The sequence below is a fragment of the Peromyscus maniculatus genome, chromosome 3, assembly GCF_049852395.1.
Source record: "Peromyscus maniculatus bairdii isolate BWxNUB_F1_BW_parent chromosome 3, HU_Pman_BW_mat_3.1, whole genome shotgun sequence".
Lineage (NCBI taxonomy): Eukaryota > Metazoa > Chordata > Mammalia > Rodentia > Cricetidae > Peromyscus > Peromyscus maniculatus.
Window position 1 is genome coordinate 107756489 of NC_134854.1, and position 128623 is coordinate 107885111.

Genomic DNA, 128623 nt, shown 5'->3' on the forward strand with positions numbered 1-128623 from the left:
TCCCCAAACATTCCCTCCCTTCCTGTCATCAGACTTGTGCTCATCCTGTTCAGGCCTGTAGCCACCGCATGCTGGCTTCAGAGCAGCCCGGTGTAGGTCCTGCCGTTCACTGTGGGGGTCAGCTCCTCATGACTGTCATTCAGTTCCTGAGACAAGTCACCTGCAAAGTGAAAGGTTTGTTTTCGCTCAGAGTTTTGGAGGTTCTAGTCCAGGACTCCGAGGCCTTAAAAGGAGGGACACAGGAGGCTCAGACACTGGCTCAGGAGATTGTCCTTAAAACCCTGGGCTGGATGGGATGGGACGAGATGAGTCCCAGGTGGGTGGCCTCTGGATCTCAACAGAGCACCAAACGAGGCCCAAAGTACATCACAGCAAGGGCAGGGCTGGCTGAAAGTGTGTTGGTTTGAAAGAAAATGGAACCCCTAGACCCGAAGGGAGTGGCACTATTAGGAGGTGTGGCCTTGTTGGAGGAAGTGTGTCGCTGGGGGGGGGGGTGCTTTGAGGGCTCATGTATGCTCAATCTATGCCCAGTGTGGTACACAGTCTCCTTCTGCTGCCTAAGGATCAAGATGTAGAACCCTCTGCTCCTTCTCCAGCACCATGTCTGCCTGCATGCTGCTTTGCTTCCCGCCATGATGACAATGGACTAAACGTCTGAAACTGTAAGGCACCCCCAATTAAATGCTTTCCTTTATAAGAGTTGCTGTGGTCATGGTGCTCTTCACAGTAATAAAACCCTAACTAAGACAGAAGGACAGTAGTCCTAACAGGTGCCCTTTACCAGCAGCAGGGATGGATACCTCAGTGAGAAGCTGACACACTGTTCTCTCTTTGTCAGAGTGGAATGGATGGAAGGAGGCTACCTAAAAAGGAAGTTATGCCCTTCAGTTCTGGGACAGCTCCTGTACCGAGACATCCCTCAGGCATGTCTTCAAATGTATGTGGTCACAGAGACCAGAGCCTTCTTCCTCCCAGAGGCCCGATGAGGTGCACACTCGTGGCTAGCAGCAACATTTGCCCAGTGGGTTTCTTGAAGGTGGATGCCCATCTTGATGGGAAAGAGGACAATTTTAAACGTATATATCTAGATACTAACTTCATAATATATTCTAAATGTACCTTAAAAGATTATTATTATTATTATTATTATTATTATTATTATTATTATTACTACAGCAGTTAGGGCCTCATATCTGCTGGGAAAGTGCGTATGCTATATTCCCAGCTCCAGACCCCAGCACATATTTAATATTTAAAGACCTCAATGTTTTTGTTTTGTTCTGTTTTTCTCTATTTTTATTTTCTGTGTATGGGTGAGTTAGTGGCTGAGCTTTTTTAAGTAATATTAAGTCTCTGTTCGGTTATTCGGGAGCTGGCAGACAGGACAGAAACTTCTGCCAACAATTCACCAAGGTAGTTGTGTTTGAATAAGAATGGCCCCCATAGGCTCTTAGATGTGAATGCTTGGTCACCAGGGAGTGGCCCTGTTGAAAGGATTAAGGAAGTGTGTCACTAGGGGGGCACTTGCAAGTTTCGAAGGCTCATACAAGTCTGTCTCTGCCTGAGGAACAGGATGCAGCTCCCAGCTCCTGCTCCAGCGCCATGCATGCCGCCATGCTCCCTCACACAATGATGATAATAGACTAAGTCTCTGAAACTGTAAGTACGCCTCCAATTAAATGCTGTCGAAGAGTTGCCTTGACTAAGACAGTAGTGTTAGGTGACGTTTCTTTTCCTTTTTCTTTTTTGGTCTGTTTTTGGTGTTGTGGTCTGTGAGGAAACATACCTTCCCAGGAAAAGTCAGGTGTAAAACACTGGGCACTGATAGAAAGTAAGCAAAGGTGAATCTGAAAGGAAGAGCTGCATCACCCTGCAGCAGTGACAAGGCATGCAGCCCAGGCCAATGCAGCCGGTTGCTGTCTGACCTCTGCAGGCCCACAATCGTCCACAGGTGAAATGACTGAGGCCATGCCATCCTGTCCCAATTGATTTTATGTCTGCTTAGTCACGTCTCAGGTTTCCACCCTGCACCAGCCACATCTGCCTTGGCAATGCTTCAAGGACTGTCTGTGACCTTGACCACGGGCCTTGGAAAGGAAGCAGATGTTACTGCGCTGCTTGCTCTGAGTCCCTCACAATACCTGCCCCTCCTGAGTACTGGTATAATTATGATTTCACCTCTAAAAGCACTGTAACCCCGAGCTTGGGCACCAAGAGGCTTTTCAGAGGCCTGAGCTCACTCTTCTTGGTCTGTCTGTCAATGAAAAAAAGGACTCAACACTTCTAATTTGCTCGATCAGTGTGGTTGTCAATAACTATCTCCTATGGATTATTTCATAGGTACCACACAAAGTAAATAAATGTAATAAATAAATAAATGTTCGAAAACAACCAATCAACCAAAAAATGATTGTTCAGTCAATTCCAGGTATGGTGTACAAGTTGTCTGAATCAATCCAGTCATTTTCTTCAGTACCTAACCAAATGAACAAATTAATACAGTAAGCTGGTTGGCTCTGAAGGAAAGAGCTCAGGGATGTGTGCCCTAAAACAAGAAGTACTCAGCAAAGCCCCTTCTAAAGCCATGCCCTGCATAGTAAATACCTCTGCCAGGCCACCTGCCAGTGATTGTTGGTTCAAGGCAGGAGTGGCCATGTTCTGATAGCTAAATTTGAACTTACTATTTGTGGTCAAGGCCATCTGATTTATTAAGTCTTATGTAACCCTTCCCATGATCCTTAAAACCTCCTTTGGGGCTGGGGAGATGGCCGAGTTGTTAGAAGAACTTGTTTCTCTTCCAGAAGACCTGGGTTCAGTGTCCAGGACCCATATGGTGGCTTACAACCATTACATGGGATCTGACATCTTCTGACCTCCATGGCACCAGGCATCCATGGGGTACGTATATACATACATATAGTCAATGACCTGTGCACAAAATATGTTTTCAGCAGTTTTGTCAGAGATTGAAACATTCCATCCTGCAGGGAAGCTCCTTAATAAGCAGGAAGGTAAACAACTTACAACAGCTTCAGGAAGTTTCTGAAACTGACCAGATTCACCCCATCTTCCCCGGTAAGAGTAAGCAATAAAGCTGCAAAGAAGACTCAGATAAGCCAAGCTGCAAAGAAAACTGAGACCAGACCAGCTGCTGAGAAAAAGCAGAAACCTGCCGAGCTGCCTGGAAGAACTCTCTAACCTGTTGTAGTGCCTGTGTGCGAGTCATTTCTGCTCCTGTAAGCACCCCTCTTCCATATTCCGGTAAGTAGCCCACAATAAAACTCACTAATTCATCAAGTTGGACCTTGGGGATATCTGTACTTCGGTCTGTCGTGGACTCAATGTCTGAAGTGAGTCGACGTGCGTTGCATCTCCTCAGGAAAAGTTTTGCCACACAACAACAACAATAACAACAACAACAACAAAAATCTAAGAAAGAAACCCTTCTCCCTGCCTCAGCGATTGGAAAGCACAGTTTGGCAAGACACACATGTATTTTGCAATTGAAAGAGTTAAATCCCTCACCTGGATCTGGCCTGACTCCCAGTGTTTGCTAAAGGATTACTTGACTCTCCCTAAGTAAAGCAGGAGATAAAGTATTTGCCTTAGGAATTATAAAACATGGAAACTTAAAGCCTGTCCCAGTGGGGTTATAACCTCAGCCATGGTAAAGCGTGAGGCAGTAAAACCTGTCACACTGGTGATTAGCACACAACACCAAATGTGTCCTAATCTTAAGATTGCAAACGCTGCCTGTTCTAATTGGCTGACCTTAAACTCTTTTGTAAACGTACAGGCCTGCTTTTGTGATTTTTGTGAACGTTTTGTCGGTCCTAACTGGTTGACGTATGGTTGAACCCAACAACTCTGTATTCCCGCTATACTGTCTGTGTGTCCCAGTATTGCCTCTGCTCGTCTCCTATTCCAGTGGGGAGTGAGGAGCCCCAGCTGAGATAAAGATTTTTTTTACTTTTGCAACACTACTGCCTCTAAGAATTCTTTGATCTAAAATTGGGGATACAACAGCAATGACCGGTGGTTCCCCATGAACTTCATTCATCTTTGGAGAATATTCCTCTGTTTGCTCGTTTACCAAAACGAGAAATAAGAATCAAACTCTCTTTGCCTGGCTGGTCACCAGATCCCAGCTGCAGCCTCAAGTGGCCCGAGGCTTGCTGGGTGCTCCCATCCTTGGCCCAGCCCCCTCCAGGATCTCCTCAGACCAGGAGCGGAGCCAAGTCCAGCAGAGCCAAGGCCCGTCCTGCTGAGGCCCACAGGGAGCCAGCAGCCAGGTTAAAGCAAGAATATAAAAGAAATAAGAAAGAAAGAAAGAAAGAAAGAGAGAGAGAGAGAGAGAGAGAGAGAGAGAGAGAGAGAGAGGGAGGGAGGGAGGGAGGGAGGGAAGGAAGGAAGGAAGGAAGGAAGGAAGGAAGGAAGGAAGGAAGGAAGAAAGAAAGAATCAAACTCCCAGGTTAGCCCTTTCCAAAGCATCTCTTTGTGACATCACTGTCACAATCTCAGCTTAGGACTGGGTGGTGACAGGTTATGAGGAAGGAACCTCCCAACAGGATGTCGGAAATCATAAGCAGGACATGTGGTCAGGGTTAGAAAGAGGGACCTGGGTCCTGTGGCCTCTGGCTGTAGGTCTTGTCTGAGCTGCGTGGCCTTCCAGGAAGCCAGGGTAACCATGGAGTTCAAGGCCCCACTGGGGTCCCATTCACAAGTGTATGTATGCGCCTCTGGAAATGAACCACATGAGGGAACAAACTGAATGGACACCAGCCACTGGAGCGTGTGGCTCTGGCAGGCCCAGCCCTTCTCCCCATTCCCTCTACCTTCTAAAAACCGTCCGATTACATTCTAAAGCCAGCCACCGAGGTCCATTCCCTTATTTAGCCACTTCCTCCTCCTGAGGCTGACCACCAAGGTCCAGCTATCAATGTATTGAAGTCCAGCAATCAGAAGCCCCGTTGGCTCACCTAATTAACAAGCCCAATTTGCCGGGCGGTGGTGGCGCACGCCTTTAATCCCAGCACTCGGGAGGCAGAGCCAGGCGGATCGCTGTGAGTTCGAGGCCAGCCTGGGCTACCAAGTGAGCTCCAGGAAAGGTGCAAAACTACGCAGAGAAACCCTGTCTCGAAAAAACCAAAAAAAAAAAAAAAAAAAAAAAAATTAACAAGCCCAATTAAAAATAAACACCTCATCCTAACATGAGGTTTCCCATTTTACCTTTATAAACAGCCATTTGCTTATGTGCCATCTGTCTCCTCTCTACCCAGAGGCAGTCCTCTGTCCCTCCAGGACAAATACCCCTTACCTTTTTCCTTGTCCCCTATCTCCTTTACCACCCCATCCTAGCCCATTCTAACACAGACCTCCCCTTCTTCTCCTCTTAAAAATGACATCTGCAAGGTCACTGGCTGCTGTTTTTCTGCCTGAGTCAGAAAGCAGCCACTTTAACTTTCTTCCCTGCTTAATAAAGGATCTCTCTGTGAAAACCGGTGTTTGGGTGTGGCTTGTGTTTAATCCAGGGTCTGGAGGAAGCCCCTGCTGTGCGGGGCGGGGGGGGGGGGGGATCCCCTTCACAAACCATCCCCCATATTTCAGAAGTCAATGAAGAATTCATTGGAATTCGCCAGTCTCTTCAATCTTTCTGAGCGTCTAGCACTATGACAATCCTTCTCTTTGTCTTTTCTGTCTCTCATATTTAATTCAACAAGAGAGCTGAGTAGCAGGACTCAGAATATTTGGACCCTAGGGTCTTGCTTTTGTCAAAGCTTCTCTCCATGCCCACATATGTACACCATGTAGCATTCATTTATTTCTGGCTGTGGACACTAGGGTACTCTCGCTATAGGAACTGTCAACCCCTGGAGTCTCAGCCATATGCCCATACATTGAAAGTGTGTGTGTGTGTGTGTGTGTGTGTGTGTGTGTGTGTGTGTGTGTGTGTATGTGTGTGTACTGGTCTGTGGAAGTGTACATGTAGAGACCAGGAGTCCACACTGGATGTACTCTTTAGTTTCTTCCCCACGTTGTTGAGACAGTGTTTCTCACTCACTCACTGGCTAGACTGAGTGGCTCCTATGCTTCGGGGATCTGCCTGTTTGTTTCCCCAGCACTGACATAGTTCCGGGCTGCAGCAGCTGACTTTTTATAGGACTGTGTAGCTGAGCTCGGGTCTTCCTGTCTGTGTGGGAAGCACTCACTTTCCCACTCAGCCGTCTCCTCAGTCCCTCCTGCACTGTGAGCACTAGGTGAGCACAGACCACAGTAGGAGCCAGAATCAACTGGGTTTCCTACAGGCACCCACATCAGCACAGAACATGATCTATAAAAGCTGGGTCATTGGAAATCCTGAACCACAGGCTGGTAGCTCCATCACAGTCCCCTCACCATGCCCAACAACTGTTTACCACTTATATAACCCTAGAGAGGGGCCCCATGGGCTTGTCAAGTTTAATCTGAGATGTCTAGTCCCATAGATTTCAGGACCCTAATAGAAATACAAAATTGTCTTTGAATCATGGACGCTGGCAGCCATGAGAGAGCCACCTGAGTCCAAGGATACTAAGGCTTCATAGACACGGTGTTGGGAATGGAACCCAGGTCTTCTGCAAGAACAAGTTCTCTTAACAACTCGGCCATCTCTCCAGCCCCAAGGGAGGCTTGAAGGATCATGGGAAGGGTTATGTAAGATAGTGAATCAGATGTCCTTGACCACAAATAGTAAGATTTAAGTTCAAGTTCAGCTATCAGAACATGGCCACTTGAACCAACAGTCACTGGCAGGTGGCCTGGCAGATGTATTCACTGTTCAGGGTGTGGCTTTAGAAGGGTCTTTGTTGCTAGTACTTTGGCTTTACCAGAGGCCAGGCAGGATCAAGGAACTCCAAATTGGTGCCTGACGAAACTGTCACCATGTAGGAGTCATCCAGCAACTGATGGAGGCTGATGCAGAGACCTACAGTCAAACATTGGGCAGAGTTCGAGAATCCTGTGAAGGAGGAGGAGAAAGGAGTGTAGGAGCTAGAGGGGTCGAGGACACCACGGGAAGGCTCACACAATCCGCTAACCTGGGCTCATAGGGGCTCACAGAGACTGAACTGAGAACCTGAGAGCCTGCATAGGACTGATGTAGGCACTTTTACTGGCTTTGGGGGCCCTGCTCCTCATACTGGGTTGCCTTGCCAGCCTTAATACATGAGGAGGTGCTTAGTCTTAACGCAACTTGATACGCCATGTTTTGTTGATACTCATGGGAGATCTGCCCTTTCTTGGGTGGAGAGGATTGGGGGGGTGGGATGGTGGGGAAGAGGCTGCGGCTGGGATGTAAACTAAATAGATGAATAAAAATAACATTAGAAAAATGAAAATAATAAAAAAAAGAAGGGTCTTTGCTGATTAACTTGTGCTTTAGGATGCTCATCCCTGAGTTCCTTTAGAGCCAATCAGCTTTCTGGTTGGTTAATTTATTTGGTTAGGGACTGATGAAAATGACTGGGCTGACCCTTACCACTTGCATAAAATACCTGGAGTTGACCACACAAGTGTTCTTTCGTTTATAATCATTTGTTTTAAAAGTGTATTACATTTATTTACTTGGTGTGTGTATATGTGTGAGTGCGCATGCACCATGATGTGGTGGTCTGAGAAAAACTTGCTGGAATAGGTTCTATCCTTCCACCATGTGGGTCCTTATTGAGAACCACTGGTAGCGAAAATCCATGAGAGTATACAGCAGTGACAACTAGTGTTCAGAAGGTCAACCTATCAGAACTAAGGGTTCTGTTAGAGGAAACCATCACACAAGGTGTTATGGGATTCCTGCCTTTTGAATGAACTGGCTGTCTCTTGTAAACTTCTGGTGCAATAGTAGTTATGATTCTCCCCCATTTACCATGCATCTCCATGTTAGTGTACATGTACTCTCACGATTGCATCTCAGTCTTGGGCACAGCTTTTCCTACACACTTAGGGTAATTGGATAACTGTCCCCAGCTGTGTTTATTTTTCATTAACATACATCTGGCCAGGGCCATTCTCCAGACAAAAGTATTTCAGCAAAGATAGCTTTTTCCAAGGACAAAACTGCACATAGATAAACATTAACTCATCTCACCCAGAGAAAAGAACCACTAACAATTAAATCCTCAACCCCTTACCTCCACCCCGGGTTATTTACACAAAACCCTAACTTAAGAGATTTACTGCTCACATTCCTGGGATGAAGTTTTAGCCACTTGTTAGTTACTGAGTTAAGGGAGTTACTTCCCACTGACCCAAGGAGATTGCCTCCAGGCCAGGCAGGCAATAGGTGCCAAGCTTCTTTCTTATGCAAATTAAGTTTTTATTCCTCCTCAGCCAGGTGCTATTCATTGATTTTCTCCTCAGCAATTACTCTGAGTGAAAGTGCTTTTACTAACCAAATACTACATGCTCTGACAGAGGTTGCTTAGCCACCTAACATATGTCCCCCTCCCCATCAGAAAGCAGCTGCAGTTGGGATGAGCGGGAAAAGCGGCACCAAAGACAGTCTATGATCTTGTGACTTGTTGATCCCTACCATTCTACCTAGCCATTTCTAGATTATAGTTTGAGCACATAAATTCCCTAATTGGTCTTAGCCTTTAGTTGCCCCTACCAGAGAACTCCCCTTTAGTCACTCCCCTTTTGAGTTGAAAGTGGAAGCTGACAACTACTTGCTTTATGTGTGGGTCCTTATCACTCTCTCTGAGACCCTGAAAACTTCAAGCCTCGCATTGCTTTATCATATCCTGGTTCTCTGAGAGCACTGAGAAAATTGATTGAGAAGAATAGAGATGAGGACAGAGATGGAAAGAACTAGGTAGAATGGTGAGAGAACAGCAGAAGGGACTGAGAGGAGCTAAGTAAGAGAGCAGAAAAGAAACTGTGTCGAGAGAATTGACTTAGAGAAATAAAGCAGATGGACTAAAGAACTCAGTGTGCTTAGATTCACTGACGACCCCTCAGATTAGAATCCTCAGCTGATTGTTAGACTCTTCTGAGGACCCTGGGAGCAAACAATATAGGCTGGACCTAACATTGTTTGCGATAGGTCCTGGAGGTGGAACTCAGGTCACCAGGCTTGGCCACAAATACCTTTTCCTGCTGAGCCATCTTGCCAGTCCTGCAACCATTTTAAAGTACATAGTCCAGCAGTGTTAAGGACGTCTACACGTGGGTGGGAACCGGCTCTTGTCCGTCCCTCCTCAGACCTTCAGTTCAGCCTCGAGTCTGTCCGTGGATGGAGGACTTGCAGCTGATCTCCAAGGGAAGCCCAGGACTCAGCAAAATACTTGGTACTGAGAAGCTTCAATCAACGACACAATTTATACGAGGTAGAGGCTCGATGGGCTTTCATTCCACTACGGAGGGGACAAAATTCTCCCTGATTTACTCAACCACACACTTCAAGCTACAGAGTTTAAGCTTCAGGTCTCTCTCAGCCTTGCCCTGGCTCTTCCAGTGAACGCTGTTTGCATTTGAAAGTTGCTCTCCTGAATGTAGAACTGTTCATGCCTCAGGCTCCACAAGCCTGAGATGGATGCAGAGGGCAGATTTCGTTGAGAAACATAACATTTTATATTCAGACTAGGCTTCACAGCCTGGTGGGGGTGGATTCATCCAGTTGGAGCCAAAGTGGCCCAGCCACTGGCTCTGGCCACAGCCACTCCATTATTAAGAAAACCCCATTGAGAGTTTGCTCTTTCTAACCTTTGAGATTCTAACTGAGTTTAGACCTTTCCAATGATTCTATTTCCTTCCAATTTTTTTTTTTTTTTTAGATATAAGGTATCCAACATGAAATTAACCTACAGCTACACTGTAAGACTTTGCGGCCTTTGGTCCATCAAAAGTGTGCTGTCACCATATTTCTCAAATCCCAAGCATTCCCAGCAGCCCAAGAAGTAACTTGAGCTCCAGCAGCCACAGCTCCCTGCTTCTGTCTCCCCCGACCCTGGCACCTCCATTTTACCAGGTTATCTTGCATTTCAGCTCAGATCGCAGGGCACAACTTCCTGTTCATCACGTGGACTTCCCAAGTCTTAGGACTCCAGTGCTCAACTACAACTCAGGAAGTCTTCCTTGTCTTAGCCCACTCTGACTCAGGGATGTCAATCCCATGTCCATACACATGCAGCCATCAGCACAGCATGGCCTCATCTTTGCAGCCTTCAAGAAGAGATGGAGAACCCTTATTTGGATTTGGCTCAAGAACACTAAGGACCTTCCTTCCCCTCCCCCTGGAGATGGCTCTTTGGCCCCTGCACAAGGCACTGTTCAGGGTGGACATTGAATTGCTGGTATTAGCCTTGGGGTGGTAAGGAGCTCCGTGTCCACTCTTCAATTCAGTAGGCAACACGGCACCTGATGTTCCCCCAGTGGGGAACACAGGTCACGGAGCGAAGAAATAACTCTCCACGGCCGCCAGCATACCAACAGGCCAAGCTGCCTCTCTACTCACCGGCCATCCCTTTCTCTCAGCTGAAGTGTAGTGCTGAACCCATAACGGTAATGGCGAGGGGAGCAGAAGAGCAGGAGAATGCCAGTGGCCAGTGTAGCACGTTTGATGTGCCAGCAAGTTCACTGCTCTTGAGCTGCTGCCCTAGAGGAAGGGCAGGGACTGGGGCCAGGAGGTCCAGGTACAGTTCTGAGGCTGTGTTTCCAGAAGCAGGGTCCCTGAGCAGGAGAGATCCCCAGTGTACTGAGTTGGAGAGTCACACAGTTTTCCCGGGAGCCAGGACTTACTGTGTACCTCCTTTGACAGTCTCTCCATCCTGGACCTGCTTGGCCTCTCTGTCCCTGCCATTTGGATCAAGTGTGGCTTACCCAAGTGGGTACAACATGAGAGTATAACCATCTTTGTTTGTGCCTATGTTAGTGTTTTGTGTCTGATTTCCCCTGGGGATGTGAACAAACATCTGTTGACACTGTACAGGGCACCAGGACAGACCAAAGAAATGATTTTCCCGAGTCAAGTTTAATGAAACAGTTTACTGGAGTTACCTAAGAGTATGGGTGATATGAGTACAAGGGCCGCCTGGGCTACAGAGTGAGTTCCAGGAAAGGTGCAAAGCTACACAGGGAAACCCTGTCTTGAAAAACCAAGGGAAAAATAAAAAATAAAAAAAAAAACATGAGTGACCCAGGCAGCTACATTAATTGAAAGCCCGCCATTGCATGGGTAACAGCACACAAAATCTGCAACACTGGGGTTCCTAAGAGTCTTCTCACTGCTAGAAAAATGTTTACTACTTAGGTGACTTTAGGGAGAGCTCGTGAGAGCCTTTCCTGAGTCTTCCAAACCTCTGTCAGCTCTCCATGACAGGATGTTTCAATTCAGACCAAACACTCCACCCACTCCAGATCTTAAATCTTTATACACCCTCTTCCACAGCTCTCCTAAGCCTTGGAGCAGACGATATATACATCTATTTTCTCCCATTTATGACTCAATATTGGGCTGGACCAAAGGAACAGTCACTTATTCTCAGCAATTTGACAAGTTACAAGTTCCTGATAAGACCACCACCCACTGTGAAAGGTCTCCCTTCATACTGAGGCTGGTACAGCAGTCATCTATGGGCATAAACAAACGTTTTGAAGGTAAGTGGACACATTATACTTAATAAAAAAATAAAACAATAGTGGTCGTCTCCTTGCTGGGGCCTACAACCTCCACAGCCACTGGACTTTGTCTTGACTTGGAGTACTCCCTAGGAGTTCCCTCTTTGGGACAGGCCTTCAGTTTGATCAGAAAGCAGCTGTTTGCACACATAACAATGCCACTACTGTACCACTATGTACATGGTCCCGGTGTGTAACACGATAGCACACAGGGTCTGGAACCAAGCAAGACTATCTGGAACAACCGCCCTCCCCCGCCACCCCCCAGCTGTGTTGAGCCTCTTGGCACTGGAAATCCAGGCTGCAGACAAAGATCCTCCAGCCTGAAACCGAAGCATGTGATGTTTTTAGGATGAATTCTCTAGTATTGGCATTCAGCCAAAACCAGTGGCGACATCATTTGTGGTTTGGGGGACCTCAGGCTTTTCCTTCCCAACAGAGGCTGCCTCCACCTAGCACCGGAATTTTCACCCCACAACCTCAGCTCTGAGGATCTGAGGATGCCTTTGTTCCAACTCCTGAACTGCATTAACTATTGTCTTATCTGTGAGACACTAGGCTTGGGCTTATGAAACCTGTTTACAGAGGATAACCAGGATCACTGGACCCCCACTGCTGTCCAACTGAAGCAAGTGTCAGTTGGTTCTGGGATTCCTCTCTGGAGTGATCTATTCATAACACTTTTTTTCTTTTCTTTTCTTTTTTTTTTTTTTTTTTTTTTTTTTTTTTGCCAAATGTCTTTTATTTTTTTTTTTGCCAAATGTCGTTTATTGAAGGGGGTAGGAGGTCTTAAATACAGGCTTACAGCACAATGGGAGAACTCCAGAGGGCAGAAGTTCGCTACTGATGTTTTACAATCTTGCATCTAAGCTGTTAACACACAATATGCAGGATACACAGACAAGGAACTTCCCTTAAGCATTCAGGAGGGTGGATCCCGGCAGGGAATTAGCATAGGGAGGATGTCAAGGTCAAGGTCAGCAAGCAAGGCAACAGTTACCCAAAACGGGGGCCAGGGACCTACAGGTCCCTCTTTTATTAGAAAATGAGCTTCTGACTTAGGTTGCGTGGGACGTCAGCAGGTCACCTTACCCGTCATGGAGACGCCTGCCCAGGCCACACAGGCGCTCTGATCTGTGTTTTTTTTTTTGTTTTTTTGCTCAAGACACTTCTTGATTCCATAGCCTCCTCCTGGATCCACAAGAATGCTCCATGCTTGGAGCATTTAGTTGTAATTTTCCACAAGACCGGGACCAAATAAGACCAGGTCACTACACCCAGGAGAGGTCATTCAAAATGTCTCTCACTGCACCAGAGGTCACCCCCCACCGCCACCCATCCCCCCTCCCCACCCGCCCCCACCCCCTGGCACAAAGGTGGCTTAGGAGTAAGTTAAATGCTTCACTGCTCCGGTTCTCACAGGGTCACCCTGACCCATGACTGTGCTGTGCCTCCACCAGAGGAGGCTCCGCTTCTATGCAAGTCTTACATTTTCCCATAAGTGACAAGTTTGGTGTCCCAGGAAAACCTTTGCTCCTTTCTGTGTTCATTTTGGCCTCTCTGCAAAGATCCTACATCTTGACTGGACTGCTGGAACATCTGCGACCACCTAGCTGCAACTAATAGACTCATACATGAAATGCGTGCCGTATCGGCTCAGGCTGGGTGCTGCGCTGTATTATCACAGCACTAGAAAGATCGAAGAGGGCAGAATGGGACCGGTTGCCAACACCCACACCTTACCACCAGCAAGGCTGGATTGGAAAGGAAGGAAAAATGAGCTCGTGTGCCGGGCAGCAGAAAACTACCAGGGTTTGCTTGTTCCTACAGCAGAGCGAACTGGAGCCTCAGAGAGAAAGAAAATGATCACATCCCTGGTTCCCAGGCAAAAGGGAGAAAGTAAGTGAAGCGAAAGATAGAGAGAGCCATTAGCCTCATGGTTATGCTGGCAAAGTACTCATCTGTCTTCTGGAAGCCCATGGCCTGGTAGAGAGCCAACGCGCTATACTGCACAATGCTAGTCTCAAGGACCACGTCACTGTAGCCCTGGTCCCGCGCAAACTGGAGGACAGTTCTGACCAGGGCTCTCGCTATCCCCTGTCCTCGATGCTGTGAGGACACAGACAGGCGAAAGAGCTGCAGCTGCTTCCTCCCTGATGGGGGATCCTTGACTGGCAGACAACCCACTATACCCACCACCTGGTCCCCAGACTCAGCCACCCAGAAGGAGCCACGTGCATTCAGGTAGGACTTGGTGATGTCAGCCAGGTCTGTATGAAAACATGTAGCCACATAATCTCTGCAAACAAGCCAGATAAGGAGCCACAGGCAAAGGAGCACGAGGAAGCTGCACACTGTGGCCAGGAGCCAGGAGCCGGACACCAGGGCTATGGTTACGAGCACCCCAAGTAAGGGCAGGAGGGTTTGGGGCAGTGTCAACATACGGCGGAAGATGGCAGGGACATGCTCCTCCATGCCCCTGGAGAACAATTCCAGGACCCTTTTGTGGTCCCTCTCCTGGTACTGGCGGATGTGATAAGGAGCCATGGGGAGACTTCTGGATCTCAAATATCAGTGATCACAAGGGACATCAAGACCTTCTTGCACAGCTTCCCTGAGCCCTGCAGGAAACAGAGGAAGTCATGTCAGTCTCCCAAGCCCCTCCTAGCCTCCCAGAAACCCGGAGATTCCATTCATGGGTGTGCCTCTGTCAACACCCAGGAGGAGGCAGGAAACTACTTCTGTGAGAAAGCATCAGGTCAGCATCATCTATGACACCCTCTCCCCGCGCGCCCCCCCTTTCCTCCCTTTTCTTGCCATGTGACCCTGGGACATGTCCCTTGACCTCTGCGAGCCTGTGCGTCTTCATCTGTAGATCATGGTAAAACAACACCCGGTTTCCAGGTTGCTTTGAAGATTTAATCCAGTAAGCTATGTGCAGACCCTTCCCTATCACACTCCGAATCCGATTTCAAGCTATCTGACCTTTGGTACTGAGCTGGCCCACTGTGGAAAGATAGGCTGTTTCGAGGTCTTTCTTTCCTTCTTCAGGGTCCAGACACTGAAAACTCCTGTATTCCTAGGCACACGTTTCAGCAAATCCTCTTTCCAGCAATTGGGAAGATTTAGTCTACACAAAAGCAAAGGGTCAAATCAGAAACACTCTGCCCCATGGGTCCTCAGGAAGGTTGTGGGACTCCAGACCCACAGAGACCCCCAAGTCTCACCTCTCTGCCCTCTCACCCGGTACCACAGATCTCAGAGTGTCCAGGATGGCCTCAGCTTCTGACAATATCCAGGACAGCCTACCAGAGCCTGATGAATCTCTAGGGAGCAGATCTGGCTTGGCACTTCATTGGCTGACTCCTGGACAGTCATAAACCAAAAGTCAAGAGCTGAAATGTGACAAGGGCCGGGCGATGGTGGCGGCGCATGTCTTCAATCCCAGTACTCAGGAGGCAGAGGCAGGAGGATCTCTGTGAGTTCCAGGCCAGTCTGGTCTCCAGAGCGAGTCCCAGGAAAGGCGCGAAGTTACACAGAGAAACCCTGTCTCGAAAAACAAACAAACAACTACAACAACAAAAAATGACACGGGAGGGAATCCTCATCTATTCATCTCCTGACCCCCACAGGATTCACCTGGAGAAGAAGCTGGCTCTGGCTGGCCCCAAGTTTCTCACCATGGCAGGAGGCCTCCCCTTTTCTGTCTGTCCCCTTCACAGCATCTTTCCACCCAGAACACTTCCACCTCTGGCCCCCAGCCTAGTCCTTGGCGCACAGCTGCTGGGAGAGGCTTGTGCTCATGGCAAGCTGGGTCTCTCTTCTCTCTGAGCCATGGCTGGTCCTAGTTCAATGGATCCTGACAGTCCAAACTGACTTCCTGCCTACCTCACCAGCATGCCCCCTCTCGGCCACCATGCTGTTGCATCTGCTTTGCTGGCTGTGTCCTTTTCAGCCCCTGCAGGACTTGTCTAGATAACAGGCCCCACACAGTGGGCAGCTCTGAGAGCTTGGCAGCTCTTCAGAAGCAAGGCGCCATACTCCTCGTGCAGATTAGCTGAGGAGGTACCTCCACAAGCCGGGCCAGAGCAACACAGAGGGGCATCCTTTTCATGCAAGCTACCCCTGTGAGATGGATGCCCTTGGCCCCAGGCCTAACGTACAGGTCGGTGAGGGCCCCTGCCGTCTCTTCTCATGGCTTCCTGAACAGGGTCACACTGCAAGCCAACGCTTTGTCTGCTGCAGCGCAGTTAGCTTGGGTGTATTGGGGGCAGGGCCAGTGGGCTCTCGGGAGGAAATCAGACGTAAGGTAGGGTGGAGCCTTACATCATAGGAGCCTTACCTACTCCTCAGGAGTCATGTGTGGCGAAGCTGGGGAGCCCTTGGGTATGGACCTGGGTGGCAGGGCCACAGACAGGGGTGATGGGTATGGCACAGGGTCATGTGGTAAGCTGGCACTTTTTTGTAGTGTTTAGCCTGGGCCTATGGCAAGCTCTAAGGAGAAAGATAGGAGGCAGCCTCGGTGGGGGTCTACACTGAAGAAGATTCTCAGAGGCATTTTGGACTTGAGGGACAGAGAGAAGCCTTTGGAACTTCCAACACTGCAATAAACACCAGAGGATGTGGGGGAGGGAGCTAGCGAAGTTTCCCAGGAGGACTTGGGGTCAAGACTCTGAGAGAGGTTAGTTAGCCTCTGCCAGCAGGAGAGAAGCTTCTCAGGCCAAAGGGAGAGCAACCGGGATTCCTGAGCAGGACTAAGGAACAGCTTGTGAAGAACATGGTCATCGCTTTTGGGGAAAGACACCTTACATGGATTCTGAGGGGCGAAGGGTAGGCTGTAGGGAGGGACGTGGAAGGGAGGGGAGAGAGAGGACACCAACTTCAAGTTTATGTAGCAGGAACCCTTACAAGGAGTGGATAACCAGTCTTTTAACTAGTGAGATGCATGAACTGTGGGTGTGTTTATGAGACTTGATCTCTATGTGGTCGGGTCTCTTGTGCTCCTGGAATTGAGTCCACGCTGCCTAATAAGGATGCAGGACCTGCAGAGCCAGGTCCTGGCCTCCCATCACCCATGTTCTTCCTTGGTGGCCACCTTTCTTTTCTTGTCTTGGTCTTGTGTCACTCACCGGCTGCCTTCGCAAAGCCCGGGGTTTTAGCTCCAGCGTCCTCTCCTGGAACACTCACTGCCCTCAGGAATGCCTGTCACTGTTGAGAGTGTTCACCTGTCCACAGGCCTCTAAGCACCCGGGGGCTCCTTCTACGTAAAACACCGCCCCCACCTCCCCACGGGGCTGCCTCCCTGCCTCCTCCCGAGAGTCCCCATCCGGCAGAGTCCAGGATGTTGTGGGAAAGGGCCGTGAGTCTTCCCTTGGTGGATATTTTTTCTTTTCATAGGAAGAACTTGCGGGTCTCTAATGAGAACCATGACAACGGCTAAGAACAAAAGCACCGCTCAGAACCTCATCTCAAAAGTTCCACCATTGCGGGAAGAGCACCTGTTTCTCTCCCTGTCGGCCACCTAGGCTCAGCCGTGAGGACAACTCCCCAGGAGGAAAGTGCTCTACCTGGGAGGGCACTGGAGGCTTCCGGAAGTGGCGGACTTGTTTCCGAGGGGGACGATCTTCCGGGAATTCGGCTCTCAGAGCCTGGCGCGAGCGAGTGCTCCTCCTCTCGTGGTGACCTTACCTTGTGTGATGGGGCACAGATCACGGATCCCCCAGCCCACGTTTGCTGCGATCCCTCCAAGCCGGGGCTGGGGAGCACATGCAAGGGGTGCGCGGGCTCCGCGGCGCCCCCTGGCGGCAGTGCCCGAGGTGAGGCGCCCCCTGGCGGCAGTGCCCGAGGTGAGGCGCCCCCTGGCGGCAGTGCCCGAGCTGAGGCGGGAGGAGGGAGCCCAGGAACTTGTGCCCAGAGCAGCCCCGGGAAGGCAGCCTGCAAGAGACACAGTGCGTCTACCGCTTTCTAGGGCTTCAGGCTTAGTAGCCACACAGACTTTGCCCTCAATCACATTTTTAATTAAAAAAAAAAAAAGCTTTAAAAGTGTATAATTCTGTGTATTACAATGGCTGTTGAGGCCATGTTTTGAAAATAGTCAGTAAGAATCATGAAAAAGCAGAACACCTGGATCAGTGTTACCCTCACACAGAACACACATTCATGTGTGTGAATGCGTCAGACTCTAACTCTTTCTACTATCTTTGGTAGATTGTTGACCTGTGTCAGATATTTGTGGCTACCAACAAAGGACTCTGTCACTGCAAACCGTGAAAATGAAGAGGAAAGCCCTACTGAAAATGTATTCAAACATTCAAAGGGAAAACTAGTGTCTGAAAACAGAGGAAGAACATGGCTAACGAAGAAGGCAGGTCTGATCAGATGTTTCAGACGTAGAAAACGTTGGTGCCTTGTCTTGTTTTGCTATCAGCCGTTTTGAAAACTATCTCAGGAGTCAACATTTCAACTCTGGTAATATTAAAGAGGGCTGGAACAAACGATACCGAACATCTCACATGGAAAGGTCATCGAGTTTCTCTAAAAAGCCTTCCTGAGATAAGTACCTAAGAAAACAAAACCGGTTCCGGCTGGGGAGGTGATGGAGCGGGCAAACTCTTGCTGTACAAGCATGAGCACTAGGGCTGGGATCCCCGGCATCCAATCACAGGCCGTGGGGAAGAGCCACCTGCCTGTAATCCCAGCATGTGGGAGGCAGAGTTCCAGATTCCAGAGCCAGAGGGCTAGCCTGTCTAGATGAATTGTGAGCTCTAGATTCAGCAAGAGACACCTTGCCTCAAAATCTAAAGTGGGAAGTGTTGGGAGAAAACACCTGCTGTCAACTCTGGCATCTGTGCACACACACCCCTCTACACATGCTTGCACATATGCTTATATGCACATACACTGCACACACAAACCCCAAAAGCTTTATACATCTGTGTTTTTGTAATAATATATGAGAATCAATGCTGTTGTTGTTTATTAATAGCCAACCAATTAATTAAAAGTGATTATTTTTGGACTCTTACTTATTTAGCATATAAAATAATCCAGCTTATTACATTTTCATATATGTTTATCACTGGATTTTGCTTGTATTCATTTCCTAATAATCTCTTCTCTATCTGGGGAAGTTTTAATAAATATTAATGCAGTTTTCAAAATTATGTGGAAAAATTTACCTGGGAGTATTTATAGATAAAAAAGAATCAGGAGTGCAGGTTTGTGTAAATATAACAAGAAGTGATTGATGCAAGCGTTCTGTACATTATTAAGCTTGGGTTGTGTAGTGATGGAGCATGAAACTCTCTTACTTTCTAAGAGAATGGAACTTTTGCTGTACCTCACGGCCAGAGTTAATAATATACCTTGAGGTCTCTTAAGACTGCCATTCTACTATGTACTCAAACTGTTGATTTAACCTTTCTTTAAGAGAACAATGTGTTTCTAAGCTAGCACTCTGAAAGGACAAGGCCATGTTCAGTAAGTGCCAAGACTGTGAAGCACCTGGCATCTCCCAGGCACAGCTTGAGCTGGAAATGAACTCAGATCTCAAGGTTCAGCTGTGGGAATTCAACATTACCATGGCCAAGGTTGATGAAGTTGGTGGGGGTCATAACTTTTGTGCCAGTTCCTTAGCTGAAATCTTCCCAGTAAACCTAAGTCGGGCTAGCTTGTGAATTGGAGAAAAGGATTAGAGAGAAACACATGGTCTTTATAGCTCAAAGGAGGGTTCTGCCCACGCCAGCTAGAAAAGTCATACAAAAAATAAGCAGATGCACCTAGAAGCCATGCCGACAGTAGTGCATAACACCATCCTCAAGCACTTGGTCCTCCCGAGTGGAATTGTGGGTAAGAGGATCTGTGTGGAACGGGACAGCAGCAGCTGGCTCCTGATGGTTCGTTTAGACACAACCCAGCAGAACAATGGAGCACGAGGTGGAAGCTCTCTCTGGTGCATTTAAGAAGCTCACAGGCAAGAAGTTAATTTTGAATTCCCAGAGTTTTGGTTGTTAAAAAAAAAAGACTGGATAAAGTGTCATTCATAGTTGAGAGAGAGAGAGAGAGAGAGAGAGAGAGAGAGAGAGAGAGAGAGAGAGAGAGAGAGAGAACAATGTAATACTCATCCTTACTGGCCTTGAATTTCCCATGTAATCAACTTGTACAGCCTAAGCTAATGTATAGCTGCAATCTTTGCTTTGGATTGTTTTTTTCAAGACGGGGTTTCTTTGTGTAGCTTTGGAGCCTGTCCTGGAACTCACTTTGTAGACCAGGCTGGCCTCGAATTCACAGAGCTCTGCCTGGCTCTGCCTCCCGAGTGCTGGGATTAAAGGTGTGCGCCACCACTGCCCAGCTGTATAGCTACGATCTTAAGTTATGTACCGTTCCATGCCCCAGACCCAGAAAATGCATATGTATCATTTGCTGAAAACAAATATGAAAGTTAAAAGCAGCATTGTAAAATTTACCATAAAGGTTGAAAGCAACATTTATGGGTATTGGTTGATAAACAATGATGTTTGTTATCTGGGTCAGCTGGGATCAGGTGGAGACAGTGACTTATTCTTTTGTAAGACTGTTAACGATTTCTGTGAGGCAGGGATTCTCAACCTGTGGGTTGTGACCATTGGAAAACACGTATTTCCGGTGGTCTTAGGAACTGAGAAACTGCTCAGTAGCAAAATTATAGTTATGAAGTAGCAACAAAATAAATTTATGGTTGAGGGTCCATAAGATCATCGGGAATATGTGGGAAGAGGCTTTCTTAAATGCCACATGTTGAGAACCGCTGCAGTGTAGAGGATTCCATTCCTTCCCCATGTGGCACTTTCGGTGCTGTTCAATACTTGTTGTTGTTGTTGTTTGTTTATTCGGAGCTGAGGACCGAACCCAGGGCCTTGTGCTTGCTAGGCAAGCACTCTACCACTGAGCTAAATCCCCAACCCCTGCTGTTCAATACTTTCAATACTTAGAGAGTTAAGTCCTTTGTGAGGGGCAGACACCCAGACACACAGAACTCAACACACATACACAGTCATCAGACACACACAGACAGAAGACACAGACAGGGACAGATTCACAAGAAAGCCTTCAGGCAGCATCAGCGGAAAGACAGAACAGAAGACGAGAGGAGCAGGAAGTAGAGAATTCAAATCCGGACTCCATCTTGGTTAAATGACTCCAGGGGAAGTGCTTTTTTATTTCTTCCCCTAATGTGACACCTATGCATTATCTGTAACTCTGAGTTAACCACTAACGTATATAATCCATGCAGGGCTGGAGAGATTCTTAGGAACACTGCTGCTCTTCCAGACAGTCTGGGTTTCACCCAGCACACACATGCTGGCTCATAACTATCCATCATTCCAGTTCTGGGAGATCCAATGTCCTCCTTTGCCTTCCGTGGGCACAGTAAGCACACCTGTGGTGTTCACACATAAATGCAGGCAAAACAACACTCATATACATAAAATTAAAACATTCGTCTTTAAAAATAAATAAATGAATATTAAACTTATCAAGTACTTGTAGAATGTGGTTTGAAGTTGGTATCTAAATGTATTTTAAAATGGAATCAAATACAGTTTTTGTTGTCTTGTTTTTGAGACAGAAATTGAGGTAGACAAGCTCACCTCCAACTCACCATATAGCCAGGATGACCTTGAGATCAGACCAAATTTGGTTTCTATGTTCAGAAAATTTAGTTTCTTACACTCATAACTGTACTACAATGGACATTTGGAATGAGTGATGAATTGCCACCTGCTCTAAATAGTTTTAAATTACATTTATCTGTCTATCTATCATTTATTTATTTTGTTGTATGTGTATTCTTGGGCATTTGTGCCCCAGAGCCCATGTGTAGACACGGACTACAACTTGCTAGACTCTGCTCTTTCCTTATACATGTGAGTTACAGGAAAGGTCATCAGGCTTGGCAGCAATCATTGCCTGCTGAGCCATCTCGCTGGTTCTGTTTTGAGTGTTTTGATCACTTGCAACTTTATACCATTAACCAAATTGTCAAATGATTTCACATATAAATGCTTACATAAAACAATTAGCACATAAATATATCAGCAAGCCATAAATTACCACTCCTCCTCACAGGTATACAAACTGTCATCACAGAGGACAGTACTGAGAAGTTATTTGATGACGTCATTTGTAGAATGTCAACAAAAGAGGTTTTGTGAAATCTCTGAAAAATCTCAGCATTAAAGAAAACATTGACTTTTTCCTTCCCTGGTTATAAACTTAATATATGTTCACTGTATAAAGGTTTGAAACAAAGATTAGTATAAAAAAAGACTACTCCCAGTCCTGCTTTTACTTCAAAGATTTGTATTGTTCTTTGTGTGTCTGTGAGTTGACGTCATGTGTGTGCAGATGCTGGCCGAGGCCAGATGAGGGCATCAGGTCTCCTGGAGGTGGAGATCCAGGCAGTTGTGAGCTCACCTGACAACTTCTAAGCTTTTGTAACTCCAGTGCCAAGAATGGGATGCCTTCTTCTCTCTGCGCCACCAGGCACACACACTTTCCACATACATACATACATACATACATACATACATACATACATACATACACACACAGAAACAAAAACACTCATCCACCTCAAGTAAAGCAAATCTTTCAAATAACCATTGAAGTGTGATGCTAGCACATGCTGACCAGTGAGGCCTCAGGACTCTGGCCCCTCACCCGCCTTTCCCAGGGCTCCCGGGCTCCATGCCTACACTTCGTGTGCACTGTTTCGTCTTCACTGTAGCTCCAGGGTACTAGAGGAAGGAAACAGATTTGCTCTTTCTTGACCTCAAAATAAATTTCAAACTAGGCATGGTGGAAGACATCCGTAATCCTAGTGCTCAGGAGCCTGAAACAAAGGAGAATTGAGAGATCGAGGCCAGCCTGGGCTATGTAGCAAGAGACTGTCTCAAAAAGGTTGTTGGGTTTTTTCCCCCCTCAAAAGCTACAGAATAGAGCAGAAACAAAAATATCTAATGGTGTGTCTTGTACCTTTCACACGAGTTCACCACCACATACTGCTCGCTGCCTGCTCTCTGGGGCTCTTCCATTTACCTGCCTGCATACACACCTGGTGCTTGGTCTTAAATAAGATGCTCATTTCATGGCACCTCTCTCCACATTGCCAGTAGTTGCTATGTCTCTTAGAATTATCCTTTTAAAAATGAAGTTGAGATTTTTTTTTTAAAGATAGCCCTGTCTTTCAGGACTCTATGCAATTGGTTTACTCAGAATTATCTCCTAATGCCAGTGAACAAATTAGCCTGCTCCACAGTACTCCTAATGCCTGTACATGGGGGAAGCTTCCCCACAAACCCTCTAATGCCAGAGCAGGGGCAAGGCTGCCCCCCAGCAAGCTTGTAAGCAATGCCAGTTAATAAACACGTCCTCCACTTTGGACTGCCACACTGCTGGTGCAGTTGATGTGTACATTTATTAATATGAGTGTTATAAAGATGATCTGTGAAGCATTTATTTCTCTCCTGGGGATGTGTTCAATCCTTGTGAGCCTCTGACCAAGAAAATGAATAAACTGTTGCTATTTCCCAGGAAGAAGTTAGCAGAAGCGCCCGTGTCTCTCAAGGGGTAGTTTTAGGCCCATTTAGGAGCAGTGTTCTCCACGTGAACCAGGTAAGGCCAGAGCCTGTGTTGGCTTTGCAAACACTGCCCATTTCTAGCTGGAATGTAGTGCTGGCGAAGGGGATGTAGGGGCTGGGGTATGGCTCCGTCAGAAAAGCGCTCGCCACACAGGCATCAGGACCAGAGTTGGATCCCCAGCAATCCTGGCTCTGAGGAGGCAGAGACAAGAGGATCCCTAGGACTCTCTGGCCAGCCAGTGTAGCCTAGTAGATGAGTCCCAGGTCCCAGTGAGAGACTCTGTCACCACAACAAGAGGGGAGATGGCTCCTGAGAAATGACATCTGACCTCTAACCTCTGTACCTCTATGGGTGTGTACCTACACTGGAACAGCAACATATATATATGTGGAGAGAGACAGAGACAGAGAGAGACAAACAGACAGAGATAGAGAGACAGAGACAGTGAGACAGAGAGAGAGAGAGAAGTGCTGTGGGATGGTCTGTATGTCAAATTGCTCTGATTGGTCAATAAATAAAACACTGATTGGCCAGTGGCCAGGCAGGAAGTATAAGTGACTAACAGAGAGGAGAATTGAGAGAACAGGAAGGCAGAGAGAGATACTGCCAGCTGCCGCCAGGACAAGCAACATGTGAAGATGCCGGTAATCCACGAGCCACGTGGCAAGGTATAGATTAATAGAAATGGGTTAATTTAAGATATAAGAACAGTTAGCAAGAAGCCTGCCACGGCCATACAGTTTGTAAGCAATGTAAGTCTGTGTTTACTTGGTTGGGTCTGAGCAGCTGTGGGACTGGCGGGTGAGAGAGATTTGTCCTGACTGTGGGCAAGGCAGGAAAACTCTAGCTACAGGGAAGAAAGACAGAAAAGACAGAGTTGTCCCATGGGTCACGTGTATTTGACCTTGGAAGAAAAGCCAGCAGGGGTAGCGTGGAGGAGGGGCTGTGTAAAGCAGGGGTCACTGTTGCTCCCAGGCTTGGGAAGGACAAGCAAGGCTGAGTCAGCGTGGAGGAGGTGTCTTTGGCACAGCCACCCACATTCAGAACCCAGCTTCATTTGGGGAGAATCCCATGGCTCACAGGCTCTGTCTGTGGCCTCCTGCTGCGACCCTCCACTTCACCCCATGCCAACCTGGGCCTGCTCAGCAGCCTGGAGCTGCGCTGGCTCATGGCCACTCCTGGCTCTGGGCTGTTTTTCTGGCTTCCCTGCAAATCCATTCAGTCACCATGGAGAGCGAAGCATGGCCTTCTGGGTCAGTTGCTTTGGGGACAAAATGTAGATGCATCACCACTGCCTGTCCTAGATGCCTGCATAGCCCTTCTTACCTGGGCCAGCACCTTCCCCTCCCTCCTTCCCTTTCTCCCTCCCTCTTTCCCTCCCTCCCTCCCTCCCTGTGTCCTAGAGACTGGCCTTCTGTACTTCCAGAGCCAGAGCAGCAAGAGGCCACTTTTCAGCCTTCACTTGGGGTTGGCGTGTTGGGGATGGGGTGGGAGGCCTGGAAGAGATTGGGGGGTAGAGGGAGAGTGAGCTGGTGCTCTGCCAGGGACCTTCTTGAGGACAGGGTCTATTCCCAGCTGTCCGGGTTCCCTAAACATTCTCTCCCTTCCTGTCCTTGATGACTTCTAACTTGTGCTTGTCCTGTTCAGGCCTGTAGCCACAGTTACACCCATCCCATGTTCCTGAAAACAAGAGCCCACAATGGAGGAGAGCACTCACCTTGATCTGTCCAGTACACCTACCAAACTGTGTGAGACAAACCAATGAGACTCATATAATTCAAGAAATCCAGAGGCTGCTTAAAGGGTAAAGGAATTTATTAAGGAAGAAGACTCACTACGGCACGGGAGATTTATCATAGGGTCCTGAAGTCCAAGGTACAGTCCCATGCTGTTCTGCCTGGGTCTGTCTCAGCATCCAAGTCCACGAGGGAGAGGAGATGGGGGGTCTATGTGCAACTCAGGTCGTAAGGGTAGCCTGGAGCCATGCCCCAGGGGTAGGTACTTCAAGGTCATAGGTAGGTTGGACAGTTGCCTGCTACATCTCTCAGTCATAGATAGAACAGGTGTCCACTACACTCAGGTCTTCATGAGAGAGGGTAAGTTTCCCACTCAAGAGCCCAAGGTAAGCCGGGCGGTGGTGGCACATGCCTTTAATCCCAGCACTCGGGAGGCAGAGCCAGGCAGATCTCTGTGAGTTCGAGGCCAGCCTGGGCTACCAAGTGAGTTCCAGGAAAGGCACAAAGCTACACAGAGAAACCCTGTCTCGAAACCCCACCCCCCCCCCCCAAAAAAAAGAGCCCAAGGTAGACTTCCAAGATCCCCACAGTCTGGGAGGTAGGCACCAAACCACTGGGTGATTCCATCTCAAGAGGGCACCCAGAAGACAGTGCTAGTGTGCACCTTGCAGAGAATTGTTAACTCTTAAGGTTTACACAAATCTCCAAGGAGCAGAGGAGATTTTTACAATGGCAACCACCGTGAGGATTTTCTTGCAGAAATATGAACAGATGTCCATATCCCAGAGTGGGCACTAACAGACCTGATAAATTATGTCACCAGAGTCTAGTTTAGTTGAATTAATGAGTTTATTGAAATATGTATAGGAATATGAGCAAGGAGTTACTTATAGGAGCATGGACAATACAAAGGCAGCATCATCACTGAAAAGCCCAGCCCAGCATGGGCCCTGACTCACAAAGGATGCATCCTGCAGCCCTGGACCACTTGCAGGCAGCTCTGAAGGCAAGTCCCTTCTCTCCAGCAATTGCTGCTTACCTTGGGGTGGGCCTCAGTGAATCACTTAACTTCAGGTGCTTCCTGATCTTGTAAGTTGTCTTACCCCCTGGGCCTCGTGTTCCACTTACCACCTGAGTCTCAGGAACCTATTTCCTCATTTTAGAAAGTAAATAATGTTTCACTGCATAGAAAATAGCTACTCAGCAAGTTTACCAGACAACATTGCTATGATATAAAGAGATAAAGGCACATGTTTTTTCTAATTTCCAAATAAGGAGACTTCAGTGACTGCATGCCCAGGTGTACGTGGGGTGTGTTCTGGCTGTGTGCATTCCCACACTCTATTTCTGAGAAAATAGATCTCTCTGCACAAGGACGACAGGACTTTTGGTTCCCAAACACAGGCGGCGGCTAGAAATTTACTTTCCGGAAGCTCTGGGGTAAATGAGATTTCTTATTTTGTATAAATCTACTTGTCTCCTTAATGAAAGTCTCTACTCTGCGGACATGAACATGAGCTACAATAGCTCAAGGCCCTGGGATGTTAGTCTTTTTTCCCAATAACCCTTCGATGCAAGTTGCATCAGTCTCTAGCACTTGAGGGCTCCTGTCTTGCTCCTGGACTGGGCTTAGCTGAAAACCTGTGTGAGTGAAGACTGTAATACAAAACTCAGTGTATACATGTATAAAACTGTCAAAGAATTCAAAAAAAAAAGTGGACTCAAGGTATCAGCCACTAAGTCTATGGTCAATGACCACAGGCCAAAGTTCATGACTTGCTGGAACACAGGAACACAGAGACTTCCATGTTCATTTCCTACATTTACATTCAACCGTCCTGAGGCTAGGTGAGCTGTTCCCTCAAGCCCTGCAGAAAATTCTGGTCAACAGACTCAAAAGGGAAATATATGCAGTAGTATTTTGTATTAGGAATAAAAAATGTTGCCTTGTTCCTAATGTAACAGTAATGTGGAGCTAGGTGTATAAATCACAGGCAGCCCAGAAACCCAGAGTGTAGCTGAGCCCCCAACCCCCCACCTCAGCCATCCCATGCATTAGAATCTGGTGTGCACCAGCAAGGTGTGGTGGTATTCTAATTGTACTGAAATGTGATTTTGATTGTATGTTAATACATAAAGTTGCCGAGAGGTCAGAGCTCAGAGCTAAAATCTCACCCTTCCTGCTGTGGTGTCCCAGCTTCCCGAAAGAGAGCTATTTCCTGTGTGTAAATCATTTCAAAGTCATTCTGCCTTCTCATTGGTTGTAAACCCAAACACGTAACTGCCTCATCACTGTCTGTATGTACAGCCCTCTAGGTCTTAAAGGCATATGTCTCCAATGCTGGCTGTATCCCTGAACACACAGAGATCTATGGGATTAAAGGCGTGTGCCACCACCGCCACACTCTTTCTATGGCTCTAAACTTTATTTATTAACATACAATCAAAATCACATTTCAGTACAATTAGAATACCACCACATTTCCCCTTTTCTATTTTAATAAAAAGAAAAAAAGGCAAAAGGTTATAACTAACAAAAGAAAAACTATATACAAAAGTACAATAACTATATACAATAGCAAGGAGCTTTTATTGTTCATCACATTGACATGACAAGGTTCACTAGTTCCTCCAGAGAGGAGCAGGCCTGCTTGCTGTACAGGGGCATAGGGCCCAGCCCCACTTCCTAGGCAGAAGGGAGGGAATACTTTAATTGAATTGAGGGAATGTCCACTAACCTCCAGAACATACTCATGAAATACTGGCCTGTCCTCCGGAAGCCCAAGCTCATGTAGAGGGCCTCAGTACCTTGCTGTATGGTACTGGTGTCAAGGACCACGTCACTGTAGCTCTGGTCCCTCGCAAACTGGAGGAGAGTTCTGACCAGGGCTTTCGCTATCCCCTGTCCTCGGTGCTGTGAGGACACAGACAGGTGAAGGAGCTCCAGCTGCTTCCTCCCTGACGGGGGATCCTTGACTGGCAGACAACCCACTATGCCCACCACCTGACCACCAGACTCAGCCACCCAGAAGCAGGAGCCACGTGCATGCAGGTAGGACTTGGTGATGTCAGCCATGTCTGTGTGCAAACACTTGGCCACGTACTTCTTCCAAGGCTGTCTGGCAAGGAGCTGCAGGAGTAGGAGCAGAAAGACGATGCACATAATAGCGAGCAGCCAGGAGCCAGACACCAGGACCGTGGCAAGAGGCCCCCCAAGAAAGAGCAGGAGGGTTCGGGGCAGCATCAGCACACGGCGGAAGGTGGCGGGGATGTGTTCCTCCATGCCCCTTGTGAACACATCCAGGACAGGTTTACGGTCACTGTCCTGGTACTGGCGAATGTGATAAGGAGCCATGGGAGACTTCTTTCTGGGTCTCAAGTCTCAGCATCCAGGAGAGACAGCTATACCTGCGTGCACACCTTCCCTGAGCCTGCAGAAGAGAGAAGCCATGTGAGTCCTCTGACCTTCCCTCCCAACCTCCCAGGACCCATGTAGGCCCTGTTCGGGGTGTGTGTTTCTGCTGTCGTCTCCAGAGAAGAAGCAGACACCAACACTGGGAAGCGACACTGCGTCAGCAGCACCTGATCACTCCTCTGGCTCCTCCCCTTTCTAGGCCCCAGTCACGGGGTGCTGGACATGTCCCTTATCCTCTCTGAGCAGGCGTGTCTTCATCTGCAGATCAGGAAGAAAGGACATCTGGTTTTAATGCTGTGACTTGTATGGAGCATGCACATAAACCGTTCCTTCTCTTCTGTTACTCAGGTACAGGCTCTTTGGTCTCCGGTACTGCGATGGCACTGAGATGTGATCTCCCAAGAACTGTGTTTCCTCTTCAGGGTCCTTAGCTAAACACAGCAGAGCTGTGTTCCCAAGCTCAGGCTCCAGCAAAGTCTCTTCTTCCCCCATTAGAAAGACTCGATCCAGTGAAAGGCAAAGAGTTGAGCCCCAGACACCCCACCTTTAATCAGTGTGATATAAGTAAGCTCCAACCTTGCCTCTCTCTCCTCTCCCCTGGAGTGTCTGGAATGGTTCCCACTTCTGGGCAGCAGACCTGGCTGGGGAGGCAACTCTTTGGTGGCTCCAGAATCATTGTAAACCAAATGCCACGCAGGAACTGGAGTGTGCCAGTGGAGGTGGCACACACCCGTTTTCCTTGGGACCCCACGGAACACACCCAGACAGGCAAGCTCTGGCATGGCACGCTGGGCCCCGCCCTTGGGAAGGCAGCCCTCTGCTTCCTGTTTCCTTCACTTCTCAGTGTTTGTCTCCAATTCCCAGCCTGGCTGCCTGAATGCACCTGCTGGGAGAGTGGTTCTCAACCTGTGGGTCGTCAGCCCAAGGGCATCGAATGACCCTTTGACAGGGGTTGCCTACACCATCGGAAACACCAAATATTTACGTTATGATTCGTAACAGTAGCACAGTTACAGTTGTGATGTATCAACGAAAATAATTTTATGGTTTGGGGTCACCACAACACGAGGAAATATATTAAAGGGTTGCAGTATTAGGAAAGTCGAGAACCACTGTGCTAGGAGGAACCTGGGTCTGGCCACCTGCCATGTGATCACCCCTCCTGGCTCAGTAAGGGCCTTCCTAGCAGGGCACATCCCTCAGCTGTGCCTGCTCCTACTAAAATGAACTTGTAGTCGACACTGACCTCCCCACTCCTTATCCATCATGTGGAGGACACAACTGTTGTGCCTCATGGACCCTTTTCAGTCCCAGCAGATCCATTTTCCAAATGACAGTCCCCAGGCGGAGGAGCTGCTGGAACTCTGAGCCATGTTCACATCCAAGGACCTTCTCACACCAGCCAGCAGCAGTAACACCTCACCCATATAGGCAAGGGTGTCTCAACTGGCTCCCTTCTCCACATAAACACGAGGCTATTTTTTAAAGAAAGTATGAGAATAATTCTGTCATGAAAAAGAAAAAAGGAATCTTTTATTTATTTATCTTATTTCTTTTTTAAGATAGGGTCTCTCTACATAGCTACATGGTTGTTCTGGAATTCACTTATGTAGACCAGGGTGGCCTCAAACTCACAGGGATCCATCCACCTGCCTCTGCTTTCCCAGTACTGAGATTAAAGGCATGTGACACCATGCCTAATGAAAGGGAATGTTTTAGATAATGAAGGATTTTTGTATGGTAAAAATATTTTACCTGGATAATTTTACCCTGGATAAAATGACTGGAAATTTCCAAAATGAAAAATAAAAAAATATGATGGCAAAACCAGGGAGCTGAAGCGAGTGTTGAACATTCAAAGTGAGGTTCACAAGGTCTTGGGGGCTGTAGTCCTGTGCTGCTACAGGGATTCCCTAGGTCAAAATCAAGGGCATCCACACATCCTAAAAGCCAGTGCTCTGTGTAAAACAGTGAGTTCTTGTAAGATAGTAATCTGCTCTCAGCATATGCAAAAATGCTTTAAAAAAAACAAAAAATGTTGAATTAAGATCATTACTTATGCTTTTTTGTTAAGTTAGTCAGAATTTATTTAGGAAACCCAGTCTTTTTTTTTTTAATAAGTTTTGTTTATTTATGTATTTTTTTATTTATATTATTTATTTAGCTATTACATATACAGTGTTCTGTCTGCATGTAGGCCTGCAGGCCAGAAGAGGGCACCAGATCTCATTACAGATGGTTGTGAGCCACCATGTGGTTGCTGGGAATTGAACTCAGGACCTCTGGTAGAACAGCCAGTGCTCTTAACCTCTGAGCCATCTCTCCAGCCCCTAGGAAACCCAGTCTTAAGTCAATGTTCATTAAGTCTAATTTGTTTATGTTAACATCTTTAAATAGCCACTTAAAAAATAACTTTTGTGAATAATTACTTCCATGTAAATTTAATACTCCATGTATCTGTGTGTAGAGATCTATGTCTGAACTTTTTTTTACAGCTAAAGACATTTAATTCAAACAGAATGATCAACAAATTTGATCATTTGTTCACTTTTATACAAAATTCATCATGGCCAATATAACCGTTTTGATATTTCTGTTATTTTAGCCAGCACCATTCAGAATTAAAAACAAAACCAAATCACAATCTTGCCATTTGGGCAGTCATGCTACTTAAAATCCTGTTCTGTAAGCCTTCACCTTGACAAAAGACATGCCTTGTTGCTGTACACATAATTCACTTACTACATGTATGTGTGATCATTAACCCTGTTCCCACTATGGGTCCAAAGTTTGTTTTTAAATCGTTAGTGCTGTAGAAGACAGCACTATTACCCTACCCTGCCACCTAAATTTTGCACAAAACAAAACAAAACACAAAAAACCCACTAGACAGATAGATACGGATAAGCAATGGGGAGTAACGGGGACGGGGGCGTTTGGCTTTCTGTCTTTCTTCCATGTGGTGATGCTAACTGTTGCTGGCTCCTTTACCTATATTTATGCCTCTCGTATTATATAAACTTTCTAAAACACAGCAGTTAGGAAGCACTTTAAAAACTGTTTTCCTCCAAATCAAAATTGTTAATGCTACCACTCTGTTTTCGGCCTGTGTTCTTGTGCTCCTAACTCTGCCAGCTGTTCTCTGTAAGCAAGGATAATTCAACATGCCCTAAGAGTGTATATTCTAAGCCGGGCGGTGGAGGCACACGCCTTTAATCCCAGCACTCGGGAGGCAGAGCCAGGCGGATCTCTGTGAGTTCGAGGCCAGCCTGGGCTACCAAGTGAGCTCCAGGAAAGGCGCAACACTACACAGAGAAACCCTGTCTTGAAAAACCAAAAAAAAAAAAAGAGTGTATATTCTGAGCAATGCTTCCTAATGATCACCAGGCATTAGATACCAGGACTTAAATAGATACGTAGATTTAAAAGCATCTATAGACAGGTGCTAACTTCTAATTTTCATTACTATCATAGTGTGTGTGCCATGCTTAGTGTGGAGGTCAGAGGGCAAGTCTGTGGAGTTGGGTCTCTCCTTCCACCTTGGGTGGGTTCAGGAGATTTAATTCAGGTCTCAGGCTTGCTAGGCTATCTCCTGGACCAAATACTTCATTTTTAAGTTAGTTTTCTGTAAATAGTTGCTCTTTAGTTCTGTCTTGTGTCCTACTTTAAGAATGATGTAACTACTGTCTGCAGACATTCTGCAGAAGCACAGCCTCTAGCTCGGACCCCATTCGTGGTTTTGGAGATGCCAGAACACCACCAACAAGAAAACCAGACTCCAGGCAGGCCTAAGAGCCATTTCTTCTCCACCTCTTAGGTGCCTAAACCTGGACGTAAAGGGCTTTATTGCACTGATTCCGTGACGTCTGTCACTTATTCCCACCTCAACACAGAGTGAGATCAAACCACTGGGACAGATCTCATCCCAGGGATGTGAGATAAGATCAAACCACTACACCAATCAACAGTACCTTGAGAGAACATTCTTCAGAGATGTGTAAGGTGTCAGAGTCAGAATCAAGTCACACTGGCTATGAGGCTGCCTGTTTGCAACCCCAGCCCTTGGGAAGCTGGACTAGGGAGGCTGACAAATGGGGGTCAGTCTGGGCCTCACGGGGCCCAAACACAAACCCAAGTGTGAATGGAGTCACTTGTGACAGACTTTCCAAAAGGAAAGGCAAGAAGTTAGAGAGGAATTGTTCTTACGCATGGTTACCTGACACTGTTTCCCAACGCTGGCTCATACTTTTAGTGTCAGGGAAAGGCACAGTTCAGAAGTTCTCACTCCAAGTCACTGCTGCTCCTGCTACATATGGTGTGCTCTGACATACATCTTTACAGGCTAGAGAATTCTCTTACAAGTCAGAAGCCATTCTGACAATCAACCAGGTGCATGGTGTCAAGATGCCATCTTTCATGTGATACAGATCTCAGAGTCACCACTAGCAGTGAAGAATGACTGGGGACAGATGGGGACACTTTTGTATTCTGTATTATGAAGACACACTTGGACTCCGTACTGTAGAAAGGAACCAAAATGTACATACTATTAACTTAGCACAGGCACACTCTCTTTTGTTTGGAGTTAACTTCCCAGCCCAGCCCAGATACCTCTGAAGGAGTTTAAGGTTAATATCAGTAGAAACTAACTACACCCCGAGTTTCAAGAAGTGCCTGAGTCCAAACATCCCAGATGATAAAAGAGTTCAAAAGATAACAAAACAAACACAGATATCACCTCTCAGAAATGTGGCTAACTACCTGACCAGGGAGGCAAAACGGAGCTCCAGGATGATGATTGGCTGTCTTTGCCTCTAGCCCTATCTCCTTCTCTCTATAATCGGCTGGCTAGAAATGAGATGGAATCCATGTCTCTAGAAAAATTAATCTGCTCTCTTCTCAGACTGCTGACTCTCTGGATAAATTGTAAATTTAAGATTCAATCCTCTTCTCTATTTATTGGGTTCTCTGGCAGGTAGCACGGACCAACATCCGGTTTCACTACCTTGGTGGCCATCCTTCCCCAAGAATAGTGGTCTTGCAGAACTGCCTGAGGCAGATGGCTTCAGGCAACTTCACCCCAGCATCATTTCAGAGAAGCCTCACTACCCTCCGGTTTGCCCAAAAGATTTGCCCCTTTCCTCTGTCACAGCTGAGAGAGTCCACTCTGTCACTAGACCTCCAAGCACGAGAGGATCTCCTTCAATGTAAGACTTCACCACACTGCACCCCCACTTTCTCCCAAGAGCACACTCAAGAAACTGAGTCTCAAAAGCTCTGAAAAACTGTGACTCTCGTCCTGGTGGATATTTTTCTTTCCTCAGGAAGAATCTGAGGACGTTAAACACAGGCTAAGAACAAAGCCCACACTCAACACCATACCTCAACTTCTAGACCCGACCTGTGGGTCCTTTGCACTTCCAACACAGGGGCGGAATAGAACCAGTGCTCCTGGGCGTCCTCAAGCCGCTGCAAGTAGTAGGAAGAGTCAGCAGAACTTCACACAGACTAGACTGGACTATGCCCACCAGGATCCGGAAACAGGGTGCCTCGGAACCTGTCTACCCGATCAACGATCCGGAACTTCCGGAAGTGGAGAGCGTTGTTTCCGAGGGGACGATCTTCTGAGACGGACACGAGACTGATGGTGAGTTCCGCCGGCGCGAACGGCAGCTCTTTCCGCGGGGTCACAGTGTCGCGGGCGATGGCGAGCGTCTCCCGTCGCCAGCGTTTGTCGCCAGCCCTCCCAGGCCGCGGGTGGAGAGCCATGTAGCCTCCGCAGCGAAGCTCGGGCCGGAAGGCCGCTCGGTTGCGCGCGCCGCGGCGCCCCCTGCAGGCGATGCCCGGGGCTGCTGACGGAGGAACCGCGTGCGGACCGCACAGCCACAGCGGGGCCCGGCGCTGGGGGGAGGCGCGGCCGAGTCGCCCCGGCCCGGCCCGGGCCAGCGGCCTCGGCGGGAAGGACCGAGGCAGGAAGCCCCGAGCACAGGGACGCCACGTTGGAAGCCTGGCCACTGGAAGCCGAGGGCGAGCCATCGGGGCGGGAGAGGAGTCAGGCAGGGTCCAGACGCTACGTGCGGGACCCCGGGACATAAAGTTAGGTTCTTAGCCTCAGCTCCGACTTGCTCCTGAAGGACTCTGTGACCATCGGGATAGGTTAGAATTGCATTAGTGGTGGGCAGGGCCTCGATGAGGATGCGCTTGGGGTGCTTTGATGAGGGGTGAGTCAGAATTAGAATTGGAGGTAGAGTCAGGACATGGGCGCTGGCTGTGTTGTAACAGTGAGAGGCATCGGCCTTAGACCACCTTCTGTTGCTAGTACCGCAACTCCTCAGGGGGTGAGGTGTTTTGTTGTTCATTTTGTTTTTCGAGGCAGAGTTTTTGTGTGTAACCCCAGCTATCCTGGAACTCACTTTGTAGACCAGGCAGCCCTAAAACTCAGAGATCTGCCCGCCTCCCTGTCAGGGAGCAGGTTAGAAGACTAGGAAACCTTGCATTCATGACAATCGCTCGGACGATATAAACCATTATTTTGATAATCATATTCCTGGATTAAAGATTTTTAGTGCAAAGTCCTAATTGCTCCAGAGATAAACTATTAACTTTATAATCACGAGTGTATTAATGATTTTTTTGTTTTTAGTACAAAGTCCTAAACACCTTCTGAAGTCCCCTTCTGACCCCAATTTTTAATCTCTCACATTGAGAACTAAATTTCAACATGAATTTTACAGGCTTCAAACCAGGTCGATATTAAGTGATGATCCCAAAGTTTCTCTTAAGTGAATCTTATACCAAACAAGAACAGACTACACTGAGGCTTTCTAAGAGTTCTTTTCCCTTACTGTTAAAAGTCAGAGCAGGGGTTTGGTTCCCACTGCACACATTGCATTTCACAAAAGTCTGTAACTCCAGTTGCATTGAATTCAGTACCTTCTGGCTGCCACAGGTACCAGGCAAGAATGTAGTACACAGACATAACACTCAGGCAAGCACTCAACTAAAAATATTTTTTGAAACAGACACTTAAAAAAACAGTGAACATCATTCTCTGATTATAAGTACTTACGTTTTGTTGGATGACTGTGGAAAGTTCAGAACATGCACAACAAAATATTTTAAGAGTACAATAAAAAAAAAAATCACCTAATCTCAGTACTCAAGATGTCTGTATTTTGTTGTCTCCTGCATTTTTTTTATCTGTTCATGTTTTTACATGACAGAGCATACTGATCATACCATACTATATCCTGTCTCAATTAGATGCTAACATGAAAAAAGACTGTGTCAGGACATTATTTACAAAACTCTTGTTCTGTAACAGAGACCCTCAGACATAATTCTAAAAAAACAGAGATAACTTCTATTATGTTTAAGTTTTGTGGGTTTTTTATTTTAATATATTATTTTATGTGTATGGATGTTTTGCTTGTGTGTGTGTGTGTGTGTGTGTGTGTGTGTACCGCAAGCGTGTCTGGTACCAGTGGAGGTCAGAAGAGGGCATTGAATACCCTGGGACTGGAATTACAGATGGTTATGAACCGCTATTAGAGTGTTGGGAGTCAAACCCTCCGCAAGAGCAGCAAGTGTTCTTAATGGCTGAACCAGCTCTCTAGCCCTGTGTTTTCTGAGGCAGGATCTCATGTAACTCAGGCTAGCCTGGAACTGGAGCTTTGTAGTTGAGGATGACTTTGATATTTTTTCAGATATGAAAATGTAACTTTGTACACATTTAATAGGACAAACCAGGATGGGCATAAACAAAGAAGAAACTCGGGAGAAAGAGTCAATGCCATTTTGTTGGCAGGGAGGAAAGAGTCAGAAACTGGAACAAACTAAGATGCTGAGCAAAACATTCCAGAGCCGCCCCCAGAGTAGCCAGGGAACATAATGTTAGCATTCAGGTGCCAGAGTTAAGTATTACCCACTTAATCTGCACATGTACTAAAGGGTCCCAAATTCTGTTTAGTATAAGAAGTTTTGCATTAACTCTCTAGCAATCATTGGCTTTTCAGAAAGTGATGGGGCAATTTTCAGAGGTGGTTTCCATTATGCAAGGACTATTTTCATCTCAAGTACAGTTAACCAGGGATGCTGTCCTCAGTACCATTAAGCTGCTAGGCACGTGTGCCTTTCAGTGTGATACCGAACTGACGTTACAGGTTTTGTTGTCTTGGTTGTGGGCCCAGCCTTTGCTGACTGAGCCATCTCTCCAGCCCACATTTCAGGTTTTTAAATGGCAGCAGTAATTATATTTTGGGTTTTATTCTAGATGTTCACTATAGTTGTTTTTTTTTTTTTTTTTTTTTTTTTTGAGACAGGGTCTCACTGTGTTTCTCTGGCTGTCCTGGAACTCACTGTAGACCAGGCTGGCCTTAAACCCACAGAGATCCAACTACCTCCACCTCCTGGAATTAAAGACATGTGCTAACATGCCTGGCCGATGCTCCACCATAGTTAAGACAACAGTTGATACACATAAGTGAAGATAGTTGGATTTTAGAGATAATCATGGTAATTCTTAAAATAATGCTTATACAAGTTGTACTAGTATTGATTAATTGATATTTTACACATACCAAGAAAACTAAAACAAACAAAACCCCAACTATCAAAGGCAGTCTACCCTAAGTAGACCATGATACTGTATTAAAAATGAATGTGAAAGTACTACGAAGAACACCGTGGTTTACCTGGGCCAGGGGATGACTATTCCATACTCAGTCAACCTTGCCAGTCATCCTTATCAGGATGAGAAACTAGTCTAGAAAAGTCAGTAAATCTTTTGATAGTTTCACATCTGAAAGCCAGGATAAGACTACATCTTGGAACCTGAAGAGGATGAAAAGGCCTTCCTTCAGCCATGCTCCGTGGCTCTGGAGGAGGTTCATGTGCACAGAATTCAGCTGTGTTTACCTGTGCATGACATCTGAGCCTCAGGAATAGGTCTTCATAATGCTTAGTAATTGGCACAAAGATAAAAGCAGGCGCGAGTGTAATGGTAACTGTAGTTCCAGGCGTTGGCAGTTGTCTGCCAGCCCTTCAGTCCAATGGTGTCTGTTCATTGATTCCACAGAGCTTATGTTGAATGAGGAAGACTGTTTCTGTCAACAGGACTGTTTTTCACTGTGAATGATTTTTTACAGTTTTAAAGATAAAGCAAACATGTTCACTACTATTCTTAGGCACAATGATTATCTGTTTGAAGGGTATGTCTCAAATAGTCATCTTATTAATCTTCTCTCCAAAGCCTTTTTTGAGCACCTTATGTACCTGATCAAAGCTCCAGCCCAAGGAGTTGCCACCATTTATCTGGCCACTCCTTTTCCAAACCCACACCGACCAGTGAAGAGTTAGCCTGACTAGCCGGACAGATAGACCATCATCGTGTGATTTCCGCCTGAGCCCAGTGTTTCTTTACTGACCCTGACACAAAATGACTTCAGGGATCCCTCACTTAGTTCCCACTCTACAGATTCCATCATCATCATCATCTTACACAGATGTCACCGCAGCGTTCACATTGGAGGTCTTATCTCCCACGGCCTCTTGACTAGAGCTCCAGGGACCAAGGTCAGAATTACATATATTTCTTCTTTACATAAACTCAGTCTCGTGTGTTTGGAAGCAGTCTGGATATGGTTTAAGATAAACGTTTCCTTTCTGAGTGATGGAGCAGAAGCCTCTGTCGAAGTGGCTAGGTGGTGGAGACAGCAGTTTGGGCTTGGTTTGTTTACCTACAGATATTCAAGAGAAGGTTAAAAACACATTTTTCTTTTCAGGTATTTTTTCTAGACTGTAAAGACCCATGCACCCCACCTCCTCCAGCCTCGAACTTCTGATCCTCCTCTTCTGACCGCCTCGGGACTGGGTCATAGATAGATGAGCACCGTCACGCTGGTTTCATACGGCGCTTGGGATTCACCCAAGCTTCTGTGCATGCTAGTCTAGCACTCTGCCAACTAAACCCTTCCTCAGCCCTTCTCTCCCGTATCTTTTCTTTATAAGCAGCTTCTAATTATTTTAAGATTTTTATTTTTATTTTCAATTTCTGTATATACGTGTGTCTACATATGCATGTGCACATTTGTGGGTGCCCTGGGAGCTGGAGTTAAAAGTGGTTGTGAGCCACCTGATATCGTTGTTGAGAACCAAACTCGGATGCTCAGCACCAACAGCAGGTGCCCATTAACTGCTCAGCCCTCTCTCCAGCCCCATGAGGAACTTTAACAGAAATCTCCACAGTTAGGCAGAGCATGGTGGAACAAGCTGGTGACCCCATGGCTGGTGTCAGGGAAGCAGTAGGATTGGGAGTCCCAGGCCAGCCTGGCTCAGAAAAACGAGAATAACAGAGATTAAAATGATCCATTTAGCCACATTTTGTTTGTTTTTCCTGTGGTTTTGCTTCATGTTATTCCTGCTTTGGCAGATCAACACTGCGGCACTGATTTTGTGTTGTGTGAAGGCTGGGGCTGTGGTGTTGAAAAGTGAACACGGCCTTGTGCTTGTTTGGTGAGCGCTTGATCACTAAGCCATTTCCCTGCCAAAATGGCAGCTTCCCCGCCCCAACCCGCCAGGGCTAGAACCCAGGGCCTTGCGCTTGCTAGGCGAGCGCTCTACCACTGAGCTAAATCCCCAACCCCAACATGGCAGCTTTTGATGGCTGTTGAGTTATTCCAAACCTTGCCACTGGCTGCGTAAGTTGTTCTCAGCCTTTCAAGGTCATAAAAGGACATCTTATTTTATCGTCCTCAGACTTCCAGTTAGTTCCTTGAGAAAGAAAACTAGAAATGGATCCTACAGATAGAAAGGATGACTAGAGCCTAGCAGATTGGCCCACCAAAGACTCCATAAGACTCTAGTGCTGGAGCAGGAGCCCAGGAGTAGAGTGTGTGCTTAGTCTTTGCAGGGCCCTAACTCCAATCTCCGTTAAAAAGAGGATGGTGGAAATGGTTTTTAGAATCTAGTTTTTGTAACTACAGCATGTCTGTCATACCAGGACATCATGCACAGGAGGTGAGCCCTCACCCTGAGTACACCCTGTACTTTTACATCTCCTGTTCACCTGAGATACTAGGCGTGAGCCACCACACCTGGTGAGAAGTAGTTAACAGTCTTACGCTTTATGTCAATTCCATGTTGGAAAATAAATCCTTGAGTAAAGTATGTTACTTGAGAATTATAAATTATTTTCTTAATATTGTGGCCAGATTTTGTTAAAGTATAAAGTAGATTAGGAATTTAGGAAGGATACAGTAAATTAAGGTCCTGCCAATGCTGTAGGTAACCAGAGACCCATCATTTTCTGGCATCCTGCCCTTGGGTGTCTGCTGGGGCAGTAGTCTCTTGACCATGCACAGAAGCTGCCCATCTTGCCAAACAGGGCACCATCCATTTCCTTGGGCTTTTTCCCAGGAGCAGGAGAACTAGAAACAGCTTAGCACAGTTAGGAACACACCTTATGAAAATGCCAAAGATGCTTTGGAAATGGACTTGTCTACTTTAGCAGTTCTGTAGTTGATGAAATTAATTTGTTAGCTCTAACCATCAGCTTGACAATAGCCTTCAGGGTCACCTGAGAGAGGAGTCTCAATTGAGGGATTGTGCAGGTCATATTGGTCTATTGACCTTTCTCTGATGGACTGCCTTGACTCTTAATTGTTGTGATGTTCTTAGAAGGGCCTAACCCACTGAGGGCAACCCCTGGGCAGATGGTTCTGGACTGTATTAAAAAAGCTAATTAGCCAGAAGCCAGTGACTGAGTCAGCAAGCAGTGTTCCTCTGTGGTTTCTGCCTTTGAGTTCCTGGAATTGTAAGCCAAATAATTCCTCTCCTCCCCTAAGTTGCTTCTGATCAGAATGTTTCATCACAGCAACAGAAATGAAGCTGGAACAGAAACAGGGAAGTGGAATGCAAGGCTTTTGTTCAATTGGTTACAGTTGAATGTATTTTCACAGGCAATTCTAGGGCCTGGGGAGGAGGAGCAGGAGGATGGAGGTACAGAGCAAGCCTAGGACAGCAAGGCTGTCAGATGAGAGAGACAGAGGAGAAGCCGGATGGGGAAGATGATGCAATCTTTTACATATCAAAACCTGTTGGTCTTTTGTTTTTGTCCAGTAGAGTCCTCCTTGTCTATGACATGCAGTTATCACAGCAGTTGGACCTGTTTCCTGAATGCAGAGTGACCCTTCTGTTATTTAAAGATGTAAAAAATGCAGGAGACCTGAGAAAAAAGGCCATGGAAGGATCTATCAATGGGTCGTTGATAAACCCTAGTGTGGTAAGTACAAAATATGAGAATGAATTAACCATGCCAGGCATTTAAGAACATGCTCATTTTACTCTAAAATTCCCTTATATTCAGGTAAAAAGTATTTGCTCAAGTCATACTTGGTGTTTTAAATTTAAAACAGCAATAGAGTCTGAAGTGCTGTGTCCTGTCTTAGGAAATAGGAAGGGCTGTGGCCCAGCTGTGCCCACGCGTGTTTTGGCGGGTGCTCCTCACGTGTGTAAGCCTGCAGAAGAGTCATACCGCCTTCTGTTGCTGTGAAGAGACGCCATAACCAAGGCAGCGTACAAAAGAGAGCACCTAACTGGGGGCTGGCTCACAGTCTCAGAGGGCTCATCTGTGTGTCAGGAGGAAGGCAGGCGGGCATGGCGCTGGGGCAGAGGCTGAGAGCTCACATCTTGTTCACAGATAGCTACAGAGAACAAACCTGGACCTAGTGTGGGTTGAGGTTTCAAAAGCCCATCCCAGTGGCACACCTCAGACCCAGTGACACCAGTGAAACCTCAAAGCTCATCCCATTGGCACACCTCTCCAGCAAGGCACACCTCCTGTGTTGGCTATTTTTGGTTGTCCACTGACTACATCTGGAATGAACTAAAATTCCAAAATGGCTGGCCATACCACTGAGGGAATTTTTGCTTAATTGGATCATTTGAAGTTATAACACTTATAATCCAGATCGTTTGAGTTGGGAATATCCACCTCTAATTAGACCACCCTTTCTGCTTGGAAGCATGTATAAAGGCATTTAAGAACATGCTAATTTTATCCTAAAATTATATTCTCTTATATTCAGGTAAAAAGTATTTGCACGAGTCATACTGGGTGTTTTAAATTTAAAACAGCAAATAAGTAATTTCTTACTTCGAGAAGAACCATGGCACAGTCCCAAACAAATCAAAGCCAAACCAAACTCCAGCTGTGTAAACAACACAGCGTCCATTGTCTGGGATCCACTCATGATCACTGGGCTCCTCCAAAGGCTTGGGTCACTTCTCCAGCTCTGCCCTCCGCAGCACACACAGCTTGTCTTCTAGTTCAGACAGGCTCCACTCTGCCACTGCTGATGTTCTTAGTGGTCACCCCATGGTACTGGCATCTGCAAAATACTGGGGTCTTCTGCACCTGGGCCACACCTTCACCGACAGTCTCTCCTGGCCTCTCACAGTGCCAAGCCTCAGCTGTTCTCCATGGTCCCTTTGTGCCTTCAAACCCAGTACCACCTGGGTGACTTAACACTACTACCAAGTTCAGCTGCCAGCATGAGGTGCAAATGTGACTATCTGGAACAGTCTCTGTGCTCTCAGGAAACACTCCCCACAAGATTTCACCTCAGTAATGCTGGTCTCTCTCTCTCTTTTTTTTTTTTTTGTCAGAGCTGAGAACCAAACCCAGAGCCTTGCACTTGCTAGGCAAGCGCTCTCCCACTGAGCTAAATCCCCAACCCCTGGTGTCTTCTTAATCACAGCTAATTTCTCAGTTCCAGCTAACCAGCATCAGTTGTCCCAGTAACTCAAAGGTTTCTTTTCAATAGTGCTGGTCTCTGGTTAATCGCGGCTGACTCTTCTGTCCCAGCTTACCAGATACCACAGATTCTTCATACAAAGGGCCCTGTGGAGCCTTTGCTTCCCTCTGCAGCTTCACAAGCCAGGCCTCCATTGTCTGCACTGCTCTCAACATTCTTATCTTCCAGGCTCCTACGGAACAGCACACTGAGCTCTCAACCCTCGGTGGCCTTTCTAGCCCAAAGTCACAAAGTCTTTCCACAGTCCTCCCCAAAACACCATGGTCAGTTCTGTCACAGCAATGCTCCACTATCCTGGTACCAACTTCTTTCTAAGTTAGGGTTACAGTTGCTGCAGTGAAACACCGTGACCTAGGCAACTTGGGGAGGAAAGGGTTTATCAGGGTTACACTTCCACATCACTGTTCATCATTGAAGGAAGTCAGGACAGGAACTCAAGCAGGGCTGCAACCTGGAGGCCGGAGCTGACACGGAGGCCTTGGAGGGGTGCTGCTTAATCACTTGCTTCCCATGGCTTGCTCAGCCTGCTTTCTTATAGAACCCAAGACCACCTGCCCAGTGGAGGCCCCACCCACAGTGGGCTGGGCCTCCCCCATCAATCACTAATTAAGAAAATGTCTGCTGTAGCCTCATCTTATTGAGACATTTTCTCAATTGAGACTTCTTCCTCTCCAGTGACTCTAGCTTCGGTCAAGTTGACGTAAAACTAGCCAGTACACCTCCCAATCTTTCCTAAACAATCTACCAGTTGAGGACCAAACATTCACGTATATGAGCCCGTGGAACCATTCTCCTTCAAACCACCACAGATGGCAGAGTGGTTAATAGTACACATTAAGGCACGAGGTTCCCACTTCCTGTAACCGAGGAAGTCACAGCCCTCTTTGTATAGCCCGTAAAGATGTGTCCTATTGTTGTGTGCATTGTGCATATCCTGACATAACCCATAGTCCTGCAAGAGCAGAACTGTGCATTGCTTCCCTCTGATAGGTAAGACAGGTAACAGCATGCCTGATTCCTTATGTGGTAAGCAACAGGGCTGGGATTGAACACTACCCCACACCCCACACCCACACACTCACCTCCAGGCATGGTTACCTCCTGGTTACATGAGCAACACTGAGTTCATTGAGTATGTGTGGATTAAAGAAAACAATGCTGTTGAAGTTTAGGAGGTGGCCTGTTCTGGATTAGGCTTCAAGAATCTTGCAGCTTTAAAATTCTATAATTTTTTTGTGTTGCAACAGTCCTTGAGGCCATAGGGTTTTTTTTTGTTTTTTTTTTTTTGTATTTTTGTTTGTTTATTTGTTTTTCTTTTTGGTTTTTCGAGATGGGGTTTCTCTGTGTAGTTTTGGTGCCTGTCCTGGATCACGCTCTGTAGCCCAGGCTGGCCTCGAACTTACAGAGATCCACCTGGCTCTGCTTCCTGAGTGCTTTGATTAAAAGCATACACCACCACCGCCCGCCTTGAGGCCATAGTTTTTAAGTACAGCCCATAAGAATGGTGATCATATAAACATCTGGACTCGAGTTACCTCAGGTCGGGCATATGGTGCAGGAAGCTCCTGATTCGCTCTGGGCTAATCTTTGTTTTCTCTCTGCTAGATTGTCGACCCATTTCAGATACTTGTGGCCGCGAACAAAGCCGTTCATCTGCACAAACTGGGAAAAATGAAGACAAGAACTCTGTCTACTGAAATTATCTTCAACCTCTCCCCAAATAATAACGTAATGTGGTGCCTGACTTTATTTCCCTTGGCCTTGTCATCACAGCGTGTGCCTCCTGCCCGGGGTAGTACAGGGGCCAGATTCCTCCAAGCCAAAACTGTTCGGTAGAGAGGTCAGGACAGACATGTAGTCCTTCTAATCATAGTACAGCTGGGGGGTCAGCTTCCTGGTCAGTCAGAGTCTACATGAGGCTGGTGTTCTCTGCCCTGCCCAGGTGTTAAATGGACCCCTTGAGCATTTTTGCTTAAGAATCTGGTAGAAACCCACATGGCCAAATGTGAGGTGTAGAAACGGTGTGTGTCACTCTCCCTGTGAATCCTAGAGATGGATGTGTGTCTTGTTTATAGTCAGTACCAGGAACTTCCTGTGACCAGGTAGAGCGGCTGACACCAGCTCACTCACTCACCCGGGCTATAGAAAGAGTCGTGGTTTGAAATCCTCATAGGGCCGGGCGGTGGCGGCGCACGCCTTTAATCCCAGCACTCGGGAGACAGAGGCAGGCAGATCTCTGTAAATTCGAGACCAGCCTGGTCTACAGAGTGAGTTCCAGGAAAGGCTCCAAAGCTCCACAGAGAAACCCTGTCTTGGGAAAAAAAAAAAAAAAAAAAGAAAAGAAAAGAACAGAAAAAGAAATCCTCATAGGAATGCTCTCCCAACCCCTGCGTGCGTGTGTGCGTGCGTGCGTGTGTGCGTGTGTGTATTTGTGTGTGTGTGTGTGTGTGTGTGTGTGTGTGTGTGTTTGGGTGTGTGGTATGCATATTCATGTGTGGGAGGATGGGTGCCTGAGTGCCACAGTGTGCTTGTGAAAGTCTAGAGGATGACCTCAAGTGTTGTTCCAGACAAGGTCTCTGTTTTTTGCCACTGTGTACACCTGGCCTTCAAGCTCCTTGGATTCTTCCGTCCCCGCCTCCTCTCCTCCTGTGCAGCACTGGGGTTACAGACAGTTGCTGTCGGGTCTGGCTTTACATGGGTGCTGGGGATTTGAACCAAGATCCTCACACTTGAGTGGCAAGTGCTTTACCCACTGAGCCATCACCCCAGGCCAGGAGTGCTTTTTGAATGAAAGTGTTGCGGTGATGGCATTCTGTGTGTGACATTCGAAAAAGATGTCTGAGCTCTGCTGAAGAAGTTTCAGTATTGCTACTGCTGTTAATAACAACCAGATGCTAGCATCATCACAGGGGGAACCGGGGAGCCTAGGGCAAGAATTAGACCACACTTGGTTGCAAAGTTTATAGAATGCGGTCAGCATGGCAGCAGAACTCTCCATTAATAGAATCATTGGAAATAATTGAAGACGTCATTCCTGCTCAAGACGCAGCTGTAGGGGCAGAAGAGACCAATGTGATCTTGAGAAGCAGATGAATGAGGCAAAGGTTAAGACGCCCGAAGATAAATGACAACAGGAATACAAACTGTGGTCAGGAAGGTCGGTTGGAGATAGAGGCGGGTGTTTCTGTGCAGATCCCAGCCGTCAGGGCTTGATCCGGAGGAGCCAAGTGCAGCTGTAAGGAGGGGCAGCAGCAGTGGCTGCTGGGAAGGGGTCGCTGAAGGGAGAGTACGCTGTGAGAAACAGGGAGGCTGACTGAGCAGGCCTGGAGCTATTCCAGACGGAAGACGCTGGCTCATTTCCCTTCGGTTTTTATCTTAGATTTCAGAGGCTTTGAAGAAATTCGGCACCTCAGAAAGTGACACTTCCGTTCTGATCGTTTACATTGAAGAGGAAGGAAAACAGATACACCGAGAACACCTGATATCTCAAGTGGAAGGCCAGCAGGTGCCTTTGGAAAGCCTTCCAGAAATAACAAAGCTTGCAGAAGTCAAAAAGGTGTGTAGTACGCATTTGTAAGAGTTCAGTAGATGAATTACCCTGACGCTGTGTGCTCGTCACTGTTAGGAATGATGAAGTAGTCTTTTAACTTCCTAGTTAGCATACAAGATAATGGTGTTCATTACATTTCATATTACTGCTTTTACTCATATCTGCCTTCTCTCTCATTCCCAATACCTTTTAAACTCTTAAGAAATAGTGTCGGGGGACTGGAGAGATGGCTCTGCAGTTAAGAGCACTTGCTGTTCTTCCAGAGGACCTGGGTCTGATTCCCAGCATGCTCCTAACTATCTGGAACTCCAGTTCCCGGGGATCCAATGCCCTTTTCTAGCCTTCATGGGAACTGCTCACATGTAGTACACATACACAGAGGCAAAACACCCTTACAAGTAAAATAAAGAGAGGTTTAGAAATATTAAAATAATTTTACAGACACTTGGAAAGTATGTGTAAATGAAAAGAACTGGGGGGGGGGGTTTAGCTCAGTGGTAGAGCGCTTGCCTAGAAAGCGCAAGGCCCTGGGTTTGGTCCTCAGCTCTGAAAAAAAAAAAATGAAAAGAACTGGGATGTACAAGTTTGTGTGGAATGTAATTCAGAATCGAGGCAATGAGAACTGGAAGAAAGGGGATCTCTTCCAATATTCAGTGACTGTATGAAGTTAATATCTAGATGTGGACTGCTAAAATTGATACAAATGTGATTTGTATGTTCAGGAAATTTGTTTTTTCATATTAATAACCACACTTAAAAAGGATATTTGACATGAGTGACAAATTACCACCTCCTTTGACCACTTTAAACATAATTGTGATTTCAAATCATTAATGCCATAATAACATGATAATGCCACATGTAAATGTGTCTATAATCACAGTGCAGGGACATGCCAGCACTCACAGATTGTCCTTCACTTTACAGATATATAAACTGTCATCACAAGAAGAGAGTATTGGGACGTTATTGGATGGTATCATTTGTAGAATGTCAACAAAGGATATTTTATAAGTTGCCTAAAGTATCAACAGAAAATCTCAAAGTTAATCACTAGCTGTTCTTTCCTGGTTATAAAATGAACATACTCATCGCTGGAAAAGGGAAAAAGAAACTGCTACCAGGCCTGCTTTCCTTTCACCTCTTAAAGGTCCCATGGGTCCCCCCCACCCATCCACCCCCACCCCCCACCCCACCCGTCACTGGGTTTGCCACCGTCTCCTTGTTTTCTGTTGTTTCAGTACCTTTTATTTTTACACAATTGGAATAAAAAGTTCAAGCACCCAGGGAAGGCTGTCATGTTCAAGGCTCTTCCTCAATAGTTCATCCATCCGTTTGCATCTCACCTGGTACTGCTGGCTTTTCCACATTGCCCTTCTAAGCATCTGGATCCTTAGTATTTTAAGTATAAGAATTCCTTTAACTCTAAACCTGGTATGGCGACTCACTCCTACAGCCCAGGTACTCGGGCAGCTGAGGCAAGAGAAAGCCACAAGTTTGAGGTCAGCCTGAGATACTCGACAAGTTCCAGATCAGCCTAAAGTATCATGTCAAATCCTATCTCAATAAATAAATAATAAATCAATTGCTTCTCATAGCAGCCTTGTTAGGTGGGTATGTCTTTGTGCACACTTTACACACGAGGCAACTAAAAGAGTGGATCAGTATTAACTAGCCCTCTCAGGGTCCTGTAACTAGTATAAAACCATATTTGATGGTTTCATTTTTTTTTCCTCACTTATTTTGTATTTTGATTGTATCAGTCAAGATAGGCCTGGTCAAGGTCAGCAAAGCTCTGTGAAGAGCCAGAGAGGTGCTGTGCTCCTCGAAGGCTGACTGGCTTCTGCTGCAGTTACTCAACACCACCTCTGCAGTCTGGAAGCAGCCACCGAGGACACATACATAGTGAGCGGCCTCTGTCTGGTAAACCTTGACTTGAACAAGTGGTGTGCGGCGCTGGAGCGGAGGCTGTGGTCTGTGGGCCTGGGGTTGGTTAGGCCGCAGTGACAACCAGTCCTAAAGCTCAGCAGCTCGGTCCAGCAGAAGCAGCTGTTTCTTCATGGCAGTGGGGGTCAGAGGAAAAACCCACAGCAGTGCTGGCGGAGCCTGTCTGCTGGAGGCCTCTCAGCCTGGCCTTTTAGGTTATCACAGCTGGGCAGGAGCGCCAGGAACGCCATAGTAGCTCAAAAGCACACACGTGGAAGTGTCGGACACTGGTCACCTCATTTCTTTTTTTTCATTTTAATGATTTTATTTCAAGTATATTTTAAAAATCACAAATGGGGTTTGTAATCCAAAGCTGAAACACGGATTCTTCAGACTCTGACAGGCAATCCCAGACCACACTTTCCAAACCCACATTCTTTGCTGTTCTTCAGATTTCTGAGGCCTAGCATTTAAACTGCTCTATTCTGGACGTACATGACTCGTACACACTTGTTGACTGAAGTTTTCTGAAAACTGTCCATCACATATAAAGAGTGCTTTCCATCCAGAGATTATCAGTGGAAAAACATTAAACATCTATCGAGAATTCAATTCTGTCAGAACCAGTGCTGTTCTCTAGAATTCAAGAGAACGTAGAATAAAGTAAATTATGCTCCCCAGACTCTGGTAATACAGGCCTCCATCCTACTTAATCATATGCAAGGTTGTCACTGAGATTTACTGGACAAAGAAAAGCCCAGGAGCACTCGGGGGAGGGGTGGGCTACTTTTGAGGGAAAGAGCTGCCTTGGTAACTTCTCTCAAATGTTTATTTGAAATAAAAAGCCGGTTGTGGTGGCGCACGCCGGTAGGATTTGCTGAAGGAGGCGGAGGCAGGAGGATCACAAGTTCGAGGCCAGCCTGATCACCTCATTTCATTCTGTGAGACCAAAATGAGCCATCTTAGAAATGCTTTCACCCCAAAACTAAGGCCTAAGGTTTCTCCTTTTGGGAATAGGCCATTAGTTACTGAAACCAGTCAATTCAGATTCCAGAAACTAGGAAGTGTAAAAGTACAGAGTCACAAGATAGTCACGAGGTAATGCCTGCTGGACTATGGAATGTCCTCTCCCTGGTTTCCAGGGTAACTGACCACAGAAATGCCCCCACCTGAGGGCAGCCAATGAGAAAGGGTGGCGGGCAACCACTCCCTTAGAAGTAATTTCTAGAAGTCCCTAGAAGTGAGCCAATCAGAATTGTACCCGTACTAGCACCCCTAAATGATGTAACCTTGTGATTTTTTCCCTTTAAAAGCTGAGCTTGGCCGGGCGGTGGTGGCGCACGCCTTTAATCCCAGCACTCGGGAGGCAGAGCCAGGCGGATCTCTGTGAGTTCGAGGCCAGCCTGGGCTACCAAGTGAGTCCCAGGAAAGGCGCAAAGCTACACAGAGAAACCCTGTCTCGGAAAAAACCAAAAAAAAAAAAAAAAAAAAAAAAAAAAAGCTGAGCTTGCAGACAGGTGGGCACTTCCTCCAGCCTCCACTGTGTTGGGTGTATTGGACGAAGTCCCTGCCTAGGCTAGTATATCCAGAATTAAACCTTGCTTTTCCATTCCAGCATGCTCGTCTTAGGTGGTCTCTCTGGGGGGTCACAATCTGGGCACAACATTTCAAAGAACTTCAGAAATGGTGAGTCCTGTTCTTCCCACAAGCACAGCCAGTCCTGCCCGTTTGGTCCCCTCTAGAGCTCCTTGTCTGTAAAGCCATGGGGCCCTCTCATATGCAGTTCTGGAGTTGTTCTCTAGGTTTCCTGTACCCAGAATCCCCTTCTGAGTCACAGCTGAGTACTCTGGGGGACAGAGGAAGATGCAGAGGAAGTGACACTTGCCCAAGATTGCCCCAAAGGTGCTGCGGGCCACAGGAATCTATCATAAGAACTCAGCTGGTTATGGCAAAGTCACTACCTGGAGGGATCAGGGAATTCCTCCAGAGGAAGCCAAATCCCAAGGAGTTTTTGGTATAACTTGGCTTGTTATATATCAGTTGTATTCTGTTATGAAAATCATGTGTGCCTTCATAGCTTTCCCAATTGATTTTTCCCTAAGGGCTAACAGTATAGACTGAGCACTCTCTGGACATACACATTCCAGGTATTTGGAGAACAGCCTCAGGAAAGGCTTTCTCTGGAATCAGATTATCTCCCTTAGCCACTTTCAAGGACTACAGGAAACACCACCCAAGTGGGCGCCCAACATCCGAGGACTAACAGTGATAACAACCCACAGGCGAGTCTCCTGACTTATATTCCACAAGGAGACACAGCCCAGGTGGGCCCCAACTTTCAAGGACTAACAATGACAGCAGCCCACCTGCAAGTCTTCTGACTTAAGGTAAATTCCACAAGGAGACGCCGCCTAGGAGAGGTGGATGTTAAGTAATAGCTTTACACAATTTAGCTCGGACCCTCCCTTTATATACCCGGACTTCCAGGGCACAGGACGGAGAAGAGAAAAGAGAATGGAAGAACTAGACGGGTAAGAACTTGAGAAGAACAAACTGAGATGGGGAAGAACTAGATTGAAGGGCTAGAAGAGAGAACTAGAGGAAGGAGATGGAAGATGAAAAAGAGCCAGATGGGGAAGAACAAGATGAGAGAGAAGGAGATGGGAGAGCAGCTGATAGGGGAAAGAACTAGACAGATGAGAACCTAGAACGGACAGAACTAGATGAAGGAATTAAGATAGAACCTAGAGGGGACAGTAGATAAATATAGAGAAATCAGGCAAGAAAGGAGCTAGGCATGAGAGCAGAATAGAAGCTGTGTAGAGAGAGAACTATCACAGATAATAAAGTGTATGAACTAGGAGTCTCATGTACATAGATTCATTTCTTTTCATCAAAGATTAATTATCAGCTGGTTGTAGATTCTTCCCGGACCCTGGGAGGGGACTATCGAGGGGCTGGACCCCCATAGTCCCCGATACAAAGGAAAAAAGTCTTGATTCCTCTTCCAACTATTATGGAGAGATGCTGCATGTTCTCAGCATCTCTGCCTTATATGGGCTGTCACAAGGGACCACATTGAGTATACAGCTGGAACTTTAGCTCAGGGGAGTGCAGACCCCTCAAGTGGATTCTGGTGGACTTTGGGTTATGGAGAAGGTCTCCCAGAAGCCCAAGGAGGCTGTTCTAGGTGAGGACGGACAGAAACTATACTGTGGTCACCATCAAGGCTGGGGTCAATGACAGCCACGTAGCAAGAAGGAGTGAGGCATATAATCCCAGTAATCAAGTCACCCGTGTTTGGAATGACCTAGCAAGGCGTCTTTGTGTATTGAAATTGGTCCATAACAAGGTTTGTCAGCATGCCAGGGCAAGGTTTGGCTTGGTTGACCCCTCTGGAGTTAAACTGTATCAGAGGTCATGTCACAATGAAACAGGACCCCCAATATTGTCCAGGTATCACAAATTACTGGCTCAGGGGTACCTGGAGCTCTGTGATCAGCAATCTGTAGCCTAGGTTGGGAGACAGCAAGACAGCCCACATATCTACTAATACCCACTGTTACAGATGAACTAGCTGAAAAAGGACAGCCATGCATGCATAAGCACAGAGTCATATCCCATCACAGCCTTGTATCAGAGGTTTTCAAGACGCACAATCAGGCACAAAGCACCTGAATTTCTGGAGTCCCCGAGCCTTTGAAGTCAGGCTGGGTTCAGCCTAGATTCCAGGAATAGCAGCTGTAGGGTGTTTCCATGCCCATATCCTCTTAGAAAGGCAGAGCTATAGACGTGGCCTCCTTAGAGTGGTGCTGGCATGTGAGACAGCCCACGACAATAGCCACAACAAGCCTGGCTGTCATGAAGTGTCAGGTATGTCCACTTCTTCCCCATAGAATCAGTCCTCACTCTGTCCTGGTCAACTTCCTGCCTTGCTATGACAAAAAGTATCTGTTGATCCTTCTCTCAGTTCCACACCCAGCTTCTGGTCTGTGACCCTACAGAGCTTGTAAGCACAAAAATACATTTGTCCCCCAGGTCTGGCATGTTCTGCAGGTAACACCTGCAGTGCTTGGGAAAGCCTGTTTGTTTTTGCTTTGCCTTAGCTTTGGCTGCTCTGCCAAGCTCTTGAGCCTTGCCCAGCCGGCCTGCTGGAACAGGACAGCACACAGACATTTGGCACTTCGGGCAACTGAGGTGCTCCCACCTGTGTCCCGAGGCTAGGAGAGCTGCTCCCTCCAGCAGATACTTCCGGTCCACAAACTCAAGTGAAATACATGCAGTAGTATTTTGCATTGTTCCTAATGCAACAGTAATATGGGCTCAGTAAATAAATCACAGGCAGCCCAGAAACCCAGAGTGTAGCAGAGCCCCCAACCCCCACCTCAGCCATCCCATGCACTAGAATCTGGTGTGCACCAGCAAGGAGCTTTTATTGTTCATCACACTGACATGACGAGGTTCGCGAGTTCCTCTAGAGAGGAGCAGGCCTGCTTGCTGTACAGCCCCACTTCCTAGGCAGAAGGGAGGGAATACTCGAATTGAATTGTAGGAATGTCCACTAACCTCCAGAACATACTCATGAAATACTGGCCTGTCCTCTGGAAGCCCAAGCTCAGGTAGAGGGTCTGAGCACCTTGCTGCATGGCACTGGTGTCAAGGACCACGTCACTGTAGCCCTGGTCCCGAGCAAACTGGAGGAGAGTTCTGACCAGGGCTTTCGCTATCCCCTGTCCTCGATGCTGTGAGGACACAGACAGGTGAAGGAGCTCCAGCTGCTTCCTCCCTGATGGGGGATCCTTGACTGGCAGACAACCCACTATGCCCACCACCTGACCACCAGACTCAGCCACCCAGAAGCAGGAGTCACGTGCATGCAGGTAGGACTTGGTGATGTCAGCCATGTCTGTGTGCAAACACTTGGCCACGTACTTCTTCCAAGGCTGTCTGGCAAGGAGCTGCAGGAGTAGGAGCAGAAAGACGATGCACATAATAGCCAGCAGCCAGGAGCCAGACACCAGGACCGTGGCAAGGGGCACCCCAAGAAAGAGCAGGAGGGTTCGGGGCAGCATCAGCACATGGCGGAAGGTGGCGGGGATGTACTCCTCCATGCCCCTTATGAACATATCCAGGACAGGTTTACGGTCACTGTCCTGGTACTGGCGGATGTGATAAGGAGCCATGGGAGACTTCTTTCTGGGTCTCAAGTCTCAGCATCCAGGAGAGACAGCTATACCTGCGTGCACACCTTCCCTGAGCCTGCAGAAGAGAGAAGCCATGAGTCCTCTGACCTTCCCTTCCAACCTCCCAGGACCCATGTAGGCCCTGTTCAAGGGTGTGTGTTTCTGCTGTCTCCAGAAAAGCAGCAGACACTAATGGTGGGAGAATGTCTCTCCAGCAACACCTGACTACATCCCTCTTCACCCTACTAGAAGCCTTCTGCATCCCTGGGTACATAAACACAGCACAGTGCTGGAGATGGACCCCATGTACCCATGTGTTCACCGTCTGTGGACTATACATCGCAGGCATTCTGTGTTCCCAAGTGTGTATTCCTGAAAGATCTCCTTCCCAAGGATTATAAAAGTCTACATTACAGAGTTGGTTAAAAACAAACAAACAAAACCACCCTTCACTACAAAGCCCTCATCCTGGAACTCCCAGGGAGGTTCTAGGACTCCAGGCCCACGCTGAGACCCTCCCCAGAGTGCTGCACTTACCTGCTACTACACAACCAAGAGTGTCCAGAATGCCATCAGCCTCTGGTGGCATGCAGGAGAGATAGTCTAGGCCTGCCCACAATTGGTGAGCCGACCTCAGGTGGCACCTCACTGGCCGGCCCCTGATATTTGTTAATCATAAAGCCCAGGGTGACAGAGGTGACCAGTGACAGCAGGGAGGTCACCTCCATTCACCTTCTGAACTTTGGGTTAATGATTTGTAGAGCAAGGCACGATGTGGATGCCCAACAGTTCCCACCCTCATGGAAGGCCTGCCACCCTGCCTGCTATTCCCTTCAGGCTGCAGCTTCTCTCTGCCCTCTCTGAAGGCCACCTTGGTCCCGCACGTAACTGCTGGGAGTGGCCCGCACACACCCTGGGCTCACAGCAACAAGGTCCGTATAGCTGGACTTTTCTCTGCCCGTGCTGTGCCTGGTCCTGATAAAATGAATCCCAGGGGTCCCCACATGGCCCTCCTGACCCTCTTCCTCACCACCAGCCTTCAGTCAGCCATGGTGCTCTTTTCAGTACCAGCTCTGCTGCCAGATGGCAGGCCCTAGGTAGGGGACAGCTGCATGGACTCTGGGACCTGCTCAGAGCTTGCGCAGCATGCTCCCCACATGGGTTAGCTGAATTGTTGCTTCCCTAAGACAAGCGAGAGGGACATCTGTCTCTGCAGACCATCCCTGTGGACGGCGTCCTCTGCCTCCAACCCTAACCTGAAGGCCAACTGAAGGCCAACGAGAGCCTGTCCCCACTTCCCCCAGGCCCACAGGAGCCTGGCAAGCAGGCTCTGAGGTGGAGAGGAGGCTCTGGCAGGTTCTTACTTTAAGGAAGTTTTCAGGCCAGGGGAGAATGGGACACCCTCAGAGCTGTGACAAGGACCAGAGAAAATGCTGAGATGGCAGCATATCAGTGAGGCTTCCCAGAAGGATGACCAGAGCCAACACCTCAGAAAAGGCTGTTCTCTTGAACAGTGAGGGGAAGAGAAGCAGGGATGCTCCTGAGACAGCCCTGGGGAAAAGAGGGTCCTTAGAGAAGCTCATGGCTAACACCAGCAAGGACCTGGTTACACAGGACCCACACCACAGTCAAGTAGTGCAGCCATCCCATTCCAGATGCACGGGAGACCGCGAGGATGCTGGGAAGCTAAGTGGCAGGTGTAGTAGCCAAGGAGGTATGTGGATGGTCCTGGCAAAACAATGGTCCCCAGATGTGCAGGGTGCATGCTGCAGGAGCTTCTGGCCAACAACATATCTTGCAAGTTAAGTCAGTCCGGGCTCCCAAGAAGAACCCTGTCCCATAGCTGAGTTAGGCACAATGACACGTACTTTGTTCCCTAATTGCTCAGAGGTCTTGTTTGTCCAAAACACTGTGGGCCTAGTACCTTTATTGTTTGCAAGGGGAGCCTTGTTCAGTAAAGACTAAGACATCAGCACTAGCTGTGCACCTGAGATTCATGTCCATTATGACACAGGTCAGACAGTGAAATGTAGCACCTTGAGGTGCATTTAGTGCAGAAATGACTTTAGGTACAGAAGGCAAAAGTAAGGTGTTTTCTAAATTTACAAGTCTCCAGGGAGGCTCTTCCAAATCTCTCACAGCAGGGAGGTTGGAAGGAGCACTCCCCTTTCTTTGTGAGGCTAGTTCTTAAAGGCACAGACCATATAATTTATTTTAACCCCCCTCCTTTTTTTTTAGTCTTTTAGTCGAATATCCCGACTGTGTTTTCCAAAGTCCCTGTAGCAGATACAGCCACCTGGGGAAAAGGGGTCTAAGTTCTTATCTACACTTAGGAATCCTGGTTTAAGCTCTTTGTCTGTAGGGGATAGAGTGGGGGGTTTTACTGAGGTATCGCACCTTACAACAGTTGGATACAGCTCCCGTTTCCCACCATGAAATTCATGTTGAAGTTTATCAGTATTAGATACTTTAAACATAGGGCCTTTACAAGGCAATTTGGACTTTGCCCTCATAAATGCACTAATCCCATAAAACAATAATCAAATTAATTGTTATCTCCAAAGTGAGTCTGCTTTTCAAACTAGTTTGGCAAGGTCTATCTTGCTACCTATCTCTTGCTAATTTGGTTCCAGGATCTCAGGCCAAAATCTCTAACCAAAATAAGCCATTTAAACCAAACCAAACCAAACCAAACCTTCTCTCTCTCTCTCTCTCTCTCTCTCTCTCTCTCTCTCTCTCTCTCTCTCTCTCTCTCTCTCTCTCTCTCTCTCTCTCTCTCTCTCTCTCACACACACACACACACACACACGAACCCCCCAAACACCTCACCCCATAAGGTGTTGCGGTACTAGCAACAGAAGGTGGTCTAAGGCCGATGCCTCTCACTGTTACAACTTGGCCAGCGCCCATGTCCTGACTGTTAGTTATGCCTCGGCGCCGCCCGCAGCGACCATGCCGTAGGAGCAGCGTGCTGATTAAAAGAATCATAGCCATGGTTACCTTTTTAGAGCTTTATTGGGGGGGGGGGGAGAGGGAGAGGGAGAGGGAGAGAGGGAGAGAGAGAGAGAAACAGAGACAGAAAGACACAAAAGAGGGGGGAGGGAGAGAAGGGAGCCGACGGGAGAAAGGAGCGGAGAGGAGAGGGGACAGAGAGAGCCCACAGAGGGCTCACCCTCTTTTTAGTCTGGGAAGCCAGCGAAGGTTGATGACGTAATTAAGGATCAAATCCTTACACTGACTCTACCTCCATTCTAATTCTGACTCACCCCTCATCAACAGCACCCCAAGCGCATCCTCATTGAGGCCCTGCCCACCACTAATGCAATTCTAACCTATCCCGATGGTCACAGGGTCCTTCAGGAGCAAGTCGGAGCTGAGGCTAAGAACCTAACTTTATGTCCCGGGGTCCCGCATGTAGCGTCTGGACCCTGCCTGACTCCTCTCCCGCCCCGATGGCTCGCCCTCGGCTTCCAGTGGCCAGGCTTCCAACGGGGGCGTCCCTCCCGCCGAGGCCGCTGACCCGGGCCAGGCCGGGGCGTCTCTGCCGCGCCTCCTCCCAGCGCCGGGCCCCGCTGTGGCTGTGCGGTCCGCACGCGGTTCCTCCGTCGGCAGCCCCGGGCACCGCCTGCAGGGGGCGCCGCAGCGCGCGCAACCGAGCGGCCTTCCGGCCCGAGCTGCGCTGCGGAGGCTACGTGGCTCTCCACCCGCGGCCTGGGAGGGCTGGCGACAAACGCTGGCGACGGGAGACGCTCGCCATCGCCCGCAAAACTGTTACCCCGCGGAAAGAGCGGACGTTCGCGCCGGCGGAACTCACCATCAGTCTCGTGTCCGTCTCAGAAGATCGTCCCCTCGTAAACAACGTTCTCCATTCCGGAAGTGCCCGATCTCCGCCCAAGTAGAGCGGATCATCATGAGAGTGCGTCACCCGTGTTAGGACAGCTTGTGGTTGCGAATGCGAACCGAGTCTTGTCGGAACCTTCCTGTGGAAGGGATCCATGCCATGGGTGGAGGCTGGAAATTGAGGTCAGGTTTTGAGTCTACTAAAGGTTTATGTTGTGGCTTTTGAAAGATGTCCCCACTTCCTGTGATAAGAAAAGTATTAACCTAAACGAAGTGAGCACACCTTTCCACTACTAGAGACTCCATTATGGGGCTCTTATTTGCTTTGTGCTGTCCCAGCAGTCACTGGGAGCATCCCTGGATCCCAGAGCACTTTGCAACTTGTTTCTGAGGACTTAACCTAACACGAAGTGTGGTGTCTTTACTTAGTTTAGGAAGGTGATGTGTAATTCCTGAGCCTACCAGCTAGACAAACATGTCATAATTTGTTTTCCATTTTCTTTGGTTGGAGTTTGTCTTCATGATTTTCTTAGCATGGAAGGTGTATCGTGATACGTGCGATCAAGACAAATGGAAAGGTGGGGGTGCTGGGCTGCTGGCATTACTCTCCTCATTAGGATAATGAAGAAAGCACATCAAAGGGGTCATTCTGAATCAGTGATTGGAGGGAGGTGGAGAAGGAAGTCTTGCATGTAGCTGGGAGAGCAGCACTTCAGGCCACAGTTTATGTGTGTAAGGAAAAAAGGAAAACCACCCATATGAAATGTCTCAACCTCAGTCATGGATGAAATCTAAATTCAAAATAAGCCACCGCCTCATATATTACAGTTCTTTGTGTAAAGTGATACAAGCATTTCACAGGAGTTCACTGCTTTAAAAATCCAAAGTGAGCACTAGGATATAGCTCAATTGATAAGTGCTTGCCTTGCAAGTTGGAAAACTGAGTTGGATCTCTAGAACCCACACTTAAAAAAAAAAAAAAAGGCTGTGTGTGTAGTGTTGCATGCTTGTAATCCCAGCTCAGGGGAGGCAGAAACTGGCACCAGCTCACTAGCCAGCCAGCCTAGCTTACTTGTGAAGTTCCAGATTACTGCAAGACTTGTCTCAAAAAGAGGTAGATTGGACTGGGTGTCCACACCTTTGATCCCAGCACCCAGGAGGCAGAGGCAGGTGGATCTCTGAGTTAGGGGCCAGCCTGGTCTACATACACACTGACAATACTAATTGTTAGTGAGGGTGTAGTGGGAACACTCTTCTTGGTGGGACACAAAACAGTACATCTGTTTGGGAAGGTTTGACAGTTTATTATAAAGTTAAACATACATGGCAGCAATCCCACTATCCCACTCCAAGGGAAAGAAAAGCGGTTCACATAAAACTCTATACATAAAATGTTTATGGCAGGTTTAAAATTAAAAACCTAAGTATCTTTTAGCTGGCCAATGAATAAGCAATGTGCAAGACAACCATATAATGGAACAACTCAGGAACAGAGGGAAGAGTGACCTGCCTATCCATTCTGTAGCTCAGACCTCAAAAGCAGTATCTAAACGAAAGAAACCCCACCCAGAAGTCCATATGCCAGTTCTGCCTGCACAGCATTTTAGAAAAGATAAGAGAAAGAAATTAGAGCAGCGGTTGCCAGGGGCTGGGTTGGTGGGAGGGAGGGGCTGTGACAGTGGGGGAATTGGGAGGGTGGAGTTAGGGCTGTTATATATTCCTTTGTCTGCAGGCACTGAAGTGCATATAGAAAGGAATGTATTTTAGTTTTCTTTTTAAAAGTCATCTCAGCCGTGCACTCGGGAGGCAGAGGCAGGCGGATCTCTGTGAGTTCAAGGCCAGCCTGGTCTCCAAAGCGAGTTCCAGGAAAGGCGCAAAGCTCCACAGAGAAACCCTGTCTCAAAAAGTTAAAAAAAAAAAAAAAAAAGCCATCTCAGAGCTATGGCCCCTCTTCCTACAGATGAGAGAGTCCATGATATAGCATATGCAAGTTGGTTCAAAAGGCTTGGCAGAGTGTTATGCTGTGATGGAGTTGCATAAACATTCACAACTGCTCTTGTGCGTTAAATAGAATATAATCTTAATCCCCATGTTATGCAAATATAAGCCCAAATGAAACCTTAATTACTGATAAGTTATTACCTTCAATAACTGATATTGGCGTTCTCAAAAGCCCCAAGTGTTTGTGATCTGTTAAGTTAGTGGAAGAGACTAGGTGTATCCATCATGTGTTAAAGCTAAACAGTTTAAGAGCTCACGACTGCCAGATCCAGTATCTATAAAACACCCAAGGTCCTCTAGAATGCAGACCCTGAGGCAAGAACTAAGTCACTGGTATCTTCTTTGAGGTACATATACAGAGTGGTGAGAAGATCTTAAGCAAGGTACAAAGCCCTGAAATACAACGTGTTGCCCAGTTTTAGTAAGCCAAGGCATGGCAGTCTTAGGACTTTCTCTGGAAATTATGCAAGTAGTCCACAGCAGGACAGGAAGGGCATGTTTGCTGGGCTCCTTCTGTCCTCCCCAGGGGAGTGGATTTTCCACCCTTCTGGGTCATCACCTGACCCTCTGGCAGTGGCTCAGGCAGCCAGAACCCACTGCCTACTGTGTGCCTTTCCCTTCCCTTGACAGTGGAGTCACACTATAAAAAGAGGACCTGGTGTGGAACTAGAGGTACCATGTTGGCCCAGAGTCGAGCGCCCTAACTGGCTTGGGAATCTTTGGTTTGGTTTTAGTTTAAGACAGGGTTTCTCTGTGTAGCTCTGGCTATCCTGGAACATGCTCTGTAGACCAGGCTGGCCTTGAGTTCAGAGATCTGTCTCGTCACAAAGGGGAGCTGTCAACAGGATGGGTTCAGGACTCTGACATGGTGGCACAGAACCTGGAGTAGCATGATATATAAATTAAATCACGACACAAGGTACAGTGTGTAAAAAAGAGAGTATTCATTGGGGATAGGGCTGGGGGAAAAGACTATTGATTCCTCCAGTTGAGCATGAATGGCCGGCTCAGAGACCACAGGACAAATCACAGCCAGAGTGTATGGTCTAGTATAACCACAAAATGACTAGCATTCAGACAGAGGGCGCACAGTGCACACTGAAGGACTTGAAAAGTCAGCTTGCAGCCAGATACAGAAAGCCTTGGCAAGGAGAGGAACATGGAACCCAAGGCCACAAGCCATGTGACACTTCCAAGAGGAAAGGAACACACGTGAACTGTTTTCAGGACAAAATTCTGGGAAGCTGTTAGTTTAACTGGAAAGAATGTTTAATTAGGATCTCACATGGGACCCCTCATAATGTGAGTGTATTAAAGACATAATAGTTAAGAGAAAAATGCAGCACCCCCCCACTCCCCACCCTCGACCCCGGCAAAAAGAGCTAACTCTTAGAAATTAAAATTTAGAGCTGGGCATGGGAGCCTGTACCTGTAGTCCCACCTGCTCAGGAGAATTAGGGCAGGAGGACTGCTTAAGCCTTGGAAGTTCAAGGCCAGGCCTAGCAACATACTGAGACCCTGTGTCTGTTTTTTTTTTTAAGCATATAGATAATACATTTATATATCAGAAAATTTTCTTTTATCTTTTATTGTTTATATAAATCATATAGATATATAGGTCAGAAGGGGACTGGAGGTATAACTCAATAATAGAATACATGTCTAGCATGCACAAGACCCTGGGTTCAATCCCAGCACCTCCAGCCCAATATATCAGAAAAAAAATACCAGAAAAAGAAATTAATGTGAAAAGGTTAAATAAAAATATAAATATGTAATTAAATCAGCAGTCTCAGGAAAGAAATCCAACATCCAACTATAAGTTGCCCTAGAGTTAGGGGTTAATGCTAATATAGTAGCATTAAATAAGATGGGTCAGTGGTTAAGAGCAATGGCTGCTGTTCCAGGACCCGGGTTCAAATCCCAGCACCTACATGGCAGCTCACTACTGTCTGTAATTCTAGTTCCAGAGGATCTGACACCCTCACACATACACATAGGCAGAACACTAATGTGCATAAATAAACCTTAAAAATATTTTCTTGCTCTGGGCGGTGGTGGCGCACGCCTTTAATCCCAGCACTTGGGAGGCAGAGGCAGGTGGATCTCTGTGAGTTCGAGGCCAGCCTGGTCTCGAAAGTGAGTTCCAGGAAAGGCACCAAGCTACACAGAGAAATCCTGTCTTGAAAAACAAAAAATATTTTTCTTGCAATTTACCACATTGAAAGGGCTCTCTTGGTGTATATCATTGTCAATAGAAAGGACATTATGACATTTGAGATAAAGAAGACCCTAAGACTTAAGAGAAAAATTACAGGGCACAGACAAAGGCTCTAGATTAGAAAGATATGAGATTTCAGCAGCCAGCACTGAAGTTCCTGAACAGCAGAACAGATGCACTGGAAGAGCCCACCTGCATCTGTAGCTACAGGAGCAGAGGAAGAATCAAACAGATGCATTCTGAAATCACTTACATCCCACCCAGCCCTGAGAAGCCAGTGAAAGACCTAACTGATCAAATGGGAAATTACAGTCATGAACGTCATATCCTGGGAAACAGGAGACTTAAAGAGAGTTCTAAGGAATGACAAGAGGGAAGAGAACCCAGGTCAGGAGCTATGTCCCAGGTGTGATGAACTGGCAGAGTGCTTCCTTTGGACTCAGCTCTGCTTCCTCAAATTCCTATGTGAAAGCTCCAAGGCCCAGCATCTCAAATACCACTGCATTTGGAGACCAAGTCTTTAAAGAGGCAAATACATAAAAATAAGGTCTCTAAGGTGAGCCCTGATCTAATGACTGACATCCTTGAGAAGAGTGAGCTAGAGAGCGTCTCAGCCTCAAGGCATCTGAGCCTGTCTCAGCACATCATAAAAGAGAGAGAGGGAGGGATTGAGTGGCAAGAGAGATGTAGTAGGACACAGAAGAGCACATGAAGACAGTGAGGTACCAGCCATCTACAAAAACCAATTTTTGTCAACTCCATCTTTCCCAGCATCCAGAACTACGAGAAATAGAAAATGCCTGTACATTGCATCGCCCATGTGATACTCCACCATGCAGCCCTACCAACCAAACTTGGCACCTAACATGAACATTTTAAGAAGCTTCAGGAAAGGAGTCAATCCAAAGGGCACATCATTCACACCGAGACTGTTTATAATGCTATCAGGTATGGAGGATGAGTTTGACGTATCAACGGAAAATGGCCAAATGAATGAGTCAAAAATGTGAAGGAAAGGGGAAGACGTAAAAGAACCCACAACCATGAACACAATAGCTCATGATGACTAACATTTACCTAGTAACAGGAATGTCATCAAAAGCTGGGAAACAGCTATAGGGTGAGTAGGCTGAGAGCTAAATCCTCATGTGCCATGGGAAGAATTCATGAATACATATCACAAATTGGAAAAATCAGGAAGTGGTGATCTCTAAGAGTATTACTTAAATAGAGGAAAATACATAGAATAAGGGAAAAATACTCAAGCTGGCTACCTCTGTGACTTAACAACTGAATAGCATAGAAGATGCCTTTTACATCGTAATCTCAGGAAAGCTACCTGAGAAAGTACTCATGTGTGCCCTTAAAATAACAATATAACTTAAAAATACTACATAGACACTAGAAAATTAAAAAGCTGCTGCTTCTTTCCACTAGGCCTTTGGATAGTGGGACATGGACAGAAGCCAGACCAGTATGTGTAAGAATACAAGCTGTGAGTTATCCAATGGCAAGCGAGGCTTTTAACAAGGTGTCGGTAATCCAAAGAGAGGAGCAGGACAGGGGGCAGAAACGGTTCCTGAGGGGGCAGAGGCCATGCAGCGGCCTCTGCTGGCAGTGTCCTCCACAGAAGCTCCTTGCCAAGGAGTCCTTTACACCTTCAAGACTGGATGCACCTTTCTACCTGCCCCAGCTTTCCCTCAATTGTCTGTTCCTGCTTCTTACAATTCGGGGGAAGAATTCTGCAAGGAGAGCCTTGTAGCAAGAAGCACTTTGGCTCTGTTAAATGTGGCAAGTATATTAAGAGTTATCACATGAGCACAGAGCGACTTGACCAAGCAGATTAGCCCCAGGCCAGACTAGAACTGCTGGGACTTCCTCGGGGTCAGACCCACATGTTCACACACACACAGAGAAAGTCACTACTACCATGTAGAGCATGTTAGTTGGTCAGTTTTACAAATCCTCACAATCAGAGGCTTTAAAGGTAGAAGTCAAATTGCCCCAGGCATTCACCAAACACTTGCTGTGGACTATGATGAGCAACTTCCTGGGTTCTACAGGCGAAGTAATTAGCACCTCTAAGTAACCTGAAGTGTGTTCCAGAGGAAGAGCACCATTCCAGTGTGGGAGGCCACTGGACAGATCCTGAAGAGAGGGCCTCAGGGTCAGCACCCTCAGTTGTCCCAGATATCCAAGGATGGATGGTCATTCCTAGTCCGTTCAACCTTTAATATCTACAGAGGTTTTCAAGCCTTCTGGACAGTTCTAGCCTGTCTGAGAAATTGTTATTTAGCCAGTACTCTGGTTATCGGTTGGTTTCTTTTTGTGCAACTTAACAATCAATCAGTCCCTTAAAATGTACACTTCTCTGGGTCAGATGGCTAACCTGGCAGTGAGTAAGAAGCTGGTTAAATTCCAACACTGACCACCAAGGAAAAAACACTGACCAGGGTCCCACAAGTAAAGAGAGTACGTGCCAAAGAAATTGTCTACTGGCTAGACTTTTAGTAGAAAATTTCAACAGGGAAAAAAGATACCCTTGAAGACTGTGTTAGTAAAAGAACATGGTAAAACACTATGAATCTTTAGACCTACACATAAATATAAGCATGGGCAGAGGAAATACACAGGGAAAATAAAAGGCAATTAAAAAATTTGCAAGTCCATAATAGTTTATCCATTCAGAAATCTTTGAGAAGAGCTGAAGCCTGTGACGAGAAGTATTCTGGACAGCTATAATCACTGTGCGTCCATCACCAATAACTTAATATACATAAAGGAATAATAAAAGATTTAAAAAAGTTAAAAAATGTTTAAAAAATTTGTTTAATTCTTTTGACCTGATTTTATTAAAATCCATCCAGCTGTCTTCTGTCCAGCTCTGATCTCAGGTGGCCCTAGAACAGCCCAGCCAGGTGGGTGGGCTTCACTGGGTCCATCCCCAGTAGGCTGGGTAGAAAGGTCTCTGGTAACTAGCAGAAGTCCACTTCTTATTCTGGGTTGCTTGACTGCTGTTTGGCTTCACGTTCCAGAAGAATCTTCTTTGTGAATAGTCCTCTCCAGGCGGACCAGGAGGAGGGATAAGGCCTCTCTGGTAAACACTCTGGTTTTGTGAAAATTTTCTTAAACAAGAAGTAATAAATCATTATCAAGATTAATAAAATAAGAGATATTCTGATTTTACTCTTTCCTACCTGGGTGACCTGGGCAGATAATCACTTATCTTTCTCTTCATTTTTTATAGAATGGAGCTAGGAGTGGGGAGATGGCCCAGTGAGTAAAGCTCTTGCTGCACAAGTGTGAGGACTTGGGGCTGGATGCCCAGAACCCATAGAAAGCTGAGACACAGTAGCATGTGTGTGCAATCTCTATGACCAGATGGGGGGCGGACAGGAGGATCCCTGGAAGTTGAGGAGAGCTGGCCTAGCATGTGCAGTGGAACTAAGGAGGGTCTATCTCAGACAAGGTGGGAATGTGAAGGGGATAGTGGAGGTTACCTTCACTCACTCACTCTCTCTCTCCCTCCCTCCCTCCTTCCTCTCTCCTACTTAGTCAAATTTGATCAAATGTTTCTTTGGTCTCTATTCGTTTTCATCCTTCTGACTGTTGTTACAGGAAGTTGCAAGCAGCCATGTGGGTGCTGGGAATCAAACCTGAGTCTTCTGCAAGAGCAGCCAGTATGCTTAACTGCTGAGCCATTTCTCCAGCTCCTGCTACTATTTTTTACTATTATAAACAAACTTTAATTTCAGTGGCTTTATAATATGTCACAGTATGGTTATGGTTACTTAGCTGTATCTCCACTCTTAGAATCACAGGTTACTACCAGTTTTCCTACCATCATTATTTGGGGGAATATAGACTACTGTATGCAGAGCACCTAGGTCTGTATGGGACAGCACGATTTGAGAAGTAGAGTCTCAGCATGGAACTGACCAGGTATGAGCATCTTTGTGGCACTAAAACTGATTCAAAAGGGTTACTCCCACTCTCAGTGTCAACAGCAGCATCTTTTTGAAAGTGTAACAAAGTACCAACTTGCTTTAACAGATGTAGCAGGGAACAACCATAGTTATTATGTATTTTAAAATCTCCACCTCAAAGAGCGGAAATTAGAGATGTAGTCTCACCCAAGATTACACAGTGTAAATGGCAGAGTAAAGAGACAAGTTCAAATACAGCCCGACAGTCATGACCCTCAAGTGCTCATAAAAATCACAACTAAATTAACAGCTACAAGTATCTTCTAAGCTATACCAGTGATTTTAGGTAGCATCTTGACTAGCGTCAAGAAGCTACAGATCTAGTGAGGCATTATTTTTCTATCGGTCCTCAAGAGTGTTTCTGAGAAAGACTGACGCAGGAAGAGCAGACTGAGTAAGGAGGATCTGCCTTCTCTGTGGGCAGGCACCAGCCCCCTGGCTGGGATTACAGTACAATCACAAAGGCCGAGGGAGGAAAGGCAAATTTACCCTCTCCTCCCTCCCGCCCCTCCCCCAAGGCTCCTCAGGACTACTTAGGACTCCTACAGAGAATTACCAAGTTCCCTGTAGGGACTTCACAGCCTCCAGTCCCACATGCCAATCACCCCGGTGAAGGCCCCCTCTCATCTACCTGCCTACTCTCCCTCCCTTCTTCCTTCTCTTCCTCTCTCCTTTCTTCTCTTTCATTTCTCTGGAGAATCCTACTAGACTATTTTAACTGAATTGAGACTTTTTCATTTCCCATTTCCCAAGTGAGATACGATGTGCTTCCCTGGTCTGAAGTAGTCCCCATCTCAGTTCTAAGGAAGGGAAGCCCAGGTACCTGAATGACTGCTGTGAGGTCTGGGTATGAAAATGCCGGGGAGGCGGTGGACGGCCACCAGGCCAGTTGTTCCGAGGTCCTTGGTTCACAGGCTTGTTAGTGCTGTGGACGTGTTCCATAAGATGTGCTGAGTCTTCAAGACCACGTGACCTAGATGTGCTGCTAACATTCCGGTTCCTAAAAGAGAAGTGTCCCCCAGTGTCACCAGGTCCCAGGTCCAGGTCCAGTGACTATGTACTTTGGTGTGTGAACACAGGATCTCCACTCCCCCACCCTATTTGTTTAGGGTTTGCTCAGCAAGTGAGCAAGATGCCAGGGTAATGTGAATCATACCTAAGAGGTTTCCCTAACCACAAATCTCCCTTAGCAAAATGGAAGACGCCTTACTTTCTGACCCGGCGGGTCTGCAGGTTTTCAATGTAGTTCTGCCGTTCGATGCAGTGCCCCCGGCACCTGTTGAACACTGAGGAGTGGATGCGGACAGCTGTTAGGAGAGCTGCACAAAGAGAACTCTTACCCAGAAGGCAGACCGCAGCTCATAGTCACTGGCTAACCATGAGGTGGTTACACCTCACATATCGCTTGCAGGTCTGTCCCTTCACAGCTTTCGGCAAAAGATGACCTTATGGTACTAGTATTTTTCTTTCTTTCTTTTGGTCCTGGAGATCAAACTCAGGGTTGCACACAGGCTGAGCAAGCGCTCTCCCATGGAGCCACATCCCCAGCCCCAAGACGTAGCTTTCCTTCCTTATCTCTCTTCACTTCCTTTTTGGCATCTTCTATTGGATCATATGAATTTTTTTTTTCCAAAAATTGAAAAGTGGCTCTACACTTCCACCTTTAGCTTTTATAGGAAGGGAAAAACAGTGACCCGCCCCCCCATACTTACATTCAATTGCATCATCTGGCCTCATGCCTTCTACATCAATCAAATATCTAACAAAACAACATAATTTGGGTCACTTAAATATACAAAAAGAAAAACAAAAATCAAAACAGGTCCCATTTCACTTACACGTGGAGAGATATAAATCCTAAGAAAATACTACATATCTAATCCAACAGTTACAGAATAACATGCCATGACCATAGAGAACGACTATCCCAAGATTGACCAACTTTAGAAATCTATTAATAAAGGACTTACATTAATATAATAATAATATAACTAATAAAATGACCAAACTGGCAAATATTAAAAGGCAGATTCTGCAGTCATTTTCTTCAAAATGCTTTGTGAACTAGAAAACAGGAGGCTTCCTAATATTACTGTGTATTCATTAGGAACCAATGACACATAAAGCAACTGGGAAAAATAGAAACACAGCTAAAAATACCGGGTAATCAACCGTACAGGTCAGAAACAGGGGCTACCATCACCGTCACCCACTTTTCCCACACCTCCAATCTACCACCAGGGTCCTGACAGTGATGACCACAGCCTTCCACCAGAATGCCCTCACCATCCTGGTCTAAGTGACCATTACCCTTCAATTCATACAAAAACCTAATGGCTCCTTGCCTCTACCTCTCTAGAGCATTCTTTACTCAGCAAAAACAGATGGTTTCAACAAACCCAAAAAAGTTCAACAAGAAAAACCAAACAGACCCAAACACGGCTTTGCATGGCCTAACTGCTCCTGCCTGGCCCCGCAGCTCACTTCTACAGCACACTTACGGCACTGCCTGCCCTGCAGCCAAGTATATGCCATCCTACTCTAGGGCCCGGCTGAGCCTTATGTCCAGTTTCTTCAGTGTCCCAACTCAGCTAGTACTAGTTCAACATTCAGAGTCTCTCAAACTGTCCACGGGGATGTACTGTCTTCTTGATGAGATAGGTCAGAGCCTCCCCGTCACGGTACCATGTTCCTGTCCCCCTCAGCATTTGACAGTGAGCGCTCTATATTCTTCTTCTTCTTCTTCTTTTTTTTTTTTTTACTATTATTATTATAGTCTTATTTCTTCAGAGGCAAGTTAAATCTCTTTACCAGCACCCACACTGCTCACACAAACCAGACCTCAGGATTTTCTGAACGGACAAGCAGCACAGCACAGCACAGCAATTCCTTAAGGGCCATCAGACTGCATCCTAATTCAGCATCTGCATGTCAAGTGAGGTTATTGCTGAGTCAGTGGCATGTGGATCCAAAGATGCTCATACCACTCTAGTAATTTTATCAGACCCCAAACTTCTGACTTGCATGTTCATCAGTATGAAAAAACAAACAAACAAACAAAAAAAAACCAAAGCCCCAACAAAAAACAGTATAACCTTTAAAACATAAGGTTTCCAAATACTTCCATAGGAAGATACCTACCACCTATTAGATTGTAAATCTGCACGTCTACTATACTTGAAGCCACACAGATGTACTTCTATCTGCATCTGTGAAGCCTACAATGGTATTGCTGGTGGCAGTCTCTAGGTGGAGACAACACTGCTCTATAATTCACCCATTTCTATGTAAGCGTACATTACCACTGTAACCAGACAAACACACCAAACACTGTTTGGCTTTTGGGTTGGCAACTCACCTGCAAATGAGATAGCCAGTCCTGTTTAAGCCATGGGTGCAATGGACACCAATAAGTTTGTCTATAAAACAGGAAATGCAGAATTGAGTAAAGGAAACAAGATCCACCAAAAATAAGTTAAAGACAATTTTCTGCAGACTAACACAATTAGTGAAATATTACTGCTATGTTGAAAAGTGGCTTTAGAAACATGTTATCAAGAATCACCTTCCCAAAGTTCACTGTTGCGGAAACTTTGCAAGTACTGCTTCGATACAATGATACAAACTGTAGAGTTAAAGCTGCAGCAGACAAAGCCATTTGTTTTCCCACGGAGAGGAAACCAGGATGTGTCTGTGTGTGTACATGCAACCCTGAAGTTTGAAACTGGCTTATGGAAGCCAGGCAAGTGCTCAGCAATTAAGCTGCAGACCTCAGGCCACCTTCCCTTTCGATAATAGTAACAACCACAAGTGTACTCAGAATGGAAAACCAGCAGAAACACCTCAAGTATGTGTGGCAAAGAGGAGAGTCTACTGGCCTATTTGTGCTGTTCTCCCAGGAGACTGCTGCACTCCTGACCTTTGACTCTGGTTGTCTCTTTAAGTAACTAGCAGACCCTGATAGTCTTAATCTTCTCACCCCTTAACCACAGGAAAAGGGAAACACTTCCATCATATTACACATTTCTCACTCAAGTTGTTTCTGTGTGGCCAACAAGAGGGAAAACACTTTATTATAACAGCTGCCATTTTCAGAGACAACAGACCTACTATCAGAATATTAACAATATCAAAAGTTTGAAACTGCTCTGGAGAGATGGCTCAGTCCTTGAGAGCACATCTGCCCTTGAAGAGGGCCCAAAGTTGGTTTTCCAGCACCCATGTCGGATGGCTCACAACTGCCCATAACTCAGATGGAGGGGATCTGAAGCCTCTGGACTCTGAGTACCTGCATTTATATGCATGTAGCTACAGGCACACCCACATAATTAAAATAAAAAAGATTTTAAGAGTCTCTAAACCTATTCAAAATGCACAACAGAGTTCAGACAGAAAAGAAAAAGAAACCACAAGGACTCACCATTGTCTTTATTTTTCTTTAAAAACTCTTTAACTGCACACTTGAACTTAAAAATAGTGTCATTACTGGGTACCTGATGGCCAACTGTAAGAATTTTTATGTAAGAAATAGTTTCTGGCAAATCCTACAAAGCAAAACAAAGAAAATGTACATTATTTCATTTGTAGGCATATAATAAAATGTTTGAGGAGCATGAAAATAAACTGATAATAATGAGCTTACTATGACAGCAATTCTGACTAAAGAGTCACTTCTTACAAAGCTGTTTCAACCAGGAAATAGCACTTGATTTTCATTAAAACTGTAGGACAGTCACTAGGTATACAAAACACACCAAAGTCCACATGAATGAGGGTATATATGGTGTGACTAAAAAATACGAGGACTGTTCTAATTATTTCACCTTTCTGTGCCTTACAAAGTAGTAATGAGCTGGGCAAAAGGAGCTGTGGACACGAGAAAGAAAAGGGCAGGTGAGGGGCTGGAGAGATGGCTCAGTGCTCAAGAGTGCCTGCTGCTCTTCCAGGACGTGCTTCATTCAGTTCTCAGCACCCACGCCTGATGGCTCACAACAGCCTGTAACTCCTGCTCCAGAGGATCCGGCGCCCTCTTCTCGCCAGGTACCTGCACACAAGTAGCAGACACAGACAAGCAGACATACATACATACATACATACATACATACAGACACACACACAGACACATAGACACACACACACACACACACACATCTTAGGGAAAAAAGAGAAGTTAGGTGAAAAATACGTAACTCTGGGTTTAAGTGGAAAGCGCTACCATGATTTTTACAGAGTTCCTAGCTCTGTCCACAAGAAAAGCTTCAAAACAATGTCATTCTATTAGCAATGAATATACCTGACACTCACATATCTGAAAGGAAACAAAGTTTTCTGCAAAGGCTGAGTCATGTGGGGCAGGAAAGAGTTAAGATGAGCCCAGAATTCTTTCATGCAGACAAAGTGATCAGAGATGATCTGGGCATGTCAAAAGATTAGGACTAAGAAATGGTTTAATCTACCTGAGAAGCTTTGTCAGCTGAGAGCTACCTGGAAAGGGAGAATCAGTTTTCTTCTTCAGGAGTGCGGCCCTAGGTAATTGGCCATTTTCCAGAAGATGGCTTCACACTCACGTGCACTTGGGCAGCACTAATTTTGAATTCAGTGAGTTGCTTTTAAAAATGTGGTGTCAGGGTAGGGTAAAGAAATGGCTGAGGGACAGAGCTGAAGAGCACTTGCTGCTCTTGCCAAGGACCTGGGTTCAGTTCCCAGCATCCACATCAGGCAGCTTACAGCTGTAATCCAGCTGCAGGGGCTCTAATTCCTTCTACCACCCACAGGCACCTTCAAGCATGAGTTGAACAAACAAAAAAATGGGCAATACACATAAAAAGGAGAGGACATTAAAATTGGGAGTGCAAACCAGGAGCAATCGGCTGTGGTATTGGGGTCGTTGTGATCAAAATACAAATTATACATGCATGAAATTCTCAAGAATATCTTTCAAAAAAGGTTTTAGGAGCCAAACTGAGAAGCTCCAACTATCTGAAGAGAGGCCCTCCAACTGTGCTCCAATTGGAAAAAACAACTGCAGGGGAGTTTGTAATAAGAGAAAAGCTTAAATGAATAAATTCTGACTCGTCACTATTGGCAGGTATTAGGGACCTAAGGTATTACTTTAAAGGTGTTACCTAGAGGAAAGAATCCTGTTGACATCACTGAGTAAATAAACAAGCAGAAACTTCATTAAATGAAACATGAATGACAAGATTCACCTTGAATAGCCTGGTATGGTGGCATACACCTGTAATCTTAGACCCTGGGAGGCTGAGGCAGGAAAATCTTGAGTTTGAAGTCAGCCTGGGCTACACAGCAAGAGCCTGTCTCAAAAAAGAAAAAAGAAAAAGGAAAATCAACTTTTTGAAGCTTCAAATGAATTAATAGATCAGTCATCAATAATTACTAATACCATAAGAGACAACCACTCATTATATGCCCCCAATGGAAGGACACATGACCATCTATGAAAATGTCCTATGTCAGGCATGGTAGCACACCCTTATAGTTCTTGTATCCCAGTAGGCTAGGCAGAAGGACCACTTGAACACAGGAGTTCAAGATCAGCCTGGGCAACATAGCAAGAACCCATCTCAAAATATATAGACACACTGGAAACTGTCAGGTTAAAAAGAAAATCAAGGCTCACAGTTAAGAGCCTTTCCTGCTCTTGAGAGAATGAGGGGGAGCTGGAGAGATGGCTCAGAGGTTAAGAGCACCGACTGCTCTTCCTCAGGTCCTTAGTTCAATTCCCAGCAACCACATGGTGGCTCACAACTACCTGTAATGAGATCTGGTGCCCTCTTCAGGCCTGCAGGGATGCAGGCTGAATACTGTATACATAATAAATAAATAAATCTTTATTAAAAAAAAAAAGAGAGAGAGAGAGAATGAGGGTTCAGTTCCCAAAACTCATGTAGCCACTCCGGCCACCTGTAACTCCAGTTCCAGTTGGATCTGACACCCTTTTTTAACTTCTGTAGGTTCCAGCATGAATATGGTACAGCATACAAACACACACCAAAACAACTAAAGACTTTAGAAAAGGAAATCAATCTGGCTGTGGTGGTTCATGCCTGTAATCACAGCACTTGGGAGGTAGAGGCAGGAGGATCAGGAATTTAAGGGCATCCTCAGCAACTGAGGACAGCCCTGCTTATATGAGACACTATCTCAAATTTAAATTAAAAAAAAAAAATCAAGGCAGGTACAGTACTGTACATCTGTAATTCCAGCATGAGAGAGCCTGAGGCAGGAAGACCATGAGGTCAGCCAGGGCTACATATTAAGACTCTGCTTTAAATACTAAACCCAAAAGAAAACAGTAAGGAAGAGAAGGAAGGAAAGTGGGAAAGGGAAAGGGAAAGGAAAGGAAACCCCCAGGGTTAGGGGAACAGGAGGAGAAAGAAAGGAGAAAGGAAAACAATCCTGAATCTGGTTGTGCTAGCCCACTGGCAGAGAACAATGGACTTGACCAGCACTTGGAGGCACACCACTAACATTTACAGAGTACAGGCTGGCTGGGTCTCTCAAAGCACAGAATTCAAGAGAGAGACAAATAGAAAGTGAAAGACATGGACAGCAATCTTTATGACAACCAACTTCAAAATGACAATTTTTATGACATTTAGGGGCTATCAGATTACAAATCTGATATCAAAGAACTGATATTAAGGAAAAAGTATTGTATTTTACATACCATGCATACCAGAAATGTAGAGATAAATTCTATAATGTTTAGGGCTCCTTTAAAATAAGACAGAACATGCTGGGCATGATAATGCACACACTTAATACCAGCACATGGGAGGCAAGAGTAGGCAGATCTTTGTGGGTTGGAACCAGCCTGGTATACATAATGAATTTTTGGCCATTAAGGGCCACAGAGTGAGATTTTTTCCTCATGAAAAAACAAAACGAAGAACACTCCCCCTGACCCAACACACACACAGACACACAAAGTGGAGAATAAGGAAGGCAGAATGGGGTGAAATAGGAGCCACAATGAAATATAGCATATACACATAACTTAAATATTGAGCCAGAAAAGATTCTGGTATGTGCTTCAATAAACATCGCAGACATAATTAGTGAAATAATTCAGGCACAAAAAGACAAGTATTACATGATACTGGGGCTGGAGAGATGGTTCAATAGTTAAGAGCACTGGCTGCTCTTGCAGAAGACTCAGGTTCAATTCCCAGCATCCACATAGCAGTTCACAACCATCTGTAATGCCAGTTATAGGGGATATAATGCCAACTTCTGGCCTCCACAAGCACCAGGTATGTCTGCAGTGCACATATATACAAGCAGGCAAAAACATTCATACAAATAAATAAAAATAAATCTTAAAAAAAAGGCGCACGCCCATAATCCCAGCACTCGGGAGGCAGAGGCAGGTGGATCTCTGCGAGTTCGAGGCCAACCTGGGCTACAGAGTGAGTTCCAGGACAGGCTCCAAAGCTACACAGAGAAACGCTGCCTTGAAAAACAAAAAACAACAAAAATTACTTGATGGGGTGGTGGCACACGCCTTTAATCCTAGCACTTGGGAGACAGAGGCAGGTGGATCTCTGTGAGTTCAAGGCCAGCCTGGTCTACAAATCAAGTTCCAGGACAGCTCAGAGCTGTCACACAGAGAAACCCTGTCTCGAAAAAAAAAAAACCAACAACAAAAAAAAAACAAAAAAATTTCTCCACAGATAAGTACAACTCTCACACAAAGGTACTTTTTTTCCTCCTGCAGCACAAAGATTATTAAAAAAAAAAAAAGCCACAACTAGTCAAAAATACAGACAACAGACTGAGCTGCCCAGCCCCAATTGATACATCTAAAACACAACCCTTACATCTTAAGCTTCAGAGAAAGAACATTCAGAAGAGGGAGGTAGAAAGATTATAAGAGCCCCAAAGACCAGGACGTCAGCTACAAGATTACATTTTATACACTCCATAGGGAAGGCTCCACCCATGAAATTTCAACAATGTGGGTGCTTACACAAGATCTGAACAGTAATACCAGTGGACTTGCCAACAGGGATGGGAGACACTGCAGAGGGCCTGCCCTAGAGGAAGAGCTACAGGCAGTTAAGAACTGCTGGGGGGGGGGGGGGCAAAAAAAAAAAAAAAGAACTGCTGGGAGAGGGAGAAGTCGTCTTCAGCTATAAGCATCCTGAAGTGGTCAGCCCTAAAAACATACATAGAAGCAAAACTAGATGGACTCAGCAGGCTACATTTGTATATTTATTTGTATATACATACAGCAATTAAAAAAAAGAGAGGCTATGAATTTGAAAAGGGGGGTTGAGAGGGGTTAAGGAAGGAGGAGGGAAATGATGGAATTAATATTTAAATTAAATTTAAAAAGTTGAATATATATTACATTATGCTACTGGGAAATTCATATAACAAAGCAGGTAAGAGGTTACTAGGGGTCAGGAGTATAGGAAAAGGGGGAATTAATGTTCAGTGGTTACAGAGATATTGCTAATGAAAGAGACATAGGTAATAACCACTACATATTATAGTTCAATTCATGTCTCCAATCTAGTGTGTGCGTTGTTGTTGTTGTTAAGACTTAATTATATAGTCCAAACTGGCCTTGAACCTGTGATCCTCCTGCCTTGGACTCCTAAGTCTGAGATTGTAGTCATTTACTACCACGCCCGGCCTCCAGTCTCATTTCAACATGAAATTAGGGAAACTATTTGCTTTTCCTTAAAATTATTACTTCCCATGAACAAAGCTCAGCTTTCACATCAGCACAGGACAGAAACTATGAAATTACTATGAATTCTTTTTTTTTTTTATTTAGAGGTTCTACTTACCTCTGCTTTATAATAGCGCTGAGTATATGTTAAATCAATTATCAATCCAAGTTCTTCATTTTGTTCGTGAATTTTATGAAAAAGATCCAAAGGAGAGAAGCATTCTTCTGGCATAAGCTTTGCTTCAAATTTCTGTCAGAGAGGGAGGTAGAGAGAGCAAGGCTGTTTAAAGTCCTTCACCACATTCTGTATTTATTCCAGCCCCAAGAGATGAGCATGGATGAGAAGCAAAGGGCAGTCCGCTCTTCTGGAAGCTCATAACAGCCTCACTTCCAGTGGTGGGAAAAAAGAGCCTCTTTGAACATACACATATTTCTGTGTCTGTTTGATAACCCCGCCTGAATCACTTTAGAATGTCCTAGTCAACATTAACTAGGTAAGGAAAAAACAAAAGTAGAATAACCAGCTTATCAACACAGTCAATACTCAACTATCCAGTTTAGTCAGATGGACACAAAATACAACGAAGTTATAATTAGTCTTCATATTATAGCCAGGGAATTATACTGTCTTTTCCTTTAACAGAGATATTCTACTGATCTGTGAATCTTATTTCAGGTTAGTAAAGTGACATAAAATAGGAAAATAGAGAGCAACCAGGCTGAGAGCCAGTGCAGCTCTCCATGTTCTCCATGGGGAATTTAGACTTCTGAAAAAATACTGAATTAACTTTTACCTTTTGCAAAGGAACTTTGAAAGCAATGAACCGAGTCCCAGGCATCCGCTGTCCAACTGGGAGATAGTCTTTCCACCTGTGACACACAGTATTTGTTAGACTGAATGTCAGCCTTGCCTCCCAACAGAGCAAGGCTCCAAGATAACCAGGCACCAAGCATACACATAAAATGTCCCTTTCCTCTGCTCTGCCTTTTGTCACTCAACCTATTGATTTTCCACAAGTAACAACCTGCACCTTCTTCTTCTGTTTCCCCAACTTGGAAATAAATAGAAGACAACACAAAACAGGCACTACCTTAAACCAAAATGGCCAGAGCTTTCATACCCCTAATAAACCAGCCTAGCATCAGATACCAAGGCAATATATCAGACATGAAGGCAGAGGGGGGCTGTGTCAGAGGATGGGGGTTGAAGGGGGGGGGGCAACAAGAGGCAGAAAGGGGAAGAGCAAATAGTGTGTACTTTCCCTCCTATGGGGAATCTAGTTTTAAATACATAATGTATGTGTATACATACATACATACATACGAGACATGAAAAAAAGTGGTGAATTACTTAAGGGAAGAAAGAAACTAGCAAAATGTGGGCGGGAGAAAGGGGAAGGTGTATTCATGGGTGTGAGTATGAGCAAAGTATAATGACATATATGTAGAAAAATGTCATAATGAGACTCATACTTTGCATGGTAACTAGAAATATTAAAAACTGCAAGGAGTAATGAATACCTACACTCTGGCTGAAAGGGCTCAAACTCAATACTTTGACTGCACAGTGTTCTCAGTTTCCACACAAGTGACATCAGTTCTTATAGGAGGAGACAGTCTGAACTTCAGCCACGCCAGGGGTCAGCGTGGAGAGTGAGAGCTGAGGTAATTTATGTCCATGAATTGCAGCTAAGCAGGGTTCATTCAGTAAACATGAAGATCAGAAAGTGAGGACTGAGTGGCAAGAGACCGGGCTGAGACAGAGAGGACCCCAGAACAGAGGAGCCTACTGTGACAGGCCATGACAAGGAGTTGGTGTTTTATTTTTAAAATCAAGCTCTACCTTACATCTATGAGCTGTCTCCCAATTACTATTCGATATTCAGTTTAAATAATTAACTATATTAAAGTATGCTAAGAATGGATTAAAAGGAAATGAAAGTAGATAAATGGACACCTGTCTTCTGAAACAGGTCAAGCAAGTTCTTCACCGGGGTGATGATGGAGGAAAGCTGACAGACTTTAAAAATATTCAGGAGAGCCGGGCGGTGGTGGCACACGCTTTTAATCTCAGCACTCGGGAGGCAGAGGCCAGCCTGGGCTACAGAGTGAGTTCCAGGACAGGCTCCAAAGCTACACAGAGAAGCCCTGTCTCAAAAAACCAAAAGAAAAAAAAAAAAATCAGGAGAAAGAAGGAAGCGCTTACTCAAATCTAGGAAGGTAGAGAGGACATTATGTACATTCTAGATTTTAGGTATTGCTCTTTGTGGAGATGAAGAGCTTATTGAAGTCTGGGAATGGGGAGAGGACGGACTGTCCATCCTGGGTTTTAGGTATTGTTTATTTGTGGAGATGAAACATTTGTTGAATTCTAGGAAGAGGAGAGGCTAGTCTAGCCACGCCTGTCTTCAGCTATTCCTTATTTGTGGAAAGAAAACAACCGGCCGGGCGGTGGTGGCAGCACGCCTTTAATCCCAGCACTCGGGAGGCAGAGCCAAGTGGATCTCTGTAAATTCGAGGCCAGCCTGGTCTACAGGGCGAGATCCAGGACAGGCGCAAAGCTACACAGAGAAACCCTGTCTCGAAAAACAAAAAAACAAACAAAAGAAAAAAGAAAGAGGAAAACAACCGACTTTTGAAATCTGGGAAGGGGGCAGGCAGTCGCAAGAAGTAAAGCGTTCACAGCATCTGTGAACAAAATCGTAAATCTAACCACCGGCACAGGCAGGGAAAACTCCCTCCAATGACACCTCCGCCTCCAGAGTCCTGGAAGTGACAGAGCCTCTCCAGCTGGTACCGAGGGCAGGGTGGCTTCAGCTCAGACCGGCTCCCTCACACTGCGCCTCAACAGTCTGAAGACTGCGGCTCCCAGGCTCAAGGGACGACCCAACCCCGGCAGCCGCGCCCCAAAGCGCACTTCCGCGCTGGCCGGAGCCCCACCGGGGTGAGCACTGCCGGGGCAGACCTGAGACCCTCGAACGCGGGGATTGGGGAGGTTCGACGCGGAGGACTCTGGGAGGCGGAAGGGAGCCAGGCCGCGGAGAACACCAAGGCTCTCGGCGGCCAAGGCAGCCGGAACGACCCAGCCCGAAACGAAAGCGCCTTACCTCTCCGGGACGTGGTTTTTGACCTTCTTCTTGGGTGGGGCACGGCCGGCGAAGTCCCGGCCCCGACCACGACCATTGCGGCCGTAATGCCGCTGGCTCATGTGGGCGCAGACCTGCCGCCCACCCAACGCCAGGCGGGCCAGAGCGGCCAGAGCGGCGACCTCAGGGCCGCCAGGAGACGCCGCGGGACCCACAGCACCCGCGTAAGAGAGCGCTGTGCCCGATGCCTCGCTAGATGGCGTGCGACGTGGCCCGCCGTGATGACGTCAGACGACGCGCGGAGGGTGGGTTTTCGCCAGCCAGCCCTGGGTTCCAACAGCGCCGTCTGTAGCCGGAGGCCGGTATCGCACGTACGCGCATTGTTACCCGCACCGGCAGAACGGCCCCGGCCAGGGGTCGGAGACTCCAGCACGCCCGCCCTCACCCCTGCGTTCTTGGCGACTTCGCGACGCTGGCAGTCGTTTACATTTTGTATATTGTTTATGGTATTCTTGACTTTCTCGCACAGGTGTGTCCTTTTTCCGTCGAAAAGAAACACACCAACGGTTTTACACAACGTATTTCTCCTTATTTAAATATATATTTATGTTCTTTCCAGTTTTAAACGGCACAGGGCATTTAATGGCTTCTAATCGACATGATCAAAAGTACCAAAACTGAAATACCTCCACCTGTTTGGAGTTTTGTTTGTTTTAAGACGAGGTCTCACTGTGTATCGCTCGCTGATCTTGAACTTGCTTTGTAGAGTAATCTCGCCTTGAAATCACAGAGGTAGACCTGCTCCTACCTCTTTAGTTCCAGAATTAAGAGTATGGGCCATCTTAGCCTGATTGGAGTTTTTGTTTGTTTGCGTTGTGTTTTTGATCTTCTGTTACAGAAAATGCTGTGGTGTGAACATCCCTATAGGTGTATACTATATCTAAATTCCTAGACAAGGAATTACTGGGATGAAGGCAGCACATGGGGACACTTTAAAAAACAACCACAACAAAACACCAATACTTTCCAATTGCCAAAAATGGTCTCAGCCCATTTTCCATCCACAGCCAGTTTTACTGGTATCACATGCCAGGTGTCACAATAGCTGTGGACACCATGACTTTATATTTTAGCAAACACCAAAAATAATCCAGAGATAAAAGAGGAGCTCAAACAGGCGGATCTCTATGAATTTAAGGCCAGCCTGGGTTACCAAGTGAGTTCCAGGAAAGGCGCAAAGCTATACAGAGAAACCCTGTCTCGAAAAACCAAAAAAAAAAAAAAAAAAAAAAAAAAAAGAGAGAGAGAGAGAGAGTTCAAGTCCAAAATTCCCACACAATGCCAGGCATAAAGACCTGTGTCTGCTGGGAAATATCTGAATTCTACAAGTGGAAGACCAGGTACAGGACATCTGCAGTCAGGGCAGAGAACTAAGTCCCAGGTTAGACTGTAGAAATTTATGATAGCGAATTTGAAAATAAGTTTTAGCTTTTGGTTTGAAATTTCTGAAAGTAGCTTGTATTCACTATTAATAATATTCATAATAATTGTAGATCTGAGTAAGCTGACAAAAAGTCAGAGTTATTGAAAGAATGAGTAAATAAATGGGCAAAAGAACATTAGCTATGACATTTTTGGGAAAGTCATATTCTAAGCATTTTTTTTTTTTTTTTAGTGGTGGGACTTTGTGCCTACTTCTTTTTTTTTAATATATATTTTATTTTACAATACCATTCAGTTCTACATATCAGCCACACGGGTTCCCCTATTCTCCCCCCTCCCAACCCCTCCCCTTACCCCCAGCCTACCCCTCTTTCCCACCTCCTCCAGGACATGTCCTCCCCCAAGGATTGCGATCAACCTGGTAGACTCAGTCCAGGCAGGTCCAGTCCCTTCCTCCCAGACTGAGCCAAGTGTCCCTGCATAAGCTCCAGGTTTCAAACAGCCAACTCATGCAATGAGCACAGGACTTGGTCCCACTGCCTAGTTGCCTCCCAAACTGATCAAGCCAATCAACTGTCTCACCTATTCAGAGGGCCTGATCCAGCTGGGGGCCCCTCAGCCTTTGGTTCATAGTTCATGTGTTTCCATTCATTTGGCTATTTTTTTTCAATAATTGAGTAAAACCGAAATTTATTATAAGCCACAGTCGTCCTAGGGACCTCCATGCTATATATATAGCCTCTATGGTTCTATGGGTTGTGGTCTGATTGTTCTTTATTTTATATCTAGAATCCACCTATGAGTGAGTACATACCATGACTGTCTTTCTGGGTTTGGGTTACCTCACTCAGGATGATTTTTTCTAGTTCCATCCATTTGTCTGCAAATTTCATGCTTTCATTGTTTTTCTCTGCTGAGTAGTACTCCATTGTGTATATGTACCACTTTTTTTCCAACCATTCTTCCGTTGACGGGCATCTAGGTTGTTTCCAGGTTCTGGCTATTACAAATAGTGCTGCTATGAACATAGCTGAGCATGTGTCTTTATGGTATGAATCAGTATTCCTTGGGTATATGCCCAAGAGTGGGATGGCTGGGTCTTGAGGTAGTTCGATTCCCAGTTTTCTGAGAAACTGCCATACTGATTTCCACAGTGGTTGTACAAGTTTACATTCCCACCAACAGTGGAGGAGTGTTCCCTTTGCTCCACATCCTCTCCAACATTGGCTGTCATTGGTGTTTTTGATCGTAGCCATTCTGACAGGTGTAAGGTGGTATCTCAGAGTTGTTTTGATTTGCATTTCTCTGATGATTAAGGATGTTGAGCATTTCTTTAAATGTCTTTCAGCCATTTGTAGTTCTTGTTTTGTGAATTCTGTTTAGCTCTTTAGCCCATTTTTTAATTGGACTGTTCAGTATTTTTATGTCTAGTTTCTTGAGTTCTTTATATACTGTGGAGATCAATCCTCTGTCAGATGTGGGGTTGGTGAAGATCTTTTCCCATTGTGTTGGCTGTCTTTTTGTCTTATTGACTGTGTCTTTTGCCCTGCAAAAGCTTCTCAGTTTCGAGAGGTCCCATTTATTAATTGTTGTGCTCAGGGTCTATGCTGTTGGTGTTTTATTTAGGAAATGGCCTCCGGTGCCAATTCGTTCAAGAGTGCTTCCTACTTTCTTTTCTATTAAGTTTAGTGTAACTGGATTTATGTTTAGGTCTTTGATCCACTTGGACTTGAGTTTTGTGCATGGTGATAGATATGGATCTATTTGTAATCTTTTACATATTGACATCCAGTTATGCCAGCACCATTTGTTGAAGATACTTTCTTTTTTCCATTTTATAGTTTTGGCTCCTTTGTCAAAAACCAGGTGTTCATATGTGCATGGATTAATGTCAGGGTCTTCAATTCAATTCCATTTTTCTGTATGTTGGTTTTTTATACCAGTACCAAGCTGTTTTTATTACTCTAGCTCTATAGTAGAGTTTGAGGTCAGAGATGGTGATGCCTCCAAAGGTTGCTTTATCGTATAGGATTTTTTTTAGCTATCCTGGGTCTTTTGTTTTTCCATATAAAGTTGAGTATTTTTCTTTCCAAGTCTGTGAAGAATTGTGTTGGGATTTTGATGGGGATTGCATTGAATCTGTAGATTGCTTTTGGTAAGATTGCCATTTTTACTATGTTAATCCTACCTATCCATGAGCATGGGAGATCCTTCCATTTTCTGATATCTTCTTCAATTTCTTTCTTTAGAGTTTTAAAGTTCTTATCAAAAAGGTCCTTCACTTGTTTAGTTAGTGTTATCCCAAGGTATTTTATATTATTTGTGGCTATTGTAAAGGGTGATGTTTCTCTGACTTCTTTCTCAGCCCTTTTATCATTTGTGTATAGGAGGGCTACTGATATTTTTGAGTTGATCTTGTATCCTGCCACTTTACTGAAGGAGTTTATCAGCTGTAGGAGTTCCCTCGTAGAGTTTTTGGGGTCACTTATGTATACTATCATATCATCTGCAAATAGTGAAAGTTTGACTTCTTCCTTGCCAATTTGTATCCCTTTGATCTCCTTTTGTTGTCTTATTGCTCTAGCTAGAACTTCTAGTACTATATTGAATAAGTATGGAGAGAGTGGACAGCCTTGTCTTGTTCCTGAATTTAGTGGTATCGCTTTGAGTTTCTCTCCATTTAATTTGATGTTTGCTGTTGGCTTGCTATAAATTGCTTTTATTATGTTTAGAAATGTTCCTTGTATTCCTGATCTTTCTAAGACCTTTATCATGAAGGGGTGTTGGATTTTGTCAAAGGCTTTTTCAGCATCTAGGGAGATGATCATGTGGTTTTTTTCTTTCAGTTTGTTTATATGGTGTATTACATTGACTGATTTCCGTATGTTGAACCATCCTTGCATCCCTGGGATGAATCCTACTTGGTTGTGATGGATGATTGTTTTGATGTATTCTTGGATTCGGTTTGCCAATATTTTGTTGAGTATTTTTGCATCAATGTTCATGAGGGAGATTGGTCTGTAGTTCTCTTTCTTTGTTGCATCTTTGTGTGGTTTGGGTATCAGGGTAATTGTAGCCTCATAAAAAGAGTTTGGTAGTGTTCCTTCTGTTTCTATTGTGTGGAACACTTTGAAGAGGATTGGTATTAGTTCTTCTTTGAAAGTCTGGTAGAATTCTGCACTGAAACCATCTGGTCCTGGGCTTTTTTTGGTTGGGAGACTTTTGATGACTGTTTCTATTTCTTTAGGGGTTATTGGTCTATTTAAATGGTTTATCTGGTCTTGATTTAATTTTGGTATGTGGTATTTATCCAGAAAATTGTCCATTTCTTCCTGGTTTTCCATTTTTGTGGAATACAGGTTTTTGAAGTATGATCTGATGATTCTCTGGATTTCCTTGTTGTCTGTTGTTATGTCTCCCTTTTCATTTCTGATTTTGTGAATTTGGGTGCTCTCTCTTTGCCTTTTGGTTAATTTGGCTAGGGGTTTGTCTATCTTGTTGATTTTTGGAGAGAACTTAGAGATGGAAAATGGAAAGGGATAAGGAGGATTTTGACCAGAGAGAATGAGTGGACGAGATGGAAGATGAGGGAGGGTCAGATGGGGAAGTACTAGCTGGGTAAGAATGAGATGAAAAGGAACTAGACGAGGCAGAATTAAGACGAGAGAATTAAGATAGAACTTAGAGGGAACAGTAGATATAGAGAGAAATCAGGCGAGAAAGGGGCTGGGCAGGAGAACAGAACTGAAGCTGTGTAAATAGGATGTTATCCCAGAGGAATTATAAAGCAAGTGTACTATAAAGCTCAGTGTGGAGATTCTATTTCCCAAAAATAGTCCTCGCCATTCATAGTTTTCTCTCCTGAGCTCCTAGGATGTATAACATTAAGGCTGGTCCTTTAAATATTATAAAAGAGATGCTTCCTTTGGTCACTTCCCAGAAATTGAAGGCAAGGCCCTATTTATGAAAATGCCAATGTCTTGGGACATGGAACGTTAGAGAATTTGGGCTGATGTCACACTAAAACCTTCTCCATGAGGACTAGCTTTCTTTTTTCTTTTTCTTTTTCTTGAGGGGCGGGGGTTGAAACAGGGTATCTCTGTGTAGTTTTGGGGCCTGTCCTGGAGCTCACTCTGTAGACCAGGCTGGCATTGAACTCACAGAGATCTGCCTGGTTCAGCCTCCCGAGTGCTGGAATTAAAGGTGTGTGCCACCGCTGCCAGGCAGGAGGACTAGCTTTCTTAATCCTGGCAGGTGCTATAGTAACTGCCAAGGACCAGAAGCATTCAACAGTGATTAACCCATTAACCACAAAATGACCCGCATGGCAGTGTGTCCCAAAGGGTACAGCACTGGCACTCATGTATGGCAGATTCTGGTCTGTATGATAGGGCTTTAAAGTAAGGCTTGTTGCGGGGCGGTGGTGGTGCACGCCTTTAATCCCAGCACTCGGGAGGCAGAGGCAGGTGGATCTCTGTGAGTTCAAGGCCAGCCTGGTCTACAGAGCGAGATCTAGGAAAGGCGCAAAGCTACACAGAGAAACCCTGTCTCGAAAAAAAAAAAAAAATCCTAGCCAATTACCCATGGCTACTGTATGCATGGATCTTATGGCAGAACCTATTATTATCAGTTTACTAAACTATTGTAATTCCTGATTATATTTTCCATATTTATCCTAATAGGCACAGGGCTAGTGTCTCCTAGAAATGGCGTGGAACATGGACCCAAGAAACCACAACAATATGGCTGCCTAGAAAAGACCTACACAAGGACAATGCCATTGTATATGTTAGTGTGGATGGGAGAAACCTCATGGGGACTCATCCCAAGCTATAGGCAACTAAACACTCCTGAGAGAGGAATAATTGGTCTTTCCAGGAGATGAGCCCCATAACCGACTATCCAATATCTAGTGTTCAGACCTGAAAACATACACATGCAAGCATTACTGAGCAGACTCGGCACATGGTTGGCATACATTTATGCAATTTTTGATTGATAAATATCAATTATAAATAAAAAGGGGCCATGAACTTGAGAGGGAGTAAAAGAATTAAAATGGTAAGAGAGAGAAAAAGAGTATGAACATAGTGTGATTTTATTTTTATTTTAAAAATGGTAAAATAAAATTTTTAGAATTATTTAATGGAAGTCTTAGGCTGGGTTTAATACTCAATATTATAATATTTATGCAATGACACATATTTCACGTATGCCTATTTTGGTTGGGCACTTATGCCTGCCCCCCCAGATCTCTCTTCTCACAAGGAGTCACAACCACAGACATTACAGCATCATGTTGGACATGTCCATGGTGACATGGAGCCCATATCGTAAACCTTTAAATCAGCTGACATCCCAGGGTATAATGCTCTATCCTGTCCTACAACCCCATTCCACCCACACATTTCCTCACGCCCCGTCTCTCATATTAAATCCATCCCTACTGTGCTGCCCTCATCTGGAAGGAGAGAAACACACAAGAGAGGACGGTAAGCATGCTCACTTCTCAAGGGAGCAGAAGAACCCTGGTCGGCCTTTTGTTTCAGATTTATACAGGTACCTGAGTGTGTCAGACCCCAGAAAGTGAACAATTATCCTATGAACATGGTTTGTAAAAATTCTTTTATATTTAGATATACATTTAACTATCTTCCCACACCTCAAATGCACATACAATGCTTTTGTGGTATCCACATACATAATATAGCATTTTTTACTTTTTATGCAAATCATGTGGATACTTGGTCCATGTCAGAGAGAAAGCTTTTGAGGTGTATATAATTCACTGTGGAAAAACCAATGCCTATATTACTGCACATTAGGCGCCAACTAGGACCTTGAGTGCTCAAACAATAGCAGACTTAACATGTTTTCAATATTTGTCACGTATAACTGTTCAATCGATCAGTATTTTGTCCATTTGTAATGTCTGGTTTGATTTTTGAGACCAGGTTTTGGTACACAGGCCATCCTGGCCTTCAACTCACATTGCTCCTCTTGTCTCTGTCAAGTGATGAGATTCAGGGACCACCACACCTGGCTCCATTCCTGACATCTGCAATAAGAGCCACATCTATAGACGGGAGCACACTGACATGCAAGGCATGCGTTCTTGACTCCAGACCTCAATGTTCTGCATTGACAGGGAGGATCAAGAACAAACGGAATGTGCATCAGGAACCAAGGACGTCTGCCTGCCTCCCAAAAGGTTACACTGATGAGTGTTGCTTGTGTCGGACACTGAAGAAGCGAGAGGTCAAACGGCAAGAATATTCAATACAATTTCATTTATAAGTTAATTCACATTAGTAGCTTATGAGGCTCTCTACCGTATACATGAAATAGCTCCACAAAGCATTCTGTAGAATGGACTCCTGACAGGGATCAGGCAAGTCTTCATCTACTGCATATCTTCATCTCTCCCTGTGTTCCTCCAGACCCAGTCTCTCAGTCTCATCCCCACAGCTCGGCTACAGAACACCTGCTTCCCCTTTTCCTGTCCCCTGCCCTCATCGACTGTGGTTCCAACAGATCTTTCCCTTCTAACCTGATCCCCCCCCCACTTGTTTCTTTATCCCAGCCCTCAACTCCAGCAGCCACCCCCTGACAACCCAGAGGCCACTCCTCCTGGAGAGGCAGATAGGCTGACTGCAAATCCTCTCCTCTCCTTCTGCTCTTCTAGTCCCAGTCTCCAAGTTGCTTTCCCTAATCTGTAGCAGAACACCCGCTGCAGGGTCCCGGTCCTCTGTGACCCCTTCCACAATGGACCACAAAGATCTCCTCCATCTCCCTTCCTTAACACATCCCACCATCCCAGTCTCCAACACCAGCAGACCAGGGAAACAGGTAAGCTAACTGAAGACCTGCACCTCTCTCCACTCTCCTCCAAATTCCAAACCCCAGGCTCATCCCTCTCACTGGGACAGAACCCCTGCTGCAACCTCCCTTCCCCCTTCGCCCACATCTCCTTTAGGTCCTACAGCCCCTTCCCCTCTCAGCCTCCCTCTCTCCACTTATGCTTTGTCTCAGTCCCCAACTCCATGAGGCCCCTCCTGCTAACCCACAGACCACTCCTGCCATGGAAGCAGATGGGCTGTTTGTAGATCTTCCCGTCTCCCTCTGTTCCTCTAGATCCGATCCCCGAGTCTCAGATCCAGGGCTATAGCAGACCCTCTGGGGAGACCTCTCTTCATTGTCTACCCCTTCCCATTCCAAGGATATGGAAATAAACATAATAAACAGAAACAAAATAAGCAGGTCCCGGTTGAACACTCTGCTCTTCTCACTCCTGTGAACCACTTCAAATCTCTAGCCTATCTATCCCCCATTCCCAAGTGTCAGCTCCCAATGTCAAGAAACACATTTTACCTGGAATCCTCAGTGACCACAATGATAAGAGAAGAAGAAATTGCCCTATCAGTCAACACACAACCATCACACTCTTCAAAAATCCAGAGAGGCAACAGAAACCATAAAAAAACCTACCCAACAGAGACAAATCCAGAAACCAGCTCCTAGATCTATAATCATCCACAGGTACCGACTCTCTGTGTCCCTGCTCGGACTCCGGCGCGCGACCGACCCCTGGCGGTCGGGCCGGGAACTGACACTCACTGCAGACCAGAGCCCCCGCCCACCCACTTGCCGCCCCACCCACTCCCAGGCCAGCCTGCTGGCCCGACACTGACTCTGACCTCTCGCTGACCTCTCTTCACTCGGCTCCTAAAACCCCTCTCTTCCTAAAGCCCTCCTCCCGCCCCAACCCTCTGCCACCCAGCCCACGCACCGATCGCCTGTCTCTACTTGCTGCTTCTCCCGCTGCTGTCCTGACGCCGTCCATACTCGCTTGGTAGCCAACCTTCCGGGAATGATCAGAAGCAGCACCAGCCCCCGCAGCGACCCTGCTGCACAGCATGCGTGGCCCTTCCTCACTGGGAACTGACGGACACCCACACCCAAACCTCAAACTCTCAACTGTTGCTGGGCTTCTTTTCCACCGGTCTTCCTCCCTCCCTGAGCTCAAGCTCTCACAGACAGTTCTTCACACCTCCCCTAGAGAGCCCGAGGGCTCAGAGGACGCACCCGTCCCCACCTATAGGTTTCCTGGCCACCCGTGGGTTCGGGATCGCCACGCGTCAGAGAGTGGCTGCATGGCTGCATGGCTGCACGGGTGCTGGGAGATGATGGGGGTGGGCGGGGCGCGGGGGCATGCCCTGGACCTGGACTCCATCCAGCCTGTTAGGGACAGCCAGGTGAGCAAGCAGCGGGACACCCAATGGAGGACGCTGCTCCCTCTCCCACACTCCCCTTCCCACAGTTCCTCCCGGAGGACTCTCTCCCCTTAGATGTCCCCAGGGAAGCATGAGGTGTGCGGTAGGGGCTGTGGGGGGCAAGGCCCAAGCCCCCAAGCACAAGTCAGGGGCTTTCACCATCGAGATCCAAGTGGGTGGGGACTTCCAGTCCTTAGCACTTTGTTGAAGGAATAAGGAGATCCAGCCCCTCCCCTCCCCCACTTCTCTCTCTTTCAATACAGGGTCTTTCTTATTGTGTAAGCTTGCCTGGCCTGAAACTTGTTATGTAAACCTGGCTAGCCTTGCCTTCACAGAGATCCACCTGCACCTGCCTCCTGAGTGCTAGGATTAAAAGCAGCATGGACCAGCATACCAAGATCACTCTCCATCTTTTTAAAGGCAAGAAGTTCAGCATCGAACTTGCTACATAGTCAAGAATGTCTGTATGTCTGATCCTCCCGCCTTCACCTACCAACTTACAGCATTACAGGCATGTGTCAAAACACAACTAGTGCTAAAGAGGGATCCCAGGACCTCATGCATATTAGGCGACAACTGCCAACTGAGCCACATCACTTCCTGTTCTTTGTCCAGGCCTTGAGGTGAGCAGCTCCCTCCACTGACTGTTCCTTGCCATGACATCCTCCCATAACTGACTGTTCTGTGAACTCTCCCGCTCTATCAGGCAAAACAACCCTTTCTATTTATAAGCTAGCTATCCAGGTGTTTTGTGATAAAAAGATAATGACTACAACATCACACTCCTCTCAAACTTTTTATAGCACTCCCCCTTAACCTGTGGTGGTCGTGGAGTCTCTTGATTTCCATGAGAACATAGATAAAATAGAGACTTGTTTGGCTTATAGAAATGTATATGTGTATATATACATACATATATATGTATATATGTACAATATGGAAGTGGGCTATCTGAAATACAACACTAACCTAGAAGGAAAGTAAATGCTTTTTCTTTTTTTTTTTTTTTTTTGGTTTTCCGAGACAGGGTTTCTCTGTGTAGCTTTGCGCCTTTCCTGGAACTCACTTGGTAGACCAGGCTGGCCTCGAACTCACAGAGATCTGCCTGCCTCTGCTTCCCAAGTGCTGGGATTAAAGGCGTGCGCCACCAACGCCCGGCAGTAAATGCTTTTTAAATTCACTGGTTTAGATCATATTTCTATACTGCTAAATCTTCCACATATATTCACAGAAAGAATTCATATTTCAACCCCGGCGGTGGTGGCACACGCCTTTAATTCCAGCACTCGGGAGGCAGAGGCAGGCGGATCTCTGTGAGTTTGAGGCCAGCCTGGTCTACAGAGTGAGATCCAGGACAGGCACCAAAACTACCCAGAGAAACCCTGTCTCAAAACAACAACAACAACAACAACAATAACAAATCATATTTCAAGATATGGGGACAAGGGCTTTCAAGGTGTACCTCTTTTCACTCTGTGCACCCCTGGAACCCTGCATACAGAGGTCACATCTCAGGCCTCATTTTGACATTTTCTGTACATCTTCGTCATTCTGATCTCTTTCCTTAAACTCTTTATCGAGAAACTGCTGAAATGCAGCAAATGTTGAACAACTGTAGTCACCGCGATAAAAAAGAACATCCTCAGTGTGGCTCTTCCCTGTCTCAGTGCCGACCTAAAGTCTCCAGAGCAGCACAGAACTGTGCAGACAGAAGCCTCAGATCCCCAGCCCTGGGGGGAGGGGAGCTGGCACTGCAGAGCCCCAGAGCAGGATGGCAGGTCCGGGGTCAGGTCATGTGTGAGACGTGGCTGCCTCTCCCGACCTGGCTTCCCTCTTTTCTGACTTTAGGACTGTTCTCATTTGCTGTTTCAGTGCTGTATCTCAGACTGAAAAATCATCTTCCCAAGGCCAGGAATGTCACCTCCTACAGAGTGCACCAGGGAGTACAAACAGCGCCTGGCAGACAAGGTTGGTGTGAAGAGCAGACAGACAGGAGGAGGAGAGGGTATGAGAGGCTACTCGTCCTGTGTCCCGGGACTGCGCTGTGGTCACCAGTGGAGTCTGTGATTTTAACGGACTAGTTCATTTTGGGGGAGTAAAGACCAGTGACTCAAAACAGTCAACCTCCAGTGGTGATGCGGAGGATTCTCACATTCAGCTTATGGGCCCAAGAGGGTGACTTGAGGACAGACATCTGTGAGCGTCCTGCCGTATCTACAGCAAGAGACCTGACCACAGTGGACTTTCTCACCAGAGCATAGGTGTTTCAGATGTCGGGTGTGAGAAGTTTAGATCCTGTGCTTGTCCCTAAAGCTTTTTGTAGCCATTCATCTTCCCAGTGGTGTGCAGTGGGTCTCGCTGGGGAGAGTCAGTTTTGGCTCATGGAGATGAGTCCAGGGCTCTGTAGTGCTCCGGTGTGGGGTCGGAGTGTACACTGGAGTCACACATAGACTGTTATTGGGTTGTTCTGTATGCAAGAGTGTTGGTGGTCTGCAGAGGGCTGAGCAGCTCTACTCCAAACATTTCTCCTTGTTTAAAGATTGATTCATGTGCATCGGTATTTTGGCCACATGTATGTCAGTGTGAAGGGGCCAGATTCACTGGAGTTGGAGTTGCAGACAGTCGTGAGCTGCCATGTGGGTGCTGGGAATTGAACGTGAGTCCTCTTGAAGAGCAGCCAGTGCTCTTAACTGCTGAACCCTCTCTCCAGCCCCCAAACACTTCTAAAGCACCAAGTGAAGGGAGTCCATTACTTGGCATTTTGTGTTGTTTAAAATGTCACTGAATTCGGGTGATTTTCAGAAACAAAATGGAGGCTTTATTTTCAGTTCAAATTCACTAGAGATTGCCGATCAGCAGGTGTAACATTTACTGTCAGCCTTGCCTGGGATACAGAATACACAATGTCGGCAAAGCTACAGAGTGGAACTGTGGATGACAGGTTATCGGATACAGACAATGAAGGTGCATCAAGACTTCAGGAAAGAGTCAAGTGCAGGTCTGAGAGATCCTCAGGCCATAAAGTGCTTGCCAGGCAAGCATGAGGACCTGAGCTCTAGGCCCTGAACACAAGCATTAATAATAATAAAATAATAACGATCCTACTATTATATTATTATTATTATTAATAATAATAATATAGTAATAAATCCAGACAGGGTAGTGTATGCTTGCAGACCCAGCTCTGGAAAAGCAGAGACAGCCAGCCTGGCCAATGGTGTGAGTTTCCAGACCAATGAAGCATACTTTTTTGGAAAAAAAAAAAAAAAAAAAGGTAGGTTACACCTGAAGATCAGCACCAAAAGTTGATGGCTAACATTCATGCTTACTTGCAAACACATTCGCATGCATGCTTATGTCAACACCACAGACACACAGACGCACGCACGCATGCACGCACGCACGCACGCACACATGCACGCACATGCATGCACACGGTCCTGAGAAGAGTGAGACCTAGCTGTTACTGAAGACAGCTATATAGTAGCTCAGTAAGGAACTAGCAGATGTGTTCCATGGCTCCAGAGGTATCCAGGGAGCATGGATTCTGAGCTGGAAAGTCAGACCTGAAAAGAACTACAGTTTGAACATCTCCACGCTAACGAGGCTTTTTCTTCCAAGATGTGAAGTATCAACCTAAATCCTTTTCTTTTCTATGAAAGGAGGAAGAAGGGGTGCAGAATGTTGCCTTCTGACAAGAAATTCAAAATCTTCTACAAAATCTAGCTAAACAATTGACCAACTGGGCTAGGGGTTGCTGAAGCAAAAAATCTCTGGGAGGAGGTGGGTCCTGCTGGATCATGGTCATCTACAAAGGCTGAGGCCTCTTCAGTACAAACCACACTTTTCAAGCCAGCGCTGGTGTGGCCCAGAGGAAGCCTCTGATGAGTTAGCGCCCAGCACATTGGCATCAGCCTCTCAGCCCGGGGAAAGTGTGATGCTGACAAGGCCAGGTTAGTCACCACAGGTCCCTGACTTGGAAAAGACTTGTGTAGAAGTGGTCCCCATTGCGTCTGGGTCAGCCACACAGGAGTGAGCCTGGAGCTCACTGGTCAGCTGAGGCAGTGCTGGTGGACGGTGTCTGGAGTCTGGAGCACTGAGCACCACAGAGAATGCTGTGTCCCCTTGTCCACATCCTCAGGCTTTTGCTCTGTGATCCGCTGACCCTGCTGTGGGGACAGAACCTCATGTGATGAGTGCTATGTTAATGTGTCCTTCCGCCCTGACTGGCTTGTAAAAGGGATGTTTAACTTACGCCAGGTGAGTTTTCTGAAAACTTGTTGGAAGTCAGATCCTCATCTTTTAAGGGTTCTGTAGAGATCTGAAGCATTCCATGAACTAGAGGTCAATGGCTGCACTTCCTAGAAAATTTTAAAATGGTTAGTACCACATGCACAACAGTGGCTGACTTTTTAAAAAGGTCGCTGAATCATCATGGCCTGGAGTGCTGCTGATCTGTAAGCAGCATGGTCAACCTGAGCAGTGTGCCTGGCAGGCTACTTGGTCATTCATAAAATCTAGCCACCTGTCTTCAAATACCTGTAAGAAAGGAAGGAGGGCTGTGTTGTGGAATAGTACTGTAACTACATAAAGATGTATTACATTTATGTTGCAGAATATTACTTTATGTAAAGGTGCATTGCATCTGTTTATGCTACATTTGTTTATGTAGAATGTGGTGTTGTTTTATCTTGCTTGCCTAAGGCAAGGTCATGGAGGAACTTCTGGAATCTGGATTTCCCAGATTAGCATAGTAGCTAAATTCCTATGTAAGGCCTTGAAGGAACCTGAGGGTGAACCATTAGCTGGAACCCCAGAAACTGACACAGGCCATAAACCTCCTGAAACAAGCATATCCCTGCACCCTAGTGTTGCCAACCTGACTCTACTAAACCCCTCCTAGCACTGGGGGTTTATTATTTTATTTTTATTTTGTGTGTGAGTTGTCAGGTCCAAGGGAAACTCCCTCTCCCCACATTCCAGAAGGGACAAAGGCTCTCTGCAGAGCTGGAGTTACGGTGAAAAAGCAGTAAGCACTCTTAACCACTGAGTCACCACTACAATACCATAGGACACATTTTCTGCATTAAAATGATGGAAATGGAGTCCAAGTCAAGTAGCCTCTAATGTTGTACCCTTCCCAAGCACTGGAAAAGGACCAGCCTGGTGTTCCTGTGCACCCAACATTAATCATCCGTGAAACACAGAGCACTAAGGTAAAAGTGCAGAGTTTATTATGAAAAATCCAGGGGAGTAGGTTGAAGAGAGTAACAAGGACTTGTTAAGGTAATAACGGGGAAGATACAGTCACAAACACAGACCCAAGTGAACAGCCGTTGTTTGGAGCAAATCGATCCAGCTGTCTGAATCCACCCCAAGAAGAAGTGTCGGCTCTGCATGGGCGAGACAGTGTGTAGCTTGACCTACTTAAGGGGCCCCTTGACAGTGGGATCATCCTTCCCTGGTACATGGGCGGGTTTTTGGAGCCCAGTGCCTATGGTGGAGCAACTTATGCAGCCTTGGTGCAGGGGGAGGGGCTTGGACCTGCCTCACCTGAATGTCAGGCTCTGCTGACTCCCCATGGGAGGCCTTGCCTTGTAAGAGGTGGGAATGGCGGATGTATTGGGGGGAGGCTGGGGGATGGGAGGAGGGAGGAGAGGGGGATTTGTGGTTGGTATGTAAAAGTGAATAGAAAATTTAATGAAAAAAGAAAGTGATCACATACGGGGATCAGAAGCCATGCCCTAAGACTTATTCCTCAAAGCTAATTGGTGGAATGAATTTCCACTACATATTTCTCACACCATGATGGATGAGGTACTATCACTTGACAGATAAGGTCCACTGAGCTTTAACAGTGACATGCACAGCATCACACAGCTGCCCAACACTGAGCTGCCTATAAAGGAGACATGAATGGCACCACCTACACTGGAATTATCGTTCTGCTATACTCTCCTATGCTTACATTTTTAATCAGCCATATTATTTTCAAAAGATAGTAGTCCAAATAGAGAATCATCAAAAATTGAAGAAAAGGGAGCATTATATGCTGAAGATGTGGATTAGTGTGAAGAGTACATATCTAGTGTGCACACACCCTGGTTTGATCCCCAGGGATACATAAAACTAGTGTGAGTGAGTGCTGGAGTCAGGAGGCTCAGGATTCATGGGCACCTCTTGCTACATCACAAATTCAAGGATAAGGTGGGGTATGTGTGGTGGTAATCTAATTGTATTGAAATATTATTTTGATTTGTACTGAAATATTAATTTGATTGTATGTTAATAAATAAAGTTGTCTGGGGGTCAGAGCTATTAGAGCCATAGCAAGAGTGTGGCGGTGGTGGCACACGCCTTTAATCCCATAGATATCTGTGTGTTCAGGGTCAGAGCTATTAGAGCCATAGCAAGAGTGTGGCGGTGGTGGCACACGCCTTTAATCCCATAAGATCTCTGTGTGTTCAGGGATACAGCCAGCATTGGAGACATATGCCTTTAAGACCTAGGGGGCTGTACATTCAGACAGTGACGAGGCAGTCATGTGTTTGGGTTTACAACCAATGAGAAGGCAGAACAACATACTTTAAAAATACGAACCGACAGGAAGTAGGTCTCTTTTCGCAAAGCTGGGACAGCAGGAGGAAGGGTGAGATTTTAGCTCTGAGCTCTGACTTCTTGGCTTTCTCTTTTACATTGTTTCTGTGTTTCTTATTTAATAAGACGGTTGGTTAAATCTACATCTGGCGCCCAACGTTCGTGTTACGAATTCATGAAAAAGCTGTTTGCCTGTGGCCTTGTGAGCCCCAGGTCAGGCCCAAGCTACACTCAGCCGGTTGTGGTGGTGCACACCGGTAGGATTTGCTGAAGGAGACAGAGGCAGGAGGATCCCGAGTTTGAGGCCGGCCTAGGAGGCTTGGGAGAAGCTTTGGCCCGGACTGAACCACAAACAGTGGTGGGACCATGGAAGCAGTGGCTACTGCTCCACGTTGCCAGCTCCTTCTCATCATTTTGGTGACTGCAGTGATGCTGCTACCTGGGACAAAGGGTTTACTGCTGCTGGTTCAGAGAAGAATTGCCAGGACCATCGTGTTACAAGAAAGCATCGGCAAAGGTCAGTTTGGAAAATTTTGGCAAGAAAAATGGTGGGGAGAAATTGTTGTGAAGATTTTCTGTTCTAGGGAAGAATGTTCATGGTTCCGAGAGACAGACATTTATCAGACTGTGATTGCTCCAAACCACAGAGGAGGCAAAAAAAAAAAAAAAAAAAAAAAAAAAAAAGTCTGCATGGAACCATGACCACATTTAACAGCAACTTTGAAATCTTCAAAAGGGACTATGGTAAAGCTATTAAGCTGATAAACACCACGGAAAGATCTGCTTTGGACTACAAACTGCTTAGGACAATTTTGAGATGGTTAACTGAGATGATCCAGCCTGACAGACTACTTGAACAAAGACTTGAAACAAGCCCTGAACTTTCCTATTATGCAGAGACTGGACAAATGATACAGGACTTGATGATTAACCCCAAAATTTTCTTTTCAAGATTCCCTAAAGATATCTTCACCCCTAGAAAGCAAAAAGAAAAAGAGAATATAGATATGAGATAGATCATCGAATCTACTCTGAGAAAAAAGATAAAGAAATAATAGGATAAATAGGTAGATCACTGAATCTACACTGAAGAAAAAGGGGAAGATATAAATATGACAAAAGGTAGACTACTGAATCTATTATAAAAAAAAGAGAAAATATGGATATGATAAGATAAAAAGGGAGATTATGGAATCTACTTTTAAAAAGGAACTACTTGTTTTAAATAAGATAAGTAATGAACATTTTTTGGTCTGAGTTTATCAGATGTTACTGGACTGGACATTGTTAATATATATAATGGAGTTTTTTGTCTGGATCTGTCAAATGTTAATGGACTAGACATTGTTAATGTAATCTTGACTGTATATTGCATATACTTATTGAAGATAGTTTTTCTTGTATTAGTTATAAGCTTTCTTTAATTTTAGACAAAAAGAGAGGAGATGTGGTGGTATTGTTTTCCCCAAAATATTGTGTACCTTAATAAACTTATCTGGGGTCAGAGGACAGAAAAGCCACTAGGTAGGCGGTGATAGCACACACCTTTAATCCTGGCATTCCAGAGATAGAAATCCCTCCGGATCTCTGTGAGTTCAAGGCCACATTGGAAATAGCCAAGCATGGTGATACACACCTTTAATCCCAGAAAGCCAGCCTTTAATCCCAGGGAGCGGTGGTAGAAAGCAAAAAGATATATAAGGTGTGAGGACCAGAAACTAGAAGATTTTGGCTGGTTAAGCATTCAGGCTTTTGAGCAGTGGTTCAGCTGAGAGCCATTGGGATGAGGATAGAGAAGCTTCCAGTCGGAGAAAGCAAGACCAGCTGAGGATCCAGCGAGGTGAGATAGCTGTGGCTTATTCTGTCTCTCTGATCTACCAGCATGGACCCCAATAACTCGCCTCGGGTTTGATTTTATCAATAAGAACTTTTAAGCATCCTGCTACAGGTATGTGATACACTTGTTGAGACAGACAGACACATACACAAAACAAAGAGGAAGGAGTGTGTATTGAAGAGGGCGTGATGAGGCACACCTGTGATCCCAGCCACTCAGGAAGCCGAGGTGCATGGCCTCAAATTTAAGTCCAGCATGGGCTACACAGTACCAGGCCAGGCAGAGCTACACAAAGACACTGTCTCAAAACAACAAAAAGCTCATTTAACAATGCATTTTATTTCCAACATAGAAAACACATTGCAATGATTTGCAGGGGGGTTAATGCCAGTAGAATTGATCAAGGTGGCCTTTGCTCCCGAGTGCAGGGCCATCCTCCTCAGCTTCTGAGAGGTGCCTCCTCTCGTGCTGCAGAGAGATGAGACATCCAGGTGACCCACAGTGCTAACAAAGCTGGGATCACCTTGTCAGCCCACCAACTGGAATCTACTCAGCAGTAATAAGAGTCCCCAAATGTCTATCTGGGCTCTGTCAACCATAGAGCATCCAGAGAGGACCACCTCAGTGTTCTCAGCAGCATCACCCTGTCTCATTCTCCTAGGTCTTGCTCACCAGGATGTTCCTGCACAGAAGGTCAGGTTTTCCAAAAAGCTACCTAGTTCTTCAAGTAACTGTGTGCTTCTTTTTTTTTTTTTAAAAGATTTATTTATTTATTATGTATACAGAAGAGGGCACCAGATCCCATTACAGATGGTTGTGAGCCACCATGTGGTTGCTGGGAATTGAACTCAGGACCTCTGGAAGAGCAGTCGGTGCTCTTAACCTCTGAGCCATCTCTCCAGCCCTTGTGTGCTTCTTTATCACTATTTTTACTTCAGTGTGTGTAAAGATCACTCACACATTATATGTTTACACTTGCATGCTTGTGCATGTGTGTCCTTGAATACATACACATGTATGCTCAAATTTGTATATGTGTAGCACATGTATTTCCTCAAATGTCAATTCACAGATGCTGTACACATTGTGTTTTGGACACAGGCTTTCTCAAGGCCAGCAAGATTAATGCACCTGCATCAAATGGAGGTGGTGGTGGAGCATGCCTTTGATTCCAGCACTCGGGAGGCAGAAGAAGGCAGATCTCTGTGAGTTCAAGGCCAGCCTGGTCCACAGAGCCAGGGCCACACAGAGAAACCCTGTCATGGAAAAAAACAAACAAACCCAATACATAAATCCCAACAGCAAAACAAAACAAAAAAGGAGATGCACCTGTCTCCATCTCCAAGTGCTGGGGTGACAAGCTTCAGCAAGCCTGCTCACTCTTTTTCTTGCATTCTGGGGAACGAATTCCTATCTCACAAAAGAAGCAGGTAATGTAAAAACAGACAGTCACTGTCCCAGTCCTCTTGTGCTTCTGATTCTGGCCCAGAGTGTCGATTTCACACTCTTGACTCGCTGCCCAGTTGTCTAGCCTTATAAACAACACAGCCTGGAACAGCAGTGTGTATCTCTGCAATTTCTTCAAGGCCATCTCCTGGTCAGCAGATCTATGAAGGGTATTTTGTTCCTTTACTATGATAATGGGGAAAAGGAATGAAAGAAGGAAGGACAAAATCATGTTAGATGGGTATAGCCGAGCAAGCCTTCCCCCACCCCACCCACAAACCCACCCAACCACCACAGTGGTTGGCACCAGGTGAATCAGGGACCTCAGCCAACCAGGTGCACTAACAGGGAACTGGCATAGAAGTGCCACAAGGGGGCAGCACAACACCAGAGTTTCTGAAGGTTGCAGGGCCAGCAGCCTTCCTGCCTTTCTTATTGGCACAGGTGGGGGTCTCCATGCTCTCCAAACCTTCCTCCAGACTGCCCCCCACAGGATCACCAGGGAGCACTACTCACACAGCTCCCCTGTGCCTCCCACAGGGCCAGCAGGAAGTACTCAGTGAACTCTTCAGGTCTGTGCACAGGGATGAACTCAATGCTCAGTCCAATTCCAGATGTGAGTCACAGGGAAAAAAATTACTAAACTGCACATATAGATGGCCGACTTTCTTCTCTCTATCAGAAAGGTCTTCTGATTCACACAGAATATGTGGTTGTAATGGGCTGCCATGCCACTGTTTTCTCAGATTTGGGCATTAAGATTTGTGGTAGGGGTTGTTTGCTTTTAAAATAGTGCCATTCCTCCTAGACTGACCTCCAACTCTCCATGTTGGAAGATGACCTTGACCACCTGATCCTCTTGTCTCCACCCTCCAATACTGGGATTCCCAGCATCCTCCACCTGGTTTTATTTTATGCTGGACAAGAACCCAGGGCCAAGAACCAGTGTGCATGCAAGGCACATCGAGAACTAGTCCTGTTGTTCGACTTCTGTGTTTGAGAGAGAGAGAGAGGAGAGAGAGAGAGAGAGAGAGAGAGAGAGAGAGAGAGAGAGAGAGAGAGAGAGAGAGAGAATCTCACAGTCTCACCAAAACTAGACTACTGCTCCTTATATAGCACAGGCTGGCCTTGAATTTATGGCTAGTCTCCTGTCTAAGCCTCCAGAGTCCTGGGTTATAAGCATACACCTTCCCCCTAGCTCTAGCATCTAGTCTTAAGAAAAATGCACAAACTCCCAAGAACTGGCTAAATGTGAGGGGTATGAGATCTCCCGAGGGGTGAGGGGACTAAACCTTCAAGCAGTGGGGGTGAGGCTCCATCTCACAGTGTCATCAGCTACAGGTCTGGACATGTGCTGGTTGAGGCTGGTGCCTTCCATCCTGTCCCTCGGAGCTGCATAGAGAGTTAGATGAGTCCAACTTGAGGGCCGCTAGTCAGAACAGTCCTTCAAAGCAGCCTGGCTACACAGGTGACAGTCCAGGGACTGCTGCACACTGACCTGAGTGTCCTTGAGAGGGCGTGGGACTGGGACAGCCTCCTTTCCCTCCCTCCTGACCAGATCACAGCTCACCAGCTTCAGAAGAAGAGCAGTATCTAGATACAGGTCATGTTTGTGGCACTCCAAAACACTCTCAGTAAAAAGACTAGGTCATCTAGAAAGGTTAAAAGAAAAAAAGAGAAAAAATTCAGGTTCAATGCTGTAGATCTGTAATTCCATCAGGAGGTCTTCCTCAGCTACATAGTGAGTCCCAGGCTAGCCTAAGCTACAGGTGTGACTCAGTTGGGTCAGCTCTTGCCTAGCATGCAGGGAGTCCTGGGTTTGGTCACCAAGACCAAATAAACCAGGCTTGGTGGGGAATTCCAGTAGTCCCTACATTGGTAGGTGGAGGCAGAGGATTAAAAGTTCAAGGTCATCCACTGCTACATAGATAATTTTAAAAACAAAACCCCTCAAACACACAAAGGACAGGCGCACACCTGTATCCCCTCCAATCAGTTGGCTGAGGGCAGGAGGGTCGCCAGTCCTTGGCAGCCTGGACTACAGACATAAAACCGGAGTCAAAACAAGAGGAGAAAAAAATAAGAAGATTCCTCATTAGACTGGTAGTTATGCCACCATGGGGTTTAAGAGTCAGTTGTTTTGGCAAAGAAAAGAAAAGGCCATGAGTATAAAGAATAGACAGTAGTGAGGGGTATGGTTAAGGACAGGGTTGGCGAACTCTACATAAGGAGTGTATGTGTTTGTGCAGGATGCATGTGTGACCACAGGTGTGTGTGTGTGTGTGTGTGTGTGTGTGTGTGTGTGTGTGTGTGTGAGAGAGAGAGAGAGAGAGAGAGAGAGAGAGAGAGAGAGTGTCTGTGTGTGTGGAGGGGGGCACATGTGCACCTGAGCCCACCCTGGCCTGTCTGTCTGTCTGTTCTAACCCTTTGGGCACACATGTAGACCAGGAATATTCATCCAATGCTTTTGCACCTTAGGTATTTTTGTTTGTTCTATGAGACAGAGTTTCTCCGAGTTTACCTGGCTGTCTTGGAGCTCACTCTCTAAACCAGCTGTTCTAAACTCACAGAGATCTGCCTGCCTCTGCCTCCCAGTCCTGGGATTAAAGGGTGCTGCACCACCACCGGGCATTCACCTTCTTTTTCGAGACAGGGTGTCTCACTGACCACAGGCCAGCAAGCTCCCACACTTGCCTCTCTTCAGCCCCAGGCCTCAGATGACATAAGGACACCGCCACATCCAGTTTTCACACACTCCTTCCTTCCTCTCTGGCACTTTAGCCATTCTCCCATCTCCCCAGACGTTGTCCAGATCTGATAGTTCAAAATGTGCAGAATTTCCATATTCTTCTTGGGATGGGATTCCACTCAGCCTGCAACTCACTCCTGCCTATACTGGCCTTGAGCTTTTCATACTTAACAGGGCACAGTGGCTAAAACTGGAATTTCTGCCTTGGGAAGTTAGAGACAAGATGATGAGAATCCTGCTCAAGGTCATCTTTGGCTACAGAGTGGCCTGCCTGGGATATAGGAGACTTTGACTAAACCACAAATGCTAACAGTGTTCCAGTGCACCTAAGAGACACTGAGGCAGCAGGACCCTCAGGAATTTAAAGCCAGTCTGGACTCTCTACCAAATTCAGTCCAGCCTGAGTTGCAGGGCAATACTCTGTATAAACATATAAACCAGCAGAGGAGCTGGGCGCTGGTGGTCCATGCCTTTAATCCTGGGATTTGGAAGGTAGAGCCAGGCAGATCTCTGTGAGTTCAAGTAAGTCTGGTCTACAGAATGAGATCCAGGACAGGTACCAAAGCTACACTGAAAAACCCTGTCTCTAAACACAAACAAACAAACAAAAAAACAGACAGACAGACAAAGAAACGAAACAGCAGATGAAAACAGTTTGTAGCAAAGTAGACAGAAGCAAATGTCAGAAAATAAAGTGGACTTGTGCATGTGGCACCTTAATACACCTGTCAGGGAATGAAAGCCAATTTCCATCTTTGGTTGTAGGTGGAATGTGCTTGCTTAGCATGCGTCTGTGAGACTGTTATTATTAGGGTGGGTCATTCAAGGTTTTATGTGTGTTATTTTTTAGTTGGTCAGGATTAATATCATGTATCTATTTCAATCAATTGCAATTTTTAATTTATGTTTGCATTTTGGGTTTGCTCTTTATAGCAATCTTCAGAGTTTGGTGATTTTCTGGGGGTCCTGTTTAAGACTGAACAGCTGACCTGCCTGGAAGTTGTTCATGTAGAAGAGAGGCAGAGAGAGAGAAGGAGAGACACAGAGACAGAGACAGAGACAGAGATACTCACCAGTGGCTTTATATTCCTGGGGATGGGGGCAGGTGAACAATACAGTTGTCTTAGGGGGATCACAATGTGAGAGGCCAGATCTCCCTCCCAGACTGGCCAGCGTCACCTGTGAAGTCCTCCTCAGTTTTTTTCTGAGGAGATCCATTGGGGGAGGCCAGCTAAGGATCCGGTGGAATGTAATTTCCCACGTTGTTGTCAATGGGTTGGGAAGCATGGGGTTCTGGGGTACTCTTCTCACCCCAGAGTGGAATAAGTTCCTCTTTTCAGATTGAGCACATTAAAATGTCTGTCCTGGGACCTTAGTGGTGCTCAGAGGACAGAAGAGATGTGACAGATGTGTTCTCCTAGTGCTGGAACACTATCAGGACTCGCTGTTGGACACAGAAGCCAGCATAACATGATTATCAAACCAGGACCATTGTTTCCTGTCACATTAAGGATATACATATATCGATGTACCAACCACATCAGTCACACAGACTCTTCCATGCCTCATGCTGTGGCATGTTGGCACTGTCTAAGGAGAAAGAACACACAAAACGAGACCTTACCAATGTGACTGTGGGATGGACAGGGGAGGCTTCCAGAAAACTCGCCCAAAGGATGTGCAAAAGCCTGCTTACCTGTATAAGAACAAGCCACCTTAGGGATATGAACCTCTGAGTCAGACTTGGGCTGGAAAGAGGCAGGGCCCACAAGCAGGTTGCTGCCCCCTCATAAGGGTTTCTGGTTCCATCCATATCACCACACCTATCAGTGCCTCATGGTGTGGCATGTGGTGGTGAGTGTGAAATCCAGTTCTCAATGGGAATGGTGGCCTTGAAGGAGCAAGCATGGAGAGGCAGCAGGTGAGTAACTAGAGGGCAGAATTGGTGGAGAGAGAAGGCTCAGCCGGCCCTGGATTCACTCCTCAGTAGAGATTGTCCCAAGCTTTGCTCTGAGTTGGGTGTGAGGACTCAAGCAATGTACCTTGCTGTGATGACTTTTCGGGGTTCTTGCAAAAGGTTGGCAGGATGCTACCTGTAGCATAAAAAGAGTCTTATTAATAAAAACAAACCCAGAGCCAGGTATTGGGGTGAATGCTGGAAGATCAGAGAAGCACAACAAGCCACAGCTACCTCTCCTTTCAGTTCCTCAGCTGATCCTGTTTCCTCCGACTGGAAGCCTCTGAGTTCTCATCCAAATACATCTCTGCTGAACTGTTGCTGAAAAGCCTAAAAGCTTAACCTGCCTAGTTCCTGGTCCTCATGCCTTATATACCTTTCTGCTTTCTGACATCACTTCCTGGGATTATAGGCTCACTTTCTGGGATTCAAGGCATGAGTCGCCATGCCTTGCTGTTTCCAGTGTGGCTTTAAACTCACAGAGATACAGATGAAACTCTGCTATCCATGTTATAGGACTAAAGGCATGTGTGCCCCCATTTTCTGGCCTCTATGTCTTGGGGCTATTCTGTTCTCTGACCCAGATCAGTTTATTAGGGTGCACAACATTTTGGGGAACTCAATCACCACAGCTACCCTCTATTGGAGCCCTACAGGGCTGCTTAATGTCCACAATCTGAACCTGGGAACCCATCCTGTGGCAGGTAGGACAGGCTGACTAGAAATACTCTCCCTGGGGAGAGAAGTCTCACGGCATGGAGAAGACCCTGTTCTCTGCCCAGAAACAGGGAGCAAAGGAGAGTCACTACCCAGAGGGCAATCTCTGATGTTTAGCCAGGAGGGGAAGAGGGCAAGGGACTATTGTTCCAAGAGACAGCTTAGGGCCCCTTTGCAACTCAGCCCTCCTGTCTGAGCAAGACCCTGTGGAAAGCCTGTCCTTCTTGCCTGGGATTTTACCTGGAGAGGTCTGTGCTGGGGTGGACAGCTCTTCCTCTACAGGAGGGACCTATGTCCATTCTGCCTCCTGGACATCTGTCCTGGCTCCCTGTGGGGCTGTCCGATTCTCAGCCAGACCTGTCCCCAACCCGTGGCTCACAAGCCATGGAGCTGGGGCTTGACCTCTTCAGCACTTCAAAGCAGAAAGACACAGGAAGGACACTCTTAGTGGCTTTGGAACACACAGGACTTATTGTGCTGGCCCTGCATGTCTGAGCTAACGGTGTGACTCGGTTAGAACAGCTCTTGCATAGCATGTAGGGGGCCCTTGGTTTGGACTCCAGGACCAAATAAACCAGGCTTGGTGGGGAATTCCTGTAGTCCCTATATTTGGTAAGTGGAAGCAGAAGGATTAAAAGTTCAAGGTCATCCACCCCTACATAGATAATTTAAATATCAAAAACCCTCAAACACACTGGCAGCCTGAACTACAGACAGAAAACCCAAGTCAAAACAAGAGGAGAGTAAAAAATGAGAGGATTCCTCATTAGAGGGGACTGATAGTTATGCCACTGTGGTGTTTAAGAGTCATGTGCTTTGGCAAAGAAAAGAAAAGGCCATGAGTACAAGGAATAGACAGTAGTGAGGGGTATGGGTAAGGACAGGGTGGAGAACTCTGCACAAAGAGTGTGAGTGTTTGTGCAAGGTGCATGTGTGACCACAGGTGTGTGTGTGTGTGTGTGTGTGTGTGTGTGTGTGTGTGTGTGTGTGTGTGTGTGTGTGTATGTGTGTGTTCCTGTCTGTCTGTCTGTTCTAACCCTTTGTGCACACATGTAGACCAGGAATATTCATCAACTGCTTTTGCACCTTAGTTCTTTTGTTTTTTGTTTTTTGCCACAGGGTTTCTCCAAGATTACCTGGCTGTCCTGGAGCTCGCTCTCTAGACCAGCTGTCTTTGAACTCACAGAGATATGCCTGCCTCTGCCTCCCAGTCCTGGGATTAATGGGTGCTCCGCCACCACAGGATTTCACCTCCATTCGAGACAGTGTGTCTCACTGACCTCAGGCCAGCAAGCTCCCACACTTGCCTCTCTTCAGCTACAGGCCTCAGATGACATAAGGACACGGCCACATCCAGTTTTCACACACTCCTTCCTTTCTCTGTGGGGTTTTAGCCATTCCCCCTCTCCCCAGACCGTGTCCAGATCTGATAGTTCAAAATGTTCAGAATTTCCATATTCTTTTTGAGACGGGATTCCACTCAGCCTGCAACTCACTCCTGCCTATACTGGCCTTGAGCTTTTCATACTTAACAGGGCACAGTGGCTAAAACTGGAATTTCTGCCTTGGGAAGTTAGAGACAAGATGATGAGGATCCTGCTCAAGGTCATCTTTGGCTACAGAGTGGCCTGCCTGGGATACATAGACTTGGACTAAACCACAAATGCTAACAGTGTTCCAGTGTACCTAAGAGACACTGAGGCAGCAGGACCCTCAGGAATTTAAAGCCAGTCTGGACTCTCTACCGAATTCAGTCCAGCCTGAGTTGCGGGCAATACTCTGTATAAACACATAAACCAGCAGAGGAGCTGGGCGCTGGTGGTCCATGCCTTTAATCCTGGGATTTGGAAGGTAGAGCCAGGCAGATCTCTGTGAGTTCAAGTAAGTCTGGATTACAGAATGAGATCCAGGACAGGTACAAAAGCTACACTGAAAAACCCTGTCTCTAAACACAAACAAACAAACAAACAAACAAAAAAACAGACAGACAGACAAAGAAACGAAACAGCAGATGAAAACAGTTTGTAGCAAAGTAGACAGAAGCAAATGTCAGAAAATAAAGTGGACTTGTGCATGTGGCACCTTAATACACCTGTCAGGGAATGAAAGCCAATTTCCATCTTTGGTTGTAGGTGGAATGTGCTTGCTTAGCATGCGTCTGTGAGACTGTTATTATTAGGGTGGGTCATTCAAGGTTTTATGTGTGTTATTTTTTAGTTGGTCAGGATTAATATCGTGTATCTATTTCAATCAATTGCAATTTTTATTTTATGTTTTCTTTTGGGTTTGCTCTTTATAACAATCTTCAGTGTTTGGTGATTCTCGTGGGGGTCCAGTTTAAGACTGAACAGCTGACCTGCCTGGAAGTTATTCTTGTAAAAGAGAGGCAGAGAGAGAGAAGGAGAGACACAGAGACAGAGACAGAAAGAGATACTCACCAGTGACTTTATATTCCTGGAGATGGGGGCAGGTGAACAATACAGTTGTCTAAGGGGGATCACAATGTGAGAGGCCAGATCTCCCTCCCAGACTGGCCAGAGTTGTCTGAAAAGTCCTCCTCAGGTTTTTCTGAGGAGATCCAATGGCTGAGGCCAGCAAAGGATCCAGTGGAATGTACTTTCCCAAGTTTTTGTCAATGGGTTGGTAAGCATGGGTTTCTGGGGTACTCTTCTCACCCCAGAGTGGAATAAGGTTCTCTCTTCTTTTCAGATTGAGCACATTAAAATGTCTGTCCTGGGACCTTAGTGGTGCTCAGAGGACAGAAGAGATGTGACAGATGTGTTCTCCTAGTGCTGGAACACTATCAGGACACGTTGTTGGACACCCAAGCCAGCATAGCATGATTATCAAACCAGGACCATTGTGTTCATGTCATATCAGGCAGTCACATAGATCGATGTACCATCCACATCAGTCACACAAACTCTTCTGTGTCTCATGCTGTGGCATATTGGCACTGTCGAAGGAGAAAGAACATACAAGACGAGACCTTACCAATGTGACTGTGGGATGGACAGGGGAGGCTTCTAGTAAACTCGCCCAAAGGATGTGCAAAAGCATGCTTACCTGTATAAGAACAATCCATCTTAGGAATATGGACCTCTGAGTGCAGACTTGGGCTGGTAAGAGGCAGGGCCCACAGCAGGTTGCTGCCCCCTCATAAGGGTTTCTGGTTCCATCCATATCATGACACCTATCACTGCCTCATGGTGTGGCATGTGGTGGTGAGTGTGAAATCCAGTTCCCATGGGAATGGTGGCCTTGAAGGAGCAAGCATGGAGAGGCAGCAGGTGAGTAACTAGAGGGCAGTATTGGCTGAGAGAAGACTCAGCCAGCTCTGGAGTCACTCCTCAGTAGAGATTGTCCCAAGCTTTGCTCTGAGTTGGGTGTGAGGACTCAAGTAGTGTCTCTTACTCTGATGACTTTTCGGGGTTCTTGCAAAAGGTTGGCAGGATGCTACCTGTAGAATGAATTTTTTTTTTTTTTTTTTTGGTTTTTCAAGACAGGGTTTCTATGTATAGCTTTGCAGCTTTCCTGGAACTCACTTGGTAGCCCAGGCTGGCCTCTAACTCACAGAGATCCGCCTGGCTCTGCCTCCCGAGTGCTGGGATTAAAGTCGTGCGCCACCACCGCCCGGCCTGTAACATGAATCTTAAAGAGTCTTATTAATAAAAACAAACCCAGAGCCAGGTATTGGGGTGAGTGCTGGAAGATCAGAGAAGCATAAGAAGCCACAGCTACCTCTCCTTGCCAGTTCCTCAGCTGATCCCGTTTCCTCAGACTGGAAGCCTCTGAGTCCTCATCCAAATAGATCTCTGCTGAACTGTTGTTGAAAAGCCTAAAAGCTTAACCTGCCTAGTTCCTGGTCCTCATGCCTTATATACCTTTCTGCTTTCTGACATCACTTCCTGGGATTATAGGCTCACTTTCTGTGATTCAAGGCATGAGTCGCCATGCCTTGCTGTATTGGTGTGGCTTTCAACTCACAGAGATCCAGATGAATCTCTGCTCTCCACATTATAGGACTAAAGGCGTGTGTGCCCCCATTTTCTGGTCCTATTTCTAGGGGCTGTTCTCTCCTCTGGCCCATATAAATTTATTAGAGTGTACAACATTTTGGGGAACACAATCACCACAGCTACCCTCTATTGGAGCCCTACAGGGCTGCTTACTGTCCACAAGCTGAACCTGGGAACCCATCTTGGGTCAGGGAGGACAAGCTGACTAGAAATACTCACCCTGGGGAGAGGAGTCTCACGTCATGGAGAAGACCCTGTTCTCTGCCCAGAAACAGGGAGCAAAGGAGAGTCACTACCCAGAGGGCAATCTCGGATGCTTAGCCAGGCAGGGGAAGAGGGCAAGGGGCTATAGTTCCATGAGACAGCTTAGGGCCCCTTTGCACCTCAGCCCTCTCCACTCAGCAAGACCCTGTGAAAAGCCTGTCCTTCTTGCCTGGGATTTTACCTGGAGAGATCTGCGCTGGGGTGGACAGCTCTTCCTCTGCAGGAGGGGCCTGTGTCCACACTGCTCCCTGGACATCCGGCCTGGCTCCCTGTGGGGCTGTCCGATTCTCAGCCAGACCGGTCCCCAACCCGTGGCTCACAAGCCATGGAGCTGGGGCTTGACCTCTTCAGGACTTCAAAATAGAAAGACACAGGAAGGAGACTCTTAGTGGCTTTGGAACACACAGGACTTCCTGGGCTGGCCCTGCAGTGCCTAAGCTCCCCACTGCTCCTCCATGGGATCTTTGCCTCCTTTGGCCTTGCCCCGCCTCCTGCTCTCCCTGCTCCTATCAGCATCTTTGTGTCCACTTGTAGCTCAAAAATTCTAAAAATTCTGAGGTCACACTAGAGAGATTTTCTGGGATTGTTCTCTCTGAAGTGACAGTTTGATAAGTTCACAAGTGTGCCACAAGTTGGCACTTGCATCTTTACCACAAGGGACAGGAGGAGAAGCACAAATAAAATGAGGTAAGTGCACCCACCTGGTTCTGGGGGTGACTCCATGATCCCTTCCCTTTGGAGCCAGGTTCTTGCGGGAGGCTCGGCCTCTCTCTGCAGGTGGCAGGCAGCAGCAACAGAGGTTTCTGAAGCAGTTCATAATTGTTTTCCTGACCCCCTTCCAGCTGTGACGCCTCCGGGTTCGGGATGAAGCTGGGCCTGCATCCTGGGGCTGCCCATGGGTGATGGCCACTTCCTGGGTGATGGCCATATCCAGAGTGATAGCCTCTTCCTGAATGAGGTTCTCAACCTGGCTCATGGTGGCTTCTGGGGAGATGGTTGCATCCTGAATGATGGCCTCTACTTGCATGATGGTCGCTTCCTGTGATATGGTTTCATTCTTTACCATGGTCCCATCATGGTTCATGGTCTTTTCCTGGATCATGTTTGCATCATGAGTTATGGCCTCATTCTGGGTCATCTTCCCTTCCTTGATCATGGTCCTTTGTTGGGTCAAGGTGGTTTGCTGAGTGATGACCTCATCTTGGGTCAAGGTTGTCCCTTCCTGGGACAAGGTGGTATCCTGGGTGATAACCTCATCCTGAATTAATGTTGCATCATGGGTGATGACCTCATCCTGGGTCATTGTCCCTTCATGGGTCATAGCTTCATCCTCTGTCATGGTCAGTTCATGAGTTATGGCCTCATCCTGGGTCATAGTCTCTTCCTGCAATGTATCCCAAGGGGAGGAGCCTGTGGGGGTGAAATACTGAGGTGCCTCCTGGGAGCTCCAGAGTTCCTCCTGTGGACTGCAGGAGGACAAGTTGTTGTCTGTGTCACCTGGAGTCTCACTCTGGTGTGGCCTAGGAGAGGAGGTGTCCAGAAAGAGAGGTGGCTGGACACTGGCCAAGTGACAACCGAATGACCCGAACTCCGAATGTGTGAAATACTCAATGCTTTCCAGGCTGCTGCTTGTGAAGGAATCAGTCGCAGAATAGAACAGGTGGGTTAGATAGGGATGGTGCATCCTCTTTGGCTGGCAGCACAGGGCGGCAGGCATGCTCTGCCTTGTGCCACCCTGCCTGGCATTCTTCTCTTCTCTCTCCTTGGTCTTAGATGGCAAGGTGAAGGTGGGGGGAGCAGGCTCGGTAGCTCTCCATAAGGACACAGGGAAAGTGTGAAGATCTGCCAGGTTGAGGTCAAGGCCTGACCGCATGGCTCTCACGGGTTTCTTTTGGTGATGGTAGCAGTCTCCCCCAGGTGACTGGTGCTGTAGAATTAGGTAAGTGGCCATCACCTGGTTGTATTTCTGGTCTCTCAGAGACTCAACGATTTCTTCAGATTTATACCCCATGACTGTCATGGCTTTGACAATGCTAGGGCTCGGGGTGCCTGGGAGAGCCTGGGTGGAAGTAGGTGGTGACCGAGCCTCACTGCTCCTGACTATGGGGAACCTCATGATTTGGCCTATGGTGGGCCTCCGGCCAGGGTTGATGATCAGCAGTTTGACGATGACATTGTAAATGTCCATGGAAACATGTGGAGGCACCTTGAAGTTTGCGGCAAGGATGTGCTCTTTCACCCGCTCAACAGACCTAGCTCTGAAGGGAAAGTGCCCGGTGACCATGAGGAAGAGGAGCACGCCTAAACTCCACACATCAGTGGCAAGGCCATCATAGGCCTCCTCTCCAAACAGTTCTGGGGCACAGTAAAATAAAGTTCCACAGAAACCCCTAAACTTCTGCTCAGGCATGACCTTGGCCGAAAGGCCAAAATCGGCAAGCTTGGCATTACCCTTGCAGTCCAGGAGGATGTTCCCTGCCTTAATGTCTCTGTGAGCAATCGAGTTATTGTGACAGTACTGCACTGCATGCAATATCTGGATAAACAACCTTCGAGCCTCGCTCTCCTCTAAGGACCCCAGTTCCAGTATATGATGCAGCAGGTCTCCCTCTGATGCATGCTCCATCACCAGGTAGGTGGTCTCTCTGGTCTCGACCACATGAAACAATTGAACGATGTTGGCATGGGCAAGGGATTTCATGATGCTGACTTCACTGTTGATAAATGAGGCATACTTCTTCTTGTTTCTAAGAATTTTTACAACCACACAGGATACTGTGGGCACGTGAAAGGCCAATTTGACCTCTGAAAAATGTCCTTGGGCCAGGGTCATCATCATCTTATAGTCATCGGTGAAGGCCTCCTCAGCAGAGCAGTGGGCCTCCCCGGCCTGCTCCATGGTCAGGTCCTTGTTGTTAAGGCTAGAACCAAAGCCTCAATGGGGAATTTTAAACAGTCCAAATCAGGCCCAGACTGTTTATCAATACAAATTCCTACATCCAAAAGGAAAAGAAAGTCAGAATTACTTTAGACAACCTAATAGGGATGCAATGCTCAGAAAGAAAAGAAAACACCTTCCAAAGCAGCAGATAGCAGAATAAGACACAGATCGGATTGGTCGGAATCAACCAGAAACAGAGAATAAAACAAGGGGTCACAGAAGCTAAGAGACGTTTCTTTGGAAGGATAATCATCCTCTTACATGAACTCAGCACTCACTGAGAGAGAAGGCACTAATAAAATCAGATGCAAAAGCACTTGATAAGACAACAGACATCCCCAAATCCAGTGTGCCTGGGTGGGCAGATGGCTCAGGAGTTCAGAAGACCTGTATGTGGTTCTCAGGACCCAGGTCAGACGACTCACAACTGCCTTAACTCCAGCTCTAGGTGCGCCTACACCTCTGGCCTCTGAGGGCATCCATACAATGCATGCATGTGCCCATGTGGGCAGACTCACACAGACACATGCACACTCGAGGGTGCCAATACGCACACTCACAGGTAGTACAAATAACTTAAAATATTGATGCTTTTTGTATGATTTCTTTTCCATGACCTAGAAGGTCAGAAGAGGGCATCAAATCCCCTAGAAATGGAGTTTCAGGCAGTTATGGTGGGTCATGGGAGTGCTGGGAGGCAAGCCTAGGTCTTCTGTAAGAACAGTACATGCTCCTACCTGCTGGGTAATCTCTCAAACCTACCCCACCCCAAAATTAATCTGTTTGTTAAAACCAGGGGGTCCTTCTCATTGATTGGAAAATGTGGATGAAATTGAGAAATTTCTAGATACAAATTCAACTTGAGAAGAGACAATAAACAACAAGATTAAAGTATTTTTGATAAAAGACTCTGCACAGAAAAGCCCAGGACCAGGCACTTACTGATGATTCATTCCAGCCCCTAAAGAACAAATGTCAGTGCTCCTCCAAACTGCACAAAATAGAAAGGACTTAACAGTTCCAAACTCATTCATGCCTAAGCCAGGAAAGGACACTATTAAGAAAAAAAAAAAAGGCTGTTTCCATGATGAACATGGATGTGATAGTCATTAATAATATTACTAATACTTCTCACCAAATTCCACAACACATTAATAAGGCCATAGTTGATGGTTAAAACACACTCACAAGGATCCTTACAAGGATTGCTCTGCATGCTTAGAGGACAAACACCACAATATAGAAACGGAATGAAGGGCAAGAGTGCCACAGTCAAGCCATGGGAAGCCATCCAGGATGAAACTGGGGCTCTCAACAAGGACAGACTGGAGCAGATGCTTTACCTGGGAAAAGCCAGTCCTGCAAATGTGCTGCTTGTTTTCTCTCCTCTGTGGGATTTGGGAGCAGGAGGAGGTTGTCAACTTAAAAAGGGTTTACTAGGAAAGTGGAGGGGGAAGTGGGAGAAGAAAGCATAACAGCACAGGTTAATCACATGATTAATGTGATCAAAAATGCATTACAGGTGTTCCTGTGATTGTCATAACTAAATGGCTTCTATGTGCCATATTACCAAGAAAAGGCTTGAAATAGGAGAAATAAATGAAGAAAAACATGACAATAAAGGAAGAGGTAAAGACAAACACAGAGGGGCTGGAGAGATGATTTAGTGTTTCAGAGCAACTCCTGCTCTTTCATAGAACCCCGGTTAGGTGCCCAACAGCCACATGGTGGCTCACAACCACCTGTTACTTGAGCTTCAGCTCATCTGTCTCCCTCTTGTGACCTCCACGGGTACCAGGTATGTGGCACACAGACATACATGGAGACAAAATACTCATACCCATAAAACAAAAATATCAAAATATTCTACCTCAGGAAACATAACCTAAAAATGAATAAAAACTGGTGGGCAGTGGTGGCACATGCCTTTATTTCCAGCACTCAGGAGGCAGAGGCAGGCAGATCTCTGAGTTCAAGGCCAGTCTGGTTTACAAGTGAGTTCCAGGAAGGCCAGAGCTACGCAAAGAAACCCTGTCTTGAATTACCCCACACATCAAAAAGAATAGAAAGTCAAATAGAAGATAATAAAGAACATGAAAAAGTGAGTGGAAAAATAAAGCAAGCCAATAGACAAATTCACTGAGAACAAGAAACCAAATAAAGTCAACAGACTTGGAGAGAAACTCACAGTGTCCAACAGCTCCCGAAAGTTCAAGTCAACTCTTTCTTTCACCAGTGCCGAACACCACCTCTCCAACCAACCAGCAGCTCCTGCACTGTAAGGACAGGAGGCAGCCTCAGCCAGAGCTGTGAGTGCACAGGTGTCTGTCATTGTGACATCACAGCAAGAAATGGACCAATGAGGGCTCGGCACAGCTCACTAGTCTGGCCAGCAAGGCAGTAGGGGCCTGAGGAGCCTGGTTACACTCAAATGGCTGTCCTCAGTGTTTCCCAGTGACCCATTTCTTCCTGCTAGGGCCATTTCCTGTGGTCCAAAAATTCCCCAAATGGTGTCAGCTGGTGGGACCAGTGTCCAAACACTTGATTCTTTGTGGGCCATTGACACCCAAACCTTAACAAGGACCCTTCCACTTTAATAATAAAACAAGGAGTCCTAAGAATGGCAATGGCTCCAGAGCATTGGCCCTGCCTCAGTTACAGACTGATAGTCTCCCCTTAGTAGGTGGAGAGTGTTTTGCTCTTCATTTGGACCCTAGCCTTCTGTGACAAGTTTGTAATAACTCATCATGTCTACACTCAAAAAATTCAAGTTATATTATTTTTAACTCAGATCAATGGGTCCTATAGGATGACAGCTCCGGACTATATTGGGATGTTGTGAGAAAATAGTTTTCCCTGGCACCCCAGGACCTAGGACTAACATCTGTGGGGCTGGGAGAAAGTTGACACCATTTGTTTCAGGTCCCCATTATTCCTGAGACTTCTCACCAAAGTCCAGGATGGTTTGCTGTATAGATACTCAGATTGATGGGTCCTATAGGACTACATTGGGATGTTGTGAGAAAATACTGTTTTCCATGGCACCCAGGACCTAGGACTAACATCTGTGGGGCTGAAAGTTCACATCATTTTTTTCCATTTACTTCAATATAGTTTATTTTCCTTTTTTTTCTTTTACAAATCAGCGTTGGATTCACCTGTCCTCCCCCCTCCTGTCCCCCTGGCCCTCCTTTCCCCCATCCCACCCCCCATTCCCATCTCCTACAGGACAAAGACTCCCCCTGGGGATTCAGCTCAACTGGTAGATTAAGTCCAGGCGGGTCCAGTCCCCTTCTCCCAGGCTGAGCAAAGTGTCCCTGCATAGACCCCAGGTTCCAAACAGCCAGCTCATGAACTAAGGAAAGGTGCCGATCCCACTGCCTCATTTGTCACATGGTCCCCATTGTTCCTGAGACTTCTCACCAAAGTCCAGGATCCCAGAAGACAGTGGCCTGATATGTTCAAAATGATCAAGAAAGTACTTGTCAGCCAGAACCCTATAGACAACATGTGTAAGAGATGGAGCCCTATCCTGGCACCCTAGGCCTTCTGCTCTCAAACAAAATGCCTTAGTTTGTCCCTTATAAACAACAGAAATCGGTTGCTTGTGTGTCTGGACATTGGCAAAGCAAGATCAAGATACCAAACAAATTGAGTGTGTAACAGGGATGCTTTCTAACTCTAATTGGTACTTTGTATGTATTCTCACATGGTCAAGGAAAAGCATGAACTCAGTCTATCAAGCCCTTTTCTAGAGGCCACATGTTCTGCTGTATAGCAAGTCTTTAGTGCTTGGGAGTCCCCAGATCTTAATACTGTTGTTTTGTGACTGATGCTTCAACAGAGACTTGGCAGGACACAGACACAGACTCACACTTATACACACACTATACACACTACACACACACACACACACACACACACACACACACACACACACACACATCTCACAATTAGGCATGATACAACTAGCTGTGTCCAGCCTAAGGAGAGTCCTTCAGGGCAGCTGATGTACATTATATAGGAGCTCAATGGGAAAAAACAGGAAAGTGTTATGGGATATTTGATGGCACTGAGAAACTCAGAGACTGGTAATAAAATTACCCTTGGTTCAGGTGGTGGAGCCAGCAACTAGTTGACAGGAATTAGCCATTGAGAGGAAGGAGGGAGTAGGAATATGGATAGAGAAATGCACAGGAAGGAGCTGGGAGGGACTTAATTTGGGTCTTTATGGTTTGGGACGAGTGCAGGGACACTTTTCTCCTTGGGTCTCTGGCTAAAAAGGAAGGTCTTCTGGTTGCTTCTCGGCCTCTCATCTAGCAGATTTTCTCCCCAGCATCTGATTCCTGAGTTCTTATTGGTAAATAGAACAATAGTCTTAGTTAAAACTTGCATTTAGTGGCTGTGGCTTAGCTGGTACCAGTGGGACCAGAAATGTATGGTTCTCGGGGTTTTTTGGAGGGGTGCTGCCTCTGGGGCCTCGGGGCACCGATGCAAGGCTGATAAACGGACAGAGAAACAACCAAGTCTCATAAAGGTGAGCACATGGCAATTATTAAAGCTAGGAGAGTGGAGGCAGGAGAAATAGCAGTTGAAGTTGTCTTTGGCTCCACAGTAGTCTTGAGGCTAGCCTGTGCTACAGGAGACCCTGTCTCACCAAACCAAAAAGCAAAAGCAAAGAGAAGAGCAAGGACTGCTTTTGTTTTGTACGTGATGGAGGTTCCCACTGCTTCAGAAATATCGTTTGCTGTGAGACACAGGACATGGACCCAGTGAGTGTGACATCAACAACTGAGGTGGGAGGGCTGTGGGCAGCCTTTTCCATGTTCTTGAAGCTACGCTGCTGTCACCTCCCATCAGAAGTCATTGGTTCTGCACATTAGATGGACCTCACAGGACCCACCCAGAACCAGCTATGCAACATGAGCCAAAGAAACTGGATGGAAGTTTACAAGAGGTCAAGAAGGATGTTTTCTGTCAAGAAAACGTTCACACCACCTGAAGGCATCACATGTTTACACATTCCACACTTAAGCACTGGCTAGCAATTTTAGCAGACTAAATCATCACACGATGAAAGGGAGACATGGGTACTGTCCAGCAATGGGCACTCAAGTCCTACCTGCCAGTTCTCTATCAGGTATTAGGTTTCTGAAAGTCACAGAGGATAGGCCCTCCCTCATCATCAAGACCTGGGAAATCCAGGAAGGAGACTGAAGGGCCTTGCTGTTGGACCATGAAGGTCCTACTACCCACCACCTCTCTCCAAAGATGAAAAGATTAAGATTGGAGGTGGTGGCACATGCCTTTAATGCCAGTACTTGGGAGGCAGAGGCAGGCAGACCTCTGTGAGATCAAGGCCAGCCTGGTCTATAGAGAGAATTCCAGGACAGCCAGGACCACACACAGAGAAACCCTGTCTGGATAAACAAACAAAGAAAAGATAAGGTGTTTTGTTCAAGGCCAGGTTTGGGAAAACCAGGTAAAGACTGTCCTTGTCAATGAAATGTCCCCTCCTTTTCCAAAGGGACAGGTGTTTGGAGTGGGTCTGTGGAGTGCTGGGCATGATTCCAGCACTGGGCAGTTTTGTTCCTGAACATGTTCTTTGTGCTCTTAGGCCAGCAGAACTGATCCTTTGCTTCAAAATCATGATTGTCCCCATCCTCTGTGCGTGATAGCACACAGCTTTAGTCCTGTGATCGCACACCACTTAAGTTAGAAAATGAAAATGACCCATGCAAGGACAGTGTCCATCAGATAGAAGGACAGAAGATGGTGGAGGGACAGTGTGGTAAGTCCCACCAAGGAAAGTTCTTTTCCTCCTCAAAGAACAGGCTCTTTTTAGACTCTCATTTTTTCTGTTCTTGAATTCTTTTCAGCTGCCCTCTTCCATATAATCTCATCTCTGGCCTTGCTCGGAGCCATGACTTTTGACCTGCCAGCCTAAGATAACCACCTAGGAGGAGACTTTTTCCTGAAGCACAGACACAATCTGTGCCTTTCCTTAAACACCTTCTAGGTAGGCAGTGATGATGCATGCCTTTAGTCTAGCACTAGGGAGGCAGAATCACTCTAATTTCTTGATTGAAGGCCAATCTGGTCTATAGAATAAGTTCCAGGATACCAGTACTACACAGTGAAATCTTGTCTTGAAAAAAACAAAACACACCCCCCACGCAAAAAAAAAAAAAGAACAAAAAAGGGAAAAAAGACCATCCAATGTAGCCTCTCAGTCCTTAGACTAGGAGTCCACAAAACATAGAGTGGGAGGGCTTGAAATAAAAAGGGAAGCACTGGAGACTTGGAATCAGTGGGCAGGAGTTAGTGAGATGAGAGGAATGTGTTCAAAATTCATGGGTATGTATGGAAATGTTACTGTGAGATTACTTACTCAAGATGTGCAGTTAATATAAACTAATGCATGTTTTTTAATGCATTAAAAACATGAAAAAGATAAATCAAAGTGAAAATGACATAGATCAAGAAAGAATACAAAAATAAAAATGTGAGAGTATAAAGAAAAACAAAAATAAGGACAATCATTCCTGAAACCAATAAATGAATAAATAAACAGGAACGCCACAAAAGCCATGGCCTCAGAAGGGAACTCACTCTGATGAGGTTCAACAGCTGTGCAGAGTCCTCATGAAGCTCACCAGTGTGGAGATCCACCAACCAACAGCTACCACACTGTGTGGACAGAAACCAGCCCTAGTGCGTTCTGTATATGGCCAGGTATCTATCATTCCTCACAATGGCTCCTTGTGACTTAGCAGCAAAAGATGAACTAACCATGTCTGGGCACAAATCATGCTGATTTCCTCAGTTTCTGCACTTGAAGACAGGGAAGGCAAGGTAGCAGGAACGGCAGGTGTCTAGGGCAGTAGGGACCTGAGGAAGCTGGTTACATCCAGTTCTCCCCTGTTGCCAGTGACTGACTTCTGGCAAGGCCCCCATTCCTAAGATCCACACCTTCCCCATTCAGTGACTCCTGTTCAAACCCATGATTCTTTGTGGGACATCTGCCATCAAAACCACAGGAAGGATACTTTCCACTTTAATAATAATAGAAGGAATGTTGGTCATGCCAGCAACAGGCTCCAGAGTGTTGTCCTTCAGTGGGTTGTAGACACTGATATTCATCTATTAGTGGACAGGCAGCATGGTTCCTTTTCCACTTGCTCCCTAACACTTTAATAACTATTTATTTATAAAGCTCATCATATACACACTCAAGAAAGTCAATTCCCTTCTCATTAGACGCAGACTATGGAGAAATGGATGGTGGTCTCTGGTTGACGTTGGGAGTCTGTGATGGCTAATCTTGTCACCTTGAGTATATTAGGAATGAACTGAAACCCAGGCAGTGGGGTACACCTGAGAGGGATTTTCCTCTGTTAAATTATTTGAGGTGGAGACTGTCCCAAATTCTGGATCCTATGAATCAGTAGATCCACCCTATATCTGGCTCACACCTTCAGCTGGCAGAAGGAAGCTTGTACTTTTTCTGTCTGCTTGCCCTCACTCTCACTGGCAAATTCATCTAGTCTGAGCCTTCCTTTGCCAGTGTTAGAACCCACTTTTTCTGGATTCCAGTGTGGACTGAAAACTGGGAACTCTTTAGGAACTTCCTGGAACTCCAGCACCAGATTGGGTCTGCTAAGTCACCCAGTATCTTGGTTATTGTTCTATTGCTGTGAAGAGACTCTATGACCAAGGCAGTTTGCAAAGAAAAGCGTTTAACTGGGGACTTGCTTACAGTTTCAGAGGGTTGGCCCATGACTGTCATGGTAGGCAACATGGCACAGGCAGGCATGGGCTGAGGCAGCAGTTAAGAGCTTACATTCTGATCTGCAGGACAGGGTGGGAGAGAGAGAGAGAGAGAGAGAGAGAGAGAGAGAGAGAGAGAGAGAGAGAGAGAGAGAGAGAGAGAGAGAGAGAGATTGAGCCTGGCCTGCACTTTTGAAACCTCAAAACACATCCCCAGTGACAAACCTCCTCCAACAATGCCACACCTCCTAATCCTTACTAAACAATATCTTAGAACCAAATACAAAAACTTAAATATATGAGTCCCTGATGGGCACCTGTGCTCTCATCCAGATAATCATTCTTAGTATCCCAGTGAGTTGATGGTTGATATATTGAAAATGAGCAAGAAAAAAAACTTGCTGAGTGGTGGTGCCCCCCCCATTTAATTCTAGCACTTGGGAGGCAGAGGCTGGAGGATCTTCAAGTTCAAGGACAGCCAGGGCTACATAGAGAGAACCTGTTGAAAACCAAACCAAACAAACAAACAAGTCAACCAGAGTTGTCTATACAGTAAATCATCCTTTCCATAGCTGTGGTCATGGAGCCATATCCAGGCATTCAGGTTTCTTCCTGATCTCCAAAAATTCCTGAGTTTTGGTAAGTTATAAAAAAATAGAAATTGATTACTTGTGCTTTTGGAGGTTGGCAAGTCAAGATTAAGGCACAAGCAGATTGTGGGTGGAGTGAGGGCCGCTTTCTCCTTCTACCGTGGTTCTGTGTTGTATTTTCCCACATGGTTGAGAGAGGAATTGAATTCAGTCCTTCAATATATTTTAAAAGACTGCATATTCTAACTCTTCAAAAACTAGCCTCGGCCGGGCGGTGGTGGTGCACGCCTTTAATCCCAGCACTCGGGAGGCAGAGGCAGGTGGATCTTTGTGAGTTCGAGGCCAGCCTGGGCTACCAAGTGAGTTCCAGGAAAGGCGCAAAGCTACACAGAGAAACCCTGTCTCGAAGAACCAAAAAAAAAAAAAAAAAAGAATCTGTTGTTCTGTTTATCTGGGCTATGACTAACAAGAGACAAAACCAACTAAAGTGAAATTTTTGCTTTGCTGGGACAATTGATAATGGTCATCTGGTGCAGAAGAATCAGCTGTGATTAAGAAGAGACCAGCATTATTAAAGCAAATTCTTCTGGGAAGTGTTTCCTCAGGGTCAGTGTAGAGAAGATGTGTTCCTGATGGGACCAAGGCTATATCAAAAAAAAAAAAAAAAACTAGCCTCTTGTGAATGTAATGTTTCCCCCCTAAGGCCCAAATCTGTCTCAAAAGGTCAATTCCTCTCTCTCTCTCTCTCTCTCTCTCTCTCTCTCTCTCTCTCTCTCTCTCTCTCCCTCCCTCCCTCCCTCTCTCTCTCGTTTTTTCGAGACAGAGTTTTTCTCTGTGTAGCTTTGCGCCTTTCCTGGATCTCGCTCTGTAGACCAGGCTGGCCTCGAACTCACAAAGATCTGCCTGCCTCTGCCTCCCAAGTGCTAGGATTAAAGGTGTGCGCCACCATTCCCTGGCCAATTCCTGTGTCTTAATGCTAACCCCAAGCATAAGGAGCCTTTCTAGTCACTGCAAGGATGTTCCTTATCTTGAAAACCCAGCCATGAAACAACTGAGGGAATTCTTGGTCATGGAGGAACTTCTGGAATCTGGATTTCCCATCTTAGCATGGTAGCTAAATTCCTATGTAAGGCCTTGAAGGAACCTGAGGATGAACCATTAGCTGGATCCCCAGAGACTGACACAGGCCATAAACCTCCTAAAACAAGCATATCCCTGCACTCTAGTGTTGCCAACCCTGACTCTACTAACCCTTTCTCCACATGTGCAGGAGTGATGGGGGCTAGCACTGGGAGTTATTATTAATTTAAAATATTATTTTAAATACTTTTATTTTATGTTTGCGAGTTGTCAGGTCCAAGGAAACTCCATTTCCCCAAATTCCAGAAGAGACAAATGGCTATCTGTAGTGCCTATTAGTATACCCAAGTGCATGCTGGCCTTCAGGGTCCCCTAGTATCATGAGTACCTATTACACATTTCAAAGTCCATGCATCCTCCTAGCCTTTTTCACCTTCTCAAATTCTCTATACTCTTTCCAGCTCACAGGCTTCCTTTCCCTTGAAAGGACCAAGCAGATGCCATAATAGGCTTCTCAGTCTCCTCTTGGAGATCGGTCCTCAATTTCAGTTTCCTGAGACCTAAGCAAGCAGTTTCTGGGAGGGCTCCATTTCTGCATGTACTCTGACTGCTCAAGGTTCAGTCAGTTGTTTACTGTCTGGGACCCCTCACCAACTTAGAGCTATGTGCACGAGTCAACGACAGAGCCTGGGCCACTGAGTCAGCCCCCACAGTTAGCCTCCATGGCAACTCAAGGACAAAGGCTGGGACTTTCCAGGCCTGCCCAAAAATGATAACTATAACCCTCAACCAGTAAATTCAAAGACTACACACCCTCACCCAATCATATGATGCAAAGCCTTGTACCAATCCTGCTTACAGTTTTTCCCTTTAAAAACCCCTCACTCTGAGAACTCAGGGCCGTCCTCCTGCACCTGCTGCATCAGAGTGTTGGACACAGATCAAGCCCAGGCTTGTTATCAATAAACCCCTGTGTGTTTTGCATCGGATATTGGCTCTGTGGTGGTCTTACTTGGGGGTCTTGTGATGCAGGCACAACATTTGGGGGCTTGTCCAGGATCCCCCACGACGCCCAGACCCCGATCTGTAGGGTTCCTAACAGGCGGGTAAGTTCCTGCGTCTGTCTGGTCTCGTCTCTGTGTGACTCTGTATTTTCACTTTCTAAGGTGCGCTAGACCTGTGGTGTGGTCCAGTCATGGTCAGTGCCTATGGCATGCAGCCAGAGGATGTGCTGGAGGGCCAGGATCATAGGGTCCTTGAAGATGTTCCGGACCCTGGAGACAGGGATATGGAAGCTCCTGAGGTCTGTTTAATTGATGGGGATGTGGAAGCCCCCGTCTGGACAATTTTTAGTGTGAGCCTGGAGGGTCACTCCCCCCAGAGCACATCAGGCTGTCATTGTTCTGGAGCTTTGTTGGTTGTCTTGTTGGGGCAAAGTTTTTTCATGTACCCTTGGATAAATGATTTTTTGGTTTGAGGAATTAGCTTAAGATGTAAAAATTTGAAATCTTAAGTGTGTCATGAGTGTTTGAGTATGATATTTTGGATCTGAGGAATTAGTTTGAGGTATAAAAATATGGAACTTTAAAGTTTAAGTAAGTTGTGAGGTTTGAGTATAAGTCAAGTTTATGTGGGGGTTTATATCTAAGATGTAAAGGTTTTAGGAATGGGAATATAAAATGAAAGTTTTGGGAAGAAGGAAAGTAACTTAAGATGTGTGAAATGCAAGTTATTGGGATATGTAAAAGCAAGTTATGAAGGTCTGAGAATGAAAAGGCTTAAATAATGATAAAAGAAAATGATTTGAGATATATAAAAGAATGAAACATGTTTCAGATTTCTTTCTCTTGCTATTCTGCTGTTACATTGAGACTCCAAAGGTTCATAGTTTTAAAAATGTCTGTCTACTCTGTAAGTATGGATGCAAATGTGACCATATGTATGTTTGGTTTTGAATGTCTGAGTTTGCATGTCCTCTGTGTTAAGGAATACAAGTTAATACTAGTCATCTGGCTATCCAGATACTAGTTTAAAGCATAAACTGTTAACTCTTATTTAATTATAATCTATTTAAAGAAGAAATAAAACAGAACCTGAGAGGTCCATTTGACTAATATATCTACAGGATAACAAATTGGCCTGGTTATTGTTACCAAACTTAGAGATATTTTCAAGATTAGGCCTAGATTTGTTTGGCTCAGATATATTTAATAGATAATGGTCCTCAAACCCATCAAAGATCTGATGACTATGGCATTTAAATTATTTGATAAAAAGCTTACTATAACAAACCGAGACTCCCAGCTCCTAGCAATGACTCCCAAGGTCTCCAAAGAAGATACGGAACAACAACATGAGGATGCCACCTGAATTGCTGACACCACCGACCACTGGGCAAGATGCCCAGACTCAACACCTGCTGCCAGGGATCAGGGCCAGAATGGACGTTATAGGCCCGGCAGCCAGGACCGATGTTGTCCTGACACCTGTCCTGCCAACGCTATGAAGACTACAGGAGCCTGGGGTGATGGTGGTCTGGGCAATGGAAAGTCTCTGCCAGTTTTTAATAGACTTGGAGGTCTGCACTCAGGTAAAATGTATCCTTCTCAGATCTCTGATGGCATTGATGACTGGGCTCCCTGTAGCTTTGTCAACTTAGCAACATCAGACAACCAGAGTCTTCCACAAGGTGGCAGCCACCTTATTCATTGATCAAGGCATTATCAAAGCTACTAGGTCTCTTTAAAAAAGAGAGAGAGAGAAACAAGTTCCAAATAAGTTCATCAATCTTTTTTTTTTTTTGGTTTTTCGAGACAGGGTTTCTCTGTGTAGCTTTGCGCCTTTCCTGGAACTCGATTTGGAGACCAGGCTGGCCTTGAACTCACAGAGATCCGCCTGCCTCTGTCTCCCGAGTGCTGGGATTAAAGGTGTGCGCCACTACTGCCTGGCTAAGTTCATCAATTTTAACTTCTGTTCCTAGTTTACATCTGTCTCAACAGGTTTCCACTTGGCTGACAGACACATCCAAGCATCATTTGCTGACGAGCCCTGAACTTGCTGAAAGCTGATGTGGACCAATCCAGCTGATATAAATGCTATCTCTTAGACAGATGCTTCTATGTTCCCTCCTCATCTTTGACTAACATTCTGGCTTTCTAGGTGTTGGTTAAGCGGTAGCGCTTGTGGCTGGCCACCGCCTGCGGCAACCATGTCAACAGAAGAGAGCACTGGGTGCTGTGGTGGTAGAAGAATCACGAGCCATGTTTGCCTTTCTAGAGCTTTATTGGGGGGGGAGAGGGAGAGAGGGAGAGAGGGAGAGAGGGAGAGAGGGAGAGAGAGAGAGAGAGAGAGAGAGAGAGAGAGAGAGAAAGGGAGGGAGGGAGGGAGAGAGAGAGGGAGAGAGGGAGGGAGGGAGAGGAGAGAGAGAGAAAGAGAGAGGGAGGGAGGGAGAGAGAGAGAGGGAGGGAGGGAGGGGGAGAGAGAGAGGGAAGGAGGAAGGGAGGGAGGGAGGGAGGGAGGGAGGGAGGGAGGGAGACAGAGACCGCACAGAGGACAGAGGGAATAGGGGGGGGAGTATGGAAAGAGGCCCGTGAGAGGAAATGTCTGCTTTTTAGGCTGGGAAGACGTCGCAGGCTGCTGACATAATAAGGACATAATCCTTACACCAGGTCCCTGAGAACAATGTCTCAAGGTCAGCAGGAAAGTGATTACAGAAGAGAAAATGTCACCCTTCCCCCCAGAATGTTAGATCAAAAGGAAACTTCTTGTCATAGGGAACCTGAAATAAAATAATAATTGGTCCTCATTCTTACTTCCAAGTTCCTTCAGGATAAAGAACTCTGTCAGCCATAAATCCAGTTACACTAAACTTGATAGAAGACAAAGTAGAAAGTACTCTTGAACGCATTTGGCACAGGAGACCATTTCCTAAATAAAACACCAACAGCACAGACCCTGAGCACAACAATTAATAAATGGGACCTCTTGAAACTGAGAAGCTTTTGTAGGGCAAAAGACACAGTCAATAAGACAAAAAGACAGCCTACAGAATGGGAAAAGATCTTCACCAACCCCACATCTGACAGAGGACTGATCTCCAAAGTATATAAAGAACTCAAGAAACTAGATATCAAAATACTGAACAATCCAATTTAAAAATGGGCTAAAGAGCTAAATAGAGAATTCTCAAAAGAAGAATCTCAAATGGCTGAAAGACATTTAAAGAAATGCTCAACATCCTTAATCATCAGAGAAATGCAAATCAAAACGACTCTGAGATACCACCTTACACCTGTCAGAATGGCTATGATCAAAAACACTAATGACAGGGCTGGAGAGATGGCTCAGAGGTTAAGAGCACTGACTGCTCTTCCCGAGGTCCTGAGTTCAATTCCCAGCAACCACATGGTGGCTCACAACCATCTGTAATGAGATCTGGTGCCCTCTGCTGGTGTGCAGGCAGAACACTGTATACATAATAAATAAATAAAATCTAAAAAAGAAAAATGTTTAAAAAAAACCACTAATGACAGTCTATGTTGGAGAGGATGTGGAGCAAGGGGAACACTCCTCCACTGTTGGTGGGAATGCAAACTTATACAACCACTGTGGAAATCAGTATGGTGGTTTCTCAGAAAATTGAAAATCAATCTACCTCAAGACCCAGCCATACCACTCTTGGGCATATACCCAAGGAATGCTCAATCATACCACAAAGATACATGCTCAACTATGTTCATAGCAGCACTATTTGTAATAGCCAGAACCTAGAAACAACCTAGATGCCTGTCAACTGAAGAATGGATAAAGAAAATGTGGTACATATACACAATGGGGTACTACTCAGCAGAGAAAAACAATGACAGCATGAAATTTGCAGGCAAATGGATGGAAGTAGAAAATATCATCCTGAGTGAGGTAACCCAAACCTAGAAGGACAAACATGGTATGTACTCACTCATAAGTGGATACTAGATATAAAGCAAAGAACAATCAGACTGCAACCCACAGAACCAGGGAGGCTATATAGCAAGGGGGACCCTAGAATGACTGTGGCTTATAATAAGTTTTGGGTTTACTCAATTACTGGGCAAGCCTCAATAAAACATTTCACTGTTAGGATAAGAATTTGTACTGTATCAAGCTGATAATAGAAATTTAAATAAATAAATAAACAAATAAATAAATAAATAAAATGAGAGAGAGGAAAAAAAGATAAAAGAGAGGCCAGGCCTGTCCAGCACATGCCTAAGGGGGAAAATGGCAATAGATACAGGTGTCACTACCCTAGAAAAACCTGTTAGCTAAGGGTAGGTTCCAATACCCTTGCATCCCTGGACAGGTAGGACTCACTGGTACTTGTGAAGTGGGGAATGTGAAGGGGCCCAAAATAGCTTGACCACACAGCAGCCATGATAGGCTTAGGAGCCTAGACACAGCTTCTGTGACAGGCTTACTGGCAGGCAACACACAGATCCAAGAAAAGCCTTAAGCAGATACCACCCAGGGATCCACCCAGGGGTGAGGAAGTACCTGACCTCCCAAACATTCCAACCATTAGATAAGGTAGCCAGATGTCCTTGAGTCTAGCACACACCTATTTTTTTGTTTTACAGATACCCCTAGACAACTGTCAACCAATCCTGAACCCTGGAAATCCCCTCACCCCAAGCTCTGCTATGATTAAAAACTCTGCCCCACCTGAGCTCAGGGCGCTCTGCTCTCACCGCTATGTTTGACAGACAGAGGGACCAAGCTCCGGAGCTTGAAATAAAGGCTCTTTGCTTTTACATGCAGAAAAACAAAAACAAAAACAAAACAAAAAACTCTGTCAGCCATCACAGGGCTTTTGGCCCTTCTGCTTCTGCTAATCACTGTTAGCTCTTATGTCACTGATGCCTTAACTGAATGATGATTCCTGTCGGGTACCACTAAACTGACAATGCTAGAATCCCAGTATCAGCCCTTGAACCAAACCCATGACACACTTTCAGATGGCAACAACTGACTAAGGGAAGGCTCACTTTGACGATGATAATGGGAAATCACTTACATCCTGGTCCAATTAGTCCCCAAAATAATCTACTGCCCTGATGATAAAGTTTTTTTTTACCAAAAAAGAAACATCTCCAAGATTGGGGGATGAGAGGACAAAGCAGATGCCATAACAAGCTGCTCAGTCTTCTCTCAGAGATCAGGCCTCAGTTTCAATTTCCTGAGACTTGAGCAAGCAGTTTCTGGGAGGGCCATGAACAAAAGACATAGTCCTTGCAGTAGCTCCCTTTCTGCATGTACTCTGAGTGCTCAAGGTTCAGCCAGTTGTTTACTGTCTGGGACCCCTCACCAGCTTAGAGCTATGTGCATGGGTCAATGTGAATGTGCGAGGCCAGCCATCCCCCATGGCAGCTCAAGGTCAAAGCCTGGGACTTGTTCAGGCCTGCCCCCAAAATGATAACTGTAACCCCCAACCAGTAAATTCAAAGGTTACACACCCTCACCCAATCACATGATGCCAAGGCTTGTAACACCCTGCTTGGGGTTTTTCCCTTTAAGTAACCCCTCACCCTGAGAGCTCAGGGCCATCCTCCTTCACCTGGCTAGCCAGTGTGTTGGATGCGGACCAAGCCAGAGTTTGCATGTTATCAATAAGGCCCTGTGTGTTTTGCACTGGATATCGGCTCTGTGGTGGTCTTGCTCGGGGGTCTCGAATGCAGGCACAACACCCTCAGCTACTCATTCTCTGTATAACCCTGGTATTTTGTCCCCCTCTGTCTCCCTCTTCCTCCTTTCTCTGCTTTCTTACACTCTCCCGCTATGGTTTTTCTTTTCTCTCTCTTCTCCTGCTTCTGGACAGGTCCCATCTGCTGGCCATGTTCAATCTACTCCTTTCTCCTTCTGCCCTGGACTCTTCCCGATGCCTCTGGCTGTTCTCTCTCTCTCTCTCTCTCTCTCTCTCTCTCTCTCTCTCTCTCTCTCTCTCTCTCTCTCTCTCTCTCACACACACACACACACACACACACACACACACACACACTAAACACCTTCCCCTTAACTGTACCATGGAGTGATAATGTTGTCAGTTTACATATGAGTGTTTTACCTACATGAATGTATGTATATCATGTGTATGCCTGGTGCCTCTGAAGGCCAGAAGAGGGTGGTAGATTCCCTGGAACTGGAGTTACAGATGATTGTGAACCATCATGTGGATTCTGGGAATTGGGACTACGTCCTCTGCAAGGACAGCAAGTGTATTTAACTGCTGAGCCATCTCTCCAATTCCATAGCACTGGATATTTCAGCACAAGTTTTGGGGCCTCCCAGCACCCAGCCACTTACTGTTCTTAAATACTAAAGATTCTTTTCAAGCTTAATATCATTAAGATGGATTTCAGATGAAATGTCCTGTATCCAACTTATAAAGGAAGGAATTCAGTTGTTTAGTGATGGTTCAAGATATGATATCAAGTTACAGCTAAAGTTATTTTGTGCCTGATTGTCAGCCGATCTGATTGTACTGCCCTACCTTAGTGCTTCCATGAAGTAGGAGTTTATCTGCTTAGTGAAGTTACAAGGTGGATTGTAAGTATATGACTCTAGTTGCCTTGAGCCAGGGATGGGAGAAGCTGTGGAGGAGCGTGGTTAATCCCCTCTGTCGCTGCAAACACAGCACTTATCCAGGAATTTTCGTGTGGTCAGCATCTGACTGCTCCCGCAATAACCTGTCCTGTTGGGTTTTTATGGAGGCTTTGTTACATTGGTGTGATTTACTCAATCATGATTCGCTAAATATCAACTTGACCTTAGACCTTTGCCTGCTCCCCTGGGACTGGCTGAAAGTCCTAACTCTGATTTACCTTGAGCAGCCCCATCCTGAAGCTAATGGGGCCCTCAGTCAGTTGATAAGCAGACCAAAAGACACATCTCTGCAGGTTTTAGGACACTGAACAGTGATTAGAACAGAGAAATATTTGACAATATCATAAAGCACTTTGAATCTCCAGCATGAAACAGGGACAGCCTCGTGAAGGTCAGATAACTGGAAAAGTTGACAAGATGTCCACAAGGGGCTGGGCCCTCCCCCACCAATCACTAAGAAAATGACCTACAGGCGTGTCTACGGCCCAATCTTAGGGAGGCATTTCTCAGTTGAGGTTTCCTCCTCTCAGGTGACTTTAGCTTGTGTCAACTTCAACACAAAACTAGCTAGCACATCCAGTTTTTGCCATGAGGTCCTTTATAAAGCCCTTAAAGCAGTGAACTGATTGTACCCTATTCCCTGAGACCCTCCTACTATACTGCAGCTCTGGGTGTGTTTTCTGTCTCCTCTCTTCCTATATCTTCCACATTTAAGTGACTACCTATAAAACTATAACAAACTTCTATATAAAACCAATGCTCTGTGGTCTGTGAATTTCATTATTTGAATTCTTGAAACAAGAACCTGAAAGTACTGACTCAGGGTTGTTTGGGTAGCTGTTGAGTTTCTGAAATCCAGAGAAAGGCTCCATCATTCTCTAAGATACCCCAATATTGCCATATCAACATTCTCGTAACCCCAGCACTGGAGGTAGAGACCATAGAGTTGGTTGTTAAAATCACCCTTGGCTGGACATCGAGTCTGAGGCCATCAGGGCTACATTTGACCTTGTCTAAAATAAATTGTCAACAGAGGCTAGACAGATGGCTCAGTTAAGAGCATGTACTGCTCTTTCAGAGGACCCAAGTTCAGTTTCCAGTGTCTAGGTTGGACATCTCACAACTGCCTGTAATTCCCTCTCCAGGGTCAAGAATGGAGTTGAGAGAAAGATGAAGAAGCTATGGGGTGGGGCTTGTAGGCTTTTAGTTAAGTTCAGTTATTCCAAATTATTGAGTCACTTAAAAGCCCTTTGATACTGTTAGAGCCAAGCAGGTGAACAATAATATTAAGATCAACATACTTTACTTCTACTGATCAGTTTACCCCTATGAGGTGGACACCATTATCAACTTCATAAAATGGGAGAGGAAGCTCTATAGAGATTAACAATTACCCACTCACAGGACTAGAACCATGATGGCTAGTATTATCAACTGGACACCTGAGAGGTAAGCCTTGGGAATACCTGTGAAAGGTTGTCTAGATTAGGGTTAGCCTCTGGGAATATCTGTGAGGGATTGTCTTGATTAGGTTGACTGGTGTGGGAAGACCAATTAATTGTGGGTG

At 46.1% G+C, this 128623-nt stretch overlaps 6 protein-coding genes, 1 long non-coding RNA gene and 1 pseudogene across 33 annotated transcripts in view; 3 read left to right on the forward strand and 5 right to left on the reverse strand.

Moving 5' to 3' along the window:
- LOC121828208 (uncharacterized) overlaps positions 1 to 3297 on the forward strand; it is a 3394-nt gene extending 97 nt beyond the window's left edge. Inside the window, exons 1-4 of one of the 3 annotated variants that reach the window (XR_013049950.1) lie at positions 1 to 174; positions 532 to 662; positions 839 to 2898; positions 2988 to 3297. The exon at positions 1 to 174 is cut by the window's left edge and continues 96 nt beyond it. This is a non-coding gene — a long non-coding RNA (uncharacterized LOC121828208). Of the gene's footprint in view, positions 175 to 531; positions 2899 to 2987 lie in introns of all 3 variants that reach the window. The other 2 variants (XR_006070724.2, XR_013049949.1) reach the window with 2 other exon arrangements.
- Positions 3298 to 12789: 9492 nt separating this feature from the next.
- On the reverse strand, positions 12790 to 15478 carry LOC102909585 (N-acetyltransferase family 8 member 2-like). 3 transcript variants are annotated; one of them, XM_076567138.1, is made up of 4 exons: positions 15292 to 15478; positions 14896 to 15018; positions 14638 to 14782; positions 12790 to 14273 (listed from the first exon to the last, which is right to left on the reverse strand). In XM_076567138.1, the coding sequence occupies exon 4, from the start codon at positions 14197 to 14199 to the stop codon at positions 13519 to 13521; it is 681 nt and encodes a 226-aa protein (XP_076423253.1). In that variant the 5' UTR covers positions 14200 to 14273; positions 14638 to 14782; positions 14896 to 15018; positions 15292 to 15478; the 3' UTR covers positions 12790 to 13518. The 3 variants fall into 3 exon arrangements, with proteins under 3 accessions (XP_076423253.1, XP_042130454.1, XP_076423252.1); XM_042274520.2 differs by having other exon boundaries at positions 14880 to 15018; XM_076567137.1 differs by having other exon boundaries at positions 14880 to 15018; positions 15333 to 15473.
- Positions 15479 to 17357: 1879 nt separating this feature from the next.
- Positions 17358 to 19755, forward strand: LOC121828202 (small ribosomal subunit protein eS7 pseudogene; annotated as a pseudogene). The gene is made up of 2 exons (XR_013049955.1): positions 17358 to 17468; positions 17499 to 19755. The product of XR_013049955.1 is annotated as a small ribosomal subunit protein eS7 pseudogene (transcript).
- Positions 19756 to 25840: 6085 nt separating this feature from the next.
- On the reverse strand, positions 25841 to 28365 carry LOC102909279 (N-acetyltransferase 8F1-like). 2 transcript variants are annotated; one of them, XR_013049954.1, is made up of 2 exons: positions 27594 to 28365; positions 25841 to 27090 (listed from the first exon to the last, which is right to left on the reverse strand). XR_013049954.1 is itself a non-coding variant. In XM_042274525.2 (1 exon), the coding sequence occupies exon 1, from the start codon at positions 28363 to 28365 to the stop codon at positions 27697 to 27699; it is 669 nt and encodes a 222-aa protein (XP_042130459.2). In that variant the 3' UTR covers positions 27582 to 27696. The 2 variants fall into 2 exon arrangements, 1 of the variants encoding a protein (XP_042130459.2); XM_042274525.2 differs by lacking the exon at positions 25841 to 27090 and having other exon boundaries at positions 27582 to 28365.
- On the reverse strand, positions 27582 to 77991 carry Dusp11 (dual specificity phosphatase 11). Its single transcript, XM_006997952.4, has 11 exons — positions 77757 to 77991; positions 75444 to 75519; positions 74768 to 74899; positions 69367 to 69490; positions 68305 to 68365; positions 66659 to 66705; positions 66157 to 66232; positions 65770 to 65946; positions 56713 to 64085; positions 33808 to 38162; positions 27582 to 28441 (listed from the first exon to the last, which is right to left on the reverse strand). The coding sequence occupies exons 1-9, from the start codon at positions 77855 to 77857 to the stop codon at positions 63890 to 63892; spliced, it is 990 nt and encodes a 329-aa protein (XP_006998014.1). The 5' UTR covers positions 77858 to 77991; the 3' UTR covers positions 27582 to 28441; positions 33808 to 38162; positions 56713 to 63889.
- Positions 33939 to 47076, forward strand: LOC102908766 (EKC/KEOPS complex subunit Tprkb). 5 transcript variants are annotated; one of them, XM_006997955.4, is made up of 5 exons: positions 33939 to 34072; positions 40543 to 40705; positions 43845 to 43967; positions 45619 to 45795; positions 46717 to 47076. In XM_006997955.4, the coding sequence occupies exons 2-5, from the start codon at positions 40565 to 40567 to the stop codon at positions 46801 to 46803; spliced, it is 528 nt and encodes a 175-aa protein (XP_006998017.1). In that variant the 5' UTR covers positions 33939 to 34072; positions 40543 to 40564; the 3' UTR covers positions 46804 to 47076. The 5 variants fall into 5 exon arrangements, with proteins under 5 accessions (XP_006998017.1, XP_006998018.1, XP_042130478.1 ...); XM_006997956.4 differs by having other exon boundaries at positions 40546 to 40705; XM_042274544.2 differs by lacking the exon at positions 33939 to 34072 and adding an exon at positions 34453 to 34581 and having other exon boundaries at positions 40546 to 40705.
- Positions 52130 to 56849, reverse strand: LOC102908139 (N-acetyltransferase 8F1-like). Of its 2 annotated transcripts, none has more exons than XM_042274527.1 (2): positions 56713 to 56849; positions 52130 to 52974 (listed from the first exon to the last, which is right to left on the reverse strand). In XM_042274527.1, exon 2 carries the CDS (start codon positions 52896 to 52898, stop codon positions 52230 to 52232), a length of 669 nt encoding a protein of 222 aa, XP_042130461.1. In that variant the 5' UTR covers positions 52899 to 52974; positions 56713 to 56849; the 3' UTR covers positions 52130 to 52229. The 2 variants fall into 2 exon arrangements, with proteins under 2 accessions (XP_042130461.1, XP_076423254.1); XM_076567139.1 differs by lacking the exon at positions 56713 to 56849 and adding an exon at positions 53435 to 53551.
- Positions 77992 to 96205: 18214 nt separating the features above from the next.
- On the reverse strand, positions 96206 to 116678 carry LOC143266832 (sperm motility kinase X-like). Of its 16 annotated transcripts, none has more exons than XM_076567119.1 (14): positions 116591 to 116675; positions 112167 to 112254; positions 107739 to 110030; positions 107219 to 107390; positions 105821 to 106014; positions 105193 to 105710; positions 102995 to 103166; positions 102123 to 102173; positions 101777 to 101971; positions 101154 to 101670; positions 98902 to 98983; positions 98624 to 98723; positions 96789 to 97517; positions 96206 to 96616 (listed from the first exon to the last, which is right to left on the reverse strand). In XM_076567119.1, the coding sequence occupies exons 3-4, from the start codon at positions 109934 to 109936 to the stop codon at positions 107354 to 107356; spliced, it is 2235 nt and encodes a 744-aa protein (XP_076423234.1). In that variant the 5' UTR covers positions 109937 to 110030; positions 112167 to 112254; positions 116591 to 116675; the 3' UTR covers positions 96206 to 96616; positions 96789 to 97517; positions 98624 to 98723; positions 98902 to 98983; positions 101154 to 101670; positions 101777 to 101971; positions 102123 to 102173; positions 102995 to 103166; positions 105193 to 105710; positions 105821 to 106014; positions 107219 to 107353. The 16 variants fall into 16 exon arrangements, with proteins under 16 accessions (XP_076423234.1, XP_076423229.1, XP_076423232.1 ...); XM_076567114.1 differs by having other exon boundaries at positions 96206 to 96353; positions 97215 to 97517; positions 97848 to 98723; XM_076567117.1 differs by lacking the exon at positions 102995 to 103166 and adding an exon at positions 97848 to 98022 and having other exon boundaries at positions 96206 to 96353; positions 97215 to 97517; positions 101777 to 102173.
- Between the last annotated feature and the right edge of the window lie 11945 nt (positions 116679 to 128623).

Bases quoted from the DNA above. Each gene is read 5' to 3' on its own strand.
- LOC102909585 (XM_076567138.1), bottom strand. From the start codon at position 14,199: ATGGCTCCTTATCACATCCGCCAGTACCAGGAGAGGGACCACAAAAGG.
- LOC102909279 (XM_042274525.2), bottom strand. From the start codon at position 28,365: ATGGCTCCTTATCACATTCGCCAGTACCAGGACAGTGACCGTAAACCT.
- LOC102908766 (XM_006997955.4), top strand. From the start codon at position 40,565: ATGCAGTTATCACAGCAGTTGGACCTGTTTCCTGAATGCAGAGTGACC. The intron at 40,706-43,844 runs GTAAGTACAAAA...TCTCTCTGCTAG, and splicing joins CGTTGATAAACCCTAGTGTG to ATTGTCGACCCATTTCAGAT. The intron at 43,968-45,618 runs GTAATGTGGTGC...TTTTTATCTTAG, and splicing joins ACCTCTCCCCAAATAATAAC to ATTTCAGAGGCTTTGAAGAA.
- LOC102908139 (XM_042274527.1), bottom strand. From the start codon at position 52,898: ATGGCTCCTTATCACATCCGCCAGTACCAGGACAGTGACCGTAAACCT.
- Dusp11 (XM_006997952.4), bottom strand. From the start codon at position 77,857: ATGAGCCAGCGGCATTACGGCCGCAATGGTCGTGGTCGGGGCCGGGAC. The intron at 66,706-68,304 runs GTGAGTTGCCAA...TTGTTTTGTTAG, and splicing joins ACTGGCTATCTCATTTGCAG to ATATTTGATTGATGTAGAAG. The intron at 66,233-66,658 runs GTAAGTATGGGG...TCCACTCCTCAG, and splicing joins GCCAGATGATGCAATTGAAT to TGTTCAACAGGTGCCGGGGG.
- LOC143266832 (XM_076567108.1), bottom strand. From the start codon at position 109,936: ATGGAGCAGGCCGGGGAGGCCCACTGCTCTGCTGAGGAGGCCTTCACC. The intron at 106,015-107,738 runs GTGGGTGCACTT...TGCTCCTTCAAG, and splicing joins GGAGTCACCCCCAGAACCAG to GCCACCATTCCCATGGGAAC.